The following is a 107,417-nucleotide window of genomic DNA, read 5'->3' as shown; positions in this document are numbered from 1 at the left end:
AAGAGAGGAGGGAGGGGGGAGAAAGAGAGAGGAGGGAGGGGGAGAAAGAGAGAGAAGGGAGGGGGAGAAAGAAAGAGGGAGGGAGGAGAGAGAATAATGTATAATTGAATATTCTTACCTAAGATGTCAATCATTTGGCGCTCGTTAATGAAAAAAACCTGTAAAAATCCTTATTGTGTGCCTAACGAAATGGCCGCCTTTCAGTTCCAGTTAATCCTTCAGGTCAGTGTAACTCAGCAGCTACAATGTAGCCTATTACAAAAGGTAACATGGTTACATTGTTACAGTTTGCAGCTCAAACTACTGGAACTTTGGCAACAAATGATCCCAAACAGGAAAGCGTTACACAGATTTGCGCTGATGGGGATGTCGGTTACAGCCGCTACAGGAATCAGAGGGTGCTCAGTGTATTAAAAACCCTTTAAAAATGGCATTAAATAAATAAAATAATAATAAAACCGTCACTATTTACTACTACAGAACCGTTTTTTTATTAAACATAAGATTTCACGTTTTGCCGCTGTAATGACGCAGAAGTTTCGCAGAAATCCCGCGCTCCCCACCATTTGCTGCGTCGCCAACAGATCGCCGCTAAATCGCAATCCCGCCATTTTCATTTCGCCCAACGCCGTCTTTGCTCCTGCAAACGGTCCTCCCGCCCACAAAACCGTCCCCGACCCCCCACGCCAAAACGCCCAATTTCCTGAACGGTTTCATGGGCGCATGAAACTAAGTTGTCGTGTACGCTGACCCCGACGCTCGGCGAATCGCCGGCGGCCTCCGTGCCGCGACTAGTGTGAATAGAAGCGCCCAACTCTGGCGATCCGTTAGCACACCGGTCCCCTCTCCCAGGTTTCAAAACTCCCAAGTGCGTGCAACATCTGCGTCGCCCCAAAGGCGGACAGCCTGACGGGGCTCCCCTAGAGCTGCTCCCCTCTGCACAGGACCAGCCTGCTAAGGGTTAACATGTGCTTGTGCTTTGTGGAACGTCAGCCCCACCCACTGGAATGTTAATGAGCCGGGAGGACAAAGAACTTTGTGTTCACAGCTGCAGTGAATCGCAACCACCCCAGTGTGCATCTGCGTCGCCCCGAAGGCGGACAGCCTTTGGTGCAGCCGAAGGGTGTGAGCCGTTTACTGATGTTAAAGCTTCACTATTTCAAATCTGAAACTCACCGGCCCCTTTACCCCCTGCACCCAATTTCCCAACTCTATCTGTCCGTGAAATGTCTGTGAATTGACTGTATAACCCGTTCTTTTAATGTAGCCGTGTATTGTTATAACTCTGTGCCCAGGACATGCGTGAGAACGAGAGGTAACTCTCCCTGTATTACTGCCTGTAACACACGTTATAACTCTGTGCCCAGGACATGCGTGAGAACGAGGGGTAACTCTCACTGTATTACTGCCTGTAACACGTTATAACTCTGTGCCCAGGACATGCGTGAGAGCAAGAGGTAACTCTCACTGTATTACTGCCTGTAACACACGTTATAACTCTGTGCCCAGGACATGCGTGAGAACGAGAGGTAACTCTCACTGTATTACTGCCTGTAACACATGTTATAACTCTGTGCCGAGGACATGCGTGAGAACGAGAGGTAACTCTCACTGTATTACTGCCTGTAACACATGTTATAACTCTGTGCCCAGGACATGCGTGAGAACGAGAGGTAACTCTCACTGTATTACTGCCTGTAACACATGTTATAACTCTGTGCCCAGGACATGCGTGAGAACGGGAGGTAACTCTCACTGTATTACTGCCTGTAACACGTTATAACTCTGTGCCCAGGACATGCGTGAGAACGAGAGGTAACTCTCACTGTATTACTGCCTGTAACACGTTATAACTCTATGCCCAGGACATGCGTGAGAACGAGAGGTAACTCTCACTGTATTACTTCCTGTAACACATGTTATAACTCTGTGCCCAGGACACGCGTGAGAACGAGAGGTAACTCTCACTGTATTACTGCCTGTAACACGTTATAAACTCTGTGCCCAGGACATGCGTGAGAACGAGAGGTAACTCTCACTGTATTACTGCCTGGTAACACATGTTATAACTCTGTGCCCAGGACATGCGTGAGAACGAGAGGTAACTCTCACTGTATTACTGCCTGGTAACACACGTTATAACTCTGTGCCCAGGACATGCGTGAGAACGAGAGGTAACTCTCACTGTATTACTGCCTGTAACACACGTTATAACTCTGTGCCCAGGACATGCGTGAGAACGAGAGGTAACTCTCACTGTATTACTGCCTGTAACACGTTATAACTCTGTGCCCAGGACATGCGTGAGAACGAGAGGTAACTCTCACTGTATTACTGCCTGTAACACACGTTATAACTCTGTGCCCAGGACATGCGTGAGAACGAGCGGTAACTCTCACTGTATTACTGCCTGTAACACGTTATAACTCTGTGCCCAGGACATGCGTGAGAACGAGAGGTAACTCTCACTGTATTACTGCCTGTAACACGTTATAACTCTGTGCCCAGGACATGCGTGAGAACGAGAGGTAACTCGATGTATTACTGCCTGTAACACATTTTTATAAATAAAATATAATTTAAAAAAAAAAAAAACACCAAACAATGCGACTTTAGGAACAATTGTGATTTATTAATAAGTACAGAAATTCACTTTGTCTTCACAAATCAGACATTAAACCAACATCTCGCAACGACCGAGAAAGAGACCGAGGAGGTTCTCGGATAAAGCAGCAAAAGCTTCGGAAACTAAATCTTTGCAGAAGGAAAGCGGCGGAAATAAAAAATAAAAAAAAAAACAATACAATAAAAAGCCGACTAGATCCTTGTGCCGAAATCGGGGTTACATTTTCTGTACGTTTTATAAATAATTTGCAGGCGGATGGCCCCCCCCCCCCCCCCCCCCCCCCGAGTTTAAACATGTCAGACGGGTTACTCGTGTTATTAAAGTGTCCGGTCGGAGGCGTTCCCCATCGGAACGGGAGCAGAAATCGTTACAGACACCTCTGTAAACCTTTCGGCGTCTCGTCGCCGCCGCTACCCTCCACGGAGAAGTGTCAGCTCCAAGAGCAAGGAGGGGGAGGATGTAAACCCGGGGGGGATAACACCCCCGGGGAAAAAAAAGATTAGAAATAATCTCATTTATTAGGAAGGACGATAAATCTGGGATGTTTCTCGCAGTCAGATTCACGCCGGGGGGTCTCCTGCATTTAATACGCAGTTAGATTCACGCCGGGGGTCTCCTGCATGTAATACGCAGTTAGATTCAGGCCGGGGGTCTCCTCCTGCCTCTGGGGGGCTGATTTCGGGGGGGTCATAGTCTCACCAGGAGGCTGGCGTAAGAGGGGGGTAACACGGCTCACCCCCTTTCTCCCGCCCGGCGCTCAGTTCTCCTCGTCGCTGTCGTCCGGGCTGATGGCCGGGCTTGTAAGGCTGTACGTGGGCGAGGTGGGGCTGTAGCCCGGCGAGGTGGGCGAGTAAGTGGAGCCTTTGGGGCTGGTGGGCGAGTAGGTGGGCGAGGTGGGCGAGTACTTGGGGCTGGTGGGCGAGTAGGTGGGCGAGGTGGGCGAGTACTTGGGGGAGGTCGGGGTGTAGGTGGGCGAGGTGGGAGAGTAGGTGGGCGAGGTGGGCGAGTATTTCGGGGTGGTCGGGGAGTAGGTGGGGGAGGTCGGGGTGTACTTGGGGGAAGTGGGCGAGTACTTGGGCGAGGTGGGCGAGTACTTGGGGGAGGTGGGCGTGTACTCCGGGGAGCTGGGGCTGTAGGAGGGGCTGGTCGGGGTGTATTTGGGGCTGGTTGGCGAGTAACTGGGCGAACTGGGGCTGTAACTGGGCGAGCTCGGGGTGTAGTTCGGAGACTGCGGGGTGTATCGGGGGCTGGAGGGCGAGTAGCTGGGGGATGTGGGCGAGTAGCTGGGGCTGGTGGGGCTGTAGTTGGGCGACGTGGGCGAGTAACTGGGCGACGTCGGGGAGTAGCTGGGCGACGTCGGCGTGTAGTTGGGCGACGACGGGGAGTAGTTGGGGGAGGTGGGCGAGTAGGAGGGCGAGGTGGGCGAGTAGGAGGGGGAGGTGGGGGAGTAACTGGGAGAGGTGGGCGAGTAACTGGGAGAGGTGGGCGAGTAGGAGGGGGAGGTGGGAGAGTAACTGGGAGAGGTGGGAGAGTAACTGGGACTGGTCGGGCTGTAGCTGGGGCTGGTGGGGCTGTAGCTGGGACTGGTCGGGGAGTAGCTGGGAGAAGTCGGGGAGTAGCTGGGAGAGGTCGGGGAGTAGCTGGGACTGGTCGGGGAGTAGGAGGGAGACGTCGGAGAGTAGCTGGGGCTGGTCGGGCTGTAGCTGGGACTGGTCGGGCTGTAGCTGGGGGAGGTTGGAGAGTAGGAAGGGGAGGTGGGGCTGTAATTGGGGGAGGTGGGAGAGTAGGAGGGGGAGGTGGGACTGTAGGATGGCGATGTGGGGCGAGTAGCTGGGACTCTGCGGGGTGTACCCCCCCGGGGATCTCGGCTCGTAAGCGGGAGAGGTGGGGGAGTAACTGGGAGACATCGCGCCACCTGCGGAAGGAAGGAAGGAAGGAAGGAGAGGGGTTAATAGCCTACAGTGTCATGTCAAACAAGACGCCAACAAGGATCGTGATCAAATCACACAGAGCATCGGTGACAACGCGTTTCGCATGTAAAAGTCGTTCATCGGCTTCATCCTCCCACCCACCAAAGCACTTTTAGTTGCGAAACGCGTTGACGTCACATTATTGCGTATCGCGAGCGGAATGGAGGGGGGGGGGGGGGGTCTTTTTGGCGGGTTCGATTCTGCCGCGGATCGCCCGGTTCCTTTGGCCGGGGGGGGGATGGGGTAATAACAGCGAATCAGTCCCCCCCAAAAAAGGGGACGATCCAAAATGGCGGCATACGGCGGTCTCAAGTTTGATTTGAAGTAGAGGGTCTCCGGAGCTGAACGCCACTAACTTCACCCCCGGAGACCCACGGCTTCTCCGGAGCCGTCGGAGTTTAATGGTCCCAGTCGCGGCTTATTGGCCCCAAGTGACCGGGACATTGAAATGGAAGAAATACCGGCGCCCCCCCCTACGAAGAGGTCAGTATCTTGGGGAGGGGGGTTCCAGAAACTAAAATAAATGGGGGTTCAGGTGCAGTGACCCCCCACCGCTTGAAAATAAAAGGATGTTGGAATCGGTCCGGATTAAAACAACCCGCTCAGATTCCGACGCCAAATCCGTGGACGGGTTCTCGGGGGGGGGGGGGGGTGAGGGACGTGGCCTGAACTGTACGGGACATACTCGGGGGGGGGGAGGGACGTGGCCTGAACTATACGGGGGGGGGGAAGTATACGGACCGTTCCGCCCAATCCCTAGCCGCCCTTAGATAACCCGAGAGAGGAAGTCACTGACCTGGGGAGGGGATGTAGGGACTGGAGGGTCCAGGGGAGCCCGGAGAGCCGGGGGTGGGGGACCAGGCGGGAGAATATCCGGGGCTGAAACCGCTGGCATCGGAGGCGGCGCTGGGCGAGAAGCCGGCGCCTCCCGGGGTCATCCCGCTGCCTGAAATATACACAGGGGGGGACACGTGTAATACATTATACACAGGGGACAAGACGTGTAATACATTATACACAGGGGACAACACGTGTAATACATTAAACACACGGGACATCATATTATATACACGAAACATGGAATATATACTGTACACATTACAACATACTCACCCCGACTATGTGTGCTGCATGTTGTGCATATTACACACAGACCCACAGGGGATGGGGACGTCGCTCTCACCCGTGTAACATGCACACGTCACTATCAACCATGTAACACACACACAGTGATGTATGTATGTATTACACAGATGCTATCACCCATAAAACACACACACACACACGTCTATATATCTAAATTCTATCATACACACGTGTGTAACACGCCCACGCCTTTGCCTGTAGGATACAGTTGTAGGTATACATAGTATACACAGCCATTGCGCGCATATATAGATATAGCTATATCCAGGTTGGGGGGACCTGGATATAACACCGCAGGATGCACAGTGTGTATATAGCATGTACGTACCAATGCTGGGGGACCAAGCCCCGTAGGCTGGAGTCGCGCCCTGGTTCCACGGGGTCATGGCTGGGGACATGCCGCTCATCGGGCTGGGCGCCGTGCCAAAGAACATGCCGGTCGCTGAGGAAGGACGAGAGAAAAGGAGACATTAAGCAGGAGAGTGAGGTCTTCCCGAGAGGTGGGAGGACATCAACCAGGAGAGAGATCTTCCCGAGAGGTGGGAGAGACATCAACCAGGAGAGAGATCTTCCCGAGAGGTGGAAGAGACATCAACCAGGAGAGTGAGATCTTCCCGAGAGGTGGGAGACATTAACCAGGAGAGTGAGATCTTCCCGAGAGGTGGGAGACACATTAACCAGGAGAGGGGCAGATCTTCCCGAGAGGTGGGAGACACATTAACCAGGAGAGGGGCAGATCTTCCCGAGAGGTGGGAGACACATTAACCAGGAGAGTGAGATCTTCCCGAGAGGTGGGAGACACATTAACCAGGAGAGTGAGATCTTCCCGAGAGGTGGGAGACACTAACCAGGAGAGGGGCAGATCTTCCCGAGAGGTGGGAGACAACCAGGAGAGTAAGATCTTCCCGAGAGGTGGGAGACACTAACCAGGAGAGTGAGATCTTCCCGAGAGGTGGGAGACACATTAACCAGGAGAGGGGCAGATCTTCCGAGAGGTGGGAGACAACCAGGAGAGTGAGATCTTCCCGAGATGTGGGAGACAACCAGGAGAGGGACAGACATCAGGAGAGAGAGATCTTCCCAGGAGGTGGGAGACATTACCGGGAGAGTGAGGTCTTCCTGAGACATGAGACACATTAACCAGGAGAGAGAGATCTTCCCGATAGGTGGGAGGGACGCACACGGTAAAGAGACTTTAACCAGGAGTGTGACAGTGAGGGACAGGAGAGAGGCAGAAGAGGACCAGTCACAGCCCACCCTCGCAGGGCGACAGACCACCGGTTCCTCCCCCACGCCACGCAGACGCGTCACTTACGTCCGGTCACTCCGAGCCCGGGGATGTTGGTGGGAATCTCCATCCCAAATTTGCATTTCTCCGCATCGAGTAACAGGTCGAAGCAGCCGGTGCCGGCGGAGCCAGCTGACCCAACATGATGTTCTCGGACACGCCCTTCATGGGGTCCGTCTCGCCGTGGGCCGCGGCTTCCATCAGCACGTCCACCTGCGGGGGGAGACGGGACACGTTACCGACCTGTCTCATCGGCCGGGGAGGCCGTCGCTGACCAGTGTCGAAAGACATTGATCCGTGGACACGAGACCCATGGAATGGGACTCTTCCTCGCAGCAGTTTAGCCGATGCGGGACAGTTGACCGCTCGTAGCCGAGGTAGGTAGGCCGAAAGCCGAGTGTCCACGGCCAAACGGCCGCAGACAAAAGGTCCTAGGCCGCAGGAGACTACTAGCATCTGACCAGCGTCACCGTCGCACTCACCGTCTCCTCAAAGGAGCACTTCATGAGCGGCCCGGTGTCTTGCCTGTTGACACCGTGACGCGTGATGGCCATGAGATGTCCCCGGCACGTCATGGTGTCGCACAGAAGCGCCAAGTGCCGATAGTTGACGTAGGAGCCGTCAAACGAGATGACGTGGTACAGCTCCCTCTCCAAAGCCTTTCTCACCGCCTCAATACCGAGGACCTGAGAGAGAGAGAGAGAGAGAGAGAGAGAGAGAGAGAGAGAGAGAGAGAGAGAGAGAGAGAGAGAGAGAGAGAGAGAGAGAGAGAGAGAGAGAGAGAGAGAGAGAGAAAGAGAGAAAGAGAAGAGAGAGGAGAGAGAGAAAGGTGTCAGCGAGAGAGACGGGGGGCGGCGGGCATGCATGGAGGACTTGGGAGTGGGGGCATGGAGGTCTGTGAGGGATTTGGTGGAGGTATGGAGATAAGGAGCGTGGATGGGAGGGGGTGGGGGTGCAGCGCCTCACCGTGAATATCTCCACGATATCGTTGGATGTGGTCCGCACGGGGTCCACGTCTTCTCTCTCGCTCAGGACGCGCATCAGGCTGACGCCGTCCGTCTCCAGGATCCATTCCTGCAGCGCCTTGAACTCCCCGTCTTCCGTGATAATGATCTTCTTCTTGTTGTCCGTCTGTGGCAGGTGCATATATACCTGGGAGGGAGAGTATATATCTATAACACGTATAAGTGGGAGGGAGGTGCATATATATACCTGGGAGGGAGAGTATATATCTATAACACGTATAAGTGGGAGGGAGGTGCATATATACCTGGGAGGGAGAGTATATATCTATAACACGTATAAGTGGGAGGGAGGTGCATATATATACCTGGGAGGGAGAGTATATATCTATAACACGTATAAGTGGGAGGGAGGTGCATATATACCTGGGAGGGAGAGTATATATCTATAACACGTATAAGTGGGAGGGAGGTGCATATATATACCTGGGAGGGAGAGTATATATCTATAACACGTATAAGTGGGAGGGAGGTGCATATATATACCTGGGAGGGAGAGTATATATCTATAACACGTATAAGTGGGAGGGAGGTGCATATATACCTGGGAGGGAGAGTATATATCTATAACACGTATAAGTGGGAGGGAGGTGCATATATACCTGGGAGGGAGAGTATATATCTATAACACGTATAAGTGGGAGGGAGGTGCATATATATACCTGGGAGGGAGAGTATATATCTATAACACGTATAAGTGGGAGGGAGGTGCATATATATACCTGGGAGGGAGAGTATATATCTATAACACGTATAAGTGGGAGGGAGGTGCATATATATACCTGGGAGGGAGAGTATATATCTATAACACGTATAAGTGGGAGGGAGGTGCATATATACCTGGGAGGGAGAGTATATATCTATAACACGTATAAGTGGGAGGGAGGTGCATATATACCTGGGAGGGAGAGTATATATATCTATAACACGTATAAGTGGGAGGGAGGTGCATATATACCTGGGAGGGAGAGTATATATCTATAACACGTATAAGTGGGAGGGAGGTGCATATATACCTGGGAGGGAGAGTATATATCTATAACACGTATAAGTGGGAGGGAGGTGCATATATACCTGGGAGGGAGAGTATATATCTATAACACGTATAAGTGGGAGGGAGGTGCATATATACCTGGGAGGGAGAGTATATATCTATAACACGTATAAGTGGGAGGGGAGGTGCATATATACCTGGGAGGGAGAGTATATATCTATAACACGTATAAGTGGGAGGGAGGTGCATATATACCTGGGAGGGAGAGTATATATCTATAACACGTATAAGTGGGAGGGAGGTGCATATATACCTGGGAGGGAGAGTATATATCTATAACACGTATAAGTGGGAGGGAGGTGCATATATACCTGGGAGGGAGAGTATATATCTATAACACGTATAAGTGGGAGGGAGGTGCATATATGCCTGGGAGGGAGAGTATATATATCTATAACACGTATAAGTGGGAGGGAGGTGCATATATATACCTGGAGGGAGAGTATATATCTATAACACGTATAAGTGGGAGGGAGGTGCATATATACCTGGGAGGGAGAGTATATATCTATAACACGTATAAGTGGGAGGGAGGTGCATATATACCTGGGAGGGAGAGTATATATCTATAACACGTATAAGTGGGAGGGAGGTGCATATATACCTGGGAGGGAGAGTATATATCTATAACACGTATAAGTGGGAGGGAGGTGCATATATACCTGGGAGGGAGAGTATATATCTATAACACGTATAAGTGGGAGGGAGGTGCATATATACCTGGGAGGGAGAGTATATATCTATAACACGTATAAGTGGGAGGGAGGTGCATATATACCTGGGAGGGAGAGTATATATCTATAACACGTATAAGTGGGAGGGAGGTGCATATATACCTGGAGGGAGAGTATATATCTATAACACGTATAAGTGGGAGGGAGGTGCATATATACCTGGGAGGGAGAGTATATATCTATAACACGTATAAGTGGGAGGGAGGTGCATATATACCTGGGAGGGAGAGTATATATCTATAACACGTATAAGTGGGAGGGAGGTGCATATATACCTGGGAGGGAGAGTATATATCTATAACACGTATAAGTGGGAGGGAGGTGCATATATACCTGGGAGGGAGAGTATATATCTATAACACGTATAAGTGGGAGGGAGGTGCATATATACCTGGGAGGGAGAGTATATATCTATAACACGTATAAGTGGGAGGGAGGTGCATACATACCTGGGAGGGGAGAGTATATATCTATAACACGTATAAGTGGGAGGGAGGTGCATATATATACCTGGGAGGGTACAGTGTTGAGCCGAGTGCCCTGGACATTTGTGTTTGATATATCTATCTATATATAACGCTCGTATGCCTGGGGGGAGTATATGTATAGGATGTTCAGTATATGCGAGACAATACAAGCGCCCCCCCCTCCCCGTCTCTCTTGCTGATCTGTTCGATCCCCTGGAGGGTCATGTCTGTCAGCATGTTGGACTCAATGCAGCGCAGGAACACGTCGTCGTCCATCTTGTCTACAACCTCCTCCTCCTGCAGGGGGGCGAGCCGGGGGTGAGCCGGGGGAGAAGAGGGGGAGCAAGGTCAGTGTGTCACAGAATAAACCCAACTCTACATACAGCCCAGGCGCCCCCCTTCCATTACATCCCTACTGATAGCCGCCCCCCCCCCCGCCGCCCTCCCTTCCCCCCGCCGCCCTCCCCTTCCCCCCGCCGCCCTCCCTTCCCCCCACCACCCCCCCTCCCCCCCGCCGCCCTCCCTCCCTCTCTCCCCGTCCCCCCGCTGCCCTCCCTCCCCTCCCCCCCCCCACACACTTCGCTCATCTTGTTCTCGCTGTTCATGATCCGGATTCTGAGCACCAGCTTCTCTGCGTTATCGTCGTTAAAGATGCAGTTCAGGTCGTCCCCAAAACCTGTCACAGACCAGAGGGGGTTATAAGGCCCGGCAGGGAACTAACGCGCGAACACCTTCCCCATATACACACACGTTCTCCCCGTATATATACACACAGCCCACATTCCTCTCCCCAGTATACATGTCTACAGTGACATACACTCCCTTCCAGTACACAGCCTGTGTCACACACACACATACACACACACACACACACACACACACACACACACACACACACACACACACACACACACACACACACTCTCTCCTCTGTATACACGTTCTCCCAGTATAAATACACAAAGCCCTCATTCCTCTCCTTGGTATACATGTCTACATACACTCCCTTCCAGTACACAGCCCGTCACACACACAGCACACACACCTCTCTCACCCATATACACACACCTCTCTCACCCATACACACACACACACACACACACACACACCTCTCACACCCACACACACACCTCTCACCCATATATACACACACACCTCTCACCCATACACTCACACACACCTCTCACCCATACACTCACACACACCTCTCACCCATACACACCCTCACCCACACACACACACACCTCTCACCCATACACACACACACACGTTTTCTCCTCTGTATGCACGTTCTCCCAGTATATATACACAAAGCCCTCATTCCTCTCCTTATATACATGTCTACATACACTCCCTTCCAGTACACAGCCCGTCACACACACACACACACACACACCTCTCACCCATACACACACACCTCACCCCGTATACACACACCTCTCTCACCCATATACACACACCTCTCTCACCCATACACACACACACACACACACACCTCTCACCCATATATATACACACACCTCTCACCCATACACACACACACACCTCTCACCCATACACACACACACCTCTCACCCATACACACACACACCTCTCACCATACACACACACACCTCTCACCCATACACACACCTCTCACCCATACACACACCTCTCACCATACACACACACACTTCTCACCCACACACACACACCTCTCACCCACACACACACACACCTCTCACCCATACACACACACACCTCTCACCCATACACACATACACCTCTCACCCATACACACACACACCTCTCACCCATACACACATACACCTCTCACCCATACACACATACACCTCTCACCCATACACACACACCTCTCACCCATACACACACACCTCTCACCCATACACACACACACCTCTCACCCATACACACACACCTCTCACCCATACACACACACCTCTCACCCATACACACACACCTCTCACCCATACACACACACCTCTCACCAATACACACACACCTCTCACCAATACACACACACCTGTCACCAATACACACACACACACACACACACACACACACCTCTCACCCATACACACACACACACCTCTCACCCATACACACACACACACCTCTCACCCATACACACACACCTCTCACCCATACACACACACCTCTCACCCATACACACACACCTCTCACCCATACACACACACCTCTCACCATACACACACACACCTCTCACCATACATACACACCTCTCACCCATACACACACACCTCTCACCCATACACACACATACCTCACCCATACACACACACATACCTCTCACCCATACACACACACACACCCTCTCACCCATACACACACACACACCTCTCACCCATACACACACACAGCTCTCACCCATACACACACACAGCTCTCACCCATACACACACACCTCTCTCACCCATAGCACACACATACCTCACCCATACACACACACACCTCTCACCCATACACACACACACACACCTCTCACCATACACACACACACACCTCTCACCCATACACACACACACACCTCTCACCCATACACACACACAGCTCTCACCCATACACACACACAGCTCTCACCCATACACACACACACCTCTCACCCATACACACACACACCTCTCACCCATACACACACACACCTCTCACCCATACACACACACACACCTCTCACCCATACACACACACCTCTCTCACCCATACACACACATACCTCACCCATACACACACACACACCTCTCACCCATACACACACACACCTCTCACCCATACACACACACAGCCTCTCACCCATACACACACACCTCTCTCACCCATACACACACACACACCTCTCACCCATACACACACCTCTCACCCATACACACACACCTCTCACCCATACACACACACCTCTCACCCATACACACACACCTCTCACCCATACACACACACCTCTCACCCATATACACACACCCTCTCTCACCCATACACACACACACACACACACACCTCTCACCCATATATATATATACACACACCTCTCACCCATACACACACATACCTCTCACCCATACACACACACACACCTCTCACCCATACACACACACAGCTCTCACCCATACACACACACAGCTCTCACCCATACACACACACAGCTCTCACCCATACACACACACAGCTCTCACCCATACACACACACAGCTCTCACCCATACACACACACAGCTCTCACCCATACACACACACAGCTCTCACCCATACACACACACAGCTCTCACCCATACACACACACAGCTCTCACCCATACACACACACACCTCTCACCCATACACACACCTCTCACCCATACACACACCTCTCACCCATACACACACCTCTCACCCATACACACACCTCTCACCCATACACACACCTCTCACCCATACACACACCTCTCACCCATACACACACACACCTCTCACCCATACACACACACACCTCCCACCCATATATATATACAGACACACACACACACCTCTCACCCATACACACACACACCTCCCACCCATATATATATATACAGACACACACACACACCTCTCACCCATACACACACACCTCTCACCCATACCACACACCTCTCACCCATATACACACACCTCCCACCCATATATATATACAGACACACACACACACACACCTGCATTGATCTTCTCCGCTATCTGCTCCATTGTCAGCTTCCGGTCGGTCATGTGCTTGCGGTCCAGCTCCACGCGCAGCAGCCACGGCGAGATTCGCGTCACGTCGAAGTCCGGCATCTCGTAGTACACGTTCACCCACTCCTGGTCCTCCGAAACCACCGTGTTCTGCGGGTTCGGGTCGTAATAAATGGCTGTGTTCGCCGTGACCTTGCGCAAGGTCGTGTGCTCCAAGCGGCACAAGATGTCCTGCGGGGGAACGCGGGGTTAATGTCTCGTATCTCCACCCATTCACCGACCCACATCTCCACCCAACCCACATCTCCAACCACCCATTCACCAACCCACATCTCCACCCAACCCACATCTCCACCCAACCCACATCTCCACCCAACCCACATCTCCACCCAACCCACATCTCCAACCACCCATTCACCAACCCACATCTCCAACACCAACCAGAAATCTCACCCAACCCACATCTCCACCCAACCCACATCTCCAACCACCCATTCACCGACCCACATCTTCACCCATTCACCGACCCACATCTCCACCCATCCAACATCTCCACCCAGTCGCATATCCATCTACATATATATCTATCCATCTATATATCACACATCTCCTGACCTTTGCCCTCTCGGCATCCCGGGCAGACTGCCCCAGCAGGAACACGGTCAGCGAGGGGGTCTTGGGTTTCTTGGAGATGTTGATCAGCTCCTTGAGACGGGGGACTCCCAGGGTGACGTTTTTAGCCGACACTCCGGCGTAGTGGAAAGTGTTCAGGGTCATCTGAGTGGCTGGTTCTCCCAGGGACTGAGCGGCCCAAGGCACCCACCCATCTCACCCGGGTGAGCCTGAGACGGGGGTGGGGAGGACGTATTGCCGTCAGACTGGGAAACACGGCTACGGACCCCCTGATATCACCAACACTGCCCCGGTCCCGTACAACTAGAGTGGAAGCTCTTCATGGCAGATTCCCTCTTCACATGACCCCTCCACCTCCGGGACCGCCACTCTTCACAAGCCCTCCACCCTCGTCACATGACCCTTCGGGACCGCCCTCCCCACCCTCTACGGCCGATCTCCCCCCCCCCCCCCTCCCGTGCAAAGCGGGCGCCGACTCACGATGGCCTGGTTGAACTTGGACCTCGATCTCTCCCAGCAGCCAGTCGAAGGCCTCCCCGCTCAGCCTGAACTCCTCCACCATGCGGCGGCTGCACAGGGTGGAGCGCAGGTGGATGTTGAAGAGCAGCGTGGCGTTCTCCTGCGCCTGGCGACTCAGCGGGTCCTCGCCGTTCACGATCACCAGCTTCTTGCTCAGATCCCTCACACCTGGAGTGAGGAGGGGGGGGGGGGGGACACAGAGGATTTAAGGAGGGTGAGACTCGGGCGTGACCGAGCAGTCGTCCAAATGATAGCGGTCCCATACTCACCGTCCACCACTTTGATGGGGTGCAGGTCGGACGGCATCCGGGTGTTGATGTGGAAGATCTTCTGGGGCGTTCCAGATCATCCGGAGAAGGTTGCATGGAAGGACAACCTGTGCGCGGGGACACATGGTCACTCACTCGCCGTAACGGGGCACGTCACTCGCTAACTGTGCAGGAAATACCCACCGCCCACTGATACACACACACCCCCTCCCTCACCTTGCTATCTCCCGTCGGGAAGATGACTCTCAGGACCTCCCGATCCTCTCTCATCTTGTCGAACTCCTTCTCCAGCTCGTTCTGGATGTGCGCCGTTGCTCAGGATCTCCTTCACCACCTCCTCCTGCAGCGTGCGCCTCAGGGCGCGCTCGTTCGCGTAGTCAAACTTAAACCTGCCGAGGACAAGCGAGGAGGGGGGGTCTTACAGGGGGAGGAGGAGAGCTGGGCGTGGGGATGCCGGCTCCAACAAAAGGGAGTCGTGAGGTGGGACAGGGAGCGGGACGCCGTCTCCGACTAAGGAAGCCACGAGGTGGGACAGGGAGCGGGACGCCGTCTCCGACCAAGGGAGCCACGAGGGGGGACAGGGAGCGGGACGCCGGCTCCGACCAAGGGAGCCACGAGGGGGGACAGGGAGCGGGACGCCGGCTCCGACCAAGGGAGCCACGAGGGGGGACAGGGAGCGGGACGCCGCTCCGACCAAGGGAGCCACGAGACAGGGAGCGGGACGCCGGCTCCGACCAAGGGAGCCACGAGGGGGGACAGGGAGCGGGACGCCGGCTCCGACCAAGGGAGCCACGAGGGGGGACAGGGAGCGGGACGCCGGCTCCGACCAAGGGAGCCACGAGGGGGGACAGGGAGCGGGACGCCGGCTCCGACCAAGGGAGCCACGAGGGGGGACAGGGAGCGGGACGCCGGCTCCGACCAAGGGAGCCACGAGGGGGGACAGGGAGCGGGACGCCGGCTCCGACCAAGGGAGCCACGAGGGGGGACAGGGAGCGGGACGCCGGCTCCGACCAAGGGAGCCACGAGGGGGGACAGGGAGCGGGACGCCGGCTCCGACCAAGGGAGCCACGAGGGGGGACAGGGAGCGGGACGCCGGCTCCGACCAAGGGAGCCACGAGGGGGGACAGGGAGCGGGACGCCGGCTCCGACCAAGGGAGCCACGAGGGGGGACAGGGAGCGGGACGCCGGCTCCGACCAAGGGAGCCACGAGGGGGGACAGGGAGCGGGACGCCGGCTCCGACCAAGGGAGCCACGAGGTGGGACAGGGAGCGGGACGCCGGCTCCGACCAAGGGAGCCACGAGGGGGGACAGGGAGCGGGACGCCGGCTCCGACCAAGGGAGCCACGAGGGGGGACAGGGAGCGGGACGCCGGCTCCGACCAAGGGAGCCACGAGGGGGGACAGGGAGCGGGACGCCGGCTCCGACCAAGGGAGCCACGAGGGGGGACAGGGAGCGGGACGCCGGCTCCGACCAAGGGAGCCACGAGGGGGGACAGGGAGCGGGACGCCGGCTCCGACCAAGGGAGCCACGAGGGGGGACAGGGAGCGGGACGCCGTCTCCGACTAAGGAAGCCACGAGGGGGGACACTGCTACGACCAAGCAGCCCGCGAGGACAATAAGCCGGAGGTCACAGCCCCTCTGCCCCTCTCCCCAAACACTGCGCATGGTGAAGGTCCCAACTCACTTCTTCTCGAACGCCTTGTTGGAGGGTTTCAGGGTGGCCAAGTTCTGGAACTCGACCCCCTCCCCGGCCAGGCCGTCCTCACCGTAGCGCAGCTGCACCACCTGGTTGATGGAGTTCCTCACCGTGGCATCGTACTTCACCATCACAGACTCCATAGACTTGATGAGACGCCTCTGGATGTAGCCTGGAGAGGGGTGGGGGGGGGGGGGAGGGGAGGAGAGAGAGAGATGGGCGGGAAGGGAGGGAGAGAGATGGGCGGGAAGGGAGGGAGAGAGATGGGCGGGAAGGGAGGGAGAGAGATGGGCGGGAAGGGAGGGAGATGGGCGGGAAGGGAGGGAGAGAGATGGGCGGGAAGGGAGGGAGACGGGGGGAAGGGAGAGAGATGGGCGGGAAGGGAGGGAGATGGGCGGGAAGGGAGAGAGATGGGCGGGAAGGGAGAGAGATGGGCGGGAAGGGAGAGAGATGGGCGGGAAGGGAGAGAGATGGGCGGGAAGGGAGAGAGATGGGCGGGAAGGGAGAGAGATGGGCGGGAAGGGAGGGAGAGAGATGGGTGGGAAGGGAGAGAGATGGGCGGGAAGGGAGAGAGATGGGCGGGAAGGGAGAGAGATGGGCGGGAAGGGAGGGAGAGAGATGGGCGGGAAGGGAGGGAGACGGGGGGAAGGGAGAGAGATGGGTGGGAAGGGAGAGAGATGGGCGGGAAGGGAGAGAGATGGGCGGGAAGGGAGAGAGATGGGCGGGAAGGGAGGGAGACGGGGGGAAGGGAGAGAGATGGGTGGGAAGGGAGAGAGATGGGCGGGAAGGGAGAGAGATGGGCGGGAAGGGAGAGAGATGGGCGGGAAGGGAGAGAGATGGGCGGGAAGGGAGGGAGAGAGATGGGCGGGAAGGGAGGGAGACGGGGGGAAGGGAGAGAGATGGGTGGGAAGGGAGAGAGATGGGCGGGAAGGGAGAGAGATGGGCGGGAAGGGAGGGAGAGAGATGGGCGGGAAGGGAGAGAGATGGGCGGGAAGGGAGGGAGACGGGGGGAAGGGAGAGAGATGGGTGGGAAGGGAGAGAGATGGGCGGGAAGGGAGAGAGATGGGCGGGAAGGGAGAGAGATGGGCGGGAAGGGAGAGAGATGGGCGGGAAGGGAGGGAGAGAGATGGGCGGGAAGGGAGAGAGATGGGCGGGAAGGGAGGGAGAGAGATGGGCGGGAAGGGAGGGAGACGGGGGGAAGGGAGAGAGATGGGTGGGAAGGGAGAGAGATGGGCGGGAAGGGAGAGAGATGGGCGGGAAGGGAGAGAGATGGGCGGGAAGGGAGGGAGAGAGATGGGCGGGAAGGGAGGGAGACGGGGGAAGGGAGAGAGATGGGTGGGAAGGGAGAGAGATGGGCGGGAAGGGAGAGAGATGGGCGGGAAGGAGGGAGAGAGATGGGCGGGAAGGGAGGGAGATGGGCGGGAAGGGAGAGAGATGGGTGGGAAGGGAGAGAGATGGGCGGGAAGGGGGAGAGATGGGCGGGAAGGGAGAGAGATGGGCGGGAAGGGAGAGAGATGGGCGGGAAGGGAGAGAGATGGGCGGGAAGGGAGAGAGATGGGCGGGAAGGGAGAGAGATGGAGAGAGATGGGCGGGAAGGGAGAGAGAAGGGAGAGAGATGGGCGGGAAGGGAGAGAGATGGGCGGGAAGGGAGAGAGAAGGGAGAGAGATGGGCGGGAAGGGAGAGAGATGGGCGGGAAGGGAGAGAGATGGGCGGGAAGGGAGAGAGATGGGCGGGAAGGGAGAGAGATGGGCGGGAAGGGAGAGAGATGGGCGGGAAGGGAGAGAGATGGGCGGGAAGGGAGAGAGATGGGCGGGAAGGGAGAGAGATGGGCGGGAAGGGAGAGAGATGGGCGGGAAGGGAGGGAGATGGGCAGGAAGTAAGAGAGATGGGCGGGAAGGGAGAGAGATGGGCGGGAAGGGAGAGAGATGGGCGGGAAGGGAGAGAGATGGGCGGGAAGGGAGAGAGATGGGCGGAAAGGGAGAGAGATGGGCGGGAAGGGAGAGAGAAGGGAGAGAGATGGGCGGGAAGGGAGAGAGATGGGCGGGAAGGGAGAGAGATGGGCGGGAAGGGAGAGAGATGGGCGGGAAGGGAGAGAGATGGGCGGGAAGGGAGAGAGATGGGCGGGAAGGGAGAGAGATGGGCGGGAAGGGAGAGAGATGGGCGGGAAGGGAGGGAGATGGGCAGGAAGAAAGAGAGATGGGCGGGAAGGGAGAGAGATGGGCGGGAAGGGAGAGAGATGGGCGGGAAGGGAGAGAGATGGGCGGGAAGGGAGAGAGATGGGCGGAAAGGGAGAGAGATGGGCGGAAAGGGAGAGAGATGGGCGGAAAGGGAGAGAGATGGGCGGGAAGGGAGAGAGATGGGCGGGAAGGGAGAGAGATGGGCGGGAAGGGAGAGAGATGGGTGGGGAGAGAGATGGGTGGGGAGAGAGATGGGTGGGGAGAGAGATGGGCGGGGAGAGAGATGGGCGGGAAGGGAGAGAGATGGGCGGGAAGGGAGAGAGATGGGCGGGAAGGGAGAGAGATGGGCGGGAAGGGAGAGAGATGGGCGGGAAGGGAGAGAGATGGGCGGGAAGGGAGAGAGAGATGGGCGGGAAGGGAGAGAGATGGGCGGGAAGGGAGGGAGATGGGCAGGAAGAAAGAGAGATGGGCGGGAAGGGAGAGAGATGGGCGGGAAGGGAGAGAGATGGGCGGGAAGGGAGAGAGATGGGCGGGAAGGGAGAGAGATGGGCGGGAAGGGAGAGAGATGGGCGGAAAGGGAGAGAGATGGGCGGGAAGGGAGAGAGAAGGGAGAGAGATGGGCGGGAAGGGAGAGAGATGGGCGGGAAGGGAGAGAGATGGGTGGGAAGGGAGAGAGATGGGCGGGAAGGGAGAGAGATGGGCGGGAAGGGAGAGAGATGGGCGGGAAGGGAGAGAGATGGGCGGGAAGGGAGAGAGATGGGCGGGAAGGGAGGGAGAGAGATGGGCGGGAAGGGAGGGAGACGGGGGGAAGGGAGAGAGATGGGCGGGAAGGGAGAGAGATGGGCGGGAAGGGAGAGAGATGGGCGGGAAGGGAGGGAGAGAGATGGGCGGGAAGGGAGGGAGACGGGGGGAAGGGAGAGAGATGGGTGGGAAGGGAGAGAGATGGGCGGGAAGGGAGAGATGGGCGGGAAGGGAGAGAGATGGGCGGGAAGGGAGAGAGATGGGCGGGAAGGGAGAGAGATGGGCGGGAAGGGAGGGAGAGAGATGGGCGGGAAGGGAGAGAGATGGGCGGGAAGGGAGGGAGAGAGATGGGCGGGAAGGGAGGGAGACGGGGGGAAGGGAGAGAGATGGGTGGGAAGGGAGAGAGATGGGCGGGAAGGGAGAGAGATGGGCGGGAAGGGAGAGAGATGGGCGGGAAGGGAGGGAGAGAGATGGGCGGGAAGGGAGGGAGACGGGGGGAAGGGAGAGAGATGGGTGGGAAGGGAGAGAGATGGGCGGGAAGGGAGAGAGATGGGCGGGAAGGGAGGGAGAGAGATGGGCGGGAAGGGAGGGAGATGGGCGGGAAGGGAGAGAGATGGGTGGGAAGGGAGAGAGATGGGCGGGAAGGGAGAGAGATGGGCGGGAAGGGAGAGAGATGGGCGGGAAGGGAGAGAGATGGGCGGGAAGGGAGAGAGATGGGCGGGAAGGGAGAGAGATGGGCGGGAAGGGAGAGAGATGGGAGAGAGATGGGCGGGAAGGGAGAGAGAAGGGAGAGAGATGGGCGGGAAGGGAGAGAGATGGGCGGGAAGGGAGAGAGATGGGCGGGAAGGGAGAGAGATGGGCGGGAAGGGAGAGAGATGGGCGGGAAGGGAGAGAGATGGGCGGGAAGGGAGGGAGATGGGCAGGAAGAAAGAGAGATGGGCGGGAAGGGAGAGAGATGGGCGGGAAGGGAGAGAGATGGGCGGGAAGGGAGAGAGATGGGCGGGAAGGGAGAGAGATGGGCGGAAAGGGAGAGAGATGGGCGGGAAGGGAGAGAGAAGGGAGAGAGATGGGCGAGAAGGGAGAGAGATGGGCGGGAAGGGAGAGAGATGGGCGGGAAGGGAGAGAGATGGGCGGGAAGGGAGAGAGATGGGCGGGAAGGGAGAGAGATGGGCGGGAAGGGAGAGAGATGGGCGGGAAGGGAGAGAGATGGGCGGGAAGGGAGAGAGATGGGCGGGAAGGGAGAGAGATGGGCGGGAAGGGAGAGAGATGGGCGGAAAGGGAGAGAGATGGGCGGAAAGGGAGAGAGATGGGCGGAAAGGGAGAGAGATGGGCGGGAAGGGAGAGAGATGGGCGGGAAGGGAGAGAGATGGGCGGGAAGGGAGAGAGATGGGCGGAAAGGGAGAGAGATGGGCGGAAAGGGAGAGAGATGGGCGGAAAGGGAGAGAGATGGGCGGAAAGGGAGAGAGATGGGCGGGAAGGGAGAGAGATGGGCGGGAAGGGAGAGAGATGGGTGGGGAGAGAGATGGGTGGGGAGAGAGATGGGTGGGGAGAGAGATGGGTGGGGAGAGAGATGGGCGGGGAGAGAGATGGGCGGGAAGGGAGAGAGATGGGCGGGAAGGGAGAGAGATGGGCGGGAAGGGAGAGAGATGGGCGGGAAGGGAGAGAGATGGGCGGGAAGGGAGAGAGATGGGCGGGAAGGGAGAGAGATGGGCGGGAAGGGGGAGAGATGGGCGGGAAGGGAGAGAGATGGGCGGGAAGGGAGGGAGAGAGATGGGCGGGAAGGGAGGGAGAGAGATGGGCGGGAAGAAAGAGAGATGGGCGGGAAGGGAGAGATGGGCGGGAAGGGAGAGATGGGCGGGAAGGGAGAGAGATGGCCGGGAAGGGAGAGAGATGGGCGGAAAGGGAGAGAGATGGGCGGAAAGGGAGAGAGATGGGCGGAAAGGGAGAGAGATGGGCGGAAAGGGAGAGAGATGGGCGGAAAGGGAGAGAGATGGGCGGAAAGGGAGAGAGATGGGCGGAAAGGGAGAGAGATGGGCGGAAAGGGAGGGAGATGGGCGGAAAGGGAGGGAGATTGGCGGGAAGGGAGAGAGATGGGCGGGAAGGGAGAGAGATGGGCGGGAAGGGAGAGAGATGGGCGGGAAGGGAGAGAGATGGGGAGAGGAAAGGGGGGGAGAAGGGAGAGACGAGAGGGGGGGAAGAGAAGGGAGAGGGGGGGAAGAGAGGAGAAGGGATTAGAGGATTAGGGGATTAGGGGGAGACAGGGGGAGACGAGGGAGAAGAGGCGAGAAAGAAAAGCAAGGGGATGGTTATAGGGTCAGTCTTTCTGTACACTGTAGTTATAGGGTCAGTCCCCCTCTCTGTACACGGTGTGTAGTTATAGGGACAGTCCCCCTCTCTGTACACTGTGTGTAGTTATAGGGTCAGTCCCCCTCTCTGTACACCGTGCGTAGTTATAGGGTCAGTCCCCCTCTCTGTACACCGTGTGTAGTTATAGGGTCAGTCACCCTCTCTGTACACCGTGTGTAGTTATAGGGTCAGTCCCTCTCTGTACACGGTGCGTAGTTATAGGGACAGTCCCCCTCTCTGTACACCGTGTGTAGTTATAGGGTCAGTCCCCCTCTCTGTACACCGTGTGTAGTTATAGGGTCAGTCCCCCTCTCTGCACACCGTGTGCAGTTATAGGGTCAGTCCCCCTCTCTGTACACGGTGTGTAGTTATAGGGTCAGTCCCCCTCTCTGCACACCGTGTGTAGTTATAGGGTCAGTCCCCCTCTCTGCACACCGTGTGTAGTTATAGGGTCAGTCCCCCTCTCTGCACACCGTGTGCAGTTATAGGGTCACTCCCCCTCTCTGTACACCGTGCGTAGTTATAGGGTCAGTCCCCCTCTCTGCACACCGTGTGTAGTTATAGGGTCAGTCCCCCTCTCTGCACACCGTGTGTAGTTATAGGGTCAGTCCCCCTCTCTGTACACCGTGTGTAGTTATAGGGTCAGTCACCCTCTCTGTACACTGTGTGCAGTTATAGGGTCACTCCCCCTCTCTGTACACCGTGCGTAGTTATAGGGTCAGTCCCTCTCTGTACACCGTGTGTAGTTATAGGGTCAGTCACCCTCTCTGTACACCGTGTGTAGTTATAGGGTCAGTCCCTCTCTGTACACGGTGCGTAGTTATAGGGACAGTCCCCCTCTCTGTACACCGTGTGTAGTTATAGGGTCAGTCCCCCTCTCTGTACACCGTGTGTAGTTATAGGGTCAGTCCCCCTCTCTGCACACCGTGTGCAGTTATAGGGTCAGTCCCCCTCTCTGTACACGGTGCGTAGTTATAGGGTCAGTCCCCCTCTCTGCACACCGTGTGTAGTTATAGGGTCAGTCCCCCTCTCTGCACACCGTGTGCAGTTATAGGGTCACTCCCCCTCTCTGTACACCGTGCGTAGTTATAGGGTCAGTCCCCCTCTCTGCACACCGTGTGTAGTTATAGGGTCAGTCCCCCTCTCTGCACACCGTGTGTAGTTATAGGGTCAGTCCCCCTCTCTGTACACCGTGTGTAGTTATAGGGTCAGTCACCCTCTCTGTACACGGTTATAGGGTCAGTCCCCCTCTCTGCACACCGTGTGTAGTTATAGGGTCAGTCCCCCTCTCTGTACACCGTGTAGTTATAGGGTCAGTCCCCCTCTCTGCACACCGTGTGCAGTTATAGGGTCAGTCCCCCTCTCTGCACACCGTGTGCAGTTATAGGGTCAGTCCCCCTCTCTGTACACCGTGCGTAGTTATAGGGTCAGTCCCCCTCTCTGCACACCGTGTGTAGTTATAGGGTCAGTCCCCCTCTCTGCACACCGTGTGTAGTTATTGGGTCAGTACACGGTTATCGGGCCAGTTACCAGTCTCGGCAGTCTTCACCGCCGTGTCGATCAGCCCCTCTCTCCCTCCCATGGCGTGGAAGAAGAACTCGGTCGGGGTCAGTCCGGCCAGGTACGAGTTCTCCACGAAGCCTCTGCTCTCGGGGCCGTAATCATCCTTGATGAAATGGGGCAGCGTCCGGTGCTTGAAACCGAACGGGATCCGCTTCCCCTCCACGTTCTGCTGACCGACCACAGCGATGACCTGGCAGGGGGCGAGGGGAGGAGGGTCACCCCTGACCCTTTAACAGGACACCCCCTCCATGATCTTCCTGTGACCCGTAGTTACCCTGACCTTAGACCAAATGACCCCTGACCCACACCTACGAGACCCTGACCTTGGAACCCGATGCTCCCCCACCTCTCCTCACCTGGGAGATATTAATCTTTGACCCTTTAGCGCCGGACACCACCATGGACTTGAAGTTGTTGTATTCAGACAGCGATTTCTGGGCGGAGGAGCCGGTCTTGTCTCTGGCGTCGTTCAGGATACGGTTGACCTGGTTCTCGAAGGTCTGACGCAGGGTGTTTCCCGGGGTGGGTTCCAACTCATTGTTATGGGCCTTCTCTATGACCTGCGTGGTGGGAAGAGGAGAAGGGATAGGAGATTGAGGTTATGGGACCTTCTCTATGACCTGCGTGGTGGGAAGAGGAGAAGGGATAGGAGATTGAGGTTATGGGACCATCTCTATGACCTGCGTGGTGGGAAGAGGAGAAGGGATAGGAGATTGAGGTTATGGGACCTTCTCTATGACCTGCGTGGTGGGAAGAGGAGAAGGGATAGGAGATTGAGGTTATGGGCCTTCTCTATGACCTGCGTGGTGGGAAGAGGAGAAGGGATAGGAGATTGGGGTTATGGGCCTTCTCTATGACCTGCATGGTGGGAAGAGGAGAAGGGATAGGAGATTGAGGTTATGGGACCTTCTCTATGACCTGTGCGGTGGGAAGAGGAGAAGAGATAGGAGATTGAGGTTATGGGACCTTCTCTATAACCTGTGCGGTGGGAAGAGGAGAAGGGATAGGAGATTGAGGTTATGGGACCTTCTGTATAACCTGCGGGTGGGAAGAGGAGAAGGGATAGGAGATTGAGGTTATGGGACCTTCTGTATAACCTGCGGGTGGGAAGAGGAGATGGGATAGGAGATTGAGGTTATGGAACCTTCTCTATGACCTGCGGGTGGGAAGAGGAGAAGGGATAGGAGATTGAGGTTGAGGTTATGGGACCTTCGTTATGACCTGCGGGTGGGAAGAAGAGAAGAGATAGGAGATTGAGGTTATGGGCCTTCTCTATGACCTGTGCGGTGGGAAGAGGAGAAGGGATAGGAGATTGAGGTTATGGGACCTTATCTATGACCTGCGTGGTGGGAAGAGAAGAGATAGGAGATTGAGGTTATGGGCCTTCTCTATGACCTGTGCGGTGGGAAGAGGAGAAGGGATAGGAGATTGAGGTTATGGGACCTTCTCTATAACCTGTGGGTGGGAAGAGGAGAAGAGATAGGAGATTGAGGTTGAGGTTATGGAACCTTCTCTATGACCTGCGGGTGGGAAGAGAAGAGATAGAAGATTGAGGTTATGGAACCTTCTCTATGACCTGCGGGTGGGAAGAGGAGAAGGGATAGGAGATTGAGGTTATGGAACCTTCTCTATGACCTGCGGGTGGGAAGAAGAGAAGGGATAGGAGATTGAGGTTGAGGTTATGGGACCTTCTCTATGACCTGCGGGTGGGAAGAGGAGAAGCGATAGGAGATTGAGGTTGAGGTTATGGGACCTTCTCTATGACCTGCGGGTGGGAAGGAGACTGAGTATTCCTTAGAAGACCCCTAACTAGGAGTGTCAGAAGTTCACCAACCCACCTCCACGAACCCCCTTGTGAGGAGAGACCTGGAACCCCCCTGACACTGCGGCGATCACCCTCCATCTCTCACCTCTATCACATCCTGCTTGGCCTTCTTGATGGTGTTCTGAATGTCCTGGTAAGTCTTCGCATCAGCGATGGAGTCTCCAATGCCGATGGTGTGACCTGCGCGACCAACAAAACAAGCACGGTGATCAAGCTATGAACGTCAAAAAAGGATCAGTCCTGGTGGTTCCCAACAGGGGGTCCCCCGAGGCGTCTCCAAAGGGTTTACCCAGAATAATCTGGGATGGCGGCAGGGTAACAAAGGCTGGGAAACCCCTGATCTACATCAAGTATAAACGACGCGGGTGCTGGTACTGCTAGGGAGATATCCCATTCACACACAACGTATACAAGGCGGCGCCAGGAGACAGTGATCCGAAGAACCTACTACAGCCGACGCACCATCTCCCGCGTAGGGCCCCCGAGGAAGACCAAGCACGCGGGTGGAAACGATGGCTGTAACATTACTCTGATTACATGGTGTGACTCGAGGTAAGAAATGTATACGGGGTATAAGGTGTACGTATACACACCGCCCCCGGTGGGACAACCCCCTGAACGAAATTCTACTCCCCCCCCCCAGTGTTCAATCTGGATTGTAGAGATGGATCCATCGCTCTGCACAACCCACCCACCCACATCCATACCGAACCCCCAGGACGGACCCCCCCCACCCCACCCCACCCCCAGGACGGACCCCCCCACCCCACCCCACCCCATCCCCAGGACGGACCCCCCCCACCCCATCCCCAGGACGGACCCCCCCCCCCACCCCATCCCCAGGACGGACCCTCAATGAGCAGCCAGTTGTTGATGACCGTCTGGATGTTGGAGTAGAAGAGGCGGGTGGTGTCGTGACCCATTTCCAGGTAGGAGATGTGGACCAGGGAACCGGCCGAGGTCCCCAGAGACTTCTTACACAGGATGCCCATAATCAGCTCCCCGTTCTCCACTATCACCTGCACGGGGGGGAGGGGGGGGGGAAGAGAGCAAGAGAAAAGGCAGAAGGGGGGATAGCAAGAGAAAGGGGGAGGGGCGAGAGGAGGAGAATGTTTAGTGTTAGAGTGGTACCCCTTGAGGGATCTGCTCACAGTGGGGGGGGGGGGGATCTGCTCACAGTGGGGGGGGGGGATCTGCTCACAGTGGGGGGAGATCTGCTCGCAGTGGGGGGGAGATCTGCTCGCAGTGGGGGGAGATCTGCTCGCAGTGGGGGGAGATCTGCTCACAGTGGGGGGAGATCTGCTCACAGTGGGGGGAGATCTGCTCACAGTGGGGGGAGATCTGCTCACAGTGGGGGGAGATCTGCTCACAGTGGGGGGAGATCTGCTCACAGTGGGGGGAGATCTGCTCACAGTGGGGGGAGATCTGCTCACAGTGGGGGGAGATCTGCTCGCAGTGGGGGAGATCTGCTCACAGTGGGGGGGGATCTGCTCACAGTGGGGGGGGATCTGCTCACAGTGGGGGAGATCTGCTCGCAGTGGGGGAGATCTGCTCGCAGTGGGGGAGATCTGCTCGCAGTGGGGGAGATCTGCTCGCAGTGGGGGGGATCTGCTCGCAGTGGGGGAGATCTGCTCGCAGTGGGGGTGAGGGGGGGGAGAATCTTCTCCCAGAGGGTAGGGGGATCACACACCTTGGTGTCTCCGGGGGAGATGTGCTTGTAGGGCCCGCTGTCCTCCTCGTCGGGGTGGGTGCTGTGTGTCCTGATACAGTTGATGTGTCCCGGGATGATGAGGGAGAAGATCTGTTTCCCGGTCCAGAACGGACGCGGCTTTAGGATGGCCGGCTGGGGGACCTTCCCGTCCCAGGTGGAGAGGAACATGAGCAAGTTCATCACCTCGCCCTGAGGGAGAGATCAGTGTGAGCAGAAACATATCCCACGTCCGACACAGGCAGGAGGGAGCTATGAGCCTGTCCCTCCCCCCGCAGGGTGACACAGACAGAAGGGAGCTATGAGACTGTCCCTCCCCCCGCAGGGTGACACAGTGACACAGGCAGAAGGGAGCTATGAGTCTGTCCCTCCCCCGCAGGGTGACACAGTGACACAGACAGAAGGGAGCTATGAGTCTGTCCCTCCCCCGCAGGGTGACACAGTCAGAAGGGAGCTATGAGTCTGTCCCCCCCCCCCCCGCAGGGTGACACAGACAGAAGGGAGCTATGAGCCTGTCCCTCCACCCGCAGGGTGACACAGTGACACAGACAGAAGGGAGCTATGAGTCTGTCCCTCCACCCGCAGGGTGACACAGTGACACAGACAGAAGGGAGCTATGAGTCTGTCCCTCCCCCCGCAGGGTGACACAGACAGAAGGGAGCTATGAGTCTGTCCCTCCCCCGCAGGGTGACACAGACAGAAGGGAGCTATGTGTCTGTCCCTCCCCCCGCAGGGTGACACAGTGACACAGACAGAAGGGAGCTATGTGTCTGTCCCTCCCCCGCAGGGTGACACAGTGACACAGACAGAAGGGAGCTATGAGTCTGTCCCTCCCCCGCAGGGTGACACAGTGACACAGACAGAAGGGAGCTATGAGTCTGTCCCTCCCCCGCAGGGTGACACAGTCAGAAGGGAGCTATGAGTCTGTCCCCCCCCCCCCCGCAGGGTGACACAGACAGAAGGGAGCTATGAGCCTGTCCCTCCACCCGCAGGGTGACAGTGACACAGACAGAAGGGAGCTATGAGTCTGTCCCTCCCCCCGCAGGGTGACACAGTGACACAGACAGAAGGGAGCTATGAGTCTGTCCCTCCCCCCGCAGGGTGACACAGTGACACAGACAGAAGGGAGCTATGAGTCTGTCCCTCCCCACGCAGGGTGACACAGTGACACAGACAGAAGGGAGCTATGAGTCTGTCCCTCCCCCCGCAGGGTGACACAGACAGAAGGGAGCTATGAGCCTGTCCCTCCCCCCGCTGGGTGACACAGTGACGCAGACAGAAGGGAGCTATGAGACTGTCCCTTCCCCCACAGGGTGACACAGTGACACAGACAGAAGGGAGCTATGAGTCTGTCCCTCCCCCCCGCAGGGTGACACAGTGACACAGACAGAAGGGAGCTATGAGCCTGTCCCTCCCCCCGCAGGGTGACACAGTGACGCAGACAGAAGGGAGCTATGAGTCTGTCCCTTCCCCCGCAGGGTGACAGTGACACAGACAGAAGGGAGCTATGAGTCTGTCCCTCCCCCGCAGGGTGACACAGTGACACAGAGTCTGTCCCTCCCCCCACAGGGTGACACAGTGACACAGAGCCTGTCCCTCCCTCCGCAGGGTGACACAGTGACACAGAGCCTGTCCCTCCCCCCGCAGGGTGACACAGACAGAAGGGAGCTGTGAAACTGTCCCTCCCCCCGCAGGGTGACACAGTGACACAGAGCCTGTCCCTCCCCCCGCAGGGTGAGTAACAGAGCCTGTCCCTCCCCCCGCAGGGTGACACAGTGACACAGAGCCTGTCCCTCCCCCCGCAGGGTGACACAGTGACACAGAGCCTGTCCCTCCCCCCGCAGGGTGACACAGTGACACAGAGCCTGTCCCTCCCCCCGCAGGGTGACACAGACAGAAGGGAGCTGTGAAACTGTCCCTCCCCCCGCAGGGTGACACAGTGACACAGAGCCTGTCCCTCCCCCCGCAGGGTGAGTAACAGAGCCTGTCCCTCCCCCCGCAGGGTGACACAGTGACACAGAGCCTGTCCCTCCCCCCGCAGGGTGACACAGTGACACAGAGCCTGTCCCTCCCCCCGCAGGGTGACACAGTGACACAGAGCCTGTCCCTCCCCCCGCAGGGTGACACAGTGACACAGAGCCTGTCCCTCCCCCGCAGGGGGACAGTACAGAAGACTCACCCTCTCCAGGAAGACGTCGCGCTTGGTGAACTTGCGCACGGCGGTCAGCGAGTCCTGCACGATGCCCATGACGGGACGGTTGGACTGAGGAGTGACAATCATACGCGGCACCATGGCCAGCTCCTGGATCTCCGCCCGCGTCTCCAGGGACTGAGGCAGGTGTAGGTTCATCTCGTCCCCGTCAAAGTCAGCGTTGTATGGAGTGGTCACACTGCGGAGAAGGGGAGGGGGACACGGAGAGGGGTCATGCCCCCACCCAACGGTAAGCCTACACCCCCACCCAACGGTAAGCCTACACCCCCACCCAATGGGTAAGCCTACACCCCCACCCAACGGTAAGCCTACACCCTCACCCAATGGGTAAGCCTACACCCTCACCCAATGGGTAAGCCTACACCCCCACCCAACGGTAAGCCTACACCCTCACCCAATGGGTAAGCCTACACCCCCACCCAACGGTAAGCCTACACCCTCACCCAATGGGTAAGCCTACACCCCCACCCAACGGTAAGCCTACACCCTCACCCAATGGGTAAGCCTACACCCCCACCCAACGGTAAGCCTACACCCCCACCCAACCGTAAGCCTACACCCCCACCCAACGGTAAGCCTACACCCCACCCAACGGTAAGCCAATACCCCCACCCAACGGGTAAGCCTACACCCCCACCCAACGTTAAGCCTACACCCCCACCCAACGGTAAGCCTAAACCCCCACTTAACGGGTAAGTCTACACCCCCACCCAGCGGGTAAGCCTACACCCACATCCAACGGGTAAGCCTACACCCTTACCCAACTGGTTAGCCTACACCCACATCCAACGGGTAAGCCTACACCCCCACCCAACGGGTAAGCCTACGCCCCCACCCAACGGTAAGCCTACGCCCTCACCCAATGGGTAAGCCTACAGCCTCATCCAACGGGTAAGCCTACACCCCCACCCAACGGTCACACTGCTGAGAAGGGGAGGGGGACACGAAAAGGGCTCATCCCTGCACCGACAAGCCTACACCCAAACCCAACGGTCACACGTCCCTACGGACCTTCTGCCACGCACCTATCCCCCAGGTGTGCAACTGGGCAAGGAGAGGCCCTCACCTGAGGTTGAGTCGGAAGGTGGACCAGGGCAGGATCCGCACCCTGTGCCCCATCATGGACATCTTGTGCAGCGTGGGCTGTCTGTTGAAGATGACGATGTCCCCGTCACACATGTGTCTTTCCACCTGGTCGGGAACCCGGGAGACAGAAGTCACCGCCTGTACACTGAGCGGGTGTGCGTGTGTGGGGGTGGGTGTGGGTGGGGGTGTGTGAGAGGACGGTGGCCGAGCCCAGAGAAGCCGATATAACGGCTCAACTGAAGCCCGTTGTCTGGATTTATTCCAGAGGAAGAAGACAACAAAAGTCTAGAACTTCCATTGCTCTGGATCTATTTCTGAAGGGGGCAAATAAAGGAATGGGGGGGGGGGGCACACAGAGGTTCTGATGTGGAAGTCCAAGCTGAAGGCGCAGCCCCTGCGGAGGGCAGGCTGGCCACCTCGGGGGCCCGCACTGACCTTGTATCCGATCTGCAGGTGCAGGTCGCTGGGTTTGGGGTGGAATCGCAGGTCGATACGGTCCCCGTTGTCTCGGATGATGTATTTGGCTCCGGGATACTGACTGTTCCCGCGTCGCACCAGCTCCTGCAGCCTGAAGACACAGAACAATACTGACCCGCCCGTCCCACGGAACGCGCTGCTGACCCGCGCGTAACGCCCGGAACACAATACTGACCCGCCCGTCCCACAATACTGACCCGCCCGTCCCACACTACTGACCCGCACGTAACACCCAGAACACAATACTGACCCGCCCGTCCCACACTACAGAACCGCTCGTCCCACACTACTGACCCGCACGTAACACCCAGAACACAATACTGACCCGCCCGTCCCACAATACTGACCCGCCCGTCCCACACTACTGACCCGCCCGTCCCACACTACTGACCCACACGTAACACCCAGAACACAATACTGACCCGCCCGTCCCACAATACTGACCCGCCCGTCCCACACTACTGACCCACACGTAACACCCAGAACACAATACTGACCCGCCCGTCCCACAATACTGACCCGCCCGTCCCACACTACTGACCCGCACGTAACACCCAGAACACAATACTGACCCGCCCGTCCCACAATACTGGACACAGGGTATATACCCGGGTGGGGAGGACACCGGGTATATACCCGGGTGGAGGCAGGGTATATACCCGGGTGGGGGCAGGGAGATGGGGACTGACCGGTCGATATTGAAGGGCGTGACTATCTCGGGGAAGGTCATGTTGGCCGCGATGGACCTCGGCACCCCGACCTGATCAATGGACAGGTTTGGGTCGGGAGTAATGACCGTCCGGGCGGAGAAGTCCACGCGCTTCCCCATCAGGTTTCCACGCACGCGCCCTTCCTTCCCCTTCAACCGCTGCTTCAGGGACTTCAGGGGACGCCCAGACTTCTGCATGGCCTGAGGAGACGGGGGGCGAGAGCCGGGGGGGGCGTCAGGCGAGAGAGAGCCAGTGGGGGGCGTCAGGCGAGAGAGCCGGGGGGGCGTCAGGCGAGAGAGAGCCGGGGGGGGGCGTCAGGCGAGAGAGAGCCGGGGGGGGCGTTAGGCGAGAGAGAGCCCGGGGGGGCGTCAGGCGAGAGAGCCGGGGGGGCGTCAGGCGAGAGAGAGCCGGGGGGGGGCGTCAGGCGAGAGAGAGCCCGGGGGGGCGTCAGGCGAGAGAGAGCCGGGGGGCGTCAGGCGAGAGAGAGCCGGGGGGGGGGCGTCAGGCGAGAGAGAGCCGGGGGGGGCGTCAGGCGAGAGAGAGCCGGGGGGGGGGGGGGCGTCAGGCGAGAGAGAGCCGGGGGGGGGGGGGGCGTCAGGCGAGAGAGAGCCGGGGGGCGTCAGGCGAGAGAGAGCCGGGGGGGCGTCAGGCGAGAGAGAGCCGGGGGGGCGTCAGGCGAGAGAGAGCCGGGGGGGCGTCAGGCGAGAGAGAGCCGGGGGGGCGTCAGGCGAGAGAGAGCCGGGGGGGCGTCAGGCGAGAGAGAGCCGGGGGGGCGTCAGGCGAGAGAGAGCCGGGGGGGCGTCAGGCGAGAGAGAGCCGGGGGGGCGTCAGGCGAGAGAGAGCCGGGGGGGCGTCAGGCGAGAGAGAGCCGGGGGGGCGTCAGGCGAGAGAGAGCCGGGGGGGCGTCAGGCGAGAGAGAGCCGGGGGGGCGTCAGGCGAGAGAGAGCCGGGGGGGCGTCAGGCGAGAGAGAGCCGGGGGGGCGTCAGGCGAGAGAGAGCCGGGGGGGCGTCAGGCGAGAGAGAGCCGGGGGGGCGTCAGGCGAGAGAGAGCCGGGGGGGCGTCAGGCGAGAGAGAGCCGGGGGGGCGTCAGGCGAGAGAGCCGGGGGGGCGTCAGGCGAGAGAGAGCCGGGGGGGCGTCAGGCGAGAGAGAGCCGGGGGGGCGTCAGGCGAGAGAGAGCCGGGGGGGCGTCAGGCGAGAGAGAGCCGGGGGGGCGTCAGGCGAGAGAGAGCCGGGGGGGCGTCAGGCGAGAGAGAGCCGGGAGGGCGTCAGGCGAGAAAGAGCCGGGGGGCGTCAGGCGAGAGAGAGCCGGGGGGGCGTCAGGCGAGAGAGAGCCGGGGGGGCGTCAGGCGAGAGAGAGCCGGGGGGCGTCAGGCGAGAGAGAGCCGGGGGGCGTCAGGCGAGAGAGAGCCGGGGGGGACGTCAGGCGAGAGAGAGCCGGGGGGGGGCGTCAGGTGAGAGAGAGCCGGGGGGGCATCCGGCAGGGAGACTAGAGAGAGCCGGGTATCAGGCAGGGAGGCGAGAGAGAGCCGGGGGAGCGTCAGGCAGAGAGGCGAGAGAGAGCCGGGGGGCGTCAGGCGAGAGAGAGCTGGGGGGGCGTCAGGCGAGAGAGAGCCGGGGGGGGGGCGTCAGGCGAGAGAGAGCCGGGGGGGGGGTCAGGCGAGAGAGAGCCGGAGGGGCGTCAGGCGAGAGAGAGCTGGGGGGTGTCAGGGAGAGAGAGCCGGGGGGGCGTCAGGCGAGAGAGTCGGGGGGGGCGTCAGGCGAGAGAGCCGGGGGGCGTCATGCGAGAGAGCCGGGGGGGGGGCGTCAGGCAGGGAGGCGAGAGAGAACCGGGGGGGGGGGCGTCAGGCAGTGAGGCGAGAGAGAACCGGGGGGGGGCGTCAGGCAGGGAGGCGAGAGAGAACCGGGGGGGGGGGGGGCGTCAGACAGGGAGGCGAGAGAGAGCCGGGGGCGTCAGGCAGGGAGGCGAGAGAGAACCGGGGGCGTCAGGGAGAGAGCGTCAGACAGGAAGGCGAGAGAGAGCGGGGGGAGCGTCAGACAGGGAGGCGAGAGGGAGCAGGGGGCGTCAGGCAGGGAGGCGAGAGAGAGCAGGGGGCGTCAGGGAGAGAGCGTCAGACAGGAAGGCGAGAGAGAGCGGGGGGAGCGTCAGACAGGGAGGCGAGAGAGAGCAGGGGGGGGGCGCCAGGGAGGCCAGGGGGGGGGGGGGCGCCAGGGAGGCCAGACAGGGGAGGCGCCAGGGAGGCCAGAGAGGGAGGGGCGGCGCCAGGGAGGCCAGAGAGGGGGGCGCCAGGAAAGCCAGATACAGGGGGGGGTGCCAGTCCCCTCCACTTTCCCAAGCAGCCCCTTCCTCACCCTGGGCAGCCCCGGCAGTTCGTTGTCGATCATCGTGGCCACGTGGAATTGCAGCAGCTTGACGTCTTCCGCGATCACGTGAGCGGCGGCGCCGTTCAACTCGTTCCGCCGCAGCTGGTTGTTAATCTTCACGATGTCCGCCAGCTTGTGAGTCAGATCGTCCTGGCGGGGCACGAAAGGGACGGAGGGTCAGAACGCGTCGGGGATTGCACAAACCCCAAAAACGCGTCGGGTTGGAGGAACCCTCCATCCCGTCGCCTCCCGGCTACACAAACCCCCCCCCCCTCTCACCTGGTTCCTGGCGGACCCCTGCATGACGACCGCCGGCCGCACAGACAAGGGGGGGACGGGCAGCACGGTCACGATGAGCCACTCGGGGCGGGCGTACCGCGGCTCCATGCCCAGGATGAAGCACTCCTCGTCCGTGATGCGCTTGAAGATCTCGTGCACCCGCTCCGGGCTCAGGAGGATCTTCTTCTCCTGGGAATCCTCGTTGACGTGTTTCCACTCCGCGTACAGCTCCAAACCGGAGCGCCGGATCCGCGGCTGGTACCGGCCGCAGCCGCCGTGCCCCTGGGGAGAAGACACGGAGTCGGGCACAATCGTACAGCAACAGCCGCCGTGATCCTAAGGAAGCTGTGCATGGTCCCCTCACTTTCATTGTGTTCTTCTGGGTGTCCATGTCCCATCCCCTCACCTTCTCTTTCTGGATGTCCATGCCTCCCTCACCTCTTTCTGGATGTCCATGGCCCCCTCACCTTCTCTTTCTGGATGTCCATGCCTCCCTCACCTCTTTCTGGATGTCCATGCCTCCCTCACCTCTTTCTGGATGTCCATGGCCCCCTCACCTCTTTCTGGATGTCCATGGCCCCCTCACCTTCTCTTTCTGGATGTCCATGGCCCCCTCACCTTCTCTTTCTGGATGTCCATGGCCCCCTCACCTTCTCTTTCTGTATGTCCATGGCCCCCTCACCTTCTCTTTCTGGATGTCCATGGCCCCCTCATCTTCTCTTTCTGGATGTCCATGGCCCCCTCACCTTCTCTTTCTGGATGTCCATGCCTCCCTCACCTCTTTCTGGATGTCCATGGCCTCCTTCACCTCTTTATGGATGTCCATGGCCCCCTCACCTTCTCTTTCTGGATGTCCATGCCCCCCTCACCTTCTCTTTCTGGATGTACATGTCCGACCCCCTCACCTCTTTCTGGATGTACATGTCCATGCCCCCCTCACCTCTTTCCAGATCTCCATGCCCCCCTCACCTTTTCTCTATGGATGTCCATGTCCCACCCCCTTACCTACCCTTTCTGGATATCCATGTCACCCTTACCTTCCTGATGTCCATATCCCACCCCTCACCTTTTCTGGTTGCCCATGCCCTACCACTTCTCTTTCCATGTCCCCCTCACCTTCTCTCTCTGGATGTCCAAATCCCACCCCCTCACCTTCTTTTCCTGGATACCCATGTCCCATCCATGACCTCTTTCTGGTTGCCAATGCCGCCCTCACCTCTTTCTGGTTGTCCATGCCACCCTCACCTCTTTCTGGTTGTCCATGCCGCCCTCACCTCTTTCTGTCCATGCCCGACCCCCCCACCCTTTTTTTTTCTCCTTTCTGGGTGGCCATCTCACCTTCTCTTTCGTGATGTCCTCGTCTCCCTCGTTCTGCTCCACTCCAAACTTATTGTCCATCTCCTCTCCACCCTCACAGATGTTCTTGCCCTTGCAAAGCTCGTACACGTGGGTTAGGCGCTTCTTGGACTGCCCTTTGGATTTCACCAGGATGTCCTTAATCTTGGGATTGTTCTGCAGGAGAGAAGGATACCAGGAGAGGATGATATAGTGAGGAGAGAGAGAGGAGCCAGTATTTTAATGCCCTCACCCCTCCCCATCCTGCCCCCGGACTCACCGAATCCACCAGGAGTTTGGAGCAGAAGAAGCAGACGCATCGCAAAACCTTCATAGTCTTCACCAGAAATCCAACGTGGAAGACGGGTTTGGCCAGTTCAATATGACCGAAGTGCCCGGGACATTCAGTCATGTTACCTGAGAGAGAAGGCACGTGAGGGACAGGGAAGAGGGAACCTAAAGGAGTTTTAAGGCAGGAGGCCAGAGGCCTGGGTGATCATATTCATGGAAGCATAAGTACACAAGGCCTTATAGACTGCGATAGTCTATTCATATAAAATCAGAATAAAAGGCATTAGATGTATCCGTAAAATATTACAGTCTTATATAGACTGGGACATTCTAGTCTATATATGATCAGTAGACAAGGCCTCATATAGACAGGGATATTCCAGTCTATATACGGTCAGTAGACAAGGCCTCATATAGACTGGGATATTCCAGTCTATATACGGTCAGTAGACAAGGCCTCATATAGACTGGGATATTACATAGGATCAGTATAGACTGTGACAGCTGGTCGCACAACGCTCGACACGGGATTTACCTGCACACGTCTGGCATCGTCCCGTCCGCTCGACCACCCCTTGACGAGGGTCCATTAACCCCCCCAACTTGGGGCGGCCCCCCTCTGTGGTTTCGGGGTACTTAATGCCGCCATCTGTAACCGACATCTTTTTCTGCAAAAACACAAGCGCGGGGTTATTATTATTCAGATTTATAGGGGAGAAATTAGATGACCTACATATTGGGGTGAACAATGTCACAGCAACAGACCATGCAACGGACCCTCCAAAGACCCCCCTGCTTGCCACATTAGGGAAGGGGCCACCAGTTTCAGAGCCCCGATCTTCTGTGCTCAGGACTCGTTGCAAAACATCTCGAGTCTCCCATATAACACTCCCGTTCTACGCTCCCGTACCAAGTTCTCCGCCTGCTCCCCTTCTATCTGCCAAGTCCCCCCCCCCGGAGACGCGAAGCATATTGGGACCAAGTGAAGATTTGACAGGTTTCCTTCATCCCGTGTATTCCACTTTCTCTGTACATTCTATGAATTTCTACTGTACTTCCGGTTTAAATTATATGAAGATATTTTGAGGGACATCTTGGCAACTGCCTCAGAGGTGGAAGGTGAAGTGAGTGCATCGATATTTATCCTGGCCGGCTCCCGAGTTGCGAGATGGTGCTGCAGGACAATCGCGTGGTGTTCTGCCTCATACACTGCGCTGAACTAATCCTCGACAAGGAAATACTGAATTTGACAGCAGAAAAGAACCACTTGAGCCACCCAAGGCTTCATCCAGGGCCACCCAAGGCTTCATCCAGGGCCACCAAAGGCTTCATCCAGAGCCACCCAAGGCTTCATCCAGAGCCACCCAAGCTTTCATCCAGAGCCACCCAAGCTTTCATCTAGAGCCACCCAAGCTTTCATCCAGAGCCACCCAAGGCTTCATCCAGAGCCACCCAAGCTTTCATCCAGGGCCACCCAAGCCTTCATCCAGAGCCAGTCATCGACATTAATACTGACGCCCAGCTAAACCCATGTCAGACGCGATTGGGTTCTCCCGGTCCCTGAAAGCCGCCAACCAAGGACTCTACCCAACATAAAAACTAGGCGTAAGTCACAACACTAAATAGATCTCGGTGAGGTCCAACGTTCTCTTCTGTAGACCAGAATCAATCTCCTGTGATGTTGATCATATCAGACGTTCCTCCACTTCGAAAATTAGTCTTGATATTTCCCCGTTCCAATGAAGGGTCAAATAAGCAACGCGAGCTGAACCGAATCGCCATCTTCTCAGAATGGAAATCACAGTGGTGGTCAAGCCCTGATACGGGAACAGAAAATACTACGCATCTTTGCAAAATGAAGCGATCACAGAGCATCAACGTTATTGTAGATACAACTGCCGAGGCGGGATTCACTTCTTACAAGGAGGCTACCCAGATATCACTCCAGATCCAATTTCCCGGAGCAACGTGAGAGGAGAAAGGCTTACAGAGGCAGAACCTGGAAGATCATTTGGGGAGGCCTTCACCGGGAGAGGAACTTGCTACCGGAAGCAAAAAACTCAATAAAAATACAGAGAAAGTGGAACAAACATGATTATTAAACCTCGGAGTCTGGCAGATATTGATCAGGCCCAAACGGACCTCTTGTCTCAAAGGCGGTGGACTTGGCGAACAGAAGAGCCGGCGAGGAGAAGCATTGATAAACGTTACATTGGGAGTATAACAGGATCCTTCATAGATACGGGACCCTGAAGAAGTCTTCTTCCAACACTCCTAAGCACCCACGCCGTATCCTTGCTATATATCCGCTGTGTTCCCCCCCCCCGCACCATCGCTCAGTGTGTGATACCGCGTGACGGCGTCATTCCCGCCATACATGCGGTATATGTATATATAAAGACACGCAGCCTACCTGCAACAGACTAAGTCTAAGGCCGTGCGTGTAGCGCCCGCGACGGGGACGCGACGCCGCCAAAAACAAATACATCGCCGGCGCTGTGTGCGCTTAGAGTAAGCGCGACGCAGCAATGCAACGGAGCGGACAGCCCCTGAACCAATCAAATGCCAGTAAGCCCGCGACGCCGCCACAAAGCGAAATATAACTTTCGCTCGCGGCGACGTCACCCGTCGCGGGCACTATACACGCGGCCTGAGTAGAGTATGTTATAGTCAGGTTTAGGAATAAGGCCAAAAGTGAAGCCCCGGCCGTGCCACGGGAGATAAATATATTCCTACAAAGAATCCCTCTAGAAGCACTCAAATATATATGGAAATACACAATTATTAAACAACAATGTTGTTTAATACATTTGTATTTTCATATATGTTTGTGTGCTTCTAGAGGGATTCTTTGTAGCTTTGTAGTCGTATATATATATATGTGAATGTGTATATATATATATATATATATATATGTGTGTATATGTGTGTATGTGTGTGTGTATGTATATATATATATGTGTGTGTATATGAATATATATATGTGTATATGTGTGTATGTGTGTGTGTATGTGTATGTATATATATATATATATGTGTGTGTATATGAATATATATATATGTGTATGTGTGTATATATATATATATATATATGTGTATATGTGTGTATGTGCATGTATTCATCAATACAAGTACAATTAACATTAATTATCCTATTTCAAAATGTATTTGGGCATTTGATGTCACTTCGTATAATTTTCACATATTCATAATAATTTTGATGGGGGATTATTTGTGTATATATATATATATAATTTTCAGATTAATATTCTGGGTATTTAATGTCCCTTTTCTACCATCATTGTAACTTCTAATACATCTGAAGTGGGACTATTAACCGTAAAGGAACATAATCCTCCATACAAAAAAGCAACAATGATCAATTAACATTAAAACGAATTAATTTGCCAACAAATTAATATCACATGAAAGCATTAATAATAACATCAACTAATATAATAATGAACCAGTAAGAAATAATTAAATAACAATAACTAATAATAATAAATAACGAATGATTAAAATCAATAACTAAAAAAAAAACACCAATAATGAATAAGCAATAATTAACATCAATAACTAACAATAACAGTTGATCAATAACAATAATGAATTAATAATAATCAATAATAACAATAATGAATTAATAATAATCAATAACAAAAATAATTAATAACAATAATGAATTAATAATAATCATTATTAACAATAAAAAATATAATTCTTAAATAATGGAACAGGATGAATAATAACATGACATGGTCATTAATGACGTCACATTGGAACCGGTTTATAATACTGGATACAAAGTATCAGTCACATCCCACTCAGCCCCGCCCCTCTCAGACCACGCCCCCTACCCCTCAGACCACGCCCTATTCCTCTCACCAGCTCGTCGGGACCGAGCACTCCGAACTGCACGCGCTTGATGGTGTGCAGCGGGCACGCGCTGTCCCCGGTTGGCGGCCCGTGGTGCATGTCGGCGGCGGCTCCGCGGCGTCACGGGGATAAGGGGCAGTGTGTGTGTCCGTCCCTCTCCGCGGAGGGTGTGAGGGGGAAGTTGTTTGTTGATGTGTCTGGTTTTATATACACACGGACGCGGCGGCGGCTCTCCCCTGTTATTTTGAGGTCCGTCGCCGGCGCCTCTCAGAGCGCAACTGAAGCTCCGCGCTCTGCGCCGCCTCTTTATATAGACTCCCAGGGCGCCGTCCACGGGGTCACCCAGCCAAGCCGACAAGGGAGGGAACGCAAAGGCGATTGGCTGCTCGGGTGACGCGGAGGTACGTCACCGCGCCGGTGCGAGGACTCTCCCCTCCCCCCTTTTGCGTTTCAGCGCCGCCATTGGTTGAGGAGTTCGGAAAGGGGCGGGGTCTCGCTGAGCTAGCCTGGCCCCGCCCCCTTGCTGCGGCGCATGCCCAGCGAGATAGGGGCGGGGCTTCGGCGCTGGGGACTATTTACTCCGCTGTGTTTGGCGCGTGGACCCGGAAATACGGGAGGAGGGGGGGTACCGTGCCCGGGAGTCACGTGACGCGCGGCGGGGACACGGTGTCGGCTAAGCGAGGGGGGGAGGGAAGAGTGCACTCCCGTGGGAGTTCCGGTGTAGGCCTCGGAGCCTGCGGCCTCGCGTGATGAGTCAGGCCGCCGGGCAGGCCAGGGGGGCCGGGGAGCCGCGCAGGAAACACCGCGGCTTTTCCAGACCAGCTAGGCCGCGGCCTCCCCCTGTTCCCGGCGGCGGGGTGAGGGGGATTATATCCCGTTGCCAAGGGCGCAGGGAGGCGGGTGTGTCCCGTTATACCCGTGTTACATGTGTAAGGAGGCGCCGAGGCGGGCAGGAACTGCATAGGTAACACAACAACTCGTAACAATACACAAGGGCACACAACACAAGGATACATAACCCAAGATACACAACGATACATAATGACACGAGGATACATAACACCTATTACACAACACATGATACACAAGGATACACAGCACCTATTACACAACACATGATAAACAAGGACACAATGATACACAACATATAATACACAAGGATATACAACACGTGATAAACAAGGATACATAATGATACACAAAGATACATAATGATACAAAGATACACAGCAACACATGACACAAGGCTACACAACACATGATAAACAAGGATACATAATGATAAACACCTAATACACCACACTTAATACACAAGGATATACAAAGTGATAAACAAGACATGATACACCATGATATACAGGGGGCACATAATACACAATACAGTTAAAACAACCAACAAAATGACACAACACAGAACATGTAACAGGCACAGGTGTAACCCTAACACCCCCAAAACAAGAACCTCCCCCCACACACACACACACACACCCTGTAACTATTCCTATCTAGCAGGTAAAACAGAGGGTTTGGGCAGAGGGAGCCACTGGACATGTAACAGGCACAGGTGTAACCCTAACACCCCCAAAGCATGAAACACTGTCACACCCCCCACCCCCCTGTAACTATCCCTATCTAGCAGGTAAAACAGAGGGTTTGGGCAAAGGGAGCCACTGGACATATAAAAAAGTAAAGTTGTTGGGGTAAGTTGCAGGTTAGGGGATTTCCATAGGAATATCCTCCATGCAGCACAAGGGAAGGCGGTACTTATTATGTGCCAAGAGTAGGGAGGGCTGAATACAGTGGGTGTGTTATTGCTTCTCGTGTGTTATAACACACTATCGTGACATTTGGAGGAGAGGGGGGGCTGATGGCTAAGAACGATGTGTGCCCCAAGAACTAAGCCTAATGTAGACAGAGGGAGAGTATCGGGCACTGGAGAACAGCGCGACCGCTTGCAGTGTGTAGAATGATCGGGGTGTGATCATATACACAGCGCTGTACAAGATAATATATGTTATACCCAGAACATTTATACTTTGTACTTGTGTATTTATACTGTATATAGACTGTAAGCTGATTTCACCATCGCCTTTCCTGCGCTCGGACCATCGTCTCTGCTGTCCATCTCGTCGTCTGTTACACGTTCTGTCTCCACGCACTGTTCCAGGGATCTGCGATCCTCCTCCCTCTGCTCTAATCTATCCTCCAGCCACAGCCTGGTCACCACCTCCAACTCTCTCCTGTCCTGCTGCCTGGGCGGGCATGCTCTCCCCCTACAGCCCGCTCGCCCAATCTAACCTTCGACCCTGGCTCAATACCCGGACACGGCTATTTCTAGAGGAAATCTCACATTCTTGGGGATTTCCTCCCCTACGAATTCCTCCGGTTCCGTTACAACCCAGCACAGTTATTTCTCTACATGTATCAACACTCTCGGGTCTAATACGTGCTATTAAAAATGTCGCCTGTCTCCCCCTGCTCTGGCCCTTTCTCCTCTCTTTACCCCCCCCCCCCCCCCCCGCTCAGGCCCTGTCTCCTCTCTTTACCCCCTCCTGCTCAGGCCCTGTCTCCTCTCTTTACCCCCCCCCCTGCTCAGGCCCTGTCTCCTCTCTTTACCCCCCCCCTGCTCAGGCCCCGTCTCCTCTCTTTACCCCCCCCCCCCCTCCCCTGCTCAGGCCCCGTCTCCTCTCTTTACCCCCCCCCTCCCCTGCTCAGGCCCTGTCTCCTCTTTTCCCCCCTGCTCAGGCCCTGTCTCCTCTTTTCCCCCCTGCTCAGGCCCTGTCTCCTCTTTTCCCCCCTGCTCAGGCCCTGTCTCCTCTCTTTTCCCCTCTGCTCAGGCCCTGTCTCCTCTCCCCCCCCCTTCTGCTCAGGCCCTGTCTGCCCCCCCCCCTTCCTGCTCAGGCCCTGTCTGCCGTCCCCCCCTTCCTGCTCAGGCCCTGTCCCCCCCTTCCTGCTCAGGCCCTGTCCCCCCCTTCCTGCTCAGGCCCTGCCCCCCCCTTCCTGCTCAGGCCCTGCCCCCCCCCTTCCTGCTCAGGCCCTGCCCCTCCCCCCCTTCCTGCTCAGGCCCTGCCCCTCCCCCCCTTCCTGCTCAGGCCCTGTCCCCCCCCCTTCCTGCTCAGGCCCTGTCCCCCCCCTTCCTGCTCAGGCCCTGTCCCCCCCCTTCCTGCTCAGGCCCTGTCCCCCCCCTTCCTGCTCAGGCCCGGTCCCCCCCGCCTTCCTGCTCGGGCCCTGTCCCCCCCGCCTTCCTGCTCGGGCCCTATCCCCCCCGCCTTCCTGCTCGGGCCCTGTCCCCCCCGCCTTCCTGCTCGGGCCCTGTCCCCCCCGCCTTCCTGCTCGGGCCCTGTCCCCCCCGCCTTCCTGCTCGGGCCCTGTCCCCCCCGCCTTCCTGCTCGTGCCCTGTCCCCCCCCCCTTCCTGCTCGGGCCCTGTCTCCCCCCCCTTCCTGCTCAGGCCCCGTCTCCCCCCCCCTTCCTGCTCAGGCCCTGTCGTCCCCCCCTTCCTGCTCAGGCCCTGTCGTCCCCCTTCCTGCTCAGGCCCCGTCCCCTTCCTGCTCAGGCCCTGTCTCCCCCCCCCCCTTCCTGCTCAGGCCCTGTCCTCCCCCCTTCCTGCTCAGGCCCTGTCCTCCCCCCTTCCTGCTCAGGCCCTGTCCCCCCCCCTTCCTGCTCATCCCCCCCCTGCCTTCCTGCTCAGGCCCCCCCCCCGCCTTCCTGCTCAGGCCCTGTCCCCCCCTTCCTGCTCAGGCCCTGTCCCCCCCCTTCCTGCTCGCGCCCTGTCCCCCCCGCCTTCCTGCTCGGGCCCTGTTCCCCCCCCCCCCGCCTTCCTGCTCGGACCCTGTCCCACCCGCCTTCCTGCTCAGGCCCTGTCCCGTCCCCCCTTCTTGCTCGGGCCCTGTCCCATCCCCCCTTCCTGTTCGGGCCCTGTCCCCCCTTCCTGCTCGGGCCCTGTTTCTCCCCCCCTCTGCTCAGGCCCTGTCTCCCCCCCCCCCCTCTGCTCAGGCAGTGTCTCCCCCCCCCCTCTGCTCAAGCCCTGTCTCCCCCCCCCCTCTGCTCAAGCCCTGTCTCCCCCCCCTCTGCTCAAGCCCTGTCTCCCCCCCCTCTGCTCAGGCTCTGTCTCCCCCACCCCCCCCCCCCCTCTGCTCAGGCCCTGTCTCCCCCCCCCCCCCCTCTGCTCAGGCCCTGTCTCTCCTCCCCCCCCCTTCTGCTCAGGCCCTGTCTCCCCCCCCATCCACACTCAGGCCCTGTCTCCTCCCCCCCACTCAGGCCCTGTCCTCTCCCTCCCCCCCACTCAGGCCCTGTCCTCTCCCTCCCCCCCACTCAGGCCCTGTCCTCTCCCTCCCCCCCACTCAGGCCCTGTCCTCTCCCTCCCCCCCACTCAGGCCCTGTCCTCTCCCTCCCCCCCACTCAGGCCCTGTCCTCTCCCTCCCCCCCACTCAGGCTCTGTCCTCTCCCTCCCCCCCCAATCAGGACCTGTCTCCTCCCCCCATCCCCCTTCAGGCCTCGTCTCCTCTTCCCCCCCCCCCATCCCCTTTCAGGCCTCGTCTCCTCTTCTCCCCCCCACCCCCCCCCCCCTTCCCCCTTCAGGCCTCGTCTCCTCTTCCCCCCTCCCCATCCCCCTCAGGCCTCGTCTCCTCTCTCTCCATACCCCTTAGGCCCTGTCTCCTCTCCTCCACCCAACCCTCTCTGCTCAGGCCCTGTCTCCTCTCTTCCCCCTCTCTGCTCAGGCTCCCCCTCCCTCTGCTCAGACCCTGTCCTCTCTCCACCCCCCCCCCCCCCACTCTCCACTCAGGCCCTGTCTCCTCCCCCTCTCCCCACTGAGGCCCTGTCTCCTCTCTTTCCCCCCACCCTTGCTCAGGCCCTGTCTCCTCCCCCCCCCCCCTCCTTGACCATATATTACAGATGTGTGCACGCTCACAGCGGAGCAGTCGGTCACTCCTCGTGTAGAGATGGTGATGGGGGGCGTGGGTTCTGTGTCCAGTAACGATCTGCTAACGTCCCCCGGCCCCTTACTCAGGCCGTCTGTCGGCCGGACACCCTGCTGGGGTTTCCCTGAGCGCCCCTAACACCCTCATTCTGAGGGGTGACAATGACTCGGCCGTCAGACCCAATGAAAGAACGGGCAGGGCGATCGCCCCAATGCAGAGTCCAGATCTACAAAGGGATGGGGGTGTGTGTGTATAAATGGCCGTATGGCAACCTTTTATTAAGCCCTACTGATGTCCGTACCATATCGTGGTGTCACCGTGGCTTCACAAGGAGTTTCAGTGAGGGACAACTACGCTGCCGTGGCCGGCGGTCCCATGGGTCGCTCGTTACCCCGCCCTCCTCCGTCCCGTCTGACGTTCTGGGCGGTGATGGATCTGGCCCCAATGATCTCGCAGGGGGACACCACCTACGGCAGGACATCGTTCAGGACGGCCATGGACACCACCTCGGCGCCGGGTGCAGCTTGGTGACCGGGGTGGTTGGTGCACTGGAAGGAGACCAGCGCCAAGGATGAAGACGGCCCCTCACGCAGGTCAGGGTGGGCGTGTCCCTGGGGAAGATGGGTGTCTGTAGGAGACACATGGCAAGAGCACGGCCCGGGCTGCCGAACCATCCCCAAACATCAGCACCCCCCGTCAGCAGCTTGGAGTCGAAGTCCCGTCTTCCCGAAGATGCCCAGCGCCAGTGAGAGGACGCCCAGCCAGGCCAGCGGGAACACAAAGACCTCTCATAGCTTGGTGTCCGCGCTCAACAGGCAGGATGGTGATCACCAGGCCCGACATACTGCCCACCAAACCCAGTTATACCCCGCTCGGCGCCTCCTGCTCCAGGCACAGTGCTAGCACTGTGGACGAGCCTTTCCGCACCGTGGCGGCGTTGCCCGTGGGCATCAAAAGAAAAGAGCTGTAGGCGCAGCCGATGGACACCACGTTGACCATGGCACGGAGCAGCAACCGGGGGCCCCCCGAAAAGGGGCAGGCGTCGGAAGCGCACGGGGACGCAGAGGTGGATGAGGCAGCGGAAGAAGAGGATCCCCAGGGTGGGCGAAGCCGGAGACTGTTAGGAATGATTGGGGGGGCCACGCAGCCCGCTGACACCCAAATACCCCAGGAAGGCCACGATCAGCCCCTTCATGTTATCAGACAGATGGTACCGCCGCCACAGAGAGGGGTGAGGGGGAGGGCGTGCGGCTTCAGGATAGGGGTGCCCAGAATGACAGAGCGAGGAGTCGTGCATGGGGGAGATGCAGAGTACTATACACTAACACCGCTGTGATGTCACTGCGATCTCTCCAATCACACTGCGACATCACAGGAAGACACGCCTGCTGCTGACAACCCTGCAGAGCGTCACGCCACTGATCCTGACTTTCCCACGCACCTGCAGAGCATTGCACCGTGGACATCACGCGTGCCTATCGCCTGCGAGAAACATGGCCGGAGGCGTGGCGGACGCGTGACCAGGCTGTTTCGCCCTCATTGGCTGAACCGCTCACGTGACGCGTCCGTCGTGCGGGGGAGGGGGGAAAACCAATTAATTTGTATTTTCATAAATGGCCGGCGCAGTCGCTGTGCAGCGCTCGCCAGCGCTACGGGCGGCCTCATGGAGGAACACACATCGGTAGCCGCGTCGCGTGATGTCGCCACCACTGTACCTTGGCGTAATACACACAGTGGTGCGGAAGTGCTGGACGGGTTATAACTCACTGCTGTTTCAGTGGGGTGAGCTGTCAGGCAGGGGGGGGTTGTTTAGCAGCCCAGAAGAGAGGAGTTCTTAGGGGGGGGGGGGGAAGAGGGGCATCAGTCAGGGTGACAACAATGGGTCGGGAAGGTTATCGGGGAGTCGATCAATCAGATGGGGTATTTTATCAATGGAGGTAATCGGTGGAGGGGGAGGTATTCAAGAGGTGTATATCAGTGGGGGTATTTATCAGTTTCTGGGGGGGGGGGGAGTATTAACCTCCCTCCGATTAATACCCCCCAGCAACTGAGACACCCCCCCCCCTGACGATACATTGCTGGGGTGTATTATTCAGGGTGGGGGGCGTGTATATCAGTGGGGGGGGGGGGGGGGTAAGGGATGTTATTTGCAGCTCCCAGGCCCGGAGTGTCGGGCCTGGAAAGTTTTTGGCATAATACAGCCTGCTGACATCAGAGCAGCACTGCAGACGCAGGGAGGGAGGGAGAGAGCGAGCGAGAGAATGATAAAGGGAGAGAGAGAGAGAGGAGGAGGAGGAGGGAGGGAGGGAGGAAAAGCGAGAGAAGAGGGGAGGGAGGGAAGCAAACGGAGTGATGATAGAGGGAGAAGAGGAGGGGAGAGAATTGTGGCGTGTGGATCTCAGCCTTCGCAGCAGGGGAGGGCAACGTTAAAAAAGAAAAAAAACAACAAAAAGTCAACCTCCATTTTGGGCTGCGATTTATTGGGAAAGGGAAGGTCCCCCCCCCAGCAAGGAGCAGGTAAGGACCCCCCCCCCCCCCCGTGTGCGCGCACACACACCCCCCTTCCCACCTTTATCACACCTCCCTCCTTCCCATCAGGAGGAGATGGGACCTGTCACCTCGTCACCCTGTACCGATCAGAGCGAATAGGATTAGGGAGGGGGGTATTGTGCGGGGAGGGGGTAGCGTGTGTGTATATCGGACAGCGTGGGTGTGTCGGGCTGTATACATTCATACCTATGTATACACCGTACAGCACCAGCTCATGTGGGTGTGTGTGTGTTCCACCGTGCGTGTGCATATTCTATATACTAATAACACACACGCGCACACGCGTGTGTGTCACATACACAGTGACGTTCTAGCTAAAGCAGAACGAGGGGTGAGCGTGTTTTATAATGTCGCACACGCAGAGAGGGGCGTTCACTCCGCAGAGCGAGGGGGGAGGCGGGGGTTAAGTGTTGAGCGAGGATGTAATATGTATATAGAACATATATATGTATATAGCCTCTTGTCCTGTTAATTCTGCGTGACACGGATACGCATGTTACATGCTGGCGTCGCAACATGGAGGTACCACGGAAGGATAGACTTTTGTTGTAGGACACGAACATGCATGTTCCAATGACTGCATACAACATGGAATGAACACGACATGGGCAGACATGCATTGTTCTGCGTGACACGAACATGTATGTTACATGATGGCATTAGAACAATGCATGTCTGCCCCTGTCGTGTTCATTCCATGTTGTATGCAGTCATTGGAACATGCATGTTCGTGTCCTACAACAAAAGTCTATCCTTCCGTGGTACCTCCATGTTGCGACGCCAGCATGTAACATGCGTGTCCGTGTGATGCAATGTAATGAATCTCTCTGTCCCGTCCATTCCGTGGCAAACGGCCATCCCGTAACATACATGATTAATGTATAGCGGTACCCAGACCCCCCGCCCCCTGCAGCTGGCCAGACCCCCGCCCCCGCAGCTGGCCAGACCCCCGCGTCCCTGCAGCTGGCCAGACCCCCGCCCCCGCAGCTGGCCAGACCCCCGCCCCCGCAGCTGGCCAGACCCCCGCGTCCCTGCAGCTGGCCAGACCCCCGCCCCCGCAGCTGACCAGACCCCCGCCCCCGCAGCTGGCCAGACCCCCGCGTCCCTGCAGCTGACCAGACCCCCGTGCCCCTGCAGCTGGCCAGACCCCCGCGTCCCTGCAGCTGACCAGACCCCCGCCCCCCCGCAGCTGACCAGACCCCCGCGTCCCTGCAGCTGGCCAGACCCCCGCGTCCCTGCAGCTGACCAGACCCCCGTGCCCCTGCAGCTGGCCAGACCCCCGCGTCCCCGCAGCTGACCAGACCCCCGCGTCCCTGCAGCTGACCAGACCCCCGCGTCCCTGCAGCTGACCAGACCCCCGCGTCCCTGCAGCTGACCAGACCCCCGCGTCCCCGCAGCTGACCAGACCCCCGCGTCCCTGCAGCTGGCCAGACCCCCGCGTCCCTGCAGCTGGCCAGACCCCCGCGTCCCTGCAGCTGACCAGACCCCCGCCCCCCCCGCACCTGACCAGACCCCCGCGTCCCTGCAGCTGGCCAGACCCCCGCGTCCCTGCAGCTGACCAGACCCCCGTGCCCCTGCAGCTGGCCAGACCCCCGCGTCCCCGCAGCTGACCAGACCCCCGCGTCCCTGCAGCTGACCAGACCCCCGCGTCCCCGCAGCTGGCCAGACCCCCGCCCCCGCGTCCCTGCAGCTGACCAGACCCCCGCGTCCCCGCAGCTGACCAGACCCCCGCCCCCGCGCCCCTGCAGCTGGCCAGACCCCCGCGTCCCCGCAGCTGACCAGACCCCCGCCCCCGCGTCCCTGCAGCTGGCCAGACCCCCGCGTCCCTGCAGCTGACCAGACCCCCGCCCCCGCGTCCCTGCAGCTGACCAGACCCGCGCCCCTGCAGCTGGCCAGACCCCCGCGTCCCCGCAGCTGACCAGACCCCCGCGTCCCTGCAGCTGGCCAGACCCCCGCCCCCGCGTCCCTGCAGCTGGCCAGACCCCCGCGTCCCCGCAGCTGACCAGACCCCCGCCCCCGCGTCCCTGCAGCTGGCCAGACCCCCGCCCCCGCAGCTGACCAGACCCCCGCGTCCCTGCAGCTGACCAGACCCCCGCGTCCCTGCAGCTGGCCAGACCCCCGCCCCCGCGTCCCTGCAGCTGGCCAGACCCCCGCCCCCGCGTCCCTGCAGCTGGCCAGACCCCCGCGTCCCCGCAGCTGACCAGACCCCCGCCCCCGCGTCCCTGCAGCTGGCCAGACCCCCGCCCCCGCGTCCCTGCAGCTGGCCAGACCCCCGCCCCCGCAGCTGACCAGACCCCCGCCCCCCTGCAGCTGGCCAGACCCCCGCCCCCCTGCAGCTGGCCAGACCCCCGCCCCCCTGCAGCTGGCCAGACCCCCGCCCCCGCAGCTGACCAGACCCCCGTGCCCCTGCAGCTGGCCAGACCCCCGCCCCCCTGCAGCTGGCCAGACCCCCGCCCCCCTGCAGCTGGCCAGACCCCCGCCCCCTGCAGCTGACCAGACCCGCGCCCCTGCAGCTGGCCAGACCCCCGCGTCCCCGCAGCTGACCAGACCCCCGCGTCCCTGCAGCTGACCAGACCCCCGCCCCCCTGCAGCTGGCCAGACCCCCGCCCCCCTGCAGCTGGCCAGACCCCCGCCCCCCGCAGCTGGCCAGACCCCCGCGTCCCCGCAGCTGACCAGACCCCCGCGCCCCTGCAGCTGGCCAGACCCCCGCGTCCCTGCAGCTGGCCAGACCCCCGCCCCCTGCAGCTGGCCAGACCCCCGTGCCCCTGCAGCTGGCCAGACCCCCGCCCCCCTGCAGCTGGCCAGACCCCCGCCCCCCTGCAGCTGGCCAGACCCCCGCCCCCGCAGCTGACCAGACCCCCGTGCCCCTGCAGCTGGCCAGACCCCCGCCCCCCTGCAGCTGGCCAGACCCCCGCCCCCCTGCAGCTGGCCAGACCCCCGCCCCCCGCAGCTGGCCAGACCCCCGCGTCCCCGCAGCTGACCAGACCCCCGCGCCCCTGCAGCTGGCCAGACCCCCGCGTCCCCGCAGCTGGCCAGACCCCCGCCCCCGCATCCCTGCAGCTGGCCAGACCCCCGCCCCCTGCAGCTGGCCAGACCCCCGCCCCCCTGCAGCTGGCCAGACCCCCGCCCCCGCAGCTGGCCAGACCCCCGCCCACTGCAGCTGGCCAGACCCCCGCGTCCCCCTGCAGCTGGCCAGACCCCCGCGTCCCCCTGCAGCTGGCCAGACCCCCGCCCCCTGCAGCTGGCCAGACCCCCGCGTCCCCCTGCAGCTGGCCAGACCCCCGCGTCCCCGCAGCTGACCAGACCCCCGCGTCCCCCTGCAGCTGGCCAGACCCCCGCCCCCTGCAGCTGGCCAGACCCCCGCGTCCCCCTGCAGCTGGCCAGACCCCCCGCCCCTGCAGCTGGCCAGACCCCCGCGTCCCCCTGCAGCTGGCCAGACCCCCGCCCCCGCGCCCCTGCAGCTGGCCAGACCCCCGCCCCCCTGCAGCTGGCCAGACCCCCGCCCCCGCGCCCCTGCAGCTGGCCAGACCCCCGCCCCCCTGCAGCTGGCCAGACTAGTGACCGCACAGAATGAGGGACGGGCACTTTCGGGTTTCCAATGCACGGAAAGATTTATTCAGCGAGCGTGACCGAGCGTTCAGCGCACACGCGTCCCACGCCGTCATGTACGTGTCCGTGTTCCATGTTGGTTACGTGATGGCACTGACACATGTAACGTGACCAGGATAGCAGTATCTGTGTGTGTCTTTATATCGCGCCCACCGTGTGCTCGGCGCTTTACAGGAGACCGCGCAGCGCAGGGAATTCTAATACAATAAGCGCGGCAAAGGCGGACAGTGGGAGAGGGAGTCCCTGCCCCGCAGAGCTTACACTCTGAGGGGTGCGTCGGGAGACTTACAGAGACGGCAGGTGAGGGAATAAGTGCGGTACATGGCAGTGCCTGGCCTTGATGGTGGGTAGGTGCAGTGCCTGGCCTTGATGGTGGGTAGGTGCAGTGCCTGGCCTTGGTGGTGGGTAAGTGCAGTAGATGGCAGTGCCTGGCCTTGATGGTGGGTAGGTGCAGTAGATGGCAGTGCCTGGCCTTGATGGTGGGTAGGTGCAGTAGATGGCAGTGCCTGGCCTTGATGGTGGGTAAGTGCAGTAGATGGCAGTGCCTGGCCTTGATGGTGGGTAAGTGCAGTAGATGGCAGTGCCTGGCCTTGATGGTGGGTAAGTGCAGTAGATGGCAGTGCCTGGCCTTGATGGTGGGTAAGTGCAGTAGATGGCAGTGCTTGGCCTTGATGGTGGGTAGGTGCAGTAGATGGCAGTGCCTGGCCTTGATGGTGGGTAAGTGCAGTAGATGGCAGTGCCTGGCCTTGATGGTGGGTAAGTGCAGTAGATGGCAGTGCCTGGCCTTGATGGTGGGTAAGTGCAGTAGATGGCAGTGCCTGGCCTTGATGGTGGGTAGGTGCAGTAGATGGCAGTGCCTGGCCTTGATGGTTGGTAAGTGCAGTAGATGGCAGTGCTTGGCCTTGATGGTGGGTAGGTGCAGTAGATGGCAGGGCCTGGCCTTGATGGTGGGTAGGTGCAGTAGATGGCAGGGCCTGGCCTTGATGGTGGGTAGGTGCAGGAGATGGCAGTGCCTGACCTTGATGGTGGGTAGGTGCAGTAGATGACAGTGCCTGGCCATGATGGTGAGTAGGTGCAGTAGATGGCAGTGCCTGGCCTTGATGGTGGGTAGTAGCAGTAGATGGCAGTGCCTGGCCTTGATGGTGGGTAGGTGCAGTAGATGGCCTTGATGGTGAGTAGGTGCAGTAGATGGCAGTGCCTGGCCTTGATGGTGGGTAGGTGCAGTAGATGGCAGTGCCTGGCCTTGATGGTGGGTAGTAGCAGTAGATGGCAGTGCCTGGCCTTGATGGTGGGTAGGTGCAGTAGATGGCCTTGATGGTGAGTAGGTGCAGTAGATGGCAGTGCCTGGCCATGATGGTGGGTAAGTGCAGTAGATGGCAGTGCTGGCCTTGATGGTGGGTAGGTGCAGTAGATGGCAGTGCCTGGCCATGATGGTGGGTAAGTGCAGTAGATGGCAGTGCCTGGCCTTGATGGTGGGTTGGTGCAGGAGATGGCAGTGCCTGGCCTTGATGGTGGGTAAGTGCAGTAGATGGCAGTGCTTGGCCTTGATGGTGGGTAAGTGCAGTAGATGGCAGTGCTGGCCTTGATGGTGGGTAAGTGCAGTAGATGGCAGTGCCCGGCCTTGATGGTGGGTAGGCGCAGTAGATGGCAGTGCCTGGCCTTGATGGCAAGTAGGTGCAGTAGATGGCCATGATGGTGGGTAGGTGCAGTAGATGGCAGTGCCTGGCCTTGATGGTGGGTAGGTGCAGTAGATGGCAGTGCCTGGCCATGATGGTGGGTAGGTGCAGTAGATGGCAGTGCCTGGCCTTGATGGTGGGTAAGTGCAGTAGATGGCAGTGCCTGGCCTTGATGGTGGGTTGGTGCAGGAGATGGCAGTGCCTGGCCTTGATGGTGGGTAAGTGCAGTAGATGGCAGTGCCCGGCCTTGATGGTGGGTAGGCGCAGTAGATGGCAGTGCCTGGCCTTGATGGCAAGTAGGTGCAGTAGATGACAGTGCCTGGCCTTGATGGTGGGTAAGTGCAGTAGATGGCAGTGCCTGGCCTTGATGGTGGGTAAGTGCAGTAGATGGCAGTGCCTGGCCTTGATGGTGGGTAGGTGCAGTAGATGGCAGTGCCTGGCCTTGATGGTTGGTAAGTGCAGTAGATGGCAGTGCTTGGCCTTGATGGTGGGTAGGTGCAGTAGATGGCAGGGCCTGGCCTTGATGGTGGGTAGGTGCAGTAGATGGCAGGGCCTGGCCTTGATGGTGGGTAGGTGCAGGAGATGGTAGTGCCTGACCTTGATGGTGGGTAGGTGCAGTAGATGACAGTGCCTGGCCATGATGGTGAGTAGGTGCAGTAGATGGCAGTGCCTGGCCTTGATGGTGGGTAGTAGCAGTAGATGGCAGTGCCTGGCCTTGATGGTGGGTAGGTGCAGTAGATGGCCTTGATGGTGAGTAGGTGCAGTAGATGGCAGTGCCTGGCCTTGATGGTGGGTAGGTGCAGTAGATGGCAGTGCCTGGCCTTGATGGTGGGTAGTAGCAGTAGATGGCAGTGCCCGGCCTTGATGGTGGGTAGGTGCAGTAGATGGCCTTGATGGTGAGTAGGTGCAGTAGATGGCAGTGCCTGGCCATGATGGTGGGTAAGTGCAGTAGATGGCAGTGCTGGCCTTGATGGTGGGTAGGTGCAGTAGATGGCAGTGCCTGGCCATGATGGTGGGTAAGTGCAGTAGATGGCAGTGCCTGGCCTTGATGGTGGGTTGGTGCAGGAGATGGCAGTGCCTGGCCTTGATGGTGGGTTGGTGCAGGAGATGGCAGTGCCTGGCCTTGATGGTGGGTAAGTGCAGTAGATGGCAGTGCTTGGCCTTGATGGTGGATAAGTGCAGTAGATGGCAGTGCTGGCCTTGATGGTGGGTAAGTGCAGTAGATGGCAGTGCCCGGCCTTGATGGTGGGTAGGCGCAGTAGATGGCAGTGCCTGGCCTTGATGGCAAGTAGGTGCAGTAGATGGCCATGATGGTAGGTAGGTGCAGTAGATGGCAGTGCCTGGCCTTGATGGTGGGTAGGTGCAGTAGATGGCAGTGCCTGGCCATGATGGTGGGTAGGTGCAGTAGATGGCAGTGCCTGGCCTTGATGGTGGGTAAGTGCAGTAGATGGCAGTGACTGGCCTTGATGGTGGGTTGGTGCAGGAGATGGCAGTGCCTGGCCTTGATGGTGGGTAAGTGCAGTAGATGGCAGTGCTTGGCCTTGATGGTGGGTAAGTGCAGTAGATGGCAGTGCTGGCCTTGATGGTGGGTAAGTGCAGTAGATGGCAGTGCCCGGCCTTGATGGTGGGTAGGCGCAGTAGATGGCAGTGCCTGGCCTTGATGGCAAGTAGGTGCAGTAGATGACAGTGCCTGGCTTTGATGGTGGGTAGGCGCAGTAGATGGCAGTGCCTGGCTTTGATGGTGGGTAGGTGCAGTAGATGGCAGTGCCTGGCCTTGATGGTGGGTTGGTGCAGGAGATGGCAGTGCCTGGCCTTGATGGTGGGCAGGTGCAGTAGATGGCAGTGCTTGGCCTTGATGGTGGGTTGGTGCAGGAGATGGCAGTGCCTGGCCTTGATGGTGGGTAGGTGCAGTAGATGGCAGTGCCTGACCTTGATGGTGGGTAGGTGCAGTAGATGGCAGTGCTTGGCCTTGATGGTGGGTAGGTGCAGTAGATGGCACTGCCTGGCCTTGATGGTGGGTAGGTGCAGTAGATGGCAGTGCCTGGCCTTGATGGTTGGTAAGTGCAGTACATGGCAGAGCCTGGCCTTGATGGTGGGTAAGGGCAGTAGATGGCAGTGCTTGGCCTTGATGGTGGGTAGGTGCAGTAGATGGCAGTGCCTGGCCTTGATGGTGGGTAAGTGCAGTAGATGGCAGTGCCTGGCCTTGATGGTGGGTTGGTGCAGGAGATGGCAGTGCCTGGCCTTGATGGTGGGTAAGTGCAGTAGATGGCAGTGCTTGGCCTTGATGGTGGGTAAGTGCAGTAGATGGCAGTGCTGGCCTTGATGGTGGGTAAGTGCAGTAGATGGCAGTGCCCGGCCTTAATGGTGGGTAGGCGCAGTAGATGGCAGTGCCTGGCCTTGATGGCAAGTAGGTGCAGTAGATGGCAGTGCCTGGCTTTGATGGTGGGTAGGTGCAGTAGATGGCAGTGCTTGGCCTTGATGGTGGGTAGGTGCAGTAGATGGCAGTGCCTTACCTTGATGGTGGGTAGGTGCAGTAGATGGCCTTGATGGTGAGTAGGTGCAGTAGATGGCAGTGCCTGGCCTTGATGGTGGGTAGGTGCAGTAGATGGCAGTGCCTGGCCTTGATGGTGGGTAAGTGCAGTAGATGGCAGTGCCTGGCCTTGATGGTGGGTTGGTGCAGGAGATGGCAGTGCCTGGCCTTGATGGTGGGTAAGTGCAGTAGATGGCAGTGCTTGGCCTTGATGGTGGGTAAGTGCAGTAGATGGCAGTGCTGGCCTTGATGGTGGGTAAGTGCAGTAGATGGCAGTGCCCGGCCTTGATGGTGGGTAGGCGCAGTAGATGGCAGTGCCTAGCCTTGATGGTGGGCAGGTGCAGTAGATGGCAGTGCTTGGCCTTGATGGTGGGTAGGTGCAGTAGATGGCAGTGCCTTACCTTGATGGTGGGTAGGTGCAGTAGATGGCAGTGCCTGGCCTTGATGGTGGGCAGGTGCAGTAGATGGCAGGGTTATGGAGTTCCACAGGTAAGGGGGCAGCGAGGGGAAAAGGTTTGAGGCGGGAAGGAGGCAGCTATGGGTAGAGCTCAGCAGATGAGATGGGGCATAACGAGATGTGTACATAATATTGCATGACACTAACATACATGTTACATGAAGGCATTCAAACATGTTTCATACAATAATGAATGTCTGTCATGTTAATTCCATGGTATAATGCCGCCATGTAACATCCATGTTACACTTTTCATACAATCTATATCTCCTGTTGCGTGTAACATACATGTTGCATGGCATAGGCTGCGAAATTCGTGCCGAGCTTCCTCTGGGAGGGCTTATTCCTAGATATCTCCGGGGGGGGGGGGGGGGGAGGAGATGTCCCTGTTTGCCAATGGCACCGAGTCCAATCTTTGGAGTTGCCCGGAGTTGGAAGCCTCGAGATACAGCGAATCAAGGACACGAGCGGCCCACGGCTTTCCTAACCCACGGGCGTGACGAGGTGGTAGGAGACGTGGGATCCTTGGTTGGGTATGAAGAGAAGTCCATGCCCTTCTCGTACCAACACAATATGGCAACCAGAAACGAAGAGGTGCCGTCACAGACGTGCCTGGGTGGCCGACTCCAGTCCTGGAGGGCCACCGCCGGGTCAGGTTTTCAGGATATCCCTGCTTCAGCACAGGTGGCTCAATCAGTCTGCTGCAGCACAGATGGCTCCACCAAGCAGCGATATCCTTTAAACCTGACCCGTTGGTGACCCTCGAAGGACTGGAGTTGGCCGCTCCTGAGGGCTGAGTCTATATGGAGATACGGATGAGAAACGCCAGGTTTCATTAGGACTATATGGATGCATAAACTAAAGGAGCGTTTGACCAATGGGATTGCAATAGGCTGTTAAAATATATAAGCTCTGACCATAAAGATTGTCACCTCCCTCGCCCTCTCCTGGTAGTGTATACAGTGCTGTGTGTGTGGGTGTGTGTCTCGCTGTCCGGGTATACAGTATATATTAATGATACTAGATTGTAAGCTCTTCTTCCCATTGCGCGTTACATTATTATGTTGCGTGTGTTACCGCTGTGACGCGCTGTGCACATTAATGGCGCTGTATAAATAAAGCCATACATACTAGAGTGAGTATTACGTATTCTGAGTATTAGAGGCATTACTGTCGGATACCAGAGTATTGGGGTCGGAGCTCCGAACATTGGGTCCAATTCAAAGAATTTCAGTGATTAGAATCCACCGGCTTGATCATCTACAGATTCACGGCCCCAGGGGGCGCCACACATGGGCCGTTAGGGGGCGAGGTAATAGGGTTAGAGTTATTAGGGGGCGAGGTTATAGGGTTAGAGTTATTAGGGGGAGAGGTTATAGGGTTAGAGTTATTAGGGGGAGAGGTTATAGGGTTATAGTTATTAGGGGGCGAGGTTATAGGGTTAGAGTTATTAGGGGGAGAGGTTATAGGGTTAGAGTTATTAGAGGGAGAGGATATAGGGTTAGAGTTATTGGGGTGAGAGGTTATAGGGTTAGAGTTATTAGGGGGAGAGGTTATAGGGTTAGAGTTATTAAGGGGCGAGGTTATAGGGTTAGAGTTATTAGAGGGAGAGGTTATAGGGTTAGAGTTATTAGGGGGAGAGGTTATAGGGTTATAGTTATTAGGGGGCGAGGTTATAGGGTTAGAGTTATTAGGGGGAGAGGTTATAGGGTTAGAGTTATTAGAGGGAGAGGATATAGGGTTAGAGTTATTGGGGTGAGAGGTTATAGGGTTAGAGTTATTAGGGGGAGAGGTTATAGGGTTAGAGTTATTAAGGGGCGAGGTTATAGGGTTAGAGTTATTAGAGGGAGAGGTTATAGGGTTAGAGTTATTAAGGGGCGAGGTTATAGGGTTAGAGTTATTAGAGGGAGAGGTTATAGGGTTACAGTTATTAGGGGAGAGGTTATAGGGTTAGAGTTATTAGGGGGAGAGGTTATAGGGTTAGAGTTATTAGGGGGCGAGGTTATAGGGTTAGAGTTATTAGGGGGCGAGGTTATAGGGTTACAGTTATTAGGGGGAGAGGTTATAGGGTTAGAGTTATTAGGGGGAGAGGTTATAGGGTTAGAGTTATTAGGGGGCGAGGTTATAGGGTTAGAGTTATTAGGGCTATAGGGGTGAGGTTATAGGGTTAGAGTTATTAGGGGGCGAGGTTATAGGGTTAGAGTTATTAGGGGGAGAGGTTAGAGTTACTAGGGGGAGAGGTTATAGGGTTAGAGTTATTAGGGGGCGAGGTTATAGGGTTAGAGTTATTAGGGGGCGAGGTTATAGGGTTAGAGTTATTAGGGGGAGAGGTTAGAGTTATACGGGGAGAGGTTATAGGGTTAGAGTTATTAGGGGGTGAGGTTATAGGGTTAGAGTTATTAGGGGGAGAGGTTATAGGGTTAGAGTTATTAGGGGGCGAGGTTATAGGGTTAGAGTTATTAGGGGGCGAGGTTATAGGGTTAGAGTTATTAGGGGGTGAGGTTATAGGGTTAGAGTTATTAGAGGGCGAGGTTATAAGGTTAGAGTTATTAGAGGGCGAGGTTATAAGGTTAGAGTTATTAGGGGGCAAGGTTATAGGGTTAGAGTTATTAGAGGGCGAGGTTATAGGGTTAGAGTTATTAGGGGGAGAGGTTATAGGGTTAGAGTTATTAGGGCTATAGGGGGTGAGGTTATAGGGTTAGAGTTATTAGGGGGCGAGGTTATAGGGTTAGAGTTATTAGGGGGCGAGGTTATTGGTTTAGAGTTATATTGGGAGAGGTTATAGGGTTAGAGTTATTAGGGCTATAGGGGGAGAGGTTATAGGGTTAGAGTTATTAGGGGGAGAGGTTATAGGGTTACAGTTATTAGGGGGCGAGGTTATAGGGTTACAGTTATTAGGGGGCGAGGTTATAGGGTTAGAGTTATTAGGGGGCGAGGTTATAGGGTTAGAGTTATTAGGGCTATAGGGGGTGAGGTTATAGGGTTTGAGTTATTAGGGCAATAGGTTATAGGGTTAGAGTTATTAGGGCTATAGGGGGCGAGGTTATAGGGTTAGAGTTATAGGGGGCGAGGTTATAGGGTTAGAGTTTTTAGGACTATAGGGGGTGAGGTTATAGGGTTAGAGTTATTAGGGGGCGAGGTTATAGGGTTAGAGTTATTAGGGGGCGAGGTTATAGGGTTAGAGTTATTAGGGGGCGAGGTTATAGGGTTAGAGTTATTAGGGGGCGAGGTTATAGGGTTAGAGTTATCAGGGCTATAGGGGCGAGGTTATAGGGTTAGAGTTATTAGGGCGAGAGGTTATAGGGTTAGAGTTATTAGGGCGAGAGGTTATAGGGGGAGAGGTTATAGGGTTAGAGTTATTAGGGCAATAGGGTTAGAGTTATAGGGAGAGAGGTTATAGGGTTAGAGTTATTAGGGCTATAGGGGAGAAGTTATAGGGTTAGAGTTATATGGGGAGAGGTTATAGGGTTAGAGTTATTAGGGGGAGAGGTTATAGGGTTAGAGTTATAGGGGGAGAGGTTATAGGGTTAACGTTATTAGGGCTATAGTGGTGAGGTTATAGGGTTAGAGTTATTAGGGCAAGAGGTTATAGGGTTAGAGTTATTAGGGCAATAGGGTTAGAGTTATAGGGAGAGAGGTTATAGGGTTAGAGTTATTAGGGCTATAGGGGGAGAAGTTATAGGGTTAGAGTTATATGGGTAGAGGTTATAGGGTTAGAGTTATTAGGGGGAGAGGTTATAGGGTTAGAGTTATAGGGGGAGAGGTTATAGGGTTAGAGTTATTAGGGCTATAGGGGGAGAGGTTATAGGGGGAGAAGTTATAGGGTTAGAGTTATTAGGGGGCGAGGTTATTGGGTTAGAGTTATATTGGGAGAGGTTATAGGGGGAGAGGTTATAGGGTTAGAGTTTTTAGGGCTATAGGGGGCGAGGTTATAGGGTTAGAGTTATTAGGGGACGAGGTTATAGGGTTAGAGTTATTAGGGGGTGAGGTTATAGGGTTAGAGTTATTAGGGGCAGAGGTTATAGGGTTAGAGTTATTAGAGGGAGAGGTTATAGGGTTAGAGTTAGGGGGCAAGGTTATAGGGTTAGAGTTATTAGGGGGTGAGGTTATAGGGTTAGAGTTATTAGGGGGCGAGGTTATAGGGTTAGAGTTATTAGGGGGCGATGTTATAGGGTTAGAGTTATTAGGGGGAGAGGTTATAGGGTTAGAGTTATTAGGGCAATATGGGGTGAGGTTATAGGGTTAGAGTTATCAGAGCTATAGGGGCGAGGTTATAGGGTTAGAGTTATTAGGGCTATAGGGGGTGAGGCTATTTGGGGCGAGAGGTTATAGGGTTAGAGTTATTAGGGCAATAGGGAGAGAAGTTATAGGGTTAAAGTTATAGGGGGAGAGGTTATAGGGTTAGAGTTATAGGGGGAGAGGTTATAGGGTTAGCATTATTAGGGCTATAGGGCGAGAGGTTATAGGGGGAGAGGTTAGAGTTATTAGGGGGAGAGGTTATAGGGTTAGAGTTATAGGGTTAGAGTTATTAGGGTTATAGGGTTAGAGTTATTAGGGGGAGAGGTTATAGGGTTAGAGTTATATTGGGAGACGTTATAGGGGGGAGAGGTTATAGGGTTAGAGTTATTAGGGCTATAGGGGAGAGGTTATATGGTTAGAGTTATTAGGGCTATAGGGGGCGAGGTTATAGGGTTAGCGTTTTTAGGACTATAGGGGGTGAGGTTATAGGGTTAGAGTTATTAGGGCCATTAGGGGGAGGGGTTATAGGGTTAGAGTTATTAGGGCTTTAGGGGGCGAGGTTATAGGGTTAGAGTTATTAGGGGGCGAGGTTATAGGGTTAGAGTTTTTAGGACTATCGGGGGCGAGGTTATAGGGTTAGAGTTATTAGGACTATAGGGGGCGAGGTTATAGGGTTAGAGTTTTTGGGACTATAGGGTTAGAATTATTAGGACTATAGGGGCGAGGTTAAAGGGTTAGAGTTTTTAGGGCTATAGGGAGCAAGGTTATAGGGTTAGTTATTAGCGCAATAGGGGATGAGGTTGTAGGGTTACAGTTATTAGGGCCATAAGGGGCGAGGTAGTAGGGTTAGCGTTATTAGGGCCATGGGCGGCGAGGATGTAGAATAAGAGTTATTAGTCATAGGAGTCAAGGTGATTGGGCTAGGGTTTAGGGGAGTACAGTTTGTGACCCCCTCAATCCATGTCATTTCTCCTATCCAGGATGATGACACCCATGGAGGTGACAGACACCCATCGCCCTGCGTGTTAGGGTCACAGGGAATGAGGTGACCAGGCTAAGATCGGGGGTGGTTAGGCTTGGTGGCACCTCTGTATATGTCATCATGTCCTTCTTTTTCCTCCCTAGGCCGGCGTCCCACATGGAGGCGACAGACGCCCGTCACTCCAGCTCCCTCCTCCTGGAGCTCAACAACCAGAGGCTCATGGGACTCTTCTGTGATGTCACGGTCATCGTAGAAGACACCAAGTTCAGGGCGCACAGGAATGTCCTGGCCGCTGCCAGCTCTTATTTCAAGGAGATCTTGAGCGCCCGCTCCCCTCGGTGTCTGGATCCCGTCCTGGAGCTGCCCGACGTCTCCGCCCAAGCCTTCTCCAACATCCTCGGCTTCATCTACAGCTCACACCTCACGGTGCCGGGCCCTGCGCTGGCCAGAGAGGTGTCGGTGGTGAGCAAGGCCCTGGGGGTATCCTCGTTGGTTCTGGGTGACCTAACCCCTGAGCAGAAAGACCATGCCCAGCCCGGGGCTTCTCTAAATGTCTCCACCTATGGCCTGGACAGTGACGGCTCAGAGCCACCAGGGGCCAGCTGCAAACCTTATGAGATCCGCCTGGAGGAGCCACGGACCCCCAAATGTTCTGGTGACGCAGGGGACCTCCACCGCTTACTGCCCCCTCCGACCTCTTCCCGGCTTTCACCAGAGACCCGCAGAACCTGTCAAGCTGCTGGCACTGAGGAGAAGACCCAGCACACACCTCCCCCCGACCAGGGGCACAGAACCACCAGCATGACGGAGGACACGAGCGAGGGGTCGGAGAGCGAGACCCCCCACGATGGCGGCTCCCCGTCCAGACGCACCCGGGAGCCACTGTGCTGCCGCCACTGTGGGCAATACTTCCGCTTCCCCGCCGCCCTGAGGCTGCACACCAAACTGCACAAGGCAAGGAGACCTCTGTCCTGCAGGAGCTGCGGCAGGAGCTTCACCCACGTCAAGAGGCTGCAGGCCCATGAGGTGCAGTGCCAAGGAGAGCAGGAGGTACCATATCAGGAGATGCAAGAGGTTTCAGTCCAGGTGGAGCAGGAGGTACAGTTCCCGGGGGCAGAAGAGACATTGTGCCAGCACGAGGGACTGTACCTCCAGTCAAACTCCATCCTCTCTGACAGCCCAGGCTCTGGTAGTGCCATGATGCATCCCCCTTCTACGCCCCCCATCTCACACTTTCAAGCTCCCCCCGGCCTGCTGTGCCCACAAGGCCCCCTGCAGAGTCTGGAGTTCATGGACGAGCAGGATCACTCAGTGAAGGTGGTGGACGGTCACGTCATCTACGCATGCGCGGTGTGCGAGAGGTCCTACATGACGCTTTCCAGCCTGAAGAGACACTCCAACGTGCACTCGTGGCGCCGCCGGTATCCGTGCCGATACTGCGACAAGGTGTTCGCCCTGGCAGAGTACCGGACCAAGCACGAGGTCTGGCACACGGGGGAGAGGAGATACCAGTGCATCTTCTGCTGGGACACCTTTGTCACCTACTACAACCTCAAGACGCATCAGAAGACCTTCCATGGCATCGACCCGGGGCTGATCTCCAGCGAGAAGACGCAGAATGGAGGATACAAACCCAAACTCAACGCGCTGAAGCTGTACAGGCTCCTGCCCATGAAAGCACAGAGACGGCCCTACAAGACGTACAGCGAACCGGGCAGTGCCCTCCCCATCGAGCCACATGGCGCCCTCCCCCTGCCCGTAACCAAAGAGGACTTTCCAGATAATGACCTTCCATCTGCTGACCAGGCCCATCCATCACCTGAGCTGGATGCCATGCAGGGAACGCCATACACCAGAGACGCCATCAGTCAGAGCGAGGCGGAGCGTCCCGTACCCATTGCGCTGACCCCCATGGGGGCACAAGGTGACACTGCAGCTCACAGTGTCATTGCCTTTTGTCACTCAGCGTCCTCTGTCATCGTGCACAGCACCTCTGTGTCATCATCCCCCGGACCCCGAGAACAGTCTGTGATCTCATACGAACCGTCCCCCAGCCATGCACTCCCACCCCGGCCTCCCATAAACCCTGACCCTACAAAACCCACGGAGACCCATGTCCTCAGCGACCTCACCACAGAGTCCACAGAGGAGGAGGAGGAGGAGGAAGGGGACATGGAGTCTGGTGACTGCAAAGAGACGACCATAACATATGTGGCGAAGCCAGCCTGCGCGGGGGGGGCGTCGGGCAGCCGCAGCGGATCCCTCTGCCAGATCACTGTCCGGATCGGAGAGGAGGCCATCGTGAAGAGGAAGATCCCCGAGACAGATCTGGTGAGGGACAAAAGGCACCGAAGCAAATCCAGGAGGATCAACCCAGGGGGGAAGAAGAGAGAGGAGAGGCACAGCCGGTCAGATGAGAAGAGGAGAGGGCAGAGAACAAGCGAAGAGCGGTATTGTAAGACGAGTGAAGAGTGTGCTCAGAAGACGAGCGTCTCCAAGGCCCGGGAGAGTGACCCGGAGGACAGCGACCAAGGGGAAGAGGACCAACTCTGGAGACCCTATTACTCCTACAAACCCAAGCACAAAGCCTGCGGTGGTGTCCAGAGGGTGAAACGGTCACGCTGGAAGCTGCGCTACAAGAGATCTCTGAAGCGGGCGAGGAGAGAGGAGGAGACCATGGCAGGAGAGAGACACAGACACTCTCCCAGGATGTCGCTGAGGCGAGATGGACCAGAGCAAGAGAGAAACGACTGCAGTCACGAGGATCTAGAACCGTCCGTGTCGGGAAACCGTCTTTTAGAACAAGACACGCCAGAAAGTGATGCTCTAGAACAATGTGTGTCAGACAACGATGACCTAGAGCAAGGTGTTGAACAAGACAAGTCAGGTGACACTCGTGAACACGGCCAATCAGGTGACAAAGATCTAGAACAGGATAGGTCAGAAAGCAAAGCTCTAGAACAAGTCATGTCAGATAACAATGATCTAGAACTAGGTTCATCGGGTAACAAGTCCCCTGGTCAGGACATATCTGAGTCAATGCAATTTCCGGGACACGGCCAGCAGTCCCCTCCCCCGAGGGTGCGCGGGAGCGAGTGGCGGTACCAGTGTGCCACGTGCGGGAAACAATTCTCCGCGCTGAGGAAACTCACGAGGCACCGGCTGGCGTGCGAGAGGCGCTCGCAGGCGGCCCCATGCGACGGCGTCGCGCGGCCGGAGGACGCCAAGAGGGCGCACAGAGTCGGGAGGAGGCCGTCCATAAAACACACGTGCCCCGCGTGCCCACGGGTGTGCAAGACAGCCGCGGCTCTGAGCCGGCACATGAAGCGGCACAAGACGGAGCCGCCGACCCGGGAAACAGAGGCACACCGGGGGCCGGCCAACCCCCTCACCGTCATCACTCACGCCAACGCCAGGATGTGCGAGGGATCAGCGGAGCTCAGCCCTGCCATGCAGGAGGGCGGCAAGGAGGCGAAGGAGGAGAGCGCTCAGGAGACTCACGTGTCCTCCTCCAGTGGAGAGACCCACGTCCTCGCTGCCCCCCAGAGCCCCTTCCAGCGTGACCTCCAGCCTGACGTCCACCATGATGACCTGGGTCAACACGTCTGCCGCCTGAAGGCCACTGCCGGGCCAGTCCACGCCGGTCCCTCCCCTCTAGCCGGCAGAGAACAGCAGCACGGAGCAGTATCACTGTTCCCCTCTTATACTACCGCAGGGGCGCCCGGTCTGACCATGCGTCCCCCGCTGATGACATCACATGCAGTCGACGAGCTTCCCGAGCGGGAGGAAGTGGGGAAACATCCCACAATCCTCTGCAAGGCGGCCCCCCGGCTTTTGACCCCCGGCTTTGTCCCCGGAAGGCCCGCCGGACCCCCGCTACCTTACAAACACTCCACAGACACCAAGACTTTGCAGGACCCGGGGGTCTCCCACACGGGGGGATCACAAGACGCCCCGCTTCCGGCACCACCGCGCCCCGTCTCCACGCCCACCGAGGGGTCACAGTGCGAGGGCGGGTACTGCGTCCCAGCCCAGGACTGCCCTTTGCCTCTACTGGTGCCCACGGGTTGGCGTGACATGGGGGAGAAATCTGTGGTCTGTAACCCAAGCACTTACCCATGCGACGCCCCGCACAAGGACGTGGGCAAGGTCACCTATTACCCAGACACGTACCCACTTATGTACGCCCCCTCCCTGCTGGCGTATCCCTACGCTCTGCCCCTGGCCCTGAATATGGTGCTTCCCGACGATAAATACCACACACTGCCCTTCCTGCCCAGTATGTTGGGGTACCGGGTGACACCGTGCCACAGCCACGAAACACACTCGGCCACCAGCCACAGCCGGGGGGAGGCGGCTAATCAAGAAAGACTCCGGAAAGATCACTTGGTGTGAGACACAGAAAGAGGTTTAGTGTAAAGAGATATTCCTCACCCCACCCCCTCCAGAGAGAAGGAGAAAGAGAGAGAGAGATACAAGGTGAGGGAGAGAGACACAAGGTGAGGGAGAGAGACACAAGGTGAGGGAGAGAGACACAAGGTGAGAGAGAGATACAAGGTGAGGGAGAGAGATACAAGGTGAGGGAGAGAGAGATACAAGGTGAGGGAGAGAGAGATACAAGGTGAGGGAGGGAGAGATACAAGGTGAGAGAGAGACAAGGTGAGGGAGAGAGATACAAGGTGAGGGAGAGAGAGATACAAGGTGAGAGAGAGACAAGGTGAGGGAGAGAGAGAAACATGGTGAGGGAGAGATACAAGGAGAGAGAGAACACAAGGTGAGAGAGAGATACGAGGTGAGGGATAGAGAGATAAGAGGTGAGGGAGAGAGAGACACAAGGTGAGAGAGAGACACAAGGTGAGAGAGAGACACAAGGTGAGAGAGAGATACAAGGTGAGGGAGAGAGAGATACAAGGTGAGGGAGAGAGATACAAGGTGAGGGAGAGAGAGATACAAGGTGAGGGAGAGAGAGATACAAGGTGAGGGAGGGAGAGAGACAAGGTGAGGGAGAGAGATACAAGGTGAGGGAGAGAGAGATACAAGGTGAGAGAGAGACAAGATGAGGGAGAGAGAGAAACATGGTGAGGGAGAGATACAAGGAGAAAGAGAACACAAGGTGAGAGAGAGATACGAGGTGAGGGATAGAGAGATAAGAGGTGAGGGAGAGAGAGACACAAGGTGAGAGAGAGACACAAGGTGAGAGAGAGACACAAGGTGAGAGAGAGACACAAGGTGAGAGAGAGACACAAGGTGAGGGAGAGAGAGATACAAGGTGAGGGAGAGAGAGATACAAGGTGAGGGAGAGAGAGATACAAGGTGAGGGAGAGACAGATACAAGGTGAGGGAGAGAGATACAAGGTGAGAGAGAGACACAAGGTGAGGGAGAGAGAGACAAGGTGAGGGAGAGAGAGATACAAGGTGAGGGAGAGAGATACAAGGTGAGGGAGAGAGAGATACAAGGTGAGGGAGGGAGAGATACAAGGTGAGGGAGAGAGATACAAGGTGAGGGAGAGACACAAGGTGAGGGAGAGAGAGATACAAGGTGAGGGAGAGAGAGATACTAGGTGAGGGAGAGAGAGATACAAGGTGAGGGAGAGAGATACAAGGTGAGGGAGAGAGATACAAGGTGAGGGAGAGACACAAGGTGAGGGAGAGAGAGATACAAGGTGAGGGAGAGAGAGATACTAGGTGAGGGAGAGAGAGATACAAGGTGAGGGAGAGAGATACAAGGTGAGAGAGAGACAAGGTGAGGGAGAGAGATACAAGGTGAGGGAGAGAGAAATACAAGGTGAGGGAGAGAGAGATACAAGGTGAGGGAGAGAGAGATACAAGGTGAGGGAGAGAGATACAAGGTGAGGGAGAGAGAGATACAACGTGACAGAGAGATACAAGGTGAGAGAGAGACACAGGGTGAGAGACACAAGGTGAGGGAGAGAGAGATACAAGGTGAGGGAGAGAGAGATACAAGGTGAGAGGGAGATACAGGGTGAGGGAGAGATACAAGGTGAGGAAGAGAGAGATACAAGGTGAGGGAGAGAGAGATACAAGGTGAGGGAGAGAGAGATACAAGGTGAGAGAGAGAGATACAAGGTGATGGAGAGAAGGATACAAGGTGAGGGAGAGAGATACAAGGTGAGGGAGAGAGAGATACAACGTGAGGGAGAGAGAGATACAAGGTGAGAGAGAGAGATACAAGGTGATGGAGAGAGAGATACAAGGTGAGGGAGAGAGATACAAGGTGAGGGAGAGAGAGATACAAGGTGAGAGAGAGAGATGCAAGGTGAGAGAGATACTAGGTGAGGGAGAGACACAAGGTGAGGGAGAGAGAGATACAAGGTGAGGGAGAGAGAGATACTAGGTGAGGGAGAGAGAGATACAAGGTGAGGGAGAGAGATACAAGGTGAGAGAGAGACAAGGTGAGGGAGAGAGATACAAGGTGAGGGAGAGAGATACAAGGTGAGGGAGAGAGAGATACAAGGTGAGGGAGAGACACAAGGTGAGGGAGAGAGAGATACAAGGTGAGGGAGAGAGAGATACTAGGTGAGGGAGAGAGATACAAGGTGAGGGAGAGAGATACAAGGTGAGAGAGAGACAAGGTGAGGGAGAGATACAAGGTGAGGGAGAGAGAGATACAAGGTGAGGGAGAGAGAGATACAAGGTGAGGGAGAGAGAGATACAAGGTGAGGGAGAGAGATACAAGGTGAGGGAGAGAGAGATACAACGTGACAGAGAGATACAAGGTGAGAGAGAGACACAGGGTGAGAGACACAAGGTGAGGGATAGAGAGATACAAGGTGAGGGAGAGAGAGATACAAGGTGAGAGGGAGATACAGGGTGAGGGAGAGATACAAGGTGAGGAAGAGAGAGATACAAGGTGAGGGAGAGAGAGATACAAGGTGAGGGAGAGAGAGATACAAGGTGAGAGAGAGAGATACAAGGTGATGGAGAGAAAGATACAAGGTGAGGGAGAGAGATACAAGGTGAGGGAGAGAGAGATACCACGTGAGGGAGAGAGAGATACAAGGTGAGAGAGAGAGATACAAGGTGATGGAGAGAGAGATACAAGGTGAGGGAGAGAGATACAAGGTGAGGGAGAGAGAGATACAAGGTGAGAGAGAGAGATGCAAGGTGAGAGAGATACTAGGTGAGGGAGAGAGATACAAGGTGAGGGAGAGAGAGATACAAGGTGAGGGAGAGAGAGATACAAGGTGAGGGAGAGAGAAATACAAGGTGAGGGAGAGAGATACAAGGTGAGGGAGAGAGAGATACAACGTGAGGGAGAGAGAGATACAAGGTGAGGGAGAGAGATGCAAAGTGAGGGAGAGAGATACAAGGTGAGGGAGAGATACAAGGTGAGGGAGGGAGAGATACAAGGTGAGGGAGAGAGAGATACAAGGTGAGGGAGAGAGAGATACAAGGTGAGGGAGAGACAAGGTGAGGGAGAGAGATACAAGGTGAGGGAGAGAGAGATACAAGGTGAGGGAGAGAGAGATACAGGGTGAGGGAGAGAGATACAAGGTGAGGGAGAGAGAGATACAGGGTGAGGGAGAGAGAGATACAAGGTGAGGGAGAGATACAAGGTGAGGGAGAGAGAGATACAAGGTGAGGGAGAGAGATACAGGGTGAGGGAGAGAGAGATACAAGGTGAGGGAGAGATACAAGGTGAGGGAGAGAGATACAAGGTGAGGGAGAGAGAGATACAAGGTGAGGGAGATAGATATACAAGGTGAGGGAGAGAGATACAAGGTGAGGGAGAGATACAAGGTGAGAGAGATACAAGGTGAGGGAGAGAGAGATACAATGTGAGGGAGAGAGAGAGATACAAGGTGAGGGAGAGAGAGATGCAAGGTGAGGGAGAGAGAGATGCAAGGTGAGGGAGAGAGATACAAGGTGAGGGAGAGAGATACAATGTGAGGGAGAGAGAGAGATACAAAGTGAGAAAGAGAGAGATACAAGGTGAGGGAGAGAGAGATACAAGGTGAGGGAGAAAGATACAAGGTGAGGGAGAGATACAAGGTGAGAGAGATACAAGGTGAGGGAGAGATACAAGGTGAGGGAGAGAGAGATACAATGTGAGGGAGAGAGAGAGATGCAAGGTGAGGGAGACAGAAATGCAAGGTGAGGGAGAGAGAGATGCAATGTGAGGGAGAGAGAGATACAAGGTGAGGGAGAGAGAGATACAAGGTGAGGGAGAGAGATACAAGGTGAGGGAGAGAGAGATACAAGGTGAGGGAGAGAGGTACAAGGTGAGGGAGAGAGAGAAACAAGGTGAGGGAGAGAGAGATACAAGGTGAGGGAGAGAGATACAAGGTGAGGGAGAGAGAGATACAAGGTGAGGGAGAGAGGTACAAGGTGAGGGAGAGATACAAGGTGAGGGAGAGAGAGATACAAGGTGAGGGAGAGAGAGATACAAGGTGAGGGAGAGAGAGATACAAGGTGAGGGAGAGATACAAGGTGAGGGAGAGAGAGATACAAGGTGAGGGAGAGAGATACAAGGTGAGGGATAGAGATAAAGGGGAGGGGGAGAGAGATACAAGATGAGGGAAAGAGATACAAGGTGAGGGAGAGAGAAATACAAGGTGAGAGATACAAGGTGAGAGAGAGATACAAGGTGAGAGATACAAGGTGAGAGAGAGAGATACAAGGCGAGGGAGAGAGAGATACAAGGTGAGGGAGAGAGAGATACAAGGTGAGAGAGAGATACAAGGTGAGAGAGATACAAGGTGAGGGAGAGAGCGATACAAGGTGAGGGAGAGAGAGATACAAGGTGAGGGAGGGAGATACAAGGTGAGGGAGAGAGATACAAGGTGACGTAGAGAGATACAAGGTGAGGGAGAGAGATACAAGGTGAGGGAGAGAGAGATACAAGGTGAGGGAGAGAGATACAAGGTGAGGGAGAGAGATACAAGGTAAGAGAGAGCGGTACAAGGTGAGGGAGAGAGAGATACATGGTGAGGGAGAGAGATACAAGGTGAGGGAGAGAGATACAAGGTGAGGGAGAGAGATACAAGGTAAGAGAGAGCGGTACAAGGTGAGGGAGAGAGAGATACAAGGTGAGGGAGAGAGATACAAGGTGAGGGAGAGAGATACAAGGTGAGGGAGAGAGATACAAGGTGAGGGAGAGAGATACAAGGTGAGGGAGAGAGATACAAGGTGAGGGAGAGAGAGATACAAGTTGAGGGAGAGAGATACAAGGTGAGGGAGGGAGGGAGGTAGAGAGAGATACAAGGTGAGGGAGAGAGATACAAGATGAGGGAGGGAGGGAGGTAGAGAGAGATACATGGTGAGGGAGAGAGAGATACAAGGTGAGGGAGAGAAATACAAGGTGAGGGAGAGAGAGATACAAGGTGAGGGAGAGAGATACAAGGTGAGAGAGATACAAGGTGACGGAGAGATACAAGGTGAGGGAGAGAGAGATACAAGGTGAGGGAGAGAGATACAAGGTGAGGGAGAGAGATACAAGGTAAGAGAGAGAGATACAAGGTGAGGGAGAGAGATACAAGGTGAGGGAGAGAGAGATACAAGGTAAGAGGGAGAGATACAAAGTGAGAGAGAGATACAAGGGACAGGTCACTAAGGTCCGATGAGATGGGGGGTGAGGCTCCATTCACTGGCAGTTATCGCCAGATCCCGACGCCCGACCTTAGTGATTCCCCGGAGAGAGCGCGGGATCTGAGACTAGCGACGATCCATTCACTGGCAGTTATCGCCAGATCCCGACGCCCGACCTTAGTGATTCCCCCCGGAGAGAGCGCGGGATCTGAGCCTAGCGATGATCCATTCACTGGCAGTTATCGCCAGATCCCGACGCCCGACCTTAGTGATTCCCCCCGGAGAGAGCGCGGGATCTGAGCCTAGCGATGATCCATTCACTGGCAGTTATCGCCAGATCCCGACGCCCGACGCCCGACCTTAGTGACTCCCCCGGAGAGAGCGCGGGATCTGAGCCTAGCGAGGATCCATTCAGAAATGCTTCATTAGTCCTCATTAGGCAGCCCTGACTCTACTACAGAGGGTTCCACTAGCCTCACACCGGACCCTCTAACTACCCCCTAACCCACAGGGCCCTCTAACTACCCCTTATCCTCATACAGCACCCCTCTAACTACCCCTTATCCTCATAGCACCCCTCTAACTACCCCTTATCCTCATAGCACCCCTCTAACTACCCCTTATCCTCAAAGCACCCCTCTAACTACCCCTTATCCTCATAGCACCCCTATAACTACCCCTTATCCTCATAGCACCCCTATAACTACCCCTTATCCTCATAGCACCCCTCTAACTACCCCTTATCCTCACAGCACCCCTCTAACTACCCCTTATCCTCATAGCACCCCTATAACTACACCTTATCCTCATAGCACCCCTATAACTACCCCTTATCCTCATACAGCACCCCTCTAACTACCCCTTATCCTCATAGCACCCCTCTAACTACCCCTTATCCTCACAGCACCCCTCTAAGTACCCCTTATCCTCACTGCACCCCTCTAACTACCCCTTATTCTCATAGCACCCCTCTAACTACCCCTTATCCTCATAGCACCCCTCTAACTACCCCTTATCCTCATAGCACCCCTCTAACTACCCCTTATCCTCATAGCACCCCTATAACTACACCTTATCCTCACAGCAGACCCCTCTAACTACCCCTTATCCGCACAGCAGACCCTTCTAACTACCCCCATCACGTACGGCCCACACGTGAGCGCGTGACCTGTATACGGGACAAGGTTTTATACTCCGCTCGCACGCTGTCCCACTTTTCACCTTCCGCTAGGGTCCCTCGAATGAACAATATCTCCCCTCAATCCGTCCCCATATACCACCGGTCACGCACAGCGCACACGTGAGCACGTGACTTAGATACGCCACCAGGGTTAGTACACACGGCTACTCCTAGCCACCTCACCTTTCTCCTCCGCAAGGTACCTCCAATGAGTTAATATTAACCCCTTACTCGATTGCAAATCATATCTACACGCTTCCACCACCCGAGAAATTGTGTAAAATATGTCAATTAATAAATCTGCCAGGGTCTCAGGTCCCTGTTTATTATAGAAAAACCCTATGCACTTAACACAAAAAAATCTGTTGTAGCAAAATGTGTCCGAAAATATACTTTACTCTCTGCAGAGCGTGCCACCGTTGATTCAGAGCCCCAACGCATGCCTTTGTTCGCTTTAATGTACAAAAAGACCGCGCTTCGACGACAGCAAAGATTATTACAAGAGCCTACAGTTACAATAAATGCAGGCATGTTTCTTCCAATAAAAGAGTAAACATGGGCTGAAACGTTTCCATTGGACTGAATATATAAAAGACCTCATAACTTTGTGGCCATAATACTTCGCCACACGTGAGATGCATCAATAGGTTCGGGCGAGTTTGAGCTTGAGCGACAAATGGACGTCTGTCCCTTTGCCACCTCCTAAACATGAAGGGTTTGGCCTTGTTGCGTCCGTCTCATTGCAACGGTTCCGAATATGTATACGTTATGCTTCAGGATAGGGCCGTGTTCTCTTCATATTTAATACCGGCCTCAGACTAAGTGGTGACCTGTGTGTGGCCCCTCTCCCTGTGACGCACAGAGGGGTCTCTCAAGAATGTTACGGTTTTCTTTGAGGCTGACAGCTCAGGATCTGGCGATCGTACGCAGACTTCTAACCTACACATATTTAACTTTTACTGGGCCATTCGTGCTCCACCCCCCCCCCCTGCCCCTTAAATTAATCAAGCCACCAAATCAAGCCCTCTGTGTAGATCAGCACACACACAGGGAGGGTCCTGACCTGTCATAACACACAATTGTTGTATTTCTAACACAATTTCTAACCAATGTTAACCCTCTGAAGTACCACAGTGATTAAAACACTTAATATCCTCTGCCATATTTATTACACCCCCTATCCTCACACACAACCCCTCTAATTACCACCTATCCTCACACAACCCCTCTAATTACCCCCTATCCTCACACACAACCCCTCTAATTACCCCTATCCTCGCACAACCCCTCTAATTACCCCCTATCCTCACACACAACCCCTCTAATTACCCTATCCTCACACACAACCCCTCTAATTACCACCTATCCTCACACTCAACCCCTCTAATTACCCCCTATCCTCACACACAACCCCTCTAATTACCCCTATCCTCACACAACCCCTCTAATTACCCCCTATCCTCACACACAACCCCTCTAATTACCCCTATCCTCACACAACCCCTCTAATTACCCCCTATCCTCACACACAACCCCTCTAATTACCCCTATCCTCACACACAACCCCTCTAATTACCCCCTATCCTCACACAGGCCCCTCTAATTACCCCCTATCCTCACACACAACCCCTCTAATTACCCCCTATCCTCACACAGGCCCCTCTAATTACCCCCTATCCTCACACACAACCCCTCTAATTGCCTCCTATCCTCACACACAGGCCCCTCTAATTACCCCCTATCCTCACACACAACCCCTCTAATTACCCCCTATCCTCAAGCAGGTCCCTTTAATTACCCCCTATCCTCACACAGGCCCCTCTAATCACCCCCTATCCTAACACAGACCCCTCTAATTACCATTTATCCTCACACAGGCCCCTCTAATCACCCCCTATCCTCACACAGGCCCCCCTAATTACCCCCTATCCTCTCACAGGCCCCTCTAATTACCCCCTATCCTCACACACAACCCATCTAATTACTCCCTATCCTCACACACAACCCCTCTAATTACCCTCTATCCTCACACAACCCCTCTAATTACCCCCTATCCTCACTCAGGCCCCTGTAATTCCCCCCTATCCTCACACACAACCTCTCTAGTTACCCTCTATCCTCACACAGGCCCCTCTAATTACCCCCTATCCTCACACACAACCCCTCTAATTACCCCCTATCCTCACACAGACCCCTCTAATTACCCCCTATCCTCACACAGGACCCTCTAATAACCACCTATCCTCATACAACCCCTCTAATCACCCCCTATCCTCACACACAACCCCTCTAATCACCCCCTATCCTCACACAGACCCCTCTAATTACCCCCTATCCTCACACACAACCCCTCTAATTACTCCTATCCTCACACACAGGCCCCTCTAATTACCCCCTATCCTCACACAAAGGCCCCTCTAATTACCCCCTATCCTCACACACAACCCCTCTAATTACCCTCTATCCTCACACAGGCCCCTCTAATTACCCCCTATCCTCACACACAACCCCTCTAATTACCCTCTATCCTCACACAGGCCCCTCTAATTACCCCTTATCCTCACACACAGGCCCCTCTAATTACCCCCTATCCTCACACACAACCCATCTAATTACTCTCTATCCTGACACAGGCCCCTCTAATTACCCCCTATCCTCACACAGGCCCCTTTAATTATCCCCTATCCTCACACAGGCCCCTGTAATTCCCCCTATCCTCACACACAACCCCTCTAATTGCCCCCTATCCTCACACAGACCCCTCTAATTACACCCTATCCTCACACAGGCCCCTCTAATAACGACCTATCCTCATACAACCCCTCTAATTACCCCCTATCCTCACACAGGCCTCTAGTTACCCCCTATCCCCACACATGCCCCTCTAATTACCCCTTACGTTAACACAGGACCCCTCTAATTACCACCTATCTTCACACAGGCCCCTCTAATTACCGCCTATCCTCACACAGAACCCCTCTTACTACCCGGGGTACCCATGTAACTTCCCCCTGGCCCCAAAAGAGTATCTGTACCAGGGGAGATGTTACCCCATATATATTCCTGCCGTATCACTGTGCACCACAGGGGGAGATGTAATCCCATGTATACTCCTGCAGTACCACTGTGCACCACAGGGGGTGATGTAACACCATGTATACTCCTGCAGTACCACTGTGCACCACAGGGGGAGATGTAACACCATGTATACTCCTGCAGTACCACTGTGCACCACAGGGGGAGATGTAACACCATGTATACTCCTGCAGTACCACTGTGCACCCCGGGGGGAGATGTAACACCATGTATACTCCTGCAGTACCACTGTGCACCACAGGGGGAGATGTAACCATGTATATCCTGCAGTACCACTGTGCACCACAGGGGGAGATGTAACACCATGTATACTCCTGCAGTACCACTGTGCACCACAGGGGGAGATGTAACACCATGTATACTCCTGCAGTACCACTGTGCACCACAGGGGGAGATGTAACACCATGTATACTCCTGCAGTACCACTGTGCACCACAGAGGGAGATGTAACACCATGTATACTCCTGCAGTACCACTGTGCACCACAGGGGGAGATGTAACACCATGTATACTCCTGCAGTACCACTGTGCACCACAGGGGGAGATGTAACACCATGTATACTCCTGCAGTACCACTGTGCACCACAGGGGGAGATGTAACACCATGTATACTCCTGCAGTACCACTGTGCACCACAGGGGGAGATGTAACACCATGTATACTCCTGCAGTAACACTGTGCACCACAGGGGGAGATGTAACACCATGTATACTCCTGCAGTACCACTGTGCACCACAGGGGGAGATGTAACACCATGTATACTCCTGCAGTAACACTGTGCACCACAGGGGGAGATGTAACACCATGTATATCCTGCAGTACCACTGTGCACCACAGGGGGAGATGTAACACCATGTATATCCTGCAGTACCACTGTGCACCACAGGGGGAGATGTAACACCATGTATACTCCTGCAGTACCACTGTGCACCACAGGGGGAGATGTAACACCATGTATACTCCTGCAGTACCACTGTGCACCACAGGGGGAGATGTAACACCATGTATACTCCTGCAGTACCACTGTGCACCACAGGGGGAGATGTAACACCATGTATATCCTGCAGTACCACTGTGCACCACAGGGGGAGATGTAACACCATGTATACTCCTGCAGTACCACTGTGCACCACAGGGGGAGATGTAACACCATGTTTACTCCTGCAGTAACACTGTGCACCACAGGGGGAGATGTAACACCATGTATACTCCTGCAGTACCACTGTGCACTACAGGGGGAGATGTTACCCCATGTATACTCCTGCCGTACCACTGTGCACCACAGGGGGAGATGTAACCCCATGTATATCCTGCAGTACCACTGTGCACCACAGGGGGAGATGTTACCCCATGTATACTCCTTCAGTACCACTGTGCACCACAGGGGGAGATGTAACACCATGTATACTCCTGCAGTACCACTGTCCACCACAGGGGGAGATGTAACACCATGTATACCCCTGCAGTACCACTGTGCAACACAGGGGGAGATGTAACACCATGTATACTCCTGCAGTACCACTGTGCACCACAGGGGGAGATGTAACACCATGTATTCTCCTGCAGTATCACTGTGCACCACAGGGGGAGATGTAACCCCATGTAAACTGCCCTCATTGTAAAGTCTCAATCATTGTGTGTGTGTGTGTGTGTGTGTGTGTGTGTGTGTGTGTGTGTGTGTGTGTGTGTGTGTGTGTGTGTGTGTGTGTGTGTGTGTGTGTGTGTGTGTGACACGCAGAGCAGTGTGTGTGATGCACAGAGCGTTGTGTGTGACAGCGGTGTGTGATGGGCAGAGCAGTGTGTGTGTGATGGGCAGTGTGTGTGTGTGTGACACGCAGAGCAGTGTGTGTGACGCATAGAGCGTTGTGTGTGTGATGCAAAGAGCGGTGTGTGTGACATGCAGAGCGGTGTGTGTGTGTGTGAGCAGTGTGTGTGTGTGTGTGACAGAGCAGTGTGTGTGTGTGACAGAGCAGTGTGTGATGTGCAGAGCGGTGTATGCATATTACAAACGCTCTGCACATTACAGCTATGCAGCGCTCTGCAGATCACAGATATACAACACTGCACATTACAGATAAGCAATACTCTGCAGATCACAGATATATAACACTGCACATTACAGATAAGCAATACTCTGCAGATCACAGATATACAACACTGCACATTACAGATATGCAATACTCTGCAGATCACAGATATACAATGCTCTGCACATTACAGATATGCAGTGCTCTGCACATAGATATGCAACGCTCTGCAGATCAGATATTCAACGCTCTGCATATCACATATCTACAAGCCTCTGCAAATGTGCTCCGCATATTACAGATATACAACGCTCTGCATATTACAGATATAAAACGCTCTGCATATTACAGATATACAATGCTCTGCATATTACAGATATACAATGCTCTGCATATTACAGATACAATGCTCCGCATATTACAGATATACAACGCTCCGCATATTACAGCTATACAAGGCTCTGCAGACGTGCTCCGCATATTACAGATATACAAGGCTCTGCATATTACAGATATAAAACGCTCCGCATATTACAGATATACAAGGCTCTGCATATTACAGATATAAAACGCTCTGCATATTACAGATATACAATGCTCTGCATATTACAGATACAATGCTCCGCATATTACAGATATACAACGCTCCGCATATTACAGCTATACAAGGCTCTGCAGACGTGCTCCGCATATTACAGATATACAAGGCTCTGCATATTACAGATATACAACGCTCTGCATATTACAAATATACAAGGCTCTGCATATTACAGATATACAACGCTCTGCATATTACAGATATACAATGCTCTGCATATTACAGATACAATGCTCTGCATATTACAGATACAACGCTCCGCATATTACAGATATACAACGCTTCGCATATTACAGCTATACAAGGCTCTGCATATTACAGCTATACAAGGCTCTGCATATTACAGCTATACAAGGCTCTGCATATTACAGCTATACAAGGCTCTGCATATTACAGCTATACAAGGCTCTGCATATTACAGCTATACAAGGCTCTGCAGATGTGCTCCGCATGTTACAGAGACACTGCGGAGCTCGGAGGGGGTGCCCTGATGCTGAGTTGGGGGTCCTGGCTGTGTATATTACTGCCCGCCAAGCTGTATGCGCCGCACGTAGAGTTCATATACATATATACTTATATAGCTAGCCGTATACACCTGTCAGTGTGCTCCTGTACATCCGCCAATAAACAGCGCTCTGCTTAACCCCTTGTCTGCTGTACTTCTTATCAAGGGGGGAGGGATATATATATATATATATATATATATATATATATATATATATATATACACATATACACACATATATACACACACGCGTGCGCACTATACACACGGACAATACACATATAAACCACCAGGGGGCGACAGCCTGGAAGGCACCGGAGTGTCCGGGGAGCTCGCAATCTATAAGGGAGGGGAGGAGGTTCCTCGTCCGGGGAGCTCGCAATCTATAAGGGAGGGGAGGAGGTTCCTCGTCCGGGGAGCTCGCAATCTATAAGGGAGGGGAGGAGGATCCTCGTCCGGGGAGCTCGCAATCTATACGGGAGGGGAGGAGGTTCCTCGTCCGGGGAGCTCGCAATCTATAAGGGAGGGGAGGAGGTTCCTCGTCCGGGGAGCTCCCAATCTATAAGGGAGGGGAGGAGGTTCCTCGTCCGGGGAGCTCGCAATCTATAAGGGAGGGGAGGAGGTTCCTCGTCCGGGGAGCTCGCAATCTATAAGGGAGGGGAGGGGGATCCTCGTCCGGGGAGCTCGCAATCTATAAGGGAGGGGAGGGGGATCCTCTTCCGGGGAGCTCGCAATCTATAAGGGAGGGGAGGGGGTTCCTCGTCCGGGGAGCTCGCAATCTATAAGGGAGGGGAGGGGGTTCCTCGTCCGGGGAGCTCGCAATCTATAAGGGAGGGGAGGGGGTTCCTCGTCCGGGGAGCTCGCAATCTATAAGGGAGGGGAGGGGGTTCCTCGTCCGGGGAGCTCGCAATCTATAAGGGAGGGGAGGGGGTTCCTCGTCCGGGGATCTCGCAATCTATAAGGGAGGGGAGGAGGTTCCTCGTCCGGGGAGCTCGCAATCTATAAGGGAGGGGAGGAGGTTCCTCGTCCGGGGAGCTCGCAATCTATAAGGGAGGGGAGGAGGTTCCTCGTCCGGGGAGCTCGCAATCTATAAGGGAGGGGAGGAGGATCCTCGTCCGGGGAGCTCGCAATCTATAAGGGAGGGGAGGAGGTTCCTCGTCCGAGGAGCTCGCAATCTATAAGGGAGGGGAGGAGGTTCCTCGTCCGGGGAGCTCGCAATCTATAAGGGAGGGAAGGAGGTTCCTCGTCCGGGGAGCTCGCAATCTATAAGGGAGGGGAGGGGATTCCTCGTCCGGGGAGCTCGCAATCTATAAGGGAGGGGAGGAGGTTCCTCGTCCGGGAGCTCGCAATCTATAAGGGAGGGGAGGGGGATCCTCGTCCGGGGAGCTCGCAATCTATAAGGGAGGGGAGGGGGTTCCTCGTCCGGGGAGCTCGCAATCTATACGGGAGGGGGATCCTCGTCCGGGGAGCTCGCAATCTATAAGGGAGGGGAGGGGGATCCTCGTCCGGGGAGCTCGCAATCTATAAGGGAGGGGAGGGGATTCCTCGTCCGGGGAGCTCGCAATCTATAAGGGAGGGGAGGAGGTTCCTCGTCCGGGGAGCTCGCAATCTATAAGGGAGGGGAGGAGGTTCCTCGTCCGGGGAGCTCGCAATCTATAAGGGAGGGGAGGAGGATCCTCGTCCGGGAGCTCGCAATCTATAAGGGAGGGGAGGAGGATCCTCGTCCGGGGAGCTCGCAATCTATAAGGGAGGGGAGGAGGATCCTCGTCCGGGGAGCTCGCAATCTATAAGTGAGGGGAGGGGGTTCCTCGTCCGGAGAGCTCGCAATCTATACGGGAGGGGGATCCTCGTCCGGGGAGCTCGCAATCTATAAGGGAGGGGAGGGGGATCCTCGTCCGGGGAGCTCGCAATCTATAAGGGAGGGGAGGAGGTTCCTCGTCCGGGGAGCTCGCAATCTATACGGGAGGGGGATCCTCGTCCGGGGAGCTCGCAATCTATAAGGGAGGGGAGGGGGATCCTCGTCCGGGGAGCTCGCAATCTATAAGGGAGGGGAGGGGGTTCCTCGTCCGGGGAGCTCGCAATCTATACGGGAGGGGGATCCTCGTCCGGGGAGCTCGCAATCTATAAGGGAGGGGAGGGGGATCCTCGTCCGGGGAGCTCGCAATCTATAAGGGAGGGGAGGGGGTTCCTCGTCCGGGGAGCTCGCAATCTATACGGGAGGGGGATCCTCGTCCGGGGAGCTCGCAATCTATAAGGGAGGGGAGGGGGATCCTCGTCCGGGGAGCTCGCAATCTATAAGGGAGGGGAGGGGATTCCTCGTCCGGGGAGCTCGCAATCTATAAGGGAGGGGAGGAGGTTCCTCGTCCGGGGAGCTCGCAATCTATAAGGGAGGGGAGGAGGTTCCTCGTCCGGGGAGCTCGCAATCTATAAGGGAGGGGAGGAGGATCCTCGTCCGGGAGCTCACAATCTATAAGGGAGGGGAGGAGGTTCCTCGTCCGGGGAGCTCGCAATCTATAAGGGAGGGGAGGAGGTTCCTCGTCCGGGGAGCTCGCAATCTATAAGGGAGGGAAGGAGGTTCCTCGTCCGGGGAGCTCGCAATCTATAAGGGAGGGGAGGGGATTCCTCGTCCGGGGAGCTCGCAATCTATAAGGGAGGGGAGGAGGTTCCTCGTCCGGGAGCTCGCAATCTATAAGGGAGGGGAGGGGGATCCTCGTCCGGGGAGCTCGCAATCTATAAGGGAGGGGAGGGGGTTCCTCGTCCGGGGAGCTCGCAATCTATACGGGAGGGGGATCCTCGTCCGGGGAGCTCGCAATCTATAAGGGAGGGGAGGGGGATCCTCGTCCGGGGAGCTCGCAATCTATAAGGGAGGGGAGGGGATTCCTCGTCCGGGGAGCTCGCAATCTATAAGGGAGGGGAGGAGGTTCCTCGTCCGGGGAGCTCGCAATCTATAAGGGAGGGGAGGAGGTTCCTCGTCCGGGGAGCTCGCAATCTATAAGGGAGGGGAGGAGGATCCTCGTCCGGGAGCTCGCAATCTATAAGGGAGGGGAGGAGGATCCTCGTCTGGGGAGCTCGCAATCTATACGGGAGGGGAGGAGGATCCTCGTCCGGGGAGCTCGCAATCTATAAGGGAGGGGAGGAGGTTCCTCGTCCGGGGAGCTCGCAATCTATAAGGGAGGGAAGGAGGTTCCTCGTCCGGGGAGCTCGCAATCTATAAGGGAGGGGAGGAGGTTCCTCGTCCGGGGAGCTCGCAATCTATAAGGGAGGGAAGGAGGTTCCTCGTCCGGGGAGCTCGCAATCTATAAGGGAGGGGAGGAGGTTCCTCGTCCGGGGAGCTCGCAATCTATAAGGGAGGGAAGGAGGTTCCTCGTCCGGGGAGCTCGCAATCTATAAGGGAGGGGAGGGGATTCCTCGTCCGGGGAGCTCGCAATCTATAAGGGAGGGGAGGAGGTTCCTCGTCCGGGAGCTCGCAATCTATAAGGGAGGGGAGGAGGTTCCTCGTCCGGGGAGCTCGCAATCTATAAGGGAGGGGAGGAGGATCCTCGTCCGGGGAGCTCGCAATCTATAAGGGAGGGGAGGAGGATCCTCGTCCGGGGAGCTCGCAATCTATAAGGGAGGAGGATCCTCGTCCGGTGAGCTCGCAGTCTATAAGGGAGGGGAGGAGGATCCTCGTCCGGGGAGCTCGCAATCTATAAGGGAGGGGAGGGGGTTCCTCGTCCGGGGAACTCGCAATCTATACGGGAGGGGAGGAGGATCCTCGTCCGGGGAGCTCGCAATCTATACGGGAGGGGAGGAGGATCCTCGTCCGGGGAGCTCGCAATCTATACGGGAGGGGAGGAGGATCCTCGTCCGGGGAGCTCGCAATCTATACGGGAGGGGAGGAGGATCCTCGTCCGGGGAGCTCGCAATCTATAAGGGAGGGGAGGAGGTTCCTCGTCCGGGGAGCTCGCAATCTATAAGGGAGGGGAGGGGGTTCCTCGCCCGGGGAGCTCGCAATCTATAAGGGAGGGGAGGAGGTTCCTCGTCCGGGGAGCTCGCAATCTATACGGGAGGGGAGGAGGATCCTCGTCCGGGGAGCTCGCAATCTATAAGGGAGGGGAGGGGGTTCCTCGTCCGGGGAGCTCGCAATCTATAAGGGAGGGGAGGAGGATCCTCGTCCGGGGAGCTCGCAATCTATACGGGAGGGGAGGGGGATCCTCGTCCGGGGAGCTCGCAATCTATAAGGGAGGGGAGGAGGTTCCTCGTCCGGGGAGCTCGCAGTCTATAAGGGAGGGGAGGGGGTTCCTCGTCCGGGGAGCTCGCAATCTATAAGGGAGGGGAGGAGGTTCCTCGTCCGGGGAACTCGCAATCTATAAGGGAGGGGAGGGGGATCCTCGTCCGGGGAGCTCGCAATCTATAAGGGAGGGGAGGAGGATCCTCGTCCGGGGAGCTCGCAATCTATAAGGGAGGGGAGGAGGATCCTCGTCCGGGGAGCTCGCAATCTATAAGGGAGGGGAGGGGGTTCCTCGTCCGGGGAGCTCGCAATCTATAAGGGAAGGGAGGGGGTTCCTCGTCCGGGGAGCTCGCAATCTATAAGGGAGGGGAGGGGGATCCTCGTCCGGGGAGCTCGCAATCTATAAGGGAGGGGAGGGGGTTCCTCATCCGGGGAGCTCGCAATCTATAAGGGAGGGGAGGAGGTTCCTCGTCCGGGGAGCTCGCAATCTATAAGGGAGGGGAGGAGGTTCCTCGTCCGGGGAGCTCGCAATCTATAAGGGAGGGGAGGAGGATCCTCGTCCGGGAGCTCGCAATCTATAAGGGAGGGGAGGAGGTTCCTCGTCCGGGGAGCTCGCAATCTATAAGGGAGGGGAGGAGGTTCCTCGTCCGGGGAGCTCGCAATCTATAAGGGAGGGAAGGAGGTTCCTCGTCCGGGGAGCTCGCAATCTATAAGGGAGGGGAGGGGATTCCTCGTCCGGGGAGCTCGCAATCTATAAGGGAGGGGAGGAGGTTCCTCGTCCGGGAGCTCGCAATCTATAAGGGAGGGGAGGGGGATCCTCGTCCGGGGAGCTCGCAATCTATAAGGGAGGGGAGGGGGTTCCTCGTCCGGGGAGCTCGCAATCTATACGGGAGGGGGATCCTCGTCCGGGGAGCTCGCAATCTATAAGGGAGGGGAGGGGGATCCTCGTCCGGGGAGCTCGCAATCTATAAGGGAGGGGAGGAGGTTCCTCGTCCGGGGAGCTCGCAATCTATAAGGGAGGGGAGGAGGTTCCTCGTCCGGGGAGCTCGCAATCTATAAGGGAGGGGAGGAGGATCCTCGTCCGGGAGCTCGCAATCTATAAGGGAGGGGAGGAGGATCCTCGTCCGGGGAGCTCGCAATCTATAAGGGAGGGGAGGAGGTTCCTCGTCCGGGGAGCTCCCAATCTATAAGGGAGGGGAGGGGGTTCCTCGTCCGGGGAGCTCGCAATCTATAAGGGAGGGGAGGGGGTTCCTCGTCCGGGGAGCTCGCAATCTATAAGGGAGGGGAGGGGGATCCTCGTCCGGGGAGCTCGCAATCTATAAGGGAGGGGAGGGGGATCCTCGTCCGGGGAGCTCGCAATCTATAAGGGAGGGGAGGGGGTTCCTCGTCCGGGGAGCTCGCAATCTATAAGGGAGGGGAGGGGGTTCCTCGTCCGGGGAGCTCGCAATCTATAAGGGAGGGGAGGGGGTTCCTCGTCCGGGGAGCTCGCAATCTATAAGGGAGGGGAGGGGGTTCCTCGTCCGGGGAGCTCGCAATCTATAAGGGAGGGGAGGGGGTTCCTCGTCCGGGGAGCTCGCAATCTATAAGGGAGGGGAGGGGGTTCCTCGTCCGGGGAGCTCGCAATCTATAAGGGAGGGGAGGAGGTTCCTCGTCCGGGGAGCTCGCAATCTATAAGGGAGGGGAGGAGGTTCCTCGTCCGGGGAGCTCGCAATCTATAAGGGAGGGGAGGAGGTTCCTCGTCCGGGGAGCTCGCAATCTATAAGGGAGGGGAGGAGGATCCTCGTCCGGGGAGCTCGCAATCTATAAGGGAGGGGAGGAGGATCCTCGTCCGGGGAGCTCGCAATCTATAAGGGAGGGGAGGAGGATCCTCGTCCGGGGAGCTCGCAATCTATAAGGGAGGGGGTTCCTCGTCCGGGGAGCTCGCAATCTATACGGGAGGGGGATCCTCGTCCGGGGAGCTCGCAATCTATAAGGGAGGGGAGGGGGATCCTCGTCCGGGGAGCTCGCAATCTATAAGGGAGGGGAGGAGGTTCCTCGTCCGGGGAGCTCGCAATCTATAAGGGAAGGGAGGAGGATCCTCGTCCGGGGAGCTCGCAATCTATAAGGGAGTCGAGGAGGATCCTCGTCCGGGGAGCTCGCAATCTATAAGGGAGGGGAGGAGGATCCTCGTCCGGGGAGCTCGCAATCTATAAGGGAGGGGAGGAGGATCCTCGTCCGGGGAGCTCGCAATCTATAAGGGAGGGGAGGAGGATCCTCGTCCGGGGAGCTCGCAATCTATAAGGGAGGGGAGGGGGTTCCTCGTCCGGAGAGCTCGCAATCTATACGGGAGGGGGATCCTCGTCCGGGGAGCTCGCAATCTATAAGGGAGGGGAGGGGGATCCTCGTCCGGGGAGCTCGCAATCTATAAGGGAGGGGAGGAGGTTCCTCGTCCGGGGAGCTCGCAATCTATACGGGAGGGGGATCCTCGTCCGGGGAGCTCGCAATCTATAAGGGAGGGGAGGGGGATCCTCGTCCGGGGAGCTCGCAATCTATAAGGGAGGGGAGGGGGTTCCTCGTCCGGGGAGCTCGCAATCTATACGGGAGGGGGATCCTCGTCCGGGGAGCTCGCAATCTATAAGGGAGGGGAGGGGGATCCTCGTCCGGGGAGCTCGCAATCTATAAGGGAGGGGAGGGGGTTCCTCGTCCGGGGAGCTCGCAATCTATACGGGAGGGGGATCCTCGTCCGGGGAGCTCGCAATCTATAAGGGAGGGGAGGGGGATCCTCGTCCGGGGAGCTCGCAATCTATAAGGGAGGGGAGGGGATTCCTCGTCCGGGGAGCTCGCAATCTATAAGGGAGGGGAGGAGGTTCCTCGTCCGGGGAGCTCGCAATCTATAAGGGAGGGGAGGAGGTTCCTCGTCCGGGGAGCTCGCAATCTATAAGGGAGGGGAGGAGGATCCTCGTCCGGGAGCTCGCAATCTATAAGGGAGGAGGTTCCTCGTCCGGGGAGCTCGCAATCTATAAGGGAGGGGAGGAGGTTCCTCGTCCGGGGAGCTCGCAATCTATAAGGGAGGGAAGGAGGTTCCTCGTCCGGGGAGCTCGCAATCTATAAGGGAGGGGAGGGGATTCCTCGTCCGGGGAGCTCGCAATCTATAAGGGAGGGGAGGAGGTTCCTCGTCCGGGAGCTCGCAATCTATAAGGGAGGGGAGGGGGATCCTCGTCCGGGGAGCTCGCAATCTATAAGGGAGGGGAGGGGGTTCCTCGTCCGGGGAGCTCGCAATCTATACGGGAGGGGGATCCTCGTCCGGGGAGCTCGCAATCTATAAGGGAGGGGAGGGGGATCCTCGTCCGGGGAGCTCGCAATCTATAAGGGAGGGGAGGGGATTCCTCGTCCGGGGAGCTCGCAATCTATAAGGGAGGGGAGGAGGTTCCTCGTCCGGGGAGCTCGCAATCTATAAGGGAGGGGAGGAGGTTCCTCGTCCGGGGAGCTCGCAATCTATAAGGGAGGGGAGGAGGATCCTCGTCCGGGAGCTCGCAATCTATAAGGGAGGGGAGGAGGATCCTCGTCCGGGGAGCTCGCAATCTATACGGGAGGGGAGGAGGTTCCTCGTGCGGGGAGCTCGCAATCTATAAGGGAGGGGAGGAGGTTCCTCGTCCGGGGAGCTCGCAATCTATAAGGGAGGGGAGGAGGTTCCTCGTCCGGGGAGCTCGCAATCTATAAGGGAGGGAAGGAGGTTCCTCGTCCGGGGAGCTCGCAATCTATAAGGGAGGGGAGGGGATTCCTCGTCCGGGGAGCTCGCAATCTATAAGGGAGGGGAGGAGGTTCCTCGTCCGGGAGCTCGCAATCTATAAGGGAGGGGAGGAGGATCCACGGCCGGGAGCTTGCAATCTATAAGGGAGGGGAGGAGGATCCTCGTCCGGGGAGCTCGCAATCTATAAGGGAGGGGAGGAGGATCCTCGTCCGGGGAGCTCGCAATCTATAAGGGAGGAGGATCCTCGTCCGGTGAGCTCGCAGTCTATAAGGGAGGGGAGGAGGATCCTCGTCCGGGGAGCTCGCAATCTATAAGGGAGGGGAGGGGGTTCCTCGTCCGGGGAACTCGCAATCTATACGGGAGGGGAGGAGGATCCTCGTACGGGGAGCTCGCAATCTATACGGGAGGGGAGGGGGTTCCTCGTCCGGGGAGCTCGCAATCTATAAGGGAGGGGAGGAGGATCCTCGTCCGGGGAGCTCGCAATCTATACGGGAGGGGAGGAGGATCCTCGTCCGGGGAGCTCGCAATCTATACGGGAGGGGAGGAGGATCCTCGTCCGGGGAGCTCGCAATCTATAAGGGAGGGGAGGAGGTTCCTCGTCCGGGGAGCTCGCAATCTATAAGGGAGGGGAGGGGGTTCCTCGCCCGGGGAGCTCGCAATCTATAAGGGAGGGGAGGAGGTTCCTCGTCCGGGGAGCTCGCAATCTATACGGGAGGGGAGGAGGATCCTCGTCCGGGGAGCTCGCAATCTATAAGGGAGGGGAGGGGGTTCCTCGTCCGGGGAGCTCGCAATCTATAAGGGAGGGGAGGAGGATCCTCGTCCGGGGAGCTCGCAATCTATACGGGAGGGGAGGGGGATCCTCGTCCGGGGAGCTCGCAATCTATAAGGGAGGGGAGGAGGTTCCTCGTCCGGGGAGCTCGCAGTCTATAAGGGAGGGGAGGGGGTTCCTCGTCCGGGGAGCTCGCAATCTATAAGGGAGGGGAGGAGGTTCCTCGTCCGGGGAACTCGCAATCTATAAGGGAGGGGAGGGGGATCCTCGTCCGGGGAGCTCACAATCTATAAGGGAGGGGAGGAGGATCCTCGTCCGGGGAGCTCGCAATCTATAAGGGAGGGGAGGAGGATCCTCGTCCGGGGAGCTCGCAATCTATAAGGGAGGGGAGGGGGTTCCTCGTCCGGGGAGCTCGCAATCTATAAGGGAAGGGAGGGGGTTCCTCGTCCGGGGAGCTCGCAATCTATAAGGGAGGGGAGGGGGATCCTCGTCCGGGGAGCTCGCAATCTATAAGGGAGGGGAGGGGGTTCCTCATCCGGGGAGCTCGCAATCTATAAGGGAGGGGAGGAGGTTCCTCGTCCGGGGAGCTCGCAATCTATAAGGGAGGGGAGGAGGTTCCTCGTCCGGGGAGCTCGCAATCTATAAGGGAGGGGAGGAGGATCCTCGTCCGGGAGCTCGCAATCTATAAGGGAGGGGAGGAGGTTCCTCGTCCGGGGAGCTCGCAATCTATAAGGGAGGGGAGGAGGTTCCTCGTCCGGGGAGCTCGCAATCTATAAGGGAGGGAAGGAGGTTCCTCGTCCGGGGAGCTCGCAATCTATAAGGGAGGGGAGGGGATTCCTCGTCCGGGGAGCTCGCAATCTATAAGGGAGGGGAGGAGGTTCCTCGTCCGGGAGCTCGCAATCTATAAGGGAGGGGAGGGGGATCCTCGTCCGGGGAGCTCGCAATCTATAAGGGAGGGGAGGGGGTTCCTCGTCCGGGGAGCTCGCAATCTATACGGGAGGGGGATCCTCGTCCGGGGAGCTCGCAATCTATAAGGGAGGGGAGGGGGATCCTCGTCCGGGGAGCTCGCAATCTATAAGGGAGGGGAGGGGATTCCTCGTCCGGGGAGCTCGCAATCTATAAGGGAGGGGAGGAGGTTCCTCGTCCGGGGAGCTCGCAATCTATAAGGGAGGGGAGGAGGTTCCTCGTCCGGGGAGCTCGCAATCTATAAGGGAGGGGAGGAGGATCCTCGTCCGGGAGCTCGCAATCTATAAGGGAGGGGAGGAGGATCCTCGTCCGGGGAGCTCGCAATCTATACGGGAGGGGAGGAGGTTCCTCGTGCGGGGAGCTCGCAATCTATAAGGGAGGGGAGGAGGTTCCTCGTCCGGGGAGCTCGCAATCTATAAGGGAGGGGAGGAGGTTCCTCGTCCGGGGAGCTCGCAATCTATAAGGGAGGGAAGGAGGTTCCTCGTCCGGGGAGCTCGCAATCTATAAGGGAGGGGAGGGGATTCCTCGTCCGGGGAGCTCGCAATCTATAAGGGAGGGGAGGAGGTTCCTCGTCCGGGAGCTCGCAATCTATAAGGGAGGGGAGGAGGATCCTCGTCCGGGAGCTCGCAATCTATAAGGGAGGGGAGGGGGATCCTCGTCCGGGGAGCTCGCAATCTATAAGGGAGGGGAGGAGGATCCTCGTCCGGGGAGCTCGCAATCTATAAGGGAGGGGAGGGGATTCCTCGTCCGGGGAGCTCGCAATCTATAAGGGAGGGGAGGAGGATCCTCGTCCGGGGAGCTCGCAATCTATAAGGGAGGGGAGGAGGATCCTCGTCCGGGGAGCTCGCAATCTATAAGGGAGGGGAGGGGGTTCCTCGTCCGGGGAACTCGCAATCTATACGGGAGGGGAGGAGGATCCTCGTCCGGGGAGCTCGCAATCTATACGGGAGGGGAGGGGGTTCCTCGTCCGGGGAGCTCGCAATCTATAAGGGAGGGGAGGAGGATCCTCGTCCGGGGAGCTCGCAATCTATACGGGAGGGGAGGAGGATCCTCGTCCGGGGAGCTCGCAATCTATACGGGAGGGGAGGAGGATCCTCGTCCGGGGAGCTCGCAATCTATAAGGGAGGGGAGGAGGTTCCTCGTCCGGGGAGCTCGCAATCTATAAGGGAGGGGAGGGGGTTCCTCGCCCGGGGAGCTCGCAATCTATAAGGGAGGGGAGGAGGTTCCTCGTCCGGGGAGCTCGCAATCTATACGGGAGGGGAGGAGGATCCTCGTCCGGGGAGCTCGCAATCTATAAGGGAGGGGAGGGGGTTCCTCGTCCGGGGAGCTCGCAATCTATAAGGGAGGGGAGGAGGATCCTCGTCCGGGGAGCTCGCAATCTATAAGGGAGGGGAGGAGGTTCCTCGTCCGGGGAGCTCGCAGTCTATAAGGGAGGGGAGGGGGTTCCTCGTCCGGGGAGCTCGCAATCTATAAGGGAGGGGAGGAGGTTCCTCGTCCGGGGAGCTCGCAATCTATAAGGGAGGGGAGGGGGATCCTCGTCCGGGGAGCTCGCAATCTATAAGGGAGGGGAGGAGGATCCTCGTCCGGGGAGCTCGCAATCTATAAGGGAGGGGAGGAGGATACTCGTCCGCGGAGCTCGCAATCTATAAGGGAGGGGAGGGGGTTCCTCGTCCGGGGAGCTCGCAATCTATAAGGGAAGGGAGGGGGTTCCTCGTCCGGGGAGCTCGCAATCTATAAGGGAGGGGAGGGGGATCCTCGTCCGGGGAGCTCGCAATCTATAAGGGAGGGGAGGGGGTTCCTCATCCGGGGAGCTCGCAATCTATAAGGGAGGGGAGGAGGTTCCTCGCCCGGGGAGCTCGCAATCTATAAGGGAGGGGAGGAGGATCCTCGTCCGGGGAGCTCGCAGTCTATAAGGGAGGGGAGGGGGATCCTCGTCCGGGGAGCTCGCAATCTATAAGGGAGGGGAGGAGGTTCCTCGCCCGGGGAGCTCGCAATCTATAAGGGAGGGGAGGGGGATCCTCATCCGGGGAGCTCGCAATCTATAAGGGAGGGGAGGGGGATCCTCGTCCGGGGAGCTCGCAATCTATAAGGGAGGGGAGGGGGATCCTCGTCCGGGGAGCTCGCAATCTATAAGGGAGGGGAGGAGGTTCCTCGTCCGGGGAGCTCGCAATCTATAAGGGAGGGGAGGAGGATCCTCGTCCGGGGAGCTCGCAATCTATAAGGGAGGGAGGAGGATCCTCGTCCGGGGAGCTCGCAATCTATAAGGGAGGGGAGGAGGATCCTCGTCCGGGGAGCTCGCAATCTATAAGGGAGGGGAGGGGGTTCCTCGTCCGGGGAGCTCGCAATCTATAAGGGAGGGGAGGGGGATCCTCGTCCGGGGAGCTCGCAATCTATAAGGGAGGGGAGGGGATTCCTCGTCCGGGGAGCTCGCAATCTATAAGGGAGGGGAGGAGGTTCTTCGTCCGGGGAGCTCGCAATCTATTCTATAAGGGAGGGGAGGAGGTTCCTCGTCCGGGGAGCCCGCAATCTATAAGGGAGGGGAGGAGGATCCTCGTCCGGGGAGCTCGCAATCTATACGGGAGGGGAGGAGGATCCTCGTCCGGGGAGCTCGCAATCTATAAGGGAGGGGAGGAGGATCCTCGTCCGGGGAGCTCGCAATCTATAAGGGAGGGGGATCCTCGTCCGGTGAGCTCGCAGTCTATAAGGGAGGGGAGGAGGATCCTCGTCCGGGGAGCTCGCAATCTATAAGGGAGGGGAGGGGGTTCCTCGTCCGGGGAGCTCGCAATCTATATGGGAGGGGAGGAGGTTCCTCGTCCGGGGAGCTCGCAATCTATAAGGGAGGGGAGGAGGATCCTCGTCCGGGGAGCTCGCAATCTATACGGGAGGGGAGGAGGATCCTCGTCCGGGGAGCTCGCAATCTATACGGGAGGGGAGGGGGTTCCTCGTCCGGGGAGCTCGCAATCTATAAGGGAGGGGAGGAGGATCCTCGTCCGGGGAGCTCGCAATCTATACGGGAGGGGAGGAGGATCCTCGTACGGGGAGCTCGCAATCTATACGGGAGGGGAGGGGGTTCCTCGTCCGGGGAGCTCGCAATCTATACGGGAGGGGAGGAGGTTCCACGTCCGGGGAGCTCGCAATCTATAAGGGAGGGGAGGAGGTTCCTCGTCCGGGGAGCTCGCAGTCTATAAGGGAGGGGAGGGGGTTCCTCGTCCGGGGAGCTCGCACTCTATAAGGGAGGGGAGGGGGATCCTCGTCCGGGGAGATCGCAATCTATAAGGGAGGGGAGGAGGTTCCTCGTCCGGGGAGCTCGCAGTCTATAAGGGAGGGGAGGAGGTTCCTCGTCCGGGGAGCTCGCAGTCTATAAGGGAGGGGAGGAGGTTCCTCGTCCGGGGAGCTCGCAATCTATAAGGGAGGGGAGGGGGATCCTCGTCCGGGGAGATCGCAATCTATAAGGGAGGGGAGGAGGTTCCTCGTCCGGGGAGCTCGCAATCTATAAGGGAGGGGAGGGGGATCCTCGTCCGGGGAGCTCGCAGTCTATAAGGGAGGGGAGGGGGTTCCTCGTCCGGGGAGCTCGCAATCTATAAGGGAGGGGAGGGGGATCCTCGTCCGGGGAGCTCGCAATCTATAAGGGAGGGGAGGGGGATCCTCGTCCGGGGAGCTCGCAATCTATAAGGGAGGGGAGGAGGATCCTCGTCCGGGGAGCTCGCAATCTATAAGGGAGGGGAGGGGGTTCCTCGTCCGGGGAGCTCGCAATCTATAAGGGAGGGGAGGGGGTTCCTCGTCCGGGGAGCTCGCAATCTATAAGGGAGGGGAGGGGGTTCCTCGTCCGGGGAGCTCGCAATCTATAAGAGAGGGGAGGGGGTTCCTCGTCCGGGGAGCTCGCAATCTATAAGGGAGGGGAGGGGGATCCTCGTCCGGGGAGCTCGCAATCTATAAGGGAGGGGAGGAGGTTCCTCGTCCGGGGAGCTCCCAATCTATAAGGGAGGGGAGGAGGTTCCTCGTCCGGGGAGCTCGCAATCTATAAGGGAGGGGAGGAGGTTCCTCGTCCGGGGAGCTCGCAATCTATAAGGGAGGGTAGGAGGATCCTCGTCCGGGGAGCTCGCAATCTATAAGGGAGGGGAGGAGGATCCTCGTCCGGGGAGCTCGCAATCTATAAGGGAAGGGAGGGGGATCCTCGTCCAGGGAGCTCGCAATCTATAAGGGAGGGGAAGGGGTTCCTCGTCCGGGGAGCTCGCAATCTATAAGGGAGGGGAGGGGGTTCCTCGTCCGGGGAGCTCGCAATCTATAAGGGAGGGGAGGGGGTTCCTCGTCCGGGGAGCTCGCAATCTATAAGGGAGGGGAGGGGGTTCCTCGTCCGGGGAGCTCGCAATCTATAAGGGAGGGGAGGGGGTTCCTCGTCCGGGGAGCTCGCAATCTATAAGGGAGGGGAGGAGGTTCCTCGTCCGGGGAGCTCGCAATCTATAAGGGAGGGGAGGAGGTTCCTCGTCCGCGGAGCTCGCAATCTATAAGGGAGGGGAGGAGGTTCCTCGTCCGGGGAGCTCGCAATCTATAAGGGAGGGGAGGAGGATCCTCGTCCGGGGAGCTCGCAATCTATAAGGGAGGGGAGGAGGATCCTCGTCCGGGGAGCTCGCAATCTATAAGGGAGGGGAGGAGGATCCTCGTCCGGGGAGCTCGCAATCTATAAGGGAGGGGAGGAGGATCCTCGTCCGGGGAGCTCGCAATCTATAAGGGAGGGGAGGAGGATCCTCGTCCGGGGAGCTCGCAATCTATAAGGGAGGGGAGGGGGTTCCTCGTCCGGGGAGCTCGCAATCTATACGGGAGGGGGATCCTCGTCCGGGGAGCTCGCAATCTATAAGGTAGGGGAGGGGGATCCTCGTCCGGGGAGCTCGCAATCTATAAGGGAGGGGAGGAGGTTCCTCGTCCGGGGAGCTCGCAATCTATAAGGGAAGGGAGGAGGATCCTCGTCCGGGGAGCTCGCAATCTATAAGGGAGGGGAGGAGGATCCTCGTCCGGGGAGCTCGCAATCTATACGGGAGGGGAGGAGGTTCCTCGTCCGGGGAGCTCGCAATCTATAAGGGAGGGGAGGAGGATCCTCGTCCGGGGAGCTCGCAATCTATAAGGGAGGGGAGGGGGATCCTCGTCCGGGGAGCTCGCAATCTATAAGGGAGGGGAGGAGGATCCTCGTCCGGGGAGCTCGCAATCTATAAGGGAGGGGAGGAGGTTCCTCGTACGGGGAGCTCGCAATCTATAAGGGAGGGGAGGAGGTTCCTCGTCAGGGGAGCTCGCAATCTATAAGGGAGGGGAGGAGGATCCTCGTCCGGGGAGCTCGCAATCTATAAGGGAGGGGAGGAGGATCCTCGTCCGGGGAGCTCGCAATCTATAGGGGAGGGGGTTCCTCGTCCGGGGAGCTCGCAATCTATAAGGGAGGGGAGGGGGTTCCTCGTCCGGGGAGCTCACAATCTATAAGGGAGGGGAGGGGGTTCCTCGTCCGGGGAGCTCGCAATCTATAAGGGAGGGGAGGGGGTTCCTTGACCGGGGAGCTCGCAATCTATAAGGGAGGGGAGGGGGTTCCTCGTCCGGGGAGCTCGCAATCTATAAGGGAGGGGAGGGGGTTCCTCGTCCGGGGAGCTCGCAATCTATAAGGGAGGGGAGGAGGTTCCTCGTCCGGGGAGCTCGCAATCTATAAGGGAGGGGAGGGGGTTCCTCATCCGGGGAGCTCGCAATCTATAAGGGAGGGGAGGAGGATCCTCGTCCGGGGAGCTCGCAATCTATAAGGGAGGGGAGGAGGATCCTCGTCCGGGGAGCTCGCAATCTATAAGGGAGGGGAGGAGGATCCTCGTCCGGGGAGCTCGCAATCTATAAGGGAGGGGAGGAGGATCCTCGTCCGGGGAGCTCGCAATCTATAAGGGAGGGGAGGAGGATCCTCGTCCGGGGAGCTCGCAATCTATAAGGGAGGGGAGGGGGTTCCTCGTCCGGGGAGCTCGCAATCTATACGGGAGGGGGATCCTCGTCCGGGGAGCTCGCAATCTATAAGGGAGGGGAGGGGGATCCTCGTCCGAGGAGCTCGCAATCTATAAGGGAGGGGAGGAGGTTCCTCGCCCGGGGAGCTCGCAATCTATAAGGGAGGGGAGGGGGATCCTCGTCCGGGGAGCTCGCAATCTATAAGGGAGGGGAGGAGGATCCTCGTCCGGGGAGCTCGCAATCTATAAGGGAGGGGAGGGGATTCCTCGTCCGGGGAGCTCGCAATCTATAAGGGAGGGGAGGAGGTTCCTCGTCCGGGGAGCTCGCAATCTATAAGGGAGGGGAGGAGGTTCCTCGTCCGGGGAGCTCGCAATCTATAAGGGAGGGGAGGAGGATCCTCGTCCGGGGAGCTCGCAATCTATACGGGAGGGGAGGAGGATCCTCGTCCGGGGAGCTCGCAATCTATAAGAGAGGGGAGGAGGATCCTCGTCCGGGGAGCTCGCAATCTATAAGGGAGGAGGATCCTCGTCCGGTGAGCTCGCAGTCTATAAGGGAGGGGAGGAGGATCCTCGTCCGGGGAGCTCGCAATCTATAAGGGAGGGGAGGGGGTTCCTCGTCCGGGGAACTCGCAATCTATATGGGAGGGGAGGAGGTTCCTCGTCCGGGGAGCTCGCAATCTATAAGGGAGGGGAGGAGGATCCTCGTCCATGGAGCTCGCAATCTATACGGGAGGGGAGGAGGATCCTCGTCCGGGGAGCTCGCAATCTATACGGGAGGGGAGGGGGTTCCTTGTCCGGGGAGCTCGCAATCTATAAGGGAGGGGAGGGGGATCCTCGTCCGGGGAACTCGCAATCTATACGGGAGGGGAGGAGGTTCCTCGCCCGGGGAGCTCGCAATCTATAAGGGAGAGGAGGGGGATCCTCGTCCGGGGAGCTCGCAATCTATAAGGGAGAGGAGGGGGATCCTCGTCCGGGGAGCTCGCAATCTATAAGGGAGGGGAGGGGATTCCTCGTCCGGGGAGCTCGCAATCTATAAGGGAGGGGAGGAGGTTCCTCGTCCGGGGAGCTCGCAATCTATAACGGAGGGGAGGAGGTTCCTCGTCCGGGGAGCTCGCAATCTATACGGGAGGGGAGGAGGATCCTCGTCCGGGGAGCTCGCAATCTATAAGGGAGGGGAGGAGGATCCTCGTCCGGGGAGCTCGCAATCTATAAGGGAGGAGGATCCTCGTCCGGGGAGCTCGCAATCTATAAGGGAGAGGAGGGGGATCCTCGTCCGGGGAGCTCGCAATCTATAAGGGAGGGGAGGGGATTCCTCGTCCGGGGAGCTCGCAATCTATAAGGGAGGGGAGGAGGTTCCTCGTCCGGGGAGCTCGCAATCTATAAGGGAGGGGAGGAGGATCCTCGTCCGGGGAGCTCGCAATCTATACGGGAGGGGAGGAGGATCCTCGTCCGGGGAGCTCGCAATCTATACGGGAGGGGAGGGGGTTCCTCGTCCGGGGAGCTCGCAATCTATAAGGGAGGGTAGGAGGATCCTCGTCCGGGGAGCTCGCAATCTATACGGGAGGATAGGGAGGATCCTCGTCCGGGGAGCTCGCAATCTATACGGGAGGGGAGGGGGTTCCTCGTCCGGGGAGCTCGCAATCTGTAAGAGAGGGGAGGAGTATCCTCGTCCGGGGAGCTCGCAATCTATAAGGGAGGGGAGGAGGTTCCTCGTCCGGGGAGCTCGCAATCTATAAGGGAGGGGAGGAGGATCCTCGTCCGGGGAGCTCGCAATCTATAAGGGAGGGGAGGGGGTTCCTCGTCCGGGGAGCTCGCAATCTATAAGGGAGGGGAGGAGGATCCTCGTCCGGGGAGCTCGCAATCTATACGGGAGGGGAGGGGGATCCTAGTCCGGGGAGCTCGCAATCTATAAGGGAGGGGAGGAGGTTCCTCGTCCGGGGAGCTCGCAGTCTATAAGGGAGGGGAGGGGGTTCCTCGTCCGGGGAGCTCGCAATCTATAAGGGAGGGGAGGAGGTTCCTCGTCCGGGGAGCTCGCAATCTATAAGGGAGGGGAGGGGGATCCTCGTCCGGGGAGCTCGCAATCTATAAGGGAGGGGAGGAGGATCCTCGTCCGGGGAGCTCGCAATCTATAAGGGAGGGGAGGAGGATCCTCGTCCGGGGAGCTCGCAATCTATAAGGGAGGGGAGGGGGTTCCTCGTCCGGGGAGCTCGCAATCTATAAGGGAAGGGAGGGGGTTCCTCGTCCGGGGAGCTCGCAATCTATAAGGGAGGGGGATCCTCGTCCGGGGAGCTCGCAATCTATAAGGGAGGGGAGGGGGTTCCTCATCCGGGGAGCTCGCAATTTATAAGGGAGGGGAGGGGGTTCCTCATCCGGGGAGCTCGCAATCTATAAGGGAGGGGAGGGGGTTCCTCGTCCGGGGAGCTCGCAATCTATAAGGGAAGGGAGGGGGTTCCTCGTCCGGGGAGCACGCAATCTATAAGGGAAGGGAGGGGGTTCCTCGTCCGGGGAGCTCGCAATCTATAAGGGAGGGGAGGGGGATCCTCATCCGGGGAGCTCGCAATCTATAAGGGAGGGGAGGGGGTTCCTCGTCCGGGGAGCTCGCAATTTATAAGGGAGGGGAGGAGGTTCCTCATCCGGGGAGCTCGCAGTCTATAAGGGAGGGGAGGAGGATCCTCTTCCGGGGAGCTCGCAATCTATAAGGGAGGGGAGGGGGATCCTCGTCCGGGGAGCTCGCAATCTATAAGGGAGGGGAGGGGGTTCCTCGCCCGGGGAGCTCGCAATCTATAAGGGAGGGGAGGGGGATCCTCATTCGGGGAGCTCGCAATCTATAAGGGAGGGGAGGGGGATCCTCGTCCGGGGAGCTCGCAATCTATAAGGGAGGGGAGGGGATTCCTCGTCCGGGGAGCTCGCAATCTATAAGGGAGGGGAGGAGGTTCTTCGTCCGGAGAGCTCGCAATCTATAAGGGAGGGGAGGAGGTTCCTCGTCCGGGGAGCTCGCAATCTATAAGGGAGGGGAGGAGGATCCTCGTCCGGGGAGCTCGCAATCTATACAGGAGGGGAGGAGGATCCTCGTCCGGGGAGCTCGCAATCTATAAGGGAGGGGAGGAGGATCCTCGTCCGGGGAGCTCGCAATCTATAAGGGAGGGGGATCCTCGTCCGGTGAGCTCGCAGTCTATAAGGGAGGGGAGGAGGATCCTCGTCCGGGGAGCTCGCAATCTATAAGGGAGGGGAGGGGGTTCCTCGTCCGGGGAGCTCGCAATCTATATGGGAGGAGAGAAGGTTCCTCGTCCGGGGAGCTCGCAATCTATAAGGGAGAGGAGGAGGATCCTCGTCCGGGGAGCTCGCAATCTATACGGGAGGGGAGGAGGATCCTCGTCCGGGGAGCTCGCAATATATAAGGGAGGGGAGGAGGATCCTCGTCCGGGGAGCTCGCAATCTATACGGGAGGGGAGGAGGATCCTCGTCCGGGGAGCTCGCAATCTATACGGGAGGGGAGGGGGTTCCTCGTCCGGGGAGCTCGCAATCTATACGGGAGGGAAGGAGGTTCCACGTCCGGGGAGCTCGCAATCTATACGGGAGGGGAGGAGGATCCTCGTCCGGGGAGCTCGCAATCTATAAGGGAGGGGAGGGGGTTCCTCGTCCGGGGAGCTCGCAATCTGTAAGGGAGGGGAGGGGGTTCCTCGTCCGGGGAGCTCGCAATCTATAAGGGAGGGGAGGGGGTTCCTCGTCCGGGGAGCTCGCAATCTATAAGGGAGGGGAGGGGGTTCCTCGTCCGGGGAGCTCGCAATCTATAAGGGAGGGGAGGGGGATCCTCGTCCGGGGAGCTCGCAATCTATAAGGGAGGGGAGGGGGTTCCTCGTCCGGGGAGCTCGCAATCTATAAGGGAGGGGAGGAGGTTCCTCGTTCGGGGAGCTCGCAATCTATAAGGGAGGGGAGGGGGTTCCTCGTCCGGGGAGCTCGCAATCTATAAGGGAGGTGAGGGGGTTCCTCGTCCGGGGAGCTCGCAATCTATAAAAGAGGGGAGGGGGTTCCTCGTCCGGGGAGCTCGCAATCTATAAGGGAGGGGAGGAGGATCCTCGTCCGGGGAGCTCGCAATCTATAAGGGAGGGGGATCCTCGTCCGGTGAGCTCGCAGTCTATAAGGGAGGGGAGGAGGTTCCTCGTCCGGGGAGCTCGCAATCTATAAGGGAGGGGAGGGGGATCCTCGTCCGGGGAGCTCGCAATCTATAAGGGAGGGGAGGGGGTTCCTCGTCCGGGGAGCTCGCAATCTATAAGGGAGGGGAGGGGGTTCCTCGTCCTGGGAGCTCGCAATCTATAAGGGAGGGGAGGGGGTTCCTCGTCCGGGGAGCTCGCAATCTATAAGGGAGGGGAGGGGGTTCCTCGTCCGGGGAGCTCGCAATCTATAAGGGAGGGGAGGGGGTTCCTCGTCCGGGGAGCTCGCAATCTATAAGGGAGGGGAGGAGGTTCCTCGTCCGGGGAGCTCGCAATCTATAAGGGAGGGGAGGAGGTTCCTCGTCCGGGGAGCTCGCAATCTATAAGGGAGGGGAGGAGGTTCCTCGTCCGGGGAGCTCGCAATCTATAAGGGAGGGGAGGAGGATCCTCGTCCGGGGAGCTCGCAATCTATAAGGGAGGGGAGGAGGATCCTCGTCCGGGGAGCTCGCAATCTATAAGGGAAGGGAGGGGGTTCCTCGTCCGGGGAGCTCGCAATCTATAATGGAGGGGAGGGGGTTCCTCGTCCGGGGAGCTCGCAATCTATAAGGGAGGGGAGGGGGTTCCTCGTCCCGGGAGCTCGCAATCTATAAGGGAGGGGAGGAGGTTCCTCGTCCGGGGAGCTCGCAATCTATAAGGGAAGGGAGGGGGATCCTCGTCCGGGGAGCTCGCAATCTATAAGGGAGGGGGAGGGGGATCCTCGTCCGGGGAGCTCGCAATCTATAAGGGAGGGGAGGGGGATCCTCGTCCGGAGAGCTCGCAATCTATAAGGGAGGGGAGGGGGATCCTCGTCCGGGGAGCTCGCAATCTATAAGGGAGGGGAGGAGGTTCCTCGTCCGGGAAGCTCGCAATCTATAAGGGAGGGGAGAAGGTTCCTCGTCCGGAGAGCTCGCAATCTATAAGGGAGGGGAGGGGGATCCTCGTCCGGGGAGCTCGCAATCTATAAGGGAGGGGAGGAGGATCCTCGTCCGGGGAGCTCGCAATCTATAAGGGAGGGGAGGAGGTTCCTCGTCCGGGGAGCTCGCAGTCTATAAGGGAGGGGAGGAGGTTCCTCGTCCGGGGAGCTCGCAATCTATAAGGTAGGGGAGGAGGTTCCTCGTCCGGGGAGCTCGCAATCTATACGGGAGGGGAGGAGGATCCTCGTCCGGGGAGCTCGCAATCTATAAGGGAGGGGAGCTCGAAATCTATAAGGGAGGGGAGGAGGTTCCTCGTCCGGGGAGCTCGCAATCTATAAGGGAGGGGAGCTCGCAATCTATAAGGGAGGGGAGGGGGATCCTCGTCCGGGGAGCTCGCAATCTATAAGGGAGGGGAGGAGGTTCCTCGTCCGGGGAGCTCGCAATCTATAAGGGAGGGGAGGGGGTTCCTCGTCCGGGGAGCTCGCAATCTATAAGGGAGGGGAGGGGGTTCCTCGTCCGGGGAGCTCGCAATCTATAAGGGAGGGGAGGAGGTTCCTCGTCCGGGGAGCTCGCAATCTATAAGGGAGGGGAGGGGGTTCCTCGTCCGGGGAGCTCGCAATCTATAAGGGAGGGGAGGAGGTTCCTCGTCCGGGGAGCTCGCAATCTATAAGGGAGGGGAGGGGGTTCCTCGTCCGGGGAGCTCGCAATCTATAAGGGAGGGGAGGAGGTTCCTCGTCCAGGGAGCTCGCAATCTATAAGGGAGGGGAGGAGGTTCCTCGTCCGGGGAGCTCGCAATCTATAAGGGAGGGGAGGAGGTTCCTCGTCCAGGGAGCTCGCAATCTATAAGGGAGGGGAGGGGGATCCTGGTCCGGGGAGCTCGCAATCTATAAGGGAGGGGAGGGGGATCCTCGTCCGGGGAGCTCGCAATCTATAAGGGAGGGGAGGGGGATCCTCGTCCGGGGAGCTCGCAATCTATAAGGGAGGAGAGGGGGATCCTCGTCCGGGGAGCTCGCAATTTATAAGGGAGGGGAGGGGGTTCCTCGTCCGGGGAGCTCGCAATCTATAAGGGAGGGGAGGGGGTTCCTCGTCCGGGGAGCTCGCAATCTATAAGGGAGGGGAGGGGGTTCCTCGTCCAGGGAGCTCGCAATCTATACGGGAGGGGAGGGGGATCCTCGTCAGGGGAGCTCGCAATCTATAAGGGAGGGGAGGAGGATCCTCGTCCGGGGAGCTCGCAATCTATAAGGGAGGGGAGGAGGTTCCTTGTCCGGGGAGCTCGCAATCTATAAGGGAGGGGAGGGGGTTCCTCATCCGGGGAGCTCGCAATCTATAAGGGAGGGGAGGGGGATTCTCGTCCGGGGAGCTCGCAATCTATAAGGGAGGGGAGGAGGTTCCTCGTCCGGGGAGCTCGCAATCTATAAGGGAGGGGAGGGGGTTCCTCGTCCGGGGAGCTCGCAATCTATAAGGGAGGAGAGGGGGATTCTCGTCCGGGGAGCTCGCAATCTATAAGGGAGGGGAGGAGGATCCTCGTCCGGGGAGCTCGCAATCTATACGGGTGGGGAGGGGGTTCCTTGTCCGGGGAGCTCGCAATCTATAAGGGAGGGGAGGAGGTTCCTCGTCCGGGGAGCTCGCAATCTATACGGGAGGGGAGGAGGATCCTCGTGTGACGGTCGGGGTAAATGTGACTGTGTTTAATAATAGTCAAGCCCTTCATTACCCCTACCTGTCAGTAATACCCCTCCTACCTGTCAGTAATACCCCTCCCTACCTGTCAGTAATACCCCTCCCTACCTGTCAGTAATACCCCTCCTACCTGTCAGTAATACCCCTCCCTACCTGTCAGTAATACCCCTCCCTACCTGTCAGTAATACCCCTCCTACCTGTCAGTAATACCCCTCCTACCTGTCAGTAATACCCCTCCTACCTGTCAGTAATACCCCTCCCTACCTGTCAGTAATACCCCTCCCGTCAGTAATACCCCTCCTGTCAGTAATACCCCTCCTACCTGTCAGTAATACACCTCCCTACCTGTCAGTAATACCCCTCCCTACCTGTCAGTAATACCCCTCCTACCTGTCAGTAATACCCCTCCTACCTGTCAGTAATACCCCTCCTACCTGTCAGTAATACCCCTCCCTACCTGTCAGTAATACCCCTCCTACCTGTCAGTAATACCCTTCCTACCTGTCAGTAATACCCCTCCTACCAGTCAGTAATACCCCTCCTACCTGTCAGTAATACCCCTCCCTACCTGTCAGTAATACCACTCCTACCTGTCAGTAATACCACTCCTACCTGTTAGTAAATACCCCTCCCTGACAATAATACCCCTACCTGTCAGTAATACCCTACCTATCAGTTATACCCCTACCTGTCAGTAATACCCCTCCCACCTGTCAGTAATACCCGTCAGTAATACCCCTACCTGTCAGTAATACAGTATTATATTATGTGTATGTATATCTATGTTCTATGTCGTACCCCGGTTCCAGCACCTCAGGGACCAGGGGTTAATTTGGGTTGCAGGCAGAATGTTGCAGAAGTGTCTGCGACACTTTCCTTGCAACAGTTTGTATGTGGTTCTGTTTAATGTTGCATTTCTACCCACCAATCAGGGGCCTGGGCATGTAGCCAGCACCTTCCTACCCACCAATCAGCCGGCCTGGGCATGTAGGCAGCACCTTCCTACCCACCAATCAGGGGCCTGGGCATGTAGCCAGCACCTTCCTACCCACCAATCAGGGGCCTGGGCATGTAGGCAGCACCTTCCTACCCACCAATCAGGGGCCTGGGCATGTAGGCAGCACCTTCCTACCCACCAATCAGGGGCCTGGGCATGTAGGCAGCACCTTCCTACCCACCAATCAGGGGCCTGGGCATGTAGCCAGCACCTTCCTACCCACCAAGCAGGGGCCTGGGCATGTAGGCAGCACCTTCCTACCCACCAATCAGGGCCACCATTGCGTGTTGCAATATGGTGGGTTAAGTGTATGAAAAGGTGGTGAGGGGGGAGGGAGGCCCCCAGCAGATCAGAGGAGACTCAGTCTCAGGCCAGGAGTTCTTGGCTGAGAGGATCCCAGTCCTGGAGCCAGGCCTGGAATCCAGCCCAGGAGACATCCTGTGGGGAACGATCGGGGTAAATCTCTCTAGGGAGATCCCTGCGCCTAGCACTATAGGGGGTCCCCAGTTTACCCCGGTTAAGTGTGTGTGTTGTCTGTTTATTTGTACAGTTGTGGATAATCTTTATCCAATAAATTATCATTTTATAAACTCTTGTGTTTCTGTCTGGCGAGTTGATCCCTAGTATTAGTCCTGGTCATCCGTGACACCTGGTATATATATATATATATATATATATATATATATATATATATATATATATATATATATATATATATATATATATATATATATATATATATATATATATATATATATATATATATATATATATATATATATATATATATATATATATATATATATATATATATATATATATATATATTGCATATAGGAGGCCTTCTCTCTCCAACACACCCTCCCCTTCTCCTCTCCCTCTTTTTCTCATTGGTCTCTCCCAATGGATCCCCCTAGGGAGAGCCTCGGACAAATCCTGACGGAAACATAACAAAGCGGACACGTCGTACACAACATCTCCTCCACCCGTGGGTCAAGGAGAAACATTGGGATGGGTTCCCATTCCCCCTCCCCCCCCAGAGCCACGGCATTTTGCTTTTCTTCCTGCGGCTCCCGGGGTTCAGTAAGTCTGTCCACAGCTGTACAACTGCTGAAGACCCCCGCACTAGTCAACTTTTTCACCGGTGGCGGTACGCTTCTCACAAATCTGATAGGGTTGTAAATATCCCGATATCACTGCCGGCCTTCCCGAATACAGAATATTTAAGTGTTTCCTAAACGGCTGGTTCTGTTTGAGATGCGGTCACTACGATTTGTGGTGTTGGCCAAAAATACATCGGGGGAGGGGGTGGGGGGGGGGAGGTATTATTCTCATCCTACTGATCACCTTGTGAGTCCACGGGGCCCAGAGATACTCAAGACAGATAATCTGGAACCTGGTGTAATCGTGCTGATCTGTACTTTAGCTTCAAACTCATATTGGTACAGTCTGACCACCTGTGGATGCGAATGGACCATACAGTCGTCCGTTCTGGTCGCAGACGTGGGTCGCCTACCATAGACGTAATGACGCCATCACTCACATGCCCATCTGCAGGTCAGCACTTCCCGTTCTCCTGCAGAATATTTGGGTTCGGCTGCCGATGAGACCCTAGAAGCAAATTCTGCAGGCTGCTCCTGTCCCCGATGAATCGGTGGAAGCATCTCACCGACGATGGTTGGTGCCTGCACGAAAGAGGAAGAGGAGAAGCGGCCTTCCAGTGAACTTGTACTTATTTGCTACATTTTGTCAGGCACGGTCGACGTTTCCGTTCCCAACATGAACGCTCTCGATAAAGATCGATGTTAGCGCCGGAAACATTGACCGTGTCTAGTTCTCGGACGTCCCTGGGCACCTACGGGAATACCATCTTCTGGAATTGGGAGGGCTCTTCTTTACCTCCATGTTGAGTGAAAAATGAGTCAGTGTTGGGGCTGACGAGGTCCGATCCTTCAGTGTATACACAGCCTGGTGACAAGCTGACGCCCGGTTTGGGTCCTTCCATATCTGCTTAACATGACACAAAACGTAAGTAGCAGTTGGTCAAACCGAGAAAGGAATCAAGTTTAGGGGTTTATGCTTCGGGTCCGGCAGGCGATCTATATAGCCTCCACCTTACACCTCGGGATCATCAATCCGTCAGCCGGTGACCCCCCAAAATCAGCCTCTGGTTCCCCAAAAACACTTTCCTCTCCATCTACAGCCAATTTATACCCGTGCTGTGTTTGTGCCACTCGAACACCTCCAGAGATGGTCCATGGACCAGAATGTCACCCGAGTAGATGCTTACCCCTGGAATTTCCGGCTGGAGGTCTTCTGAAAGCAGGTCGGAGCAAGTCCTTGGCAAGTCCTTAGTGTGTAACGTAGGATGTTAAAGTCCTTCGCCTGTAACCGGCCACCGGATTTGATAGATGACCAAGTGTCCTCCTTGTTCCAGCCAAGTGCTGAACTTGTGTTCTTTGGACAACTCTCTGGAAGCGGGGGACATCTAGGCGGAAAGCGTTCGTCCCCCCCCCCCCCCCTCTCTGACCAACGGCAAAACTTGCGGGGTGATCTTCAAGTGGGTTTCAAGGGCTTGAGCAGCCACATTGGGTGAAGGTTCTTTCTGAAGGATCCTCTTGGAGGCCAGGTATCTCTGGAGAAGTAAATACCCGCGGTTCCGGGGGTCCGGGGGTACGGGGGCTGTAGGGGGGCGTTGCAGAAATGGTTCTGATGTCCTCGTCGCCAAACAGTGTTAAAAACAGTTCAACGTTTATTTATTTCTGGGAAAGGAACAAACATGTTGCTCTGTTCTCAGAATGACCCCCCAAGGTCACAATGTCAGCGCCTGTAATAGGGAAAAGCCAAATTAAACATTATAACACAGCAAATACACCCACTCTCTCTCTCACCCTCTCTATTTCCCTTCTCCTCTCTCTTCCCCCCTCTTCTCCCATCCCTTCCCCCCTCTCACTCTCTCTCTCTTCCCCCCCTCTCTCTCGTTCTCTCCCCCCTCTCTCTCTCACCCCTGTCTCCCCTCTCTCATCCCCCCCCCTTTCTCTCTCTTTCTCTCGCCCCCTCTCTCCTCTCCCACACACAGATATTTCATGTTTATCTTATTTTACCAACCTTGGGTAACACGCTGGTGTCACTCACCCCGGGGGAGGGCAGGGCGGACGGGGACGGGGGAGGGTAGGGGGGGGGGGGGGCACTGTTATTTCTCACCACCGAACGTCAACGTAACCCATTCATTGCCAGAGACACCTGCACACCCCTCACCTGATACATTAGATAGAGAGCGAGAGAGAAAGAGACAGACATACATAGAGACAGACATACATAGAGACAGACATACATAGAGACAGACATACATAGAGACAGACAGACATACATAGAGACAGACATACATAGAGACAGACATACATAGAGACAGACAGACATACATAGAGACAGACATACATAGAGACAGACAGACATACAGAGACAGACAGACATACATAGAGACAGACAGACATACATAGGGACAGACATACATAGAGACAGACAGACATACATACATAGAGACAGACAGACAGACATACATAGAGACAGACAGAGAGACATAGAGACAGACAGACAGACATAGAGACAGACAGACAGACATACATAGAGACATACATAGAGACAGACAGACATACATACATAGAGACATACATAGAGACAGACAGAATACATAGAGACATACATACAGACATACATAGAGAAATACATACAGACAGACATACATACATACAGACAGACATACATACATACAGACATACAGACAGACATACAGACAGACATACATACATACAGACATACAGACAGACATACATACATACAGACAGACATACAGACAGACAGACATACAGACAGACATACATACAGACAGACATACAGACAGACATACATACAGACAGACAGACATACATACAGACAGACAGACAGACAGACAGACAGACATACAGAGACAGACAGACATAGATACATAGATACATAGATAGATACATAGATAGATAGATAGATAGATAGATAGATAGATAGATAGATAGATAGATAGATAGATAGAGAGAGAGACAGACAGACAGACAGACAGACAGACAGACAGACAGATAGATAAATAGATAGATCGATACACAGATAGATAGATAGATAGATAGACAGACAGACAGACAGACAGACAGACAGACAGACAGACAGACAGACAGACAGACAGACAGACAGACAGACAGACAGACAGATAGATAGATAGATAGATAGATAGATAGATAGATAGATAGATAGATAGATATTGGGGGAGAGCAGGGAAGGAGAGAGAGAGAGAGAGCGAGAGAGAGAGGTAGAGCGTCCTGTGACCGTGTCCCTCACCCTGACCACACAGATTAAAACCAGAGACTGTTGTTATCTGATCAGGGGCCACACAGAGACATCACAATCTTATCTACACAGAGATGACACTCTCTGTGAGAGCGCTGCCCCTCCCCCTGTATCAGAGAGCGCTCTGTGTGACACTCTCTGTGAGAGCGCTGCCCCTCCCCCTGTATCAGAGAGCGCTCTGTGTGACACTCTCGGACCCAAGTACAGTGTAATCACTTTCCCACACGCTCTCGTCAAAGTAGAGTGCTGGCTCAGAGCCCTGGGTCCTGGCAGTCTCCTGAGAGAGCGTCAGGCTTATCCGCTACACTCTGACTGTCTCGGGCGAGATCGCTAGAAAATGGAGTATTTCCCCCAATTCATCTTCTGGCGTTGATTATCAGCCTCCGAGAGTGCAGGGAGAGGTAAGAGAGCGCAGAGGTAAGAGAGCGCAGGGGAGAGGTAAGAGAGCGCAGGGGAGAGGTAAGAGAGCGCAGAGGTAAGAGAGCGCAGGGAGAGGTAAGAGAGCGCAGAGGTAAGAGAGCGCAGGGGAGAGGTAAGAGAGCGCAGAGGTAAGAGAGCGCAGGGAGAGGTAGAGAGCGCAGGGGAGAGTTAAGAGAGCGCAGGGGAGAGGTAAGAGAGTGCAGAGGTAAGAGAGCGCAGGGGAGAGGTAAGAGAGCGCAGAGGTAAGAGGCGCAGGGGAGAGGGTAAGAGAGCGCAGGGGAGAGGTAAGAGAGCGCAGAGGTAAGAGAGCGCAGGGGAGAGGTAAGAGAGCGCAGAGGTAAGAGAGCGCAGGGGAGAGGTAAGAGAGCGCAGAGGTAAGAGAGCGCAGGGGAGAGGTAAGAGAGCGCAGAGGTAAGAGAGCGCAGGGGAGAGGTAAGAGAGCGCAGGGAGAGGTAAGAGAGCGCAGAGGTAAGAGAGCGCAGGGGAGAGGTAAGAGAGCGCAGAGGTAAGAGAGCGCAGGGGAGAGGTAAGAGAGCGCAGGGGAGGTAAGAGAGCGCAGGGAGAGGTAAGAGAGCGCAGAGGTAAGAGAGCGCAGGGGAGAGGTAAGAGAGCGCAGGGGAGAGGTAAGAGAGCGCAGAGGTAAGAGAGCACAGGGGAGAGGTAAGAGCACAGGGGAGAGGTAAGAGAGCGCAGGGAGAGGTGAGAGAGCGCAGGGGAGAGGTAAGAGAGCGCAGGGAGAGAAGAGAGCGCAGGGAGAGGTAAGAGAGCGCAGGGGAGAGGTAAGAGAGCGCAGGGAGAGCGGTGAGAGAGCGCAGGAGAGTTGTGAGAGGTGAGGAGCGCAGGAGAGAGCCTGAAGAGGTGAGGAGCGCAGAGAGAGTCGGAGAGGGGAGAGAGCGCAGAGAGTTGGGAGAGGTGAGAGCGCGCAGGAGAGAGTCGGGAGAGGTGAGAGCGTGCAGGAGAGAGTCGGGACATGTGAGAGAGCGCAGGAGAGAGTCGGGAGAGGTGAGAGCGCAGGAGAGAGTCGGGAGAGGTGAGAGAACGCAGGGTGAGAGAACGCAGGAGAGAGCCGGGAGAGGTGAGAGAGCGCAGGAGAGAGCCGGGAGAGGTGAGAGAGCGCAGGAGAGAGTCGGGAGAGGTGAGAGAGCGCAGGAGAGAGTCGGGACATGTGAGAGAG

General features: G+C 57.0%; 2 protein-coding genes and 1 long non-coding RNA gene across 26 annotated transcripts; 2 read left to right on the top strand and 1 right to left on the bottom strand.

The window, feature by feature from the left end:
- Positions 1-2,611: 2,611 nt before the first annotated feature.
- On the bottom strand, positions 2,612-40,383 carry POLR2A (RNA polymerase II subunit A). Its single transcript, XM_075577634.1, is given in 35 exon segments — positions 2,612-4,448; positions 4,450-4,541; positions 5,393-5,542; positions 6,071-6,184; positions 7,058-7,153; positions 7,156-7,243; positions 7,513-7,716; positions 7,997-8,184; positions 10,502-10,604; positions 10,886-10,983; positions 13,989-14,235; positions 14,620-14,814; positions 14,817-14,846; positions 15,118-15,138; positions 15,140-15,324; positions 15,426-15,489; positions 15,491-15,532; positions 15,642-15,734; positions 15,736-15,814; positions 17,110-17,293; positions 23,917-24,139; positions 24,306-24,509; positions 25,860-25,954; positions 26,625-26,793; positions 27,465-27,674; positions 29,662-29,872; positions 30,761-30,885; positions 31,216-31,348; positions 31,947-32,167; positions 34,319-34,480; positions 34,610-34,891; positions 35,948-36,121; positions 36,225-36,361; positions 36,771-36,903; positions 40,124-40,383. Coding segments are annotated over 35 exon segments (5,907 nt in total). The 5' UTR covers positions 40,214-40,383; the 3' UTR covers positions 2,612-3,383.
- A 307-nt stretch (positions 40,384-40,690) lies between these two features.
- On the top strand, positions 40,691-42,144 carry LOC142471403 (uncharacterized). Its single transcript, XR_012789431.1, has 2 exons — positions 40,691-41,546; positions 41,679-42,144. It is a non-coding gene; the product is annotated as an uncharacterized LOC142471403 (long non-coding RNA).
- Positions 42,145-47,346: 5,202 nt separating this feature from the next.
- ZBTB4 (zinc finger and BTB domain containing 4) lies at positions 47,347-71,719 on the top strand. Of its 24 annotated transcripts, XM_075577625.1 has the most exons (7): positions 47,347-47,551; positions 61,221-65,576; positions 65,757-65,778; positions 65,950-66,390; positions 66,577-69,550; positions 69,742-70,303; positions 70,498-71,719. In XM_075577625.1, exon 2 carries the CDS (start codon positions 61,234-61,236, stop codon positions 65,470-65,472), a length of 4,239 nt encoding a protein of 1,412 aa, XP_075433740.1. In that variant the 5' UTR covers positions 47,347-47,551; positions 61,221-61,233; the 3' UTR covers positions 65,473-65,576; positions 65,757-65,778; positions 65,950-66,390; positions 66,577-69,550; positions 69,742-70,303; positions 70,498-71,719. The 24 variants fall into 24 exon arrangements, with proteins under 24 accessions (XP_075433740.1, XP_075433733.1, XP_075433736.1 ...); XM_075577618.1 differs by having other exon boundaries at positions 61,221-65,698; positions 65,757-66,390; XM_075577621.1 differs by having other exon boundaries at positions 61,221-65,778.
- Positions 71,720-107,417: the final 35,698 nt, after the last annotated feature.

This window comes from Ascaphus truei, chromosome 20 (genome assembly GCF_040206685.1).
Source record: "Ascaphus truei isolate aAscTru1 chromosome 20, aAscTru1.hap1, whole genome shotgun sequence".
Taxonomy (NCBI): Eukaryota; Metazoa; Chordata; class Amphibia; order Anura; family Ascaphidae; genus Ascaphus; species Ascaphus truei.
The sequence above is the reverse complement of the archived record's forward strand: the minus strand, read 5'-3'. Positions and strand labels throughout refer to the sequence as shown.

Coding starts and splice junctions, on each gene's coding strand:
- ZBTB4 (XM_075577625.1), top strand. CDS start 61,234: ATGGAGGCGACAGACGCCCGTCACTCCAGCTCCCTCCTCCTGGAGCTC.